The 144,179-nt window shown below is 37.1% G+C and overlaps 1 protein-coding gene across 1 annotated transcript; it reads left to right on the top strand.

The window, feature by feature from the left end:
• Positions 1–79,833: 79,833 nt before the first annotated feature.
• LOC146000122 (DNA repair protein Rad60-like) lies at positions 79,834–142,216 on the top strand. Its single transcript, XM_083137470.1, has 7 exons — positions 79,834–79,969; positions 91,836–91,885; positions 94,576–94,732; positions 106,053–106,236; positions 124,554–124,697; positions 138,262–138,406; positions 141,798–142,216. The coding sequence occupies exons 2-7, from the start codon at positions 91,840–91,842 to the stop codon at positions 142,109–142,111; spliced, it is 990 nt and encodes a 329-aa protein (XP_082993596.1). The 5' UTR covers positions 79,834–79,969; positions 91,836–91,839; the 3' UTR covers positions 142,112–142,216.
• The last annotated feature ends 1,963 nt before the right edge of the window (positions 142,217–144,179 follow it).

Genomic DNA, 144,179 nt, shown 5'->3' with positions numbered 1-144,179 from the left:
TGAAAGCGGCATTTGACACGGTATCTAGAAAATATCTATGTGAGGCATTAGAAAGTAAGGAAGTACCTAAGGAACTTATGAAAGCAATAAGAAGTATATATAAGGATGTAAATGGAATAGTAAGAATAGAAGGAAACGAGTCTAAGGAATTTCAAATAGAAAAAGGAATTAAACAGGGAGATAGTCTCAGTGCTTTACTTTTCATTAATGTAATGGATGAAATAACTAAAATTTGCAAAAGAAGAACCCCAAGAGTACAAATAGGATATTGGAATATGAGAGTAATACAACTGCAAGTACTGCTTTATGCTCATGATATAGTCTTAATTGCTAGCAGTGAAGAGAATTTACAGAGGAGCGTAATAGAATGGGGAGAAGTACTTGCGAGAAAAGGGATGAAGATATATATTAAGAAAAGTAAAGTTATGCAGGTGGCAAAAGGAGAAAAAGATCATGAAATAGCAATTAGATATGGAAACGAGAACTTGGAAGAAGTAGATGAATATGAATATTTAGGAACCATCATAACAAGTGATGGTAGGTGTGATGAAGAAATCCTAAATAGGAATAGAAAAGCAAATACAGTATATTATCAGTTTAGTAAAACAATAATGGGAAAGAAAGAAGTGGCAGTAAAGACAAAAATGCAGCTATACAAATCAGTATGGGTCCCTACATTAACATATGGAATGGAAAGTTTACCACTTCAAGATAAACATCTGAGTAAAATTCAGGCTAGTGAAATGAAATACCTGAGAAGAACTGTTATTAAGACTAAGAGAGATAAAGTGAGGAATGAAAGAATGGAAAAGATTCTAAGACAATAAATATGATGAAGAGAATGATGGGAAACAGACAGTAATGGAGGACACGGATCGAGGTAACCAACCCTACGCTATGATGGCAGAAGGGGACTATAGGAATGCATAATAATTCAACATTTTAAGAAAAATAATTTCTGGCTAGGTCTGTTCAGAAAATGAGTTTCAAACGTGTATTAGCATTGAACGTGAAATTCTCGAAAAATCACGTTTTGATCCTATAGTCGAAATGTAAGAAATAAATCGCCTTTCAGCCTCTCAAAAACATAATATTCAACGATTTTAATAAAAATCGTCTCTGGCTAGTCTGTACAGAAATTAATTTTCAAAGGAGTACCAGCATTGAACGCCTATTTCTCGAAAAATCAAGTTTCATCCTATAGTCCAAAAGTCATAATTAAAACGCTTTTCAGGTTCTGAAAAGCATAATATTTCAACATTTTATAGAAAGTCATCTCTGGATTAGTCTGTAGAGAAAATGAGTTTCAAACGAATATTAGCATTAAACGCGATTTTTTCTAAAAATCAAGTTTTGATCCTATTATAGAAATGTCATAATTAAAACGTTTTTCAGGCTTTGAAAAGCATAATAATTCATCATTTTAAGGAAAGTCGTGTACTAGCATTTAACGCGTATTTTTCGAAAAATCAAGAACTCATAATATATTCCAAATGTCATAATTAAAGCGCTTTTCATTCTCGGAAAAGCATAATATTTCAACATTTTTAGGAAAATCATCTTTGGCTTGGTCTGTAGAGAAAATGAGTTTCAAACAAATATTAGCATTTAACGCTAATTTATCGAAAAATCAAAGTTTGTTCATATATTCAAAATGAAATCATTAAAACGCTTTAGAGTATCTGAAAAGCATAATAATTCATCATTTTAAGGAATATCATCTTCAGGTTGGTCTGTGGAGAAAATGTGTTTGAAACGTGTACTAGCATTGAACGGGTATTTTTCGAAAAATCAAGAAGTCATAATATAGTCCAAATGTCATAATTAAAACACTTTTAAGGCTCTAGAAGGCTTAATACTGTGCCACCTTCACTGTAGGGGTTAAAATATAGAGAGCTGGCCCGGAAAGCGAAGACCAACAGTTCCAGAGGCAGAAGAGGATCATAGAGAAAATCCGAACGGCAATGGAAACGGAAGATTTACGTCTTTAGTGGCCAATATGAGCCACTAAGAAACGGATTGGATATCTCCGTCAAATATCCAAAACCAACTGCTGCCTTGCAGGGGTGTGGGAGCACCAAAGGATATGGGAGAAAACCCTGGAAATAAAAATCAGCCTGGTCGTTGTGCTAATCCCCCACACCAGACTAAATTTAGCGGATTAAGAGAAATAAAGGTAGCCTCGGAAAGGATGGATTTAGTAGAAGACGACAAGCAAGGAAATGAAATATCCGAATTGGAACTTTGAATGTTAAAACAATTAATGGAAAAGAAGTGGAGATTGTAGGAGAAATGAAAAAGTATAAACTAGCTGTACTAGGACTAAGTCAAGGATGGAAGAAAGGCAATCTTATAATGTGCCTTGAAAGAGGATATGTGCTGAGATATGTCGGAGTAGGTAGAGGAAGAAGAGCTAAGGAGGAAGTTGGAATATTAGTTAATGAGCAAATGGAAGAAAGGGTGGAATCATGGGATCCAGTGAATTCAAGGATAATAGTAGTTAGACTGAAAATGGAAGAAAGAGTAACAATAATACAAGTTTTTGCCCCGACAAATGATCAGGACATTTTGGAGAAAGAAGTTTTCTATACAAAGAGTAGTGAATAAAGAGAATGAAGAGACTACTAATATAATATTGATGGGAGATCTTAATGGTAGAACTGGAAACAATAGGATAAGGTCACCTGGTTGTATGGGACCATATGAAGGGGAAAGTGTGATAAATGAAAACGGACAAAGATTAATAGAATTCTGTGTAGAGAACCAATTGCTACAAGGAAACTCCTTTTTCCAGCATAAGAAAATTCATAAAATCAATTATGAAGCTGATAGAAGGGAGGCAAAGAGTATAATAGATTAAATAATTTACGCAAGAGCACTTCGATATGACTTTATGGATGTAAAGGTAATTCGAGGTGCTGAATTGAGTACTGACCACAGACTGCTAATATGTATAACGAGATTTAAGAGAGAAAGAGATAACAAGTTTGAAAAGATAAAAGTAAAGCTGCTGGCTAAGGATGTTAAGAGAAAACAGTATAAGAAACTAGTAGAAGAAAAATTGAATGAATTGGAAAGAAGAGGATTGGAAATTGACAGTATGTTCGAAAAATTTAAGGAAGTGATACTGTATGCCGGAATTGAAGTATGTGGCAAAGTTAGGGTGAATACAAAAAGGAAAAGAACTAATTGGTGGACGGATGAAGTAAAGAGGAAAGTGAAAGAGAAAAAGAAAGCATGGAAGAATTACCTAGAATTAAGATGAGAGGAACATAGGTTAATATATGTGCAAAAAAGAAATGATAGTAAATTGGCTGTAGAGGAGGCAAAGCGAAAATCATGGGAGAAGTTTGGAAATGATATTCAACAAAGTTTTGTAGAATATAGAAAGCAGTTCTGGAATATGGTTAAAAGCCTGAAAGGAAAATGGTTAAAGCTGCAAGAGCTATAAGAAATAAGGATAATGTACTAGTCATAGGAAGGGAGAATGTGATGGAGGAATGGAGAAAATACTATGAAGAAAAGTTCAAGGATAGGACAAATGAGCAGGAACAGGAACAGGAGAAGGATGAGAGAATAAGGAACAGAGAAGAGGAGTAGCATGTAGAAGAAGATATGATGATAACAGAGAATGAATTGAGAGAAGCAATTAAAAGGATACGAATTGGGAAAGCTGCAGGATGGGATGGAATAGCACCAGAATTTATAAAATATGGAGGACCAAGAATGGCTGAAATAATACTGAATATATTAAGGGAAGTATGGAGAACTAAGACTATACCAGAAGAGTGGAAAAGGAACATAATTGTGCCAGTACACAAGAAAGGGAGTAATAAGGAATGTGATAATTATAGAGCAATATGTCTATCATCAGTGTAAATAAGATGTATCCGAATATATTGGAAAGGAGGCTGTGAAAAATAATGAAGGGAAAACTTGAAGAGGAACAAGCTGGATTTAGACCTGGGAGACAGACTCAAGATCACATTTTTATATTAAGAACAATGATGGGGAAATGCTGGACAAAAATAAAAGAATAGAATAAGCATTTCTAGACTTGAAAGCGGCATTTGACTCGGTACCTAGAAAATATCTATGTGAGGCATTAGAAAGTAAGGAAGTACCTAAGGAACTTATAAAAGCAATAAGAAGGGTATATAAGGATGTAAAAGGAATAGTAAGAATAGAAGGAAACGAGTCTAAGGAATTTCAAATAGAAAAAGGAATTATACAGGGAGATAGTCTCAGTCCTTTACTTTTCATTAATATAAAGGATGAAATAACTAAAATTTGCAAAAGAAGAACCCCAAGAGTACAAATAGGATATTGGAATATGAGAGTAATACAACTGCAAGTAATGCTATATGCTGGAGATATAGTCTTAATTGCTAGCAGTGAAGAGAATTTACAGAGGAGCGTAATAGAATGGGGAGAAGAACTTGCGAGAAAAGGGATGAAGATTTATATTAAGAAAAGTAAAGTTATGCAGGTGGCAAAAGGAGAAAAAGATCATGAAATAGCAATTAGATATGGAAACGAGAACTTGGAAGAAGTAGATGAATATGAATATTTAGGAACCATCATAACAAGTGATGGTAGGTGTGATGAAGAAATCCTAAATAGGAATAGAAAAGCAAATACAGTATATTATCAGTTTAGTAAAACAATAATGGGAAAGAAAGTGGCAGTAAAGACAAAAATGCAGCTATACAAATCAGTATGGGTCCCTACATTAACATATGGAATGGAAAGTTTACCACTTCAAGATAAACATCTGAGTAAAATTCAGGCTAGTGAAATGAAATACCTGAGAAGAGCTGTTTATAAGACTAGGAGAGATAAAGTGAGGAATGAAAGAATAAGAAGAGAAGTGGAACAGGAGTCGCTAGAGAAAATAATTGAAAAGAGACAGCTAAAGTGGTGGGGACATGTATTCAGAATGAATGAAGAAAAAAGGTAAAGCAAATTCCAGAAGTAAAGGTGCAAGGTAGGAGAGGTAAAGGAAGACCAAGGATAATGTTTGACCACAGAATGGAAAAGATTGGAAGACAATAAATATGATGAAGAGAATGATGGGAAACAGACAGTAATGGAGGACATGGATCGAGGCAACCAACCCTACGCTATTATGGCAGAAGGGGACTATTGGAAGGCATAATATTTCAACATTTTAAGGAAAATCATCTTTGGCTTGGTCTGTAGAGAAAATGAGTTTCAAACAAATATTAGCATTTAACGCGAATTTATCGAAAAATCAAAGTTTCTTCATATATTCGAAATGTAATAATTAAAACGCTTTTCAGGTTCTGGAAAGCATAATAATTCATCGTTTTAAGGAAAATCATCTCTGTGTTGGTCTTTGGAAAAAATAAGTTTCAAACGAATATTATCATTTAACCCGAATTTCGCGAGATATCAAGTAGTCATCCTATAGTCGAAATGTCATAATTAAAACACTTTTAAGGCTCTAGAAGGCTTAATACTGTGCCACCTTCACTGTAGGGGTTAAAATATAGAGAGCTGTCCCGGAGGGCGAAGACCAACGGTTCCAGAGGCAGAAGAGGATCATAGAGAAAATCCGAACGGCAATGGAAGCGGAAGATTTACGACCTTAGTGGCCAATATGAGCCACTAAGAAGCGGATTGGATATCTCCGTCAAATATCCAAAACCAACTGCTGCCTTGCAGGGGTGTAGGAGCACCAAAGGTTATGGGAGAAAACCCTGGAAATAAAAATCAGCCTGGTCGTTGTGCTAATCCCCCACACCAGACTACAATTAGCGGATTAAGAGAAATAAAGGAAGCCTCGGAAAGGATGGATTTAGTAGAAAACGACAAGCAAGGAAATGGAATATCCGAATTGGAACTTGGAATATTAAATGGAAAAGAAGTGAAGATTGTAGGGGAAATGAAAAAGTATAAACTAGCTGTACTAGGACTAAGTGAAGTATGGAAGAAAGCCAATTTTATAATGTGCCTTGAAAGAGGATATGTGCTGAGATATGTTGGAGTAGGTAGAGGAAGAAGAGCTAAGGAGGGAGTTGGAATAATAGTTAATGAGCAAATGGAAGAAAGGGTGGAATCATGGGATCCAGTGAATTCAAGGATAATAGTAGTTAGACTGCAAATGGAAGAAAGAATAATAATAATTCAAGTTTATGCCCCGACAAATGATCAGGACATATTGGAGAAAGAAGTTTTCTATACTCAATTACAAAGAGTAGTGAATAAAGAGAATGAAGAGAATAGGAAGGTAATATTGATGGGAGATCTTAATGGTAGAACTGGAAACAATAGGATAAGGTCACCTGGTTGTATGGGACCATATGAAGGGGAAAGTGTGATAAATGAAAAGGGACAAAGATTAATAGAATTCTGTGTAGAGAACCAATTGCTACAAGGAAACTCCTTTTTCCAGCATAAGAAAATTCATAAAATCACTTATGAAGCTGAGGGAAGGGAGGCAAAGAGTATAATAGACTATATAATTTACGCAAGAGCACTTTGATATAACTTTATGGATGTAAAGGTAATTCGAGGTGCTGAATTGAGTACTGACCACAGACTGTTAATATGTATAACGAGATTTAAGAGGAATAATAGAGAAAGAGATAGGAAGTTTGAAAAGATACAAGTAAAGCTGCTGGCTAAGGATGTTAAGAGAAAACAGTATAAGAAACTAGTAGAAGAAAAATTGAATGAATTGGAAATAAGAGGAATGGAAATTGACAGTATGTTGGAAAAATTTAAGGAAGTGATATTGTATGCAGCAATTGAAGTATGTGGCAAAGTTAGGGTGAATACAAAAAGGAAAACAACTAATTGGTGGACGGATGAAGTAAAGAGGAAAGTGAAAGAGAAAAAGAATGCATGGAAGAATTACCTAGAATTAAGATGAGAGGAACATAGGTTAATATATGTATTTCCAAGATGTCGCCGAGTGCAGGTCGTGCGAAATTTGTAGCTCTGCTCTTTATCTGTCTTACGCTTGTTCTAGTACGAATCTGCGTAGTGAAAAAGTGTTTTCCGCCTTGTGAAATTGCAGTTAACGATGAGAACATATGTGAAGATCTGTTCTATGACAGTTATTTGAAAACTCTGAGTGCTTTCGCAACGCTTTGTGCTGTTCAAGGGGCGAGCGCGTGCAATTGCACTTCGAGGAAAGCCTCGCCCGGGACCTCCGCCAGGAAGTGCATGTTCCTGCACCTCTTCCTCCTGCTATTTCTCCATGGAGACGTCGAACTTCAACCTGGACCAGGGACATCTACGGGGATAACAACATCAAGTGATAGTGCATTTCACCTTTACTATCAAAACGTGCAGTGCCTAAAAAATAAGTTTTTGGACTGTGAACAAATGACGGCTGAGTTCTCGGAATACGACTGTGTGTGCTTTAGTGAGTCATGGCTCAATTCTGATATCTCGTGTGCTGAAATTCCGCTATATGAGCAGTTCAATGTTTATCGCAAAGATCGTGAAATGCGTGGGGGTGGTGGTGTTATGGTGTGTGTGAACAAGAAGTGGCCCAGCAAGATACGACTGGATTTACAACGAGACTGCGAATTACTCTGGGTAGAAGTAAGTACAAACCACCATAGAAAAATGCTTGTAGGTTGTTTCTATCGGCCTCATAGGCGGAGTCCCAAAGAACTCTTAGAGTGTTGCTATGAATCTACTCTGGCAGCTCTATCCAGCCACGAAGTTATTTTGTGTGGGGATTTTAATATGCATAAAAAGTGGAATAATTCTGTAAATGGCATACCAACCACTGGAGACGAAGACTGGTTCATAGACAATTTTATTCATGGACTAGGTCTTCTTCAGCACAATATGCACAACACCAGAAAGGACAAAAACCTTGATTACATTCTCTCCTCTTTTGAAAACTGTGAGGTCACACCCTCGTTGAATCTCGTTCAGTCAGACCACGAGTCGCTTTGTGCTATTTTCGAAATTCCAGTGAAAGCGCGAAGCTCCCCTTCTGCACCCCCCAGGCAAAAGACTCCTTTGTGGAAGAAAACGCCATGGGACACCGTCTGTCGAGCCATTGACCTTTTCAATTGGAACCTGCTCTCCGAAGGGACCGTGACCGAGGCTGTTGAACTGTTTACGGACGTGATTCATGCCTTAATTCAGGACTATGTGCCACATAAAACAATGAAAAGTAAAAAGTTCCCCCCTTGGTTGCAGCATCTGTTACTTAACAAAAAGAGAGCATGGCAACTGTGGAAACGTTTCCCCAATCCCCACACACACAACACTTTCAAAGCACTTCGAAAGCATAGTAAAGACCTTATGAAACAGAAATACACCGAATATGTCAACACAGTCACAAACGAACTCCTTACTAATTCAAAGAGATTCTGGACATTAATAAATTCACGGAGACAAGCCAAGCGCATCCCTTTAGAAGTAACACACAATGACATTTCAGCTGTTGGTAATGATAGAGCTGAACTATTCAATCTAACATTTCAAAATAATTTTGTTTCAAATGATGTTTTAGATCACCCGCCTATCAAATCTATCTGCTCTCACTCTCTTTCTACCGTCTTTACAGAACCAGGTGAAGTCTTGCACTTCCTTACCTCCTTCTCTTCTCACCGAGCATCTGGACCAGACAATATTCCTTCTATTTTCCTTCAAAAAACCGCTCACTCACTAGCTACTCCTCTTGCAAGGTTATACAATAGGTGCTTCTCTGAAGGCTGCTTTCCCACTCAATGGAAGAAAGCAAATATCATTCCTATTTTTAAATCTGGAAATGCTAACGATACTACATGTTATAGGCCCATTTCTCTCCTTTCCACACTTGCTATTGTCTGTGAAAAAATTCTGAAAAAAAGACTTCTGAAATTCACATCCCCTTACATTAACCCAGCACAACACGTTTTTATTCCAAATTCTTCATGCCTTACCAATCTGTCTTGTATGCAATCCTGTGCCATAAACGCAATTACTAATCGTAATCAGTTAGATGTTGTTTACTTTGATCTGTCCAAAGCTTTCGATTCAGTGGATCACCACTATTTACTGCATAAATTATCTAACAGATTTAACATCACTGGAAACACGTTAAAATTAGGGAAAGACTATCTAAGAAATAGACAACAACGCGTTATACTTCCTGGAACTCATTCAAACTGGCTTTCTGTTATATCTGGTGTGCCGCAAGGAAGCGTTCTTGGCCCTCTGTTATTTGTATTATATCTGGATGATCTCACAGACCTCTTTAATTCCCCCATCTCAAGCACAATTCTAATGTTTGCCGATGATTGCAAGATTATGAGAGAAATAAAACAGCCATCAGACATGCAAATTCTCCAAAATGACATTAACAGATTCTCTGAATGGTGTAAGCGATGGAAACTGTCCACAAACCCTTCTAAATGCTCATACATAACAATTTCATTGAAACAAAACATTCTTGAAGGCAATTATACACCCACCGACCTCCCTCTAGCAAAAGAAGCACAACACCGAGATCTAGGTATCCACATAGATTCAAAACTAAATTTCGATAATCACATATCAACCATCACAAAAAAGGCAATGCGTATGCTAGGCCTACTTTACAGATTCACCGAAATCAATAACCCGAAAGCACTTTCCATTTACTTCAAGATATTTGTGTCCCCCATTCTAGAATATTGTTCACCAATTTGGAACATGGCTGCCCATTCTCATACCTCCAAGATAGACAGCGTTCTCAGCTTTTTCCTCTCCATCGTTCGATATAGAGTGCCTGCCCTAAGACACCTGCCTAAGAGAGATCTGCTTGTAAATCTGCACATTAATACTCCAGAAACTCGTAGATACATTGCAGATATGAAATTGCTATATAAGATTATAAATGGAAACTTAAGATGCAGCATCCCACTCCACGAACTCCCACTCAGCGTGCCTAGACATAAAACACGGAGCAAGGAAACTTTCCACACTACAACTCCCAGGCTCTCACTCATACAAGAATCACTATTCCATAGGCTACCGAATCAGTTCAATATAATCTCAAACCAAATAGATATATTCACTTCATATTCATTTTTTATCAGCAACATAGAAAAAATTATACATACGTAATGCTTTTGTGAAACTGATCTTTTTACCTTGGTACTTTTCTTGGCTTGTTTTATTTTTGTTTATTTTATGTTATCCGTTCTTTTGTTTTTAATCTTAGTCTATTGTTTTATTGTTGTTTCTTTCTGGTTTAAAATGGCTTCTGCTGTACTGGAAATTTCAATAAATAAATAAATAAATAAAAAAGAAATGAGAGTAAATTGGCTGTAGAGGAGACAAAGAGAAAATCATGGGAGAAGTTTGGAAATGATATTGAACAAAGTTTTGTAGAATATAGAAAGCAGTTCTGGAATATGGTTAAAAGCCTGAAAGGAAAATGGGTAAAAGCAGCAAGAGCTATAAGAAATAAGGAAAATGTACTAGTCATAGGAAGGGAGAATGTGATGGAGGAATGGAGAAAATACTATGAAGAAAAGTTCAAGGATAGCACAAATGAGCAGGAACAGGAACAGGAGAAGGATGAGAGAATAAGGAACAGAGAAGAGGAGGAGCATGTAGAGCATGATAACAGAGAATGAAGTGAGAGAAGCAATTAAACGGATACGAATTGGGAAAGCTGCAGGATGGGATGGAATAGCACCAGAATTTTATAAAATATGGAGGACCAAGAATGGCTGAAATAATACTGAATATATTAAGGGAAGTATGGAGAACTAAGACTGTACCAGAAGAGTGGAAAAGGAACATAATTGTTATAGTACACAAGAAATGGGGTAATAAGGAATGTGATAATTATAGAGCAATATTTCTATCATCAGTGGTATATAAGATGTATACGAATATATTGGAAAGGAGGCTGTGAAAAATGATGGAGGGAAAACTTAAAGAGGAACAAGCTGGATTTAGAACTGGGAGACAGACTCAAGATCACATTTTTATATTAAGAACAATGATGGGGAAAATGCTGGACAAAAATAAAAGAATATACTTAGCATTTCTAGACTTGAAAGCGGCATTTGACTCGGTATCTAGAAAATATCTATGTGAGGCATTAGAAAGTAAGGAAGTACCTAAGGAACTTATGAAAGCAATAAGAAGTATATATAAGGATGTAAATGGAATAGTAAGAATAGAAGGAAACGAGTCTAAGGAATTTCAAATAGAAAAAGGAATTAAACAGGGAGATAGTCTCAGTGCTTTACTTTTCATTAATGTAATGGATGAAATAACTAAAATTTGCAAAAGAAGAACCCCAAGAGTACAAATAGGATATTGGAATATGAGAGTAATACAACTGCAAGTACTGCTTTATGCTCATGATATAGTCTTAATTGCTAGCAGTGAAGAGAATTTACAGAGGAGCGTAATAGAATGGGGAGAAGTACTTGCGAGAAAAGGGATGAAGATATATATTAAGAAAAGTAAAGTTATGCAGGTGGCAAAAGGAGAAAAAGATCATGAAATAGCAATTAGATATGGAAACGAGAACTTGGAAGAAGTAGATGAATATGAATATTTAGGAACCATCATAACAAGTGATGGTAGGTGTGATGAAGAAATAATAAATAGGAATAGAAAAGCAAATACAGTATATTATCAGTTTAGTAAAACAATAATGGGAAAGAAAGAAGTGGCAGTAAAGTCAAAAATGCAGCTATACAAATCAGTATGGGTCCCTACATTAACATATGGAATGGAAAGTTTACCACTTCAAGATAAACATCTGAGTAAAATTCAGGCTAGTGAAATGAAATACCTGAGAAGAACTGTTAATAAGACTAAGAGAGATAAAGTGAGGAATGAAAGAATGGAAAAGATTCTAAGACAATAAATATGATGAAGAGAATGATGGGAAACAGACAGTAATGGAGGACACGGATCGAGGTAACCAACCCTACGCTATGATGGCAGAAGGGGACTATAGGAATGCATAATAATTCAACATTTTAAGAAAAATAATTTCTGGCTAGGTCTGTTCAGAAAATGAGTTTCAAACGTGTATTAGCATTGAACGTGAAATTCTCGAAAAATCACGTTTTGATCCTATAGTCGAAATGTCAGAAATAAATCGCAATTTCAGCCTCTCAAAAACATAATATTCAACGATTTTAATAAAAATCGTCTCTGGCTAGTCTGTACAGAAATTAATTTTCAAAGGAGTACCAGCATTGAACGCCTATTTCTCGAAAAATCAAGTTTCATCCTATAGTCCAAAAGTCATAATTAAAACGCTTTTCAGGTTCTGAAAAGCATAATATTTCAACATTTTATAGAAAGTCATCTCTGGATTAGTCTGTAGAGAAAATGAGTTTCAAACGAATATTAGCATTAAACGCGATTTTTTCTAAAAATCAAGTTTTGATCCTATTATAGAAATGTCATAATTAAAACGTTTTTCAGGCTTTGAAAAGCATAATAATTCATCATTTTAAGGAAAGTCGTGTACTAGCATTTAACGCGTATTTTTCGAAAAATCAAGAACTCATAATATATTCCAAATGTCATAATTAAAGCGCTTTTCATTCTCGGAAAAGCATAATATTTCAACATTTTTAGGAAAATCATCTTTGGCTTGTTCTGTAGAGAAAATGAGTTTCAAACAAATATTAGCATTTAACGCTAATTTATCGAAAAATCAAAGTTTGTTCATATATTCAAAATGAAATCATTAAAACGCTTTAGAGTATCTGAAAAGCATAATAATTCATCATTTTAAGGAATATCATCTTCAGGTTGGTCTGTGGAGAAAATGTGTTTGAAACGTGTACTAGCATTGAACGGGTATTTTTCGAAAAATCAAGAAGTCATAATATAGTCCAAATGTCATAATTAAAACACTTTTAAGGCTCTAGAAGGCTTAATACTGTGCCACCTTCACTGTAGGGGTTAAAATATAGAGAGCTGGCCCGGAAAGCGAAGACCAACAGTTCCAGAGGCAGAAGAGGATCATAAAGAAAATCCAAACGGCAATGGAAGCGGAAGATTTACGACCTTAGTGGCCAATATGAGCCACTAAGAAGCGGATTGGATATCTCCGTCAAATATCCAAAACCAACTGCTGCCTTGCAGGGGTGTGGGAGCACCAAAGGATATGGGAGAAAACCCTGGAAATAAAAATCAGCCTGGTCGTTGTGCTAATCCCCCACACCAGACTAAAATTAGCGGATTAAGAGAAATAAAGGTAGCCTCGGAAAGGATGGATTTAGTAGAAGACGACAAGCAAGGAAATGAAATATCCGAATTGGAACTTTGAATGTTAAAACAATTAATGGAAAAGAAGTGGAGATTGTAGGAGAAATGAAAAAGTATAAACTAGCTGTACTAGGACTAAGTCAAGGATGGAAGAAAGGCAATGTTATAATGTGCCTTGAAAGAGGATATGTGCTGAGATATGTCGGAGTATGTAGAGGAAGAAGAGCTAAGGAGGAAGTTGGAATATTAGTTAATGAGCAAATGGAAGAAAGGGTGGAATCATGGCATCCAGTGAATTCAAGGATAATAGTAGTTAGACTGAAAATGGAAGAAAGAGTAACAATAATACAAGTTTTTGCCCCGACAAATGATCAGGACATTTTGGAGAAAGAAGTTTTCTATACAAAGAGTAGTGAATAAAGGGAATGAAGAGACTACTAATATAATATTGATGGGAGATCTTAATGGTAGAACTGGAAACAATAGGATAAGGTCACCTGGTTGTATGGGACCATATGAAGGGGAAAGTGTGATAAATGAAAAGGGACAAAGATTAATAGAATTCTGTGTAGAGAACCAATTGCTACAAGGAAACTCCTTTTTCCAGCATAAGAAAATTCATAAAATCACTTATGAAGCTGATAGAAGGGAGGCAAAGAGTATAATAGATTAAATAATTTACGCAAGAGCACTTCGATATGACTTTATGGATGTAAAGGTAATTCGAGGTGCTGAATTGAGTACTGACCACAGACTGCTAATATGTATAACGAGATTTAAGAGAGAAAGAGATAACAAGTTTGAAAAGATAAAAGTAAAGCTGCTGGCTAAGGATGTTAAGAGAAAACAGTATAAGAAACTAGTAGAAGAAAAATTGAATGAATTGGAAAGAAGAGGAATGGAAATTGACAGTATCTTGGAAAAATTTAAGGAAGTGATATTGTATGCAGCAATTGAAGTATGTGGCAAAGTTAGGGTGAATACAAAAAGGAAAAGAACTCATTGGTGGACGGATGAAGTAAAGAGGAAAGTGAAAGAGAAAAAGAAAGCATGGAAGAATTACCTAGAATTAAGATGAGAGGAACATAGGTTAATATATGTGCAAAAAAGAAATGAGAGTAAATTGGCTGTAGAGGAGGCAAAGCGAAAATCATGGGAAAAGTTTGGAAATGATATTGAACAAAGTTTTGTAGAACATAGAAAGCAGTTCTGGAATATGGTTAAAAGCCTGAAAGGAAAATGGTTAAAGCAGCAAGAGCTATAAGAAATAAGGAAAATGTACGAGTCATAGGAAGGGAGAATGTGATGGAGGAATGGAGAAAATACTATGAAGAAATGTTCAAGGATAGGACAAATGAGCAGGAACAGGAACAGGAGAAGGATGACAGAATAAGGAACAGAGAAGAGGAGGAGCATGTAGAAGAAGATATGATGATAACAGAGAATGAAGTGAGAGAAGCAATTAAACGGATACGAATTGGGAAAGCTGCAGGATGGGATGGAATAGTACCAGAATTTATAAAATATGGAGGACCAAGAATGGCTGAAATAATACTGAATATATTAAGGGAAGTATGGAGAACTAAGACTATACCAGAAGAGTGGAAAAGGAACATAATTGTTATAGTACACAAGAAAGGGGGTAATAAGGAATGTGATAATGATAGAGCAATATGTCTATCATCAGTGGTATATAAGATGTATACGAATATATTGGAAAGGAGGCTGTGAAAAATCATGTAGGGAAATCTTCAAGAGGAACAAGCTGGATTTAGACGTGGGAGACAGACTCAAGATCACATTTTTATATTAAGAGCAATGATGGGGAAAATGCTGGAAAAAATAAAAGAATATACTTAACATTTCTATTCTTGAAAGCGGCATTTGACTCGGTACCTAGAAAATATCTATGTGAGGCATTAGAAAGTAAGGAAGTACCTAAGGAACTTATAAAAGCAATAAGAAGGGTATATAAGGATGTAAAAGGAATAGTAAGAATAGAAGGAATCGAGTCTAAGGAATTTCAAATAGAAAAAGGAATTAAACAGGAAGATAGTCTCAGTCCTTTACTTTTCATTAATATAAAGGATGAAATAACTAAAATTTGCAAAAGAAGAACCCCAAGAGTACAAATAGGATATTGGAGTATGAGAGTAATGCAACTGCAAGTACTGCTATATGCTGATGATATAGTCTTAATTGCTAGCAGTGAAGAGAATTTACAGTAGAGCGTAATAGAATGGGGAGAAGAACTTGCGAGAAAAGTGATGAAGATTAATATTAAGAAAAGTAAAGTTATGCAGGTGGCAAAAGGAGAAAAAGATCATGAAATAGCAACTAGATATGGAAACGAGAACTTGGAAAAAGTAGATGAATATGAATATTTAGGAACCATCATAACAAGTGATGGTAGGTGTGATGAAGAAATCCTAAATTGGAAAAGAAAAACAAATACAGTATATTATCAGTTTAGTAAAACAATAATGGGAAAGAAAGAAGTGGCAGTAAAGACAAAAATGCAGCTATACAAATCAGTATTGGTCCCTACATTAATATATGGATTGGAAAGTTTGCCACATCAAGATAAACATCTGAGTAAAATTCAGGCTAGTGAAATGAAATACCTGAGAAGAGGTGCTAATAAGACTATGAGAGATAAAGTGAGGAATGAAAGAATAAGAAGAGAAGTGGAACAGAAGTCGCTAGAGAAAATAATTGAAAAGAGACAGCTAAAGTGGTGGGGACATGTATTCAGAATGAATGAAGAAAAAAGGTAAAGCAAATTCCAGAAGTAAAGGTGCAAGGTAGGAGAGGTAAAGGAAGACCAAGGATAATGTTTGACCACAGAATGGAAAAGATTGGAAGACAATAAATATGATGAAGAGAATGATGGGAAACAGACAGTAATGGAGGACATGGATCGAGGCAACCAACCCTACGCTATGATGGCAGAAGGGGACTATAGGAAGGCATGATAATTCAACAATTTAAGGAAAATAATCTCTGGCTAGGTCTGTTCAGAAAATGAGTTTCAAACGTGTATTAGCATTGAACGTGAAATTCTCGAAAAATCAAGTTTTGATCCTGTAGTCGAAATGTCAGAAATAAATCGCCTTTCAGCCTCTCAAAAATATAATATTCAACGATTTTAATAAAAATCGTCTCTGGCTAGTCTGTAAAGAAATTAATTTTCAAAGGAGTAACAGCATTGAACGCCTATTTCTCGAAATATTAAGTATTCATCCTATAGTCAAAACGTCAAAATTAAAACGCTTTTCATGTTCTGAAAAGCATAATATTTCAACATTTTATAGAAAGTCATCTCTGGATTATTCTGTAGAGAAAATGAGTTTCAAACGAATATTAGCATTAAACGCGCATTTCTCTAAGAATCAAGTTTTGATCCTATATTAGAAATGTCATAATTAAAACGCTTTTCAGTCTCTGAAAAACATAATAATTCAACATTTTAAAGAAAATCATCTTTGGCTTGGTCTGTAGATAAAATGAGTTTCAAACGAATATTACCATTTCACGCTAATTTCTGGAAAAATTAAATTTTGTTCATATATTTCAAATGTAATAATTAAAACGCTTTTCAGGCCTTGAAAAGCATAAGAAATCAACTTTTCAAGGAAAATCATCTCTGGCTAGGTCTGTTCAGAAAATGAGTTTCAAAAGTGTACTAGCATTGAACGCGTATTTCTCGAAAAATCAAGTATTCATCCTACAGTCCAAATATCATAATTAGAACGCCTTTCGGTATCTGAAAAGCATTAAATATTTCTCCCACGAAGGAGACATGTTTTTTTGTAATTACATCTCATCCGTTATGGATTGTCTTAGCCATGAATACATTTCACACGATTGGCGTCTTTTTATCGATTCCAGCAAAGTTAGTATGAAAGCTGTACTTCTCTATAATGGAAACAAATTTCCATCAGTACCAATTGCTCATGCTGTTAACATGAAGGAGACGTATGAGAACTTGAAACAGCTTCTGACAAATATCCAATATGAGAAATACAATAGTGACATATGCGGATATCTGAAGGTAATTGCAATTCTGCTTGGTATGCAGCTTGGGTACACAAAGCATCACTATTGTGGGAAAAAATGGATTCTTCACAGAGAATTAGTGCCTAGAAAGAAGAATGTGGCAAACACTCCTCTTGTTGACCCCAAAAATGTATATCTCCCTCGAAATTCTCGAAAAATCAAGTTTTGATCCTATAGTCGAAATGTCAGAAATAAATCGCCTTTCAGCCTCTCAAAAACATAATATTCAACGATTTTAATAAGAATCGTCTCTGGCTAGTCTGTACAGAAAATAATTTTCAAAGGAGTACCAGCATTGAACGCCTATTTCTCGAAATATCAAGTATTCATCCTATAGTCAAAACGTCATAATTAAAACGCTTTTCAGGTTCTGAAAAGCATAATATTTCAACATTTTATAGAAAGTCATCTCTGGATTAGTCTGTAGAGAAAATGAGTTTCAAACGAATATTAGCATTAAACGTGATTTTCTCTAAAAATCAAGATTTGATCCTATATCAGAAATGTCATAATTAAAACGTTTTTCAGGCTTTGAAAAGCATAATAATTCATCATTTTAAGGAAAGTCATCTCTGGCTTGGTCTGTAGATAAAATGAGTTTCAAACGAATATTAGCATTTAACGCCAATTTATCGAGAAATCAACGTTTGTTCATATATTCGAAATGAAATAATTAAAACGCTTTTCAGTATCTGAAAACATAATAATTCATCATTTTAAGGAAAATCATCTCCGGGTTTCTTTGTTGAAAAAATGTGTTTCAAACGTGTACTAGCATTGACTCGTATGTTTCGAAAAATCAAGAATTCATTATATAGTCCAAATGTCATAATTAAAACGCTTTTCATTCTCTGAAAAGCATAATAATTCAACATTTTAAGGAAAATCATCTTTGGTTTGGTCTGTAGAGAAAATTAGTTTCAAACAAATATTAGCATTTAAAGCAAATTTATCGAAAAATCAAAGTTTGTTCACATATTCGAAATGTAATAATTAAAACGCATTTCAGTATCTGAAAAGCATAATAATTCATCATTTTAAGGAATATCATCTCCGGGTTGGTCTGTGGAGAAAATGTGTTTGAAACGTGTACTAGCATTGAACGCGTATTTTTCGAAAAATCAAGAAGTCATAATATAGTCCAAATGTCATAATTAAAGCGCTTTTCAGTCTCTGAAAAGCATAATAATTCAACATTTTAAGGAAAATCATCTTTGCCTTGGTCTGTAAAGAAAATGTGTTTCAAACAAACATTTAACGCGAATTTATCGAAAAATCAAAGTTTGTTCATATATTCAAAATGAAATAATTAAAACGCTTTTCAGAAACTGAAAAGCAAAATAATTCATCATTTTAAGGAAAATTATCTCCAGCTTGGTGTGTGGAGAAAATGTGTTTGAAACGTGTACTAGCATTGAACGCCTATTTTTCGAAAAATCAAGAATTCATAATATACTCCAAATGTCATAATTGAAACGCTTTTCAGTCTATGAAAAGCATAATAATTTAACATTTTAAGGAAAATCATCTTTGGCTTGGTCTGTAGAGTAAATGAGTTTCAAACAAATATTAGCATTTAACGCGAATTTATCGAAAAATCAAAGTTTGTTCACATATTCGAAATGTAATAATTAAAACGCTTTTCAGGTTCTGGAAAGCATAACAATTTAACATTTTAAGGATAATTAGCTCTGGGTTGGTCTGTGGAGAAAACGTGTTTCACACGTGTACTAGAATTGAACGCGCATTTCTCGAAAAATCAAGTATTCATCCTATAGTCCAAATATCATAATTAAAACGCTTTTCAGTTTCTGAAAAGCATAATAACTCAACATTTTAATGAAAATCATCTCTGTGTTGGTCTTTGGAGAAAATAAGTTTAAAACTAATATTATCATTTAACCCGAATTTCTCGAGATATCAAGTAGTCATCCTGTAGTCGAAATGTCATAATTAAAACACTTTTAAGGCTCTAGAAGGCTTGATACTGTGCCACTCTCACTTTAGGGGTTAAAACATAGAGAGCTGGCCCGGAGGGCGAAGACCAACGGTTCCAGAGGCAGAAGAGGATCATAGAGAAAATCCGAACGGCAATGGAAGAGGAAGATTTACGTCCTTAGTGGCCAATATGAGCCACTAAGAAGCGGATTGGATATCTCCGTCACATATCCAAAACCAACTGCTGCCTTGCAGGGGTGTGGGAGCACCAAAGGATATGGGAGAAAACCCTGGAAATAAAAATCAGCCTGGTCGTTGTGCTAATCCCCCACACCAGACTAAAATTAGCTGATTAAGAGAAATAATGGTAGCCTCGGAGAGGATGGATTTAGTAGAAGACGACAAGCAAGGAAATGGAATATCCGAATTGGAAATTGGAATATTAAAACAATTAATGGAAGAGAAGTGGAGATTGTAGGAGAAATGAAAAAGTATAAACTAGCTGTACTAGGACTAAGTCAAGGATGGAAGAAAGGCAATGTTATAATGTACCTTGAAAGAGGATATGTGCTGAGATATGTTGGAGTAGGTAGAGGGAGAAGAGCTAAGGAGGGAGTTGGAATAATAGTTAATGAGCAAATGGAAGAAAGGGTGGAATCATGGGATCCAGTGAATTCAAGGATAATAGTAGTTAAACTGAAAATGGAAGAAAGAATAACAATAATACAAGTTTATGCCCCGACAAATGATCAGGACATATTGGAGAAAGAAGTTTTCTATACTCAACAACAAAGAGTAGTAAATAAAGCGAATGAAGAGAATACTAAGGTAATATTGATGAGAGATCTTAATGGTAGAACTGGAAACAATAGGATAAGGTCACATGGTTGTATTGGACCATATGAATAGGAAAGTGTGATAAATGAAAAGGGACAAACATTAATGGAATTCTGTGTAGAGAACTAATTGCTACAAGGAAACTCCTTTTTCCAGCATAAGAAAATTCATAAAATCACTTATGAAGCTGAGGGAAGGGAGGCAAAGGGTATAATAGATTATATAATTTACGCAAGAGCACTTCGATATGACTTTATGGATGTAAAGGTAATTCGAGGTGCTGAATTGAGTACTGACCACAGACTGCTAATATGTATAACGAGATTTAAGAGAGAAAGAGATAACAAGTTTGAAAAGATAAAAGTCAAGCTGCTGGCTAAGGATGTTAAGAGAAAACAGTATAAGAAACTAGTAGAAGAAAAATTGAATGAATTGGAAAGAAGAGGAATGGAAATTGACAGTATCTTGGAAAAATTTAAGGAAGTGATATTGTATGCAGCAATTGAAGTATGTGGCAAAGTTAGGGTGAATACAAAAAGGAAAAGAACTCATTGGTGGACGGATGAAGTAAAGAGGAAAGTGAAAGAGAAAAAGAAAGCATGGAAGAATTACCTAGAATTAAGATGAGAGGAACATAGGTTAATATATGTGCAAAAAAGAAATGAGAGTAAATTGGCTGTAGAGGAGGCAAAGCGAAAATCATGGGAAAAGTTTGGAAATGATATTGAACAAAGTTTTGTAGAACATAGAAAGCAGTTCTGGAATATGGTTAAAAGCCTGAAAGGAAAATGGTTAAAACAGCAAGAGCTATAAGAAATAAGGAAAATGTACGAGTCATAGGAAGGGAGAATGTGATGGAGGAATGGAGAAAATACTATGAAGAAATGTTCAAGGATAGGACAAATGAGCAGGAACAGGAACAGGAGAAGGATGACAGAATAAGGAACAGAGAAGAGGAGGAGCATGTAGAAGAAGATATGATGATAACAGAGAATGAAGTGAGAGAAGCAATTAAACGTATACGAATTGGGAAAGCTGCAGGATGGGATGGAATAGCACCAGAATTTATAAAATATGGAGGACCAAGAATGGCTGAAATAATACTGAATATATTAAGGGAAGTATGAGGAACTAAGACTATACCAGAAGAGTGGAAAAGGAACATAATTGTTATAGTACACAAGAAAGGGGGTAATAAGGAATGAGATAAAGATAGAGCAATATGTCTATCATCAGTGGTATATAAGATGTATACGAATATATTGGAAAGGAGGCTGTGAAAAATAATGAAGGGAAATCTTCAAGAGGAACAAGCTGGATTTAGACGTGGGAGACAGACTCAAGATCACATTTTTATATTAAGAACAATGATGGGGAAATGCTGGACAAAAATAAAAGAATAGAATAAGCATTTCTAGACTTGAAAGCGGCATTTGACTCGGTACCTAGAAAATATCTATGTGAGGCATTAGAAAGTAAGGAAGTACCTAAGGAACTTATAAAAGCAATAAGAAGGGTATATAAGGATGTAAAAGGAATAGTAAGAATAGAAGGAAACGAGTCTAAGGAATTTCAAATAGAAAAAGGAATTATACAGGGAGATAGTCTCAGTCCTTTACTTTTCATTAATATAAAGGATGAAATAACTAAAATTTGCAAAAGAAGAACCCCAAGAGTACAAATAGGATATTGGAATATGAGAGTAATACAACTGCAAGTAATGCTATATGCTGGAGATATAGTCTTAATTGCTAGCAGTGAAGAGAATTTACAGAGGAGCGTAATAGAATGGGGAGAAGAACTTGCGAGAAAAGGGATGAAGATTTATATTAAGAAAAGTAAAGTTATGCAGGTGGCAAAAGGAGAAAAAGATCATGAAATAGCAATTAGATATGGAAACGAGAACTTGGAAGAAGTAGATGAATATGAATATTTAGGAACCATCATAACAAGTGATGGTAGGTGTGATGAAGAAATCCTAAATAGGAAAAGAAAAGCAAATACAGTATATTATCAGTTTAGTAAAACAATAATGGGAAAGAAAGTGGCAGTAAAGACAAAAATGCAGCTATACAAATCAGTATGGGTCCCTACATTAACATATGGAATGGAAAGTTTACCACTTCAAGATAAACATCTGAGTAAAATTCAGGCTAGTGAAATGAAATACCTGAGAAGAGCTGTTTATAAGACTAGGAGAGATAAAGTGAGGAATGAAAGAATAAGAAGAGAAGTGGAACAGGAGTCGCTAGAGAAAATAATTGAAAAGAGACAGCTAAAGTGGTAGGGACATGTATTCAGAATGAATGAAGAAAAAAAGGTAAAGCAAATTCCAGAAGTAAAGGTGCAAGGTAGGAGAGGTAAAGGAAGACCAAGGATAATATTTGACCACAGAATGGAAAAGATTGGAAGACAATAAATATGATGAAGAGAATGATGGGAAACAGACAGTAATGGAGGACATGGATCGAGGCAACCAACCCTACGCTATTATGGCAGAAGGGGACTATTGGAAGGCATAATATTTCAACATTTTAAGGAAAATCATCTTTGGCTTGGTCTGTAGAGAAAATGAGTTTCAAACAAATATTAGCATTTAACGCGAATTTATCGAAAAATCAAAGTTTCTTCATATATTCGAAATGTAATAATTAAAACGCTTTTCAGGTTCTGGAAAGCATAATAATTCATCGTTTTAAGGAAAATCATCTCTGTGTTGGTCTTTGGAAAAAATAAGTTTCAAACGAATATTATCATTTAACCCGAATTTCGCGAGATATCAAGTAGTCATCCTATAGTCGAAATGTCATAATTAAAACACTTTTAAGGCTCTAGAAGGCTTAATACTGTGCCACCTTCACTGTAGGGGTTAAAATATAGAGAGCTGTCCCGGAGGGCGAAGACCAACGGTTCCAGAGGCAGAAGAGGATCATAGAGAAAATCCGAACGGCAATGGAAGCGGAAGATTTACGACCTTAGTGGCCAATATGAGCCACTAAGAAGCGGATTGGATATCTCCGTCAAATATCCAAAACCAACTGCTGCCTTGCAGGGGTGTAGGAGCACCAAAGGTTATGGGAGAAAACCCTGGAAATAAAAATCAGCCTGGTCGTTGTGCTAATCCCCCACACCAGACTACAATTAGCGGATTAAGAGAAATAAAGGAAGCCTCGGAAAGGATGGATTTAGTAGAAAACGACAAGCAAGGAAATGGAATATCCGAATTGGAACTTGGAATATTAAATGGAAAAGAAGTGAAGATTGTAGGGGAAATGAAAAAGTATAAACTAGCTGTACTAGGACTAAGTGAAGTATGGAAGAAAGCCAATTTTATAATGTGCCTTGAAAGAGGATATGTGCTGAGATATGTTGGAGTAGGTAGAGGAAGAAGAGCTAAGGAGGGAGTTGGAATAATAGTTAATGAGCAAATGGAAGAAAGGGTGGAATCATGGGATCCAGTGAATTCAAGGATAATAGTAGTTAGACTGCAAATGGAAGAAAGAATAATAATAATTCAAGTTTATGCCCCGACAAATGATCAGGACATATTGGAGAAAGAAGTTTTCTATACTCAACAACACAGAGTAGTGAATAAAGAGAATGAAGAGAATACTAAGGTAATATTGATGGGAGATCTTAATGGTAGAACTGGAAACAATAGGATAAGGTCACCTGGTTGTATGGGACCATATGAAGGGGAAAGTGTGATAAATGAAAAGGGACAAAGATTAATAGAATTCTGTGTAGAGAACCAATTGCTACAAGGAAACTCCTTTTTCCAGCATAAGAAAATTCATAAAATCACTTATGAAGCTGAGGGAAGGGAGGCAAAGAGTATAATAGACTATATAATTTACGCAAGAGCACTTTGATATAACTTTATGGATGTAAAGGTAATTCGAGGTGCTGAATTGCGTACTGACCACAGACTGCTAATATGTATAACGAGATTTAAGAGGAATAATAGAGAGAGAGATAGGAAGTTTGAAAAGATACAAGTAAAGCTGCTGGCTAAGGATGTTAAGAGAAAACAGTATAAGAAACTAGTAGAAGAAAAATTGAATGAATTGGAAATAAGAGGAATGGAAATTGACAGTATGTTGGAAAAATTTAAGGAAGTGATATTGTATGCAGCAATTGAAGTATGTGGCAAAGTTAGGGTGAATACAAAAAGGAAAACAACTAATTGGTGGACGGATGAAGTAAAGAGGAAAGTGAAAGAGAAAAAGAAAGCATGGAAGAATTACCTAGAATTAAGATGAGAGGAACATAGGTTAATATATGTATTTCCAAGATGTCGCCGAGTGCAGGCCGTGCGAAATTTGTAGCTCTGCTCTTTATCTGTCTTACGCTTGTTCTAGTACGAATCTGCGTAGTGAAAAAGTGTTTTCCGCCTTGTGAAATTGCAGTTAACGATGAGAACATATGTGAAGATCTGTTCTATGACAGTTATTTGAAAACTCTGAGTGCTTTCGCAACGCTTTGTGCTGTTCAAGGGGCGAGCGCGTGCAATTGCACTTCGAGGAAAGCCTCGCCCGGGACCTCCGCCAGGAAGTGCATGTTCCTGCACCTCTTCCTCCTGCTATTTCTCCATGGAGACGTCGAACTTCAACCTGGACCAGGGACATCTACGGGGATAACAACATCAAGTGATAGTGCATTTCACCTTTACTATCAAAACGTGCAGTGCCTAAAAAATAAGTTTTTGGACTGTGAACAAATGACGGCTGAGTTCTCGGAATACGACTGTGTGTGCTTTAGTGAGTCATGGCTCAATTCTGATATCTCGTGTGCTGAAATTCCGCTATATGAGCAGTTCAATGTTTATCGCAAAGATCGTGAAATGCGTGGGGGTGGTGGTGTTATGGTGTGTGTGAACAAGAAGTGGCCCAGCAAGATACGACTGGATTTACAACGAGACTGCGAATTACTCTGGGTAGAAGTAAGTACAAACCACCATAGAAAAATGCTTGTAGGTTGTTTCTATCGGCCTCATAGGCGGAGTCCCAAAGAACTCTTAGAGTGTTGCTATGAATCTACTCTGGCAGCTCTATCCAGCCACGAAGTTATTTTGTGTGGGGATTTTAATATGCATAAAAAGTGGAATAATTCTGTAAATGGCATACCAACCACTGGAGACGAAGACTGGTTCATAGACAATTTTATTCATGGACTAGGTCTTCTTCAGCACAATATGCACAACACCAGAAAGGATTACATTGATTACATTCTCTCCTCTTTTGAAAACTGTGAGGTCACACCCTCGTTGAATCTCGTTCAGTCAGACCACGAGTCGCTTTGTGCTATTTTCGAAATTCCAGTGAAAGCGCGAAGCTCCCCTTCTGCACCCCCCAGGCAAAAGACTCCTTTGTGGAAGAAAACGCCATGGGACACCGTCTGTCGAGCCATTGACCTTTTCAATTGGAACCTGCTCTCCGAAGGGACCGTGACCGAGGCTGTTGAACTGTTTACGGACGTGATTCATGCCTTAATTCAGGACTATGTGCCACATAAAACAATGAAAAGTAAAAAGTTCCCCCCTTGGTTGCAGCATCTGTTACTTAACAAAAAGAGAGCATGGCAACTGTGGAAACGTTTCCCCAATCCCCACACACACAACACTTTCAAAGCACTTCGAAAGCATAGTAAAGACCTTATGAAACAGAAATACACCGAATATGTCAACACAGTCACAAACGAACTCCTTACTAATTCAAAGAGATTCTGGACATTAATAAATTCACGGAGACAAGCCAAGCGCATCCCTTTAGAAGTAACACACAATGACATTTCAGCTGTTGGTAATGATAGAGCTGAACTATTCAATCTAACATTTCAAAATAATTTTGTTTCAAATGATGTTTTAGATCACCCGCCTATCAAATCTATCTGCTCTCACTCTCTTTCTACCGTCTTTACAGAACCAGGTGAAGTCTTGCACTTCCTTACCTCCTTCTCTTCTCACCGAGCATCTGGACCAGACAATATTCCTTCTATTTTCCTTCAAAAAACCGCTCACTCACTAGCTACTCCTCTTGCAAGGTTATACAATAGGTGCTTCTCTGAAGGCTGCTTTCCCACTCAATGGAAGAAAGCAAATATCATTCCTATTTTTAAATCTGGAAATGCTAACGATACTACATGTTATAGGCCCATTTCTCTCCTTTCCACACTTGCTATTGTCTGTGAAAAAATTCTGAAAAAAAGACTTCTGAAATTCACATCCCCTTACATTAACCCAGCACAACACGTTTTTATTCCAAATTCTTCATGCCTTACCAATCTGTCTTGTATGCAATCCTGTGCCATAAACGCAATTACTAATCGTAATCAGTTAGATGTTGTTTACTTTGATCTGTCCAAAGCTTTCGATTCAGTGGATCACCACTATTTACTGCATAAATTATCTAACAGATTTAACATCACTGGAAACACGTTAAAATTAGGGAAAGACTATCTAAGAAATAGACAACAACGCGTTATACTTCCTGGAACTCATTCAAACTGGCTTTCTGTTATATCTGGTGTGCCGCAAGGAAGCGTTCTTGGCCCTCTGTTATTTGTATTATATCTGGATGATCTCACAGACCTCTTTAATTCCCCCATCTCAAGCACAATTCTAATGTTTGCCGATGATTGCAAGATTATGAGAGAAATAAAACAGCCATCAGACATGCAAATTCTCCAAAATGACATTAACAGATTCTCTGAATGGTGTAAGCGATGGAAACTGTCCACAAACCCTTCTAAATGCTCATACATAACAATTTCATTGAAACAAAACATTCTTGAAGGCAATTATACACCCACCGACCTCCCTCTAGCAAAAGAAGCACAACACCGAGATCTAGGTATCCACATAGATTCAAAACTAAATTTCGATAATCACATATCAACCATCACAAAAAAGGCAATGCGTATGCTAGGCCTACTTTACAGATTCACCGAAATCAATAACCCGAAAGCACTTTCCATTTACTTCAAGATATTTGTGTCCCCCATTCTAGAATATTGTTCACCAATTTGGAACATGGCTGCCCATTCTCATACCTCCAAGATAGACAGCGTTCTCAGCTTTTTCCTCTCCATCGTTCGATATAGAGTGCCTGCCCTAAGACACCTGCCTAAGAGAGATCTGCTTGTAAATCTGCACATTAATACTCCAGAAACTCGTAGATACATTGCAGATATGAAATTGCTATATAAGATTATAAATGGAAACTTAAGATGCAGCATCCCACTCCACGAACTCCCACTCAGCGTGCCTAGACATAAAACACGGAGCAAGGAAACTTTCCACACTACAACTCCCAGGCTCTCACTCATACAAGAATCACTATTCCATAGGCTACCGAATCAGTTCAATATAATCTCAAACCAAATAGATATATTCACTTCATATTCATTTTTTATCAGCAACATAGAAAAAATTATACATACGTAATGCTTTTGTGAAACTGATCTTTTTACCTTGGTACTTTTCTTGGCTTGTTTTATTTTTGTTTATTTTATGTTATCCGTTCTTTTGTTTTTAATCTTAGTCTATTGTTTTATTGTTGTTTCTTTCTGGTTTAAAATGGCTTCTGCTGTACTGGAAATTTCAATAACTAAATAAATAAATAAAAAAAGAAATGAGAGTAAATTGGCTGTAGAGGAGACAAAGAGAAAATCATGGGAGAAGTTTGGAAATGATATTGAACAAAGTTTTGTAGAATATAGAAAGCAGTTCTGGAATATGGTTAAAAGCCTGAAAGGAAAATGGGTAAAAGCAGCAAGAGCTATAAGAAATAAGGAAAATGTACTAGTCATAGGAAGGGAGAATGTGATGGAGGAATGGAGAAAATACTATGAAGAAAAGTTCAAGGATAGCACAAATGAGCAGGAACAGGAACAGGAGAAGGATGAGAGAATAAGGAACAGAGAAGAGGAGGAGCATGTAGAGCATGATAACAGAGAATGAAGTGAGAGAAGCAATTAAACGGATACGAATTGGGAAAGCTGCAGGATGGGATGGAATAGCACCAGAATTTTATAAAATATGGAGGACCAAGAATGGCTGAAATAATACTGAATATATTAAGGGAAGTATGGAGAACTAAGACTGTACCAGAAGAGTGGAAAAGGAACATAATTGTTATAGTACACAAGAAATGGGGTAATAAGGAATGTGATAATTATAGAGCAATATTTCTATCATCAGTGGTATATAAGATGTATACGAATATATTGGAAAGGAGGCTGTGAAAAATGATGGAGGGAAAACTTAAAGAGGAACAAGCTGGATTTAGAACTGGGAGACAGACTCAAGATCACATTTTTATATTAAGAACAATGATGGGGAAAATGCTGGACAAAAATAAAAGAATATACTTAGCATTTCTAGACTTGAAAGCGGCATTTGACTCGGTATCTAGAAAATATCTATGTGAGGCATTAGAAAGTAAGGAAGTACCTAAGGAACTTATGAAAGCAATAAGAAGTATATATAAGGATGTAAATGGAATAGTAAGAATAGAAGGAAACGAGTCTAAGGAATTTCAAATAGAAAAAGGAATTAAACAGGGAGATAGTCTCAGTGCTTTACTTTTCATTAATGTAATGGATGAAATAACTAAAATTTGCAAAAGAAGAACCCCAAGAGTACAAATAGGATATTGGAATATGAGAGTAATACAACTGCAAGTACTGCTTTATGCTCATGATATAGTCTTAATTGCTAGCAGTGAAGAGAATTTACAGAGGAGCGTAATAGAATGGGGAGAAGTACTTGCGAGAAAAGGGATGAAGATATATATTAAGAAAAGTAAAGTTATGCAGGTGGCAAAAGGAGAAAAAGATCATGAAATAGCAATTAGATATGGAAACGAGAACTTGGAAGAAGTAGATGAATATGAATATTTAGGAACCATCATAACAAGTGATGGTAGGTGTGATGAAGAAATCCTAAATAGGAATAGAAAAGCAAATACAGTACATTATCAGTTTAGTAAAACAATAATGGGAAAGAAAGAAGTTGCAGTAAAGACAAAAATGCAGCTATACAAATCAGTATGGGTCCCTACATTAACATATGGAATGGAAAGTTTACCACTTCAAGATAAACATCTGAGTAAAATTCAGGCTAGTGAAATGAAATACCTGAGAAGAACTGTTAATAAGACTAAGAGAGATAAAGTGAGGAATGAAAGAATGGAAAAGATTCTAAGACAATAAATATGATGAAGAGAATGATGGGAAACAGACAGTAATGGAGGACACGGATCGAGGTAACCAACCCTACGCTATGATGGCAGAAGGGGACTATAGGAATGCATAATAATTCAACATTTTAAGAAAAATGATTTCTGGCTAGGTCTGTTCAGAAAATGAGTTTCAAACGTGTATTAGCATTGAACGTGAAATTCTCGAAAAATCACGTTTTGATCCTATAGTCGAAATGTCAGAAATAAATCGCCTTTCAGCCTCTCAAAAACATAATATTCAACGATTTTAATAAAAATCGTCTCTGGCTAGTCTGTACAGAAATTAATTTTCAAAGGAGTACCAGCATTGAACGCCTATTTCTCGAAAAATCAAGTTTCATCCTATAGTCCAAAAGTCATAATTAAAACGCTTTTCAGGTTCTGAAAAGCATAATATTTCAACATTTTATAGAAAGTCATCTCTGGATTAGTCTGTAGAGAAAATGAGTTTCAAACGAATATTAGCATTAAACGCGATTTTTTCCTAAAATCAAGTTTTGATCCTATTATAGAAATGTCATAATTAAAACGTTTTTCAGGCTTTGAAAAGCATAATAATTCATCATTTTAAGGAAAGTCGTGTACTAGCATTTAACGCGTATTTTTCGAAAAATCAAGAACTCATAATATATTCCAAATGTCATAATTAAAGCGCTTTTCATTCTCGGAAAAGCATAATATTTCAACATTTTTAGGAAAATCATCTTTGGCTTGGTCTGTAGAGAAAATGAGTTTCAAACAAATATTAGCATTTAACGCTAATTTATCGAAAAATCAAAGTTTGTTCATATATTCAAAATGAAATCATTAAAACGCTTTAGAGTATCTGAAAAGCATAATAATTCATCATTTTAAGGAATATCATCTTCAGGTTGGTCTGTGGAGAAAATGTGTTTGAAACGTGTATTAGCATTGAACGGGTATTTTTCGAAAAATCAAGAAGTCATAATATAGTCCAAATGTCATAATTAAAACACTTTTAAGGCTCTAGAAGGCTTAATACTGTGCCACCTTCACTGTAGGGGTTAAAATATAGAGAGCTGGCCCGGAAAGCGAAGACCAACAGTTCCAGAGACAGAAGAGGATCATAGAGAAAATCCGAACGGCAATGGAAGCGGAAGATTTACGACCTTAGTGGCCAATATGAGCCACTAAGAAGCGGATTGGATATCTCCGTCAAATATCCAAAACCAACTGCTGCCTTGCAGGGGTGTGGGAGCACCAAAGGATATGGGAGAAAACCCTGGAAATTAAAATCAGCCTGGTCGTTGTGCTAATCCCCCACACCAGACTAAAATTAGCGGATTAAGAGAAATAAAGGTAGCCTCGGAAAGGATGGATTTAGTTCAAAGACGACAAGCAAGGAAATGGAATATCCGAATTGGAACTTGGAATATTAAAACAATGAATGGAAAAGAAGTGGAGATTGTAGGAGAAATGAAAAAGTATAAACTAGCTGTACTAGGACTAAGTGAAGTATGGAAGAAAGGCAATGGTATAATGTGCCTTGAAAGAGGATATGTGCTGAGATATGTTGGAGTAGGTAGAGGAAGAAGAGCTAAGGAGGGAGTTGGAATAATAGTTAATGAGCAAATGGAAGATAGTGTGGAATCATGGGATCCAGTGAATTCAAGGATAATAGTAGTTAGACTGAAAATGGAAGAAAGAATAACAATAATACAAGTTTATGCCCCGACAAATGATCAGGACATATTGGAGAAAGAAGTTTTCTATACTCAACAACAAAGAGTAGTGAATAAAGAGAATGAAGAGAATACTAAGGTAATATTGATGGGAGATCTTAATGGTAGAACTGGAAACAATAGGATTAGGTCCCATGGTTGTATGAGATCATATGAAGGGGAAAGTGTGATAAATGAAAAGGGACAAAGATTAATAGAATTCTGTGTAGAGAACCAATTGCTACAAGGAAACTCCTTTTTCCAGCATAAAAAAATTCATGAAATCACTTATGAAGCTGAGGGAAGGGAGGCAAAGAGTATAATAGACTACATAATTTACGCAAGAGCAAGAACTGGAAACAATAGGATAAGGTCCCATGGTTGTATGGGACCATATGAAGGGGAAAGTGTGATAAATGAAAAGGGACAAAGATTAATAGAATTCTGTGTAGAGAACCAATTGCTACAAGGAAACTCCTTTTTCCAGCATAGGAAAATTCATAAAATCACTTATGAAGCTGATAGAAAAGAGGCAAAGAGTATAATAGACTACACAATTTACGCAAGAGCACTTCGATATGACTTTATGGATGTAAAGGTAATTCGAGGTGCTGAATTGAGTACTGACCACAGACTGCTAATATGTATAACGAGATTTAAGAGGAATAGTAGAGAAAGAGATAGGAAGTTTGAAAAGATACAAGTAAAGCTGCTGGCTAAGGATGTTAAGAGAGAACAGTATAAGAAACTAGTAGAAGAAAAATTGAATGAATTTTAAATAAGAGGAATGGAAATTAACAGTATGTTGGAAAAATTAAAGCAAGTGATACTGTATGCCGTAATTGAAGTATGTGGCAAAGTTAGGGTGAATACAAAAAGGAAAAGAACTAATTGGTGGACGGATGAAGTAAAGAGGAAAGTGAAAGAGAAAAAGAAAGCATGGAAGAATTACCTAGAATTAAGATGAGAGGAACATAGGTTAATATATGTGCAAAAAAGAAATGATAGTAAATTGGCTGTAGAGGAGGCAAAGCGAAAATCATGGGAGAAGTTTGGAAATGATATTCAACAAAGTTTTGTAGAATATAGAAAGCAGTTCTGGAATATGGTTAAAAGCCTGAAAGGAAAATGGTAGAAAGCTGCAAGAGCTATAAGAAATAAGGATAATGTACTAGTCATAGGAAGGGAGAATGTGATGGAGGAATGGAGAAAATACTATGAAGAAAAGTTCAAGGATAGGACAAATGAGCAGGAACAGGAACAGGAGAAGGATGAGAGAATAAGGAACAGAGAAGAGGAGGAGCATGTAGAGCATGATAACAGAGAATGAAGTGAGAGAAGCAATTAAACGGATACGAATTGGGAGAGCTGCAGGATGGGATGGAATAGCACCAGAATTTATAAAATATGGAGGACCAAGAATGGCTGAAATAATACTGAATATATTAAGGGAAGTATGGAGAACTAAGACTATACCAGAAGAGTGGAAAAGGAACATAATTGTGCCAGTACACAAGAAAGGGAGTAATAAGGAATGTGATAATTATAGAGCAATATGTCTATCATCAGTGTATATAACATGTATACGGATATATTGGAAAGGAGGCTGTGAAAAATAATGAAGGGAAAACTTGAAGAGGAACAAGCTGGATTTAGACCTGGGAGACAGACTCAAGATCACATTTTTATATTAAGAACAATGATGGGGAAATGCTGGACAAAAATAAAAGAATAGAATAAGCATTTCTAGACTTGAAAGCGGCATTTGACTCGGTACCTAGAAAATATCTATGTGAGGCATTAGAAAGTAAGGAAGTACCTAAGGAACTTATGAAAGCAATAAGAAGTATATATAAGGATGTAAAAGGAATAGTAAGAATAGAAGGAAACGAGTCTAAGGAATTTCAAATAGAAAAAGGAATTAAACAGGGAGATAGTCTCAGTGCTTTACTTTTCATTAATGTAATGGATGAAATAACTAAAATTTGCAAAAGAAGAACCCCAAGAGTACAAATAGGATATTGGAATTTGAGAGTAATACAACTGCAAGTACTGCTTTATGCTCATGATATAGTCTTAATTGCTAGCAGTGAAGAGAATTTACAGAGGAGCGTAATAGAATGGGGAGAAGTACTTGCGAGAAAAGGGATGAAGATATATATTAAGAAAAGTAAAGTTATGCAGGTGGCAAAAGGAGAAAAAGATCATGAAATAGCAATTAGATATGGAAACGAGAACTTGGAAGAAGTAGATGAATATGAATATTTAGGAACCATCATAACAAGTGATGGTAGGTGTGATGAAGAAATCCTAAATAGGAATAGAAAAGCAAATACAGTTTAGTAAAACAATAATGGGAAAGAAAGAAGTGGCAGTAAAGACAAAAATGCAGCTATACAAATCAGTATGGGTCCCTACATTAACATATGGAATGGAAAGTTTACCACTTCAAGATAAACATCTGAGTAAAATTCAGGCTAGTGAAATGAAATACCTGAGAAGAGCTGTTAATAAGACTAAGAGAGATAAAGTGAGGAATGAAAGAATGGAAAAGATTCTAAGACAATAAATATGATGAAGAGAATGATGGGAAACAGACAGTAATGGAGGACACGGATCGAGGTAACCAACCCTACGCTATGATGGCAGAAGGGGACTATAGGAATGCATAATAATTCAACATTTTAAGAAAAATAATTTCTGGCTAGGTCTGTTCAGAAAATGAGTTTCAAGCGTGTATTAGCATTGAACGCGTATTTCTCGAAAAATCAAGTATTCATCCTATAGTCCAAATACCATAATTAGAACGCCTTTCGGTATCTGAAGAGCATTATAATTCAACATTTCAAGGAAAATCATTTCTGTCTTGGTCTGTAGAGAATTTGAGTTTCAAACGAATATTAGCATTTAACGCGTATTTCTCGAAATGTCAAATTTTGTTCATATATTCGAAATGTAATAACTAAAACTCCTTTCAGGTTTTGAAAAGCATAATAATTCAACATTTTAATGAAAATCATCTCTGGGTTGGTCTTTGGAGAAAATAAGTTTCAAACGAATATTATCATTTAACCCGAAATTCTCGAGATATCAAGTAGTCATCCTATTGTCGAAATGTCATAATTAAAACACTTTTAAGGCTCTAGAAGGCTTATTACTGTACCACCCTCACTCTAGGGGTTAAAATATAGAGAGCCGGCCCGGAGGGCGAAGACCAACGGTTCCAGAGGCAGAAGAGGATCATAGAGAAAATCCCAACGGCAACGGAAGCGGAAGATTTACGACCCTAGTGGCCAATATGAGCCACTAAGAAGCGGATTGGATATCTCCGTCAAATATCCAAAACCAACTGCTGCCTTGCAGGGGTGTGGGAGCACCAAAGGATATGGGAGAAAACCCTGGAAATAAAAATCAGCCTGGTCGTTGTGCTTATCCCCCACACCAGACTAAAATTAGCGGATTAAGATAAATAAAGGTAGCCTCGAAAAGGATGGATTTAGTAGAAGACGACAAGCAAGGAAATGGAATATCCGAATTTTAACTTGGAATATTAAAATAATTAATGGAAAAGAAGTGGAGATTGTAGGAGAAATGAAAAAGTATAAACTAGCTGTACTAGGACTAAGTGAAATATGGAAGAAAGGCAATGGTATAATGTGCCTTGAAAGAGGATATGTGCTGAGATATGTTGGAGTAGGTAGAGGAAGAAGAGCTAAGGAGGGAGTTGGAATAATAGTTAATTAGCAAATGGAAGAAAGGGTGGAATCATGGGATCCAGTGAATTCAAGGATGATAGTAGTTAGACTGAAAATGAAAGAAAGAATAACAATAATACAAGTTTATGCCCCGACAAATGATCAGGACATATTGGAGAAAGAAGTTTTCTATACTCAACAACAAAGAGTAGAGAATAAAGAGAATGAAGAGAATACTAAGGTAATATTGATGGGAGATCTTAATGGTAGAACTGGAAACAATAGGATAAGGCCACATGGTTGTATGGGACCATATGAAGGGGAAAGTGTGATAAATGGAAAGGGACAAAGATTAATAGAATTCTGTGTAGAGAACCCATTGCTACAAGGAAACTCTTTTTTCCAGCATAAGAAAATTCATAAAATCACTTATGAAGCTGAGGGAAGGGAGGCAAAGAGTATAATAGACTATATAATTTACGCAAGAGCACTTCGATATGACTTTATGGATGTAAAGGTAATTCGAGGTGCTGAATTGAGTACTGACCACAGACTGCTAATATGTATAACGAGATTTAAGAGGAATAATAGAGAAAGAGAGAGGAAGTTTGAAAAGATACAAGTAAAGCTGCTGCCTAAGGATGTTAAGAGAAAACAGTATAAGAAACTAGTAGAAGAAAAATTGAATGAATTGGAAATAAGAGGAATGGAAATTGACAGTATGTTGGAAAAATTTAAGGAAGTGATATTGTATGCAGCAATTGAAGTATGTGGCAAAGTTAGGGTGAATACAAAAAGGAAAAGAACTAATTGATGGACGGATGAAATAAAGAGGAAAGTGAAAGAGATAAAGAAAGCATGGAAGAATTAACTAGAATTAAGATGAGAGGAACATACTCTATGTGATCAGAAGTATCCGGACACCCACCTGAAAATAAAGTACAAGTTTGGGCAACCCTCCATCGGGAACATTGGCAGTCAATACGGTGTTGGCCCACTCTTAGCCTTGATGACAGCGTTCACTCTCACAGGCATACTTTCAATCAGATGCCGGAAGGTTTCCTGAGAAATGGCAGCCCATTCCTCGCAGAGCGCCAAAATGAGAAGAGGTATTGATGTAGATCGGTGTTGCCTAGCACGAAATCGGCATTCCAAAACTTCCCAGAGATGTTCTATGGTATGCAAATCAGGACTCTGCACAGGCCAGTCCATTAGTGGGACTTTGTTGTCGTCAAACCACTCCCCCACAAGCCCTGCAGTATGGACGTGTGCTCTGTCGTGTTGAAAGACACAATGGTCATCCCCGAACTGGTTTTCGACGGTAGGCAGCATGAAAGCTGTTAAAATGTCAACGTAAGCTTGTGCCGTGACGTTGCCATGTAAAGTAACAACGGGACCAAGCCCCCACCAGGAGAAACATGACCACACTGTAACCCCGCCACCTCCGAATTTCACTGTCGGCACTATACAATCTGGTAAATTGTCGTTCACCAGGCATTCGCCACATCCGCACCCTACCATCGGATCGCCACATTGTTTACTGTGATTCATCACTCCACACAACGGTTTTCCACTGTTCTATGGTCCAGTTCTGACGCTCCTTGCACCACACCAGGCGGCGTTTGGCATTTGTCTGTGTGATGTTTGACTTATGGGCAGCTGCTCGGCCATGGAAACCAAGTTTCCGCACCTTGCGCCAAACAGTCATGCTGCTTGGAGTAGATCCTGATGCAGTTCGGAATTCCTGTGTGATGGTGGCGATGGATGATTGACGATAATGCTGTATGACCCTCTTCAACACTCGATGGTCACTTGAGGTCAACATGGGAGGTTGGCCTGCACGCTTTTGGGTTGTACACATCCCTTCACTATAACATCGGAAACAGTGGACAGAGGGATGTTTACGAGGGTAAAAATCTCACACACAGACTTCCTGCACAAGTGGCACCGAACCAACTGACCACGTTGAAAGTCTGTGAGTTCGTCAGACCATCCCATACTGCTGTCTCACACTGTCTGCAGACTACTGAGTTTGCTGGCTATGTGTTCCACGCGCTAGATGGCAGTAGAGGAGGCAAAGCGAAAATCATGGGAGAAGTTTGGAAATGATATTGAACAAAGTTCTGTAGAACATAGAAAGCAGTTCTGGAATATGGTTAAGAGCCTGAAAGGAAAATGGTAGAAAGCTGCAAGAGCTATAAGAAATAAGGATAATGTACTAGTCATAGGAAGGGAGAATGTGATGGAGGAATGGAGAAAATACTATGAAGAAAAGTTCAAGGATAGGACAAATGAGCAGGAACAGGAACAGGAGAAGGATGAGAGAATAAGGAACAGAGAAGAGGAGGAGCATGTAGAGCATGATAACAGAGAATGAAGTGAGAGAAGCAATTAAACGGATACGAATTGGGAAAGCTGCAGGATGGGATGGAATAGCACCAGAATTTATAAAATATGGAGGACCAAGAATGGCTGAAATAATACTGAATATATTAAGGGAAGTATGGAGAACTAAGACTGTACCAGAAGAGTGGAAAAGGAACATAATTGTTATAGTACACAAGAAAGGGGGTAATAAGGAATGTGATAATTATAGAGCAATATGTCTATCATCAGTTGTATATAAGATGTATACGAATATATTGGAAAGGAGGCTGTGAAAAATCATGTAGGGAAAACTTGAAGAGGAACAAGCTGGATTTAGACCTGGGAGACAGACTCAAGATCACATTTTTATATTAAGAACAATGATGGGGAAAATGCTGGACAAAAATAAAAGAATAAACTTAGCATTTCTAGACTTGAAAGCGGCATTTGACTCGGTACCTAGAAAATATCTATGTGAGGCATTAGAAAGTAAGGAAGTACCTAAGGAACTTATGAAAGCAATAAGAAGTATATATAAGGATGTAAAAGGAATAGTAAGAATAGAAGGAAACGAGACTAAGGAATTTCAAATAGAAAAAGGAATTAAACAGAGAGATAGTCTCAGTCCTTTACTTTTCATTAATATAAAGAATGAAATAACTAAAATTTGCAAAAGAAGAACCCCGAGAGTACAAATAGGATATTGGAATATGAGAGTAATACAACTGCAAGTGCTGCTATAATCTGTGATATAGTCTTAATTGCTAGCAGTGGAGAGAATTTACAGAGGAGCGTAATAGAATGGGGAGAAGAACTTGCGAGAAAAGTGATGAAGATTAATATTAAGAAAAGTAAAGTTATGCAGGTGGCAAAAGGAGAAAAAGATCATGAAATAGCAATTAGATATGGAAACGAGAACTTGGAAGAAGTAGATGAATATGAATATTCAGGAACCATCATAACAAGTGATGGTAAGTGTGATGAAGAAATCCTAAGTAGGAAAAGAAAAGCAAATACAGTATATTATCAGTTTAGTAAAACAATAATGGGAAAGTAAGGCTTGGCAGTAAAGACAAAAATGCAGCTATACAAATCAGTATTGGTCCCTACATTAACATATGGAATGGAAAATTTACCACTTCAAGATGACCATCTGAGTAAAATTCAGGCTAGTGAAATAAAATACCTGAGAAGAGCAGTTAATAAGACTAGGAGAGATAAATGAAAGAATAAGAAGAGAAGTGGAACAGGAGTCGCTAGAGAAAATAATTGAAAAGAGACAGCAAAAGTGGTGGGGACATGTATTCAGAATGAATGAAAACAAAAAGGTAAAGCAAATTCTAGAAGTAAAGGTGCAAGGTAGGAGAGGTAAAGGAAGACCAAGGATAATGTTTGAAGACAGAATGGAAAAATTGGAAGAGAAAGGAATAAGACAATAAATATGATGAAGGGGATGATGGGAAACAGACAGGAATGGAGGAGATAGATCGAGGCAACCAACCCTACTCTATGATGGCACGAGGGGACTATAGGAAAGCATAATAATTCAACATTTTAAGGAAAATAATCTCTGGCTAGGTTGTTCAGAAAATGAGTTTCAAACGTGTATTAGCATTGAACCTGAAATTCTCAAAAAATCAAGTTTTGATCGAAATGTCAGAAACAAAACGCCTTTCAGCCTCTCAAAAACATAATATTCAACGATTTTAATAAAAATCGTCTCTGGCTAGCTCTCTACAGAAATTAATTCTCAAAAGAGTACCAGCATTGAAAGCCTATTTCTCGAAAAATCAATTATTCATAGTATAGTCCAAACGTCATAACTAAAACGATTTTCAGGCTCTGAAGAGCATAATATTTCAACATCTTATAGAAAGTCATCTCTGGATTAGTCTGTAGAGAAAATGAGTTTCAAACGAATATTATTATTAAACGCGAATTTCTCGAAAAATTAAATTTTGTTCAAATATTCGAAATGTAATTTTTAAAACACTTTTCAGTATCTGAAACGAATAATAATTCAACATTTTAAGGAAAATCATCTTTGGGTTGGTCTGTAGAGAAAATGAGTTTCAAAAGTGTATTTTCCAGAAATCAAGTATTTATTATATAGTCCAAACTTCTTAATTAAAACATCTTTCAGGCTCTGAAAAGCATAATAAATCAATATTTTAAGGAAATTCTCCGGGTTGGTCTGTAGAGTAATGAGTTTCAATCGACTATTACCATTTAACACGAATTTCTCGAAAAATTAAATTTGATCATACATTCGAAATGTAATAATTAAAACGGTTCTCATTCTTTGAAAAGCATACTAAATCAACATTTTAACGAAAATCATCTCTGGGTTGGACTGTGAAGAAAATGAGTTTCAAACGAATGCATTGAACGTGAATTTTTCGAAAAATCAATTTTTGATCCAATATTAGAAATATGAAAAATAAAACGCTTTTCAGGCTTTGAAAAGCATAATAATTTAACATTTTAATCTAAAAATCATCTCTGGGTTGGTCTGTAAGGGAAATGAGTTTCATACGAAAATTAACATTTAACGCGAATTTCTCGAAAAATTGAATTTTGTTCATATATTCGAAATGTAATATTTAAAACACTTTTCAGGCTGTGAAAAGCATAACAATTCAACATTTTAAGGAAAATCATCTTTATCTTGGTCTGTAGAGAAAATGAGTTTCACACGCATAAACGCATTAAACGCGAATTTCTCGAAAAATTAAGTTTTGATCCTATAGTTTAAATGTCATAATTCAAACGCTTTTCAGCATCTCAAATGCATAAATAATTCAACATTTTAATGAAAATCGTCTCTGGCCTGATCTGTACAGAAAATGAGTTTCAAACGAGTACCAGCTTTGACCGTGTATTTCTCGAAAAATCAAGAATTTATCCAATAGTCCAAACGTCATAAAAAAAATGCTTTTCAGTCTCTGAGAAGCATATTAATTCAACATTTTATAGAAAGTCTAATCTCGATTAGTCTGTTAAGAAAATGAGTTTAAACGAATATTAGCATTTAACGCGAATTACTCGAAAAATCAAAATTTGTCATATCTTCGAAATGTAATAACTAAAATTCTTTTCAGGTTTGAAAAGCATAATAATTCAACATTTTAATGAAAATCATCTCTGGGTTGGTCTTTGGAGAAAATAAGTTTCAAACGAATATTATCATTTAACCCGAATTTTTCGAGATATGAAGTAGTCATCCTATAGTCGAAATGTCATAATTAAAACACTTTTCAGGTTCTAGAAGGCTTAATACTGTGCCACCCTCACTCTAGGGGTTAAAATATAGAGAGCCGGAGCGGAGGGCGAAGACCAACGGTTCCAGAGGCAGAAGAGGATCATAGAGAATATCCCAACGGCAACGGAAGCGGAAGATTTATGACCTTAGAGGCCAATATGAGCAACTAAGAAGCGGATTGGATATCTCCGTCAAATATCCAAAACCAACTGCTGCCTTGCAGGGGTGTGGGAGCACCAAAGGATATGGGAGAAAACCCTGGAAATAAAAATCAGCCTGGTCGTTGTGCTTATCCCCCACACCAGACTAAAATTAGCGGATTAAGAGAAATAAAGGTAGCCTCGAAAAGGATGGATTTAGAAGAAGACGACAAGCAAGGAAATGGAATATCCGAATTGGAACTTGGAATATTAAAACAATTAATGGAAAAGAAGTGGAGATTGTAGGAGAAATGAAAAAGTATAAACTAGCTGTACTAGGACTAAGTGAAGTATGGAAGAAAGGCAATTTTATAATGTGCCTTGAAAGAGGATATGAGCTGAGATATGTTGGAGTAGGTAGAGGAAGAAGAGCTAAGGAGGGAGTTGGAATAATAGTTAATGAGCAAATGGAAGAAAGGGTGGAATCATGGGATCCAGTGAATTCAAGGATAATAGTAGTTAGACTGAAAATGGAAGAAAGAATAACAATAATACAAGTTTATGCCCCGACAAATGATCAGGACATATTGGAGAAAGAAGTTTTCTATACTCAACAACAAAGAGTAGAGAATAAAGAGACTGAAGAGAATACTAAGGTAATATTGATGGGAGATCTTAATGGTAGAACTGGAAACAATAGGATAAGGTCACATGGTTGTATGGGACCATATGAAGGGGAAAGTGTGATAAATGAAAAGGGACAAAGATTAATAGAATTCTGTGTAGAGGACCAATTGCTACAAGGAGACTCCTTTTTCCAGCATAAGAAAATTCATAAAATCACTTATGAAGCTGAGGGAAGGGAGGCAAAGAGTATAATAGACTATATAATTTACGCAAGAGCACTTCGATATGACTTTATGGATGTAAAGGTAATTCGAGGTGCTGAATTGAGTACTGACCACAGACTGCTAATATCTATAACGAGATTTAAGAACAATAATAGAGAAAGAGAAAGGAAGTTTGAAAAGATACAAGTGAAGCTGCTGGCTAAGGATGTTAAGAGAAAACAGTATAAGAAACTAGTCGAAGAAAAATTGAATGAATTGGAAATAAGAGGAATGACAGTATGTGGGAAAAATTTAAGGAAGTGATACTGTATGCAGCAATTGAAATAGGTGGCAAATTTGGGGTGAATACAAAAAGGAAAAGAACTAATTGGTGGACGCATGAAGTAAAGAGGAAAGTGAAAGAGAAAAAGAAAGCATGGAAGAATTACCTAGAATTAAGATGAGAGGAACATAGGTTCATTAATATATGTGCAAATAAAAAAATGAGAGTAAACTGGCTGTAGAGGAGGCAAAGCGAAAATCATGGGAGAAGTTTGGAAATTATATTGAACAAAGTTTTGTAGAACATAGAAAGCAGTTCTCGAATGTGGTTAAAAGCCTGAAAGGAAAAAGAGTAAAAGCAGCAAGAGCTATAAGAAATAAGGAAAATGTACTAGTCATAGGAAGGGAGAATGTGATGGAGGAATGGAGAAAATATTATGAAGAAAAGTTCAAGGTTAGGACAAATGAGCAAGAACAAGATGAGGAGCAGGAACAGGAACAGGAACAGGAACAGGAGGAGGATGAGAGAATAAGAAACAGAGAAGAAGAGGAGCATGTAGAAGAAGATATGATGATAACAGAGAATGAAGTGAGAGAAGCAATTAAACGGATACGAATTGGGAAAGCAGCAGGATGGGATGGAATAGCACCAGAATTTATAAAATATGGAGGACCATGAATGGCTGAAATACTACTGAATATTTTAAGGGAAGTATGGAGAACTAAGACTATACCATAGGAGTGGAAAAGGAACATAATTGTGCCAGTACACAAGAAAGGGAGTAATAAGGAATGTGATAATTATAGAGCAATATGTCTATCATCAGTGGTATATAAGATGTATACGAATATATTGGAAAGGAGGCTGTGAAAAATGATGGAGGGAAAACTTGAAGAGGAACAAGCTGGATTTAGACCTGGGAGACAGACTCAAGATCACATTTTTATATTAAGAACAATGATGGGGAAAATGCTGGACAAAAATAAAAGAATAAACTTAGCATTTCTAGACTTGAAAGCGGCATTTGACTCGGTACCTAGAAAATATCTATGTGAGGCATTAGAAAGTAAGCAAGTACCTAAGGAACTTATGAAAGCAATAAGAAGTGTATATTACGATGTAAAAGGAATAGTAAGAATAGAAGGAAACGAGTCTAAGGAATTTCAAATAGAAAAAGGAATTAAACAGGGAGATAGTCTCAGTCCTTTGCTTTTCAGTAATGAAATGGATGAAATAACTAAAATTTGCAAAAGAAGAACCCCGAGAGTACAAATAGGATATTGGAATATGAGAGTAATACAACTGCAAGTGCTGCTATAATCTCTGATATAGTCTTAATTGCTAGCAGTGGAGAGAATTTACAAAGGAGCGTAATAGAATGGGGAGAAGAACTTGCGAGAAATGGGATGAAGATTAATATTAAGAAAAGTAAAGTTATGCAGGTGGCAAAAGGAGAGAAAGATCATGAAATAGCAATTAGATATGGAAACGAGAACTTGGAAGAAGTAGATGAATATGAATATTTAGGAACCATCATAACAAGTGATGGTAAGTGTGATGAAGAAATCCTAAGTAGGAAAAGAAAAGCAAATACAGTATATTATCAGTTTAGTAAAACAATAATGGGAAAGTAAGGCTTGGCAGTAAAGACAAAAATGCAGCTATACAAATCAGTATTGGTCCCTACATTAACATATGGAATGGAAAATTTACCACTTCAAAATGACCATCTGAGTAAAATTCAGGCTAGTGAAATAAAATACCTGAGAAGAGCAGTTAATAAGACTAGGAGAGATAAAGTGAGAAATGAAAGAATAAGAAGAGAAGTGGAACAGGAGTCGCTAGAGAAAATAATTGAAAAGAGACAGCAAAAGTGGTGGGGACATGTATTCAGAATGAATGAAAACAAGAAGGTAAAGCAAATTCTAGAAGTAAAGGTGCAAGGTAGGAGAGTTAAAGGAAGACCAAGGATAATGTTTGAAGACAGAATGGAAAAGATTGGAAGAGAAAGGAATAAGACAATAAATATGATGAAGGGGATGATGGGAAACAGACAGGAATGGAGGAGATAGATCGAGGCAACCAACCCTACTCTATGATGGCAAGAGGGGACTATAGGAAAGCATAATAATTCAACATTTTAAGGAAAATAATCTCTGGCTAGGTTGTTCAGAAAATGAGTTTCAAACGTGTATTAGCATTGAACCTGAAATTCTCAAAAAATCAAGTTTTGATCGAAATGTCAGAAACAAAACGCCTTTCAGCCTCTCAAAAACATAATATTCAACGATTTTAATAAAAATCGCCTCTGGCTAGCTCTCTACAGAAATTAATTCTCAAAAGAGTACCAGCATTGAAAGCCTATTTCTCGAAAAATCAATTATTCATAGTATAGTCTAAACGTCATAACTAAAACGCTTTTCAGGCTCTGAAGAGCATAATATTTCAACATCTTATAGAAAGTCATCTCTGGATTAGTCTGTAGAGAAAATGAGTTTCAAACGAATATTATTATTAAACGCGAATTTCTCGAAAAATTAAATTTTGTTCAAATATTCGAAATGTAATTTTTAAAACACTTTTCAGTATCTGAAACGAATAATAATTCAACATTTTAAGGAAAATCATCTTTGGGTTGGTCTGTAGAGAAAATGAGTTTCAAACGTGTATTTTCCAGAAATCAAGTATTTATTATATAGTCCAAACTTCTTAATTAAAACGTCTTTCAGGCTCTGAAAAGCATAATAAATCAATATTTTAAGGAAATTCTCCGGGTTGGTCTGTAGAGTAATGAGTTTCAACCGACTATTACCATTTAACACGAATTTCTCGAAAAATTAAATTTGATCATACATTCGAAATGTAATAATTAAAACGGTTCTCATTCTTTGAAAAGCATATTAAATCAACATTTTAACGAAAATCATCTCTGGGTTGGACTGTGAAGAAAATGAGTTTCAAACGAATGCATTGAACGTGAATTTTTCGAGAAATCAATTTTTGATCCAATATTAGAAATATGAAAAATAAAACGCTTTTCAGGCTTTGAAAAGCATAATAATTCAACATTTTAATGAAAATCATCTTTGGCTAAGTCTGTAGAGAAATTGAGTTTCATACATTTAACGCGAATTTCTCAAAAAATCAAGTTTTGTTCATATATTCGAAATGTAATAATTAAAACGCTTTTCAGGTTCTGAAAAGCATAATAATTCAATATTTCAAGGAAAATCTTCTCTGGGTTAGTCTGTACATAAAATGAGTTTCAGACGAATATTATCATTTAACGCAAATTTATCGAAATATCAAGTTTTTTTCTTATAGTCGAAATGTAATAATTGAAACGCATTCCAGGCACTGAAAAGCATATATAAATCAACATTTTAAAGAACATCATCTCTAGGTTGGTCTGTAGAGAAAATAAGGTTCAAACGAGTGCTATCATTTAACGTGAATTTCTCCAAATATCAAATTTTGTTCATATATTCGAAATGTAATAATTAAAACGCTTTTCAGGCTTTGAAAAGCTTAATAATTCAACATTTTAATGAAAATCATCTCTGGGTTGGACTGTGTAGAAAATGAGTTTCAAACGTGTACTAGCATTTAACTCGTATTTCTCGAAAAATCAATTATTCATGCTATAGTCCAAATGTCATAATTAAAACGAATTTCAGGCACTCAAAAGCATAATAAATCAACATTTAAAGGAAAATGATCTGTAGTTTGGTCTGTAGAGAATTTCAGTTTCAAACGGATATAACCATTTAACGTGAATTTCTCGAAAAATCAAATTTTGTTCATATATTTTAAATATAATAATTAAAACGCTTTTCATACTCTGAAATGCTTAATAATTCAACATTTTAATCAAAATCATCTCCGTTTTCGTCTGTACAGAAAATGAGTTCCAAACGAGTATCTAGAATTTCCTGAAAAATCAAGTATTCATCCTATAGTCCAAATGTCATAATTAAAACGCTTTTTATTCTAGGAAAAGCATAATAATTGAAAATTTTAAAAAATATCATCTCTGGCTTCGTTTGTATAGAAAATGAGGTTTTAACGAAAATTAGCATTTAACGCGAATTTCTCGAAAAATCAAGTCTTGATGCTATATTCGAAATGTAATAATTAAAATGCTTTTCAGGCTCTGAAAACCATAATAGTACAACATTTTATAGAAAATCATCTCTGTCTTGGTCTGTAGAGAAAATGACTTTCAAACAAGTACCAGAATTCAAATCGAATTTCTCGAAAAATCAGGTTTTGATCCTATAGTCGTAATGTCAGAATTAAAACTCTTTACAGACTTTGAAAAGCATAATAATTCAACATTTTAAAAAATATCATCTCTGGGTTGGTTAGAATAACTAAATCTCTTTTCAGGCTTTGAAAAGCTTAATCATTCAACTTTTTAATCAAAATCATCTCTGGGTTGGTCTGTAGAGAAAATGAGTTTCAAACGAAATGTAACATTTAACGCGAAAATCTCGAAAATCAAGTTTTTATCCTATAGGCGAAATGTACTAATTAAAACGTTTTAAGGATTTGAAATACATAATTATTCAACATTTTAAGGAAAACCATCTCTGGCATGGTCCGTATAGAAACTGAGTCTCAGGTGAATATTGGTATTGAAAGCGAATTTCTTAAAAAATCAAGCTATAGTCGAAATGTCAAAATTAGACGTCTTTTTAGGCTCTGAAAGGCTTAATAATTTAACATTTTAATCTAAAAATCATCTCTGGGTTGGTCTGTAGGGGAAATGAGTATCATACGAAAATTAACATTTAACGCGAATTTCTCGAAAAATTGAATTTTGTTCATATATTCGAAATGTAATATTTAAAACACTTTTCAGGCTGTGAAAAGCATAACAATTCAACATTTTAAGGAAAATCATCTTTATCTTGGTCTGTAGAGAAAATGAGTTTCACACGCATAAACGCATTAAACGCGAATTTCTCGAAAAACTAATTTTTGATCCTATAGTCTAAATGTCATAATTCAAACGCTTTTCAGCATCTCAAAGGCATAAATAATTCAACATTTTAATGAAAATCGTCTCTGGCCTGATCTGTACAGAAAATGAGTTTCAAACGAGTACCAGCTTTGACCGTGTATTTCTCGAAAAATCAAGAATTTATCCAATAGTCCAAACGTCATAAAAAAATGCTTTTCAGTCTCTGAGAAGCATATTAATTCAACATTTTATAGAAAGTCTAATCTCGATTAGTCTGTTGAGAAAATGAGTTTCAAACGAATATTAGCATTTAACGCGAATTACTCGAAAAATCAAAATTTGTTCATATATTCGAAATGTAATAAATTAAAACGCTTTTCAGTATCTGAAACGCATAATAATTCATCATCTTAAGGAAAATCATCTCTGGGTTGGTCTGTGAAGAAAATGAGTTTCAAACGAATATTAGTATTAAACGCGAAATTCTCGAAAAATCAAGAATTCATCATATAGTCTAAATGTCATAATTAAAACGATTTTCAGGCTCTGAAAAGCATAATAAATTAACATTTTATAGAAAGTCATCTCTGGATTAGTCTGTAGAGAAAATGAGTTTCAAACGCATAATAGCATTAAACGCGAATTTCTTGAAAAATCAAGTTTTGTTCCTATACTAAAAATGTGAAAATTAAAACGCTTCTCAGTGTCTGAAAAGGATAATATTTCAACATTTTATTGAAAATCATCTCTGGCGTGGTCTGTACATAAAATGAGTTTCAGACGAATTTTATCATTTAACGGGAATTTCTTTAAACATCAGGTATTTTTCTTATAGTCGAAATGTCAGGATTAAAACACTTTTCTGGCACTGAAGAGCATAATAATTCAACATTTTAATGAAAATCATCTCTGGCTAGGTCTTTGCAGAAAATGAGTTTCAAGCATGTACTAGCATTGAACGCGTATTTCTCGAAATACCGAGAATTCATCCTATAGTCGAAATGTCATAATTAAAACACTTTTAAGGCTCTAGAAGGCTTAATACTGTGCCACCCTCATCTAGGGGTTAAAATATAGAGAGCCGGCCCGGTGGGCGAAGACCAACGGTTCCAGAGGCGGAAGAGGATCATAGAGAAAATCCGAACGGCAATGGAAGCGGAAGATTTTCGTCCTTAGTGGCCAATATGAGCCACTAAGAAGCGGATTGGATATCTCCGTCAAATATCCAAAACCAACTGCTGCCTTGCAGGGGTGTGGGAGCACCAAAGGATATGGGAGAAAACCCTGGAAATAAAAATCAGCCTGGTCGTTGTGCTAATCCCCCACACCAGACTAAAATTAGCGGATTAAGAGAAATAAAGGTAGCCTCGGAAAGGATGGATTTAGTTCAAAGACGACAAGCAAGGAAATGGAATATCCGAATTGGAACTTGGAATATTAAAACAATGAATGGAAAAGAAGTGGATATTGTAGGAGAAATGAAAAAGTATAAACTAGCTGTACTAGGACTAAGTGAAGTATGTAAGAAAGGCAATGGTATAATGTGCCTTGAAAGAGGATATGTGCTGAGATATGTTGGAGTAGGTAGAGGAAGAAGAGCTAAGGAGGGAGTTGGAATAATAGTTAATGAGCAAATGGAAGAAAGGGTGGAATCATGGGATCCAGTGAATTCAAGGATAATAGTAGTTAGACTGAAAATGGAAGAAAGAATAACAATAATACAAGTTTATGCCCCGACAAATGATCAGGACATATTGGAGAAAGAAGTTTTCTATACCCAATTACAAAGAGTAGTGAATAAAGAGAATGAAGAGAATAGGAAACAGTAGGATTGATGGGAGATCTTAATGTTAGAATTGGAAACAGTAGGATAAGGTCAGATGGTTGTATGGTACCATACGAAGGGAAAGTGTGATAAATGAAAATGGACAAAGATTAATAGAATTCTGTGTTGAGAACCAATTGCTACAAGGAAACTCCTTTTTCCAGCATAAGAAAATTCATAAAATCACATATGAAGCTCAGTAAATGGAGGCAAAGAGTATAATAGACTATATAATTTACGCAAGAGCACTTCGATTTGCCTTTATGGATGTAAAGGTAATTCGAGGTGCAGAATTGAGTACTGACCACAGACTACTAATATGTATAACGAGATTTAAGAGGAATAATAGAGAAAGAGAAACGAAGTTTGAAAAGATACAAGTAAAGCTGCTGGCTAAGGATGTTAAGAGAAAACAGTATAAGAAACTAGTAGAAGAAAAATTGAATGACTTGGAAATAAGAGGAATGACAGTATGTGGGAAAAATTTAAGGAAGTGATACTGTATGCAGCAATTGAAATATGTTTCAAATTTAGGGTGAATACAAAAAGGAAAAGAACTAATTTTTGGACGGATGAAGGAAAGAGGAAAGTGAAAGAGAAAAAGAAAGCATGGAAGAATTACCTAGAATTAAGATGAGAGGAACATAGGTTAATATATGTGCAAAAAAGAAATGAGAGTAAATTGGCTGTAGAGGAGGCAAAGCGAATATCATGGGAAAAGTTTGGAAATGATATTGAACAAAGTTTTGTAGACTTGAAAGCGGCATTTGACTCGGTACCTAGAAAATATTTATGTGAGGCATTAGAAAGTAAGGAAGTACCTAAGGAACTTATGAAAGCAATAAGAAGTGTATATAAGGATGTAAAAGGAATAGTAAGAATAGAATGAAACGAGTCTAAGGAATTTCAAATAGAAAAAGGAATTAAACAGGGAGATAGTCTCAGTCCTTTACTTTTCATTAATGTAATGGATGAAATAACTAAAATTTCCAAAGAAGAACCCCGAGAGTACAAATAGGATATTGGAATATGAGAGTAATACAACTGCAAGTGCTGCTATAATCTGATGATATAGTCTTAATTGCTAGCAGTGGAGAGAATTTACAGAGGAGCGTAATAGAATGGGGAGAAGAACTTGCGAGAAATGGGATGAAGATTAATATTAAGAAAAGTAAAGTTATGCAGGTGGCAAAAGGAGAAAAAGATCATGAAATAGCAATTAGATATGGAAACGAGAACTTGGAAGAAGTAGATGAATATGAATATTTAGGAACCATCATAACAAGTGATGGTAGGTGTGATGAAGAAATCCTAAATAGGAAAAGAAAAGAAAATACAGTATATTATCAGTTTAGTAAAACAATAATGGGAAAGTAAGGAGTGGCAGTAAAGACAAAAATGCAGCTATACAAATCAGTATTGGTCCCTACATTAACATATGGAATGGAAAGTTTACCACTTCAAGATAAACATCTGAGTAAAATTCAGGCTAGTGAAATGAAATACCTGAGAAGAGCTGTTAATAAGACTAGGAGAGATAAAGTGAGGACTGAAAGAATAAGAAGAGAAGTGGAACAGGAGTCGCTAGAGAAAATAATTGAAAATAGACAGCTAAAGTGGTGGGGACATGTATTCAGAATGAATGAAAACAAAGAGGTAAAGCAAATTCTAGAAGTAAAGGTGCAAGGTAGGAGAGGTAAAGGAAGACCAAGGATAATGTTTGAAGACAGAATGGAAAAGATTGGAAGAGAAAGGAATAAGACAATAAATATGATGAAGGGAATGATGGGAAACAGACAGGAATGGAGGAGATTGATCGAGACAACCTACCGTACGCTATGATGGCAATAGGGGACTATAATTCAACATTTTAAGGAAAATAATCTCTGGCTCGGTTGTTCAGAAAATGAGTTTGAAACGTGTATTAGCATTGAACCTGAAATTCTCGAAAAATCAAGTTTTGATCGAAATGTCAGAAACAAAACGCCTTTCAGCCTCTCAAAAACATAATATTCAACGATTTTAATAAAAATCGTCTCTGGCTAGGTCTGTACGGAAATTAATTTTCAAAAGAGTACCAGTTGAACGCCTTTATCTCGAAAAATCAATTAATCATAGTATAGTACAAACGTCATAATTAAAACGCTTTTCTGGCTCTGAAGAGCATAATATATCAACATTTTAAGGAAATTCTCCGGGTTGATCTGTAGAGTAATGAGTTTCAAACGACTATTACCATTTAACACGAATTTCAGGAAAAATTAAATTTGATCATATATTCTAAATGTAATAATTAAAAAGCTTCTCAGGCTTTAAAAACCATATTAAATCAACATTTTAACGAAAATCATCTCTGGGTTGCACTGTAGAGAAATTGAGTTTCATACGGATATAAGCATTTAACGCGAATTTCTCGAAATATCAAGTATTCATCCTATAGTCGAAATTTCATAATTAAAACACTTTTCAGGCTCTAGAAGGCTTAATACTGGGCCACCTCTTTAAGAGTTAAAATATAGAGAGCCGGCCCGGAGGGCGAAGACCAACGGTTCCAGAGGCGGAAGAGGATCATAGAGAAAATCTCAACTGCAATTGAAGCGGAAGATTTACGTCCTTAATGGCCAATATGAGCCACTAAGAAGCGGATTGGATATCTCCGTCAAATATCCAAAACCAACTGCTGCCTTGCAGGGGTATGGGAGCACCAAAGGATATGGGAGAAAACCCTGAAAATAAAAATCAACCTGGTCGTTGGGCTAATCCCCCACACTAGACTAAAACTAGCGGATTCAGAGAAATAAAGGTTGCCTCGGAAATGATGGATCTAGTAGAAGACGACAAGCAAGGAAATGGAATATCCGAATTGGAACTAGGAATATTAAAACAATTAATGGAAAAGAAGTTGAGATTGTAGGAAAAATGGAAAAGTATAAACTAGCAGTACTAGGACTAAGTGAAGTAAGGCAGTGGTATATGTTGGAGTAGGTAGAGGAAGAAGAGCTAAGGAGGGAGTTGGAATAATAGTTAATGAGCAAATGGAAGAAAGGGTGGAATCATGTTACCCAGGGAAATTCAATGATAATAGTAGTTAGACTGTAAATGGAAGAAAGAATAACAATAATACAAGTTTATGCCCCGACAAATGATCAGGACATATTGGAGAAAGAAGTTTTCTATACTCAATTACAAAGAGTAGTGAATAAAGAGAATGAAGAGAATAGGAAGGTAATATTGATGGGAGATCTTAATGGTAGAACTGGAAACAATAGGATAAGGTCAGATGGTTGTATGGACCATATGGAGGGGAAAGTTTGGTGAATGAAAATGGACAAAGATTAATAGAATTCTGTGTAGAGAACCAATTGCTACAAGGAAACTCCTTTTTCCAGCATAAGAAAATTCATAAAATCTTACATAATTTACGCAAGAGCATTTCGATATGCCTTTATGGATGTAAAGGTAATTCGAGGTGCAGAATTGTGTACTGACCACAGACTGCTAATAGCTATAACAAGATTTAAGAGGAATAATAGAGAAAGAGATATGAAGTTTGAAAAGATACGAGTAAAGCAGCTGGATAAGGAAGAGAAGAGAAAACAATACAAGGAACTAGTACAAGAAAAATTGAATGAATTGGAAATAAGAGGAATGGAAATTGACAGTATGTGGGAAAAATTTAAGGAAGTCATACTGTATGCAGTAATTGAAGTATGTGGCAAAGTTAGAGTGAATACAAAAAGGAAAAGAACCAATTTATTGGACGGATGAAGTAAAAAGGAAAGTGAAAGAGAAAAAGAAAGCATGGAAGAATTACCTAGAATTAAGATGAGAGGAACATAGGTTAATATATGTGCAAAAAAGAAATGAGAGTAAATTGGCTGTAGAGGAGGCAAAGCGAAAATCATGGGAGAAGTTTGGAAATGATATTGAACAAAGTTTTGTAGAACATAGAAAGCAGTTCTGTAATATCGTTAAACGCCTGAAAGGAAAATGGTTAAAAGCAGCAAGAGTTATAAGAAATAAGGAAAATGTACTAGTCATACGAAGGGAGAATGTGATGGAGGAATGGAGAAAATACTATGAAGGAAAGTTCAAGGATAGGACAAATGAGCAAGAACAAGATTAGGAGCAGCAACAGGAATACGAGGAGGATGAGAGAATAAGAAACAGAGAAGAGGAGGAGCATGTAGGAGAAGATATGATGATAACAGAGAATGAAGTGAGAGAAGCAATTAAACGGATACGAAATGGGAAAGCTGCAGGATGGGATGGAATAGCACCAGAAATTATAAAATATGGAGGACCGAGAATGGCTGAAATACTACTGAATATATTAAGGGAAGTATGGAAAACTAAGACTATACCAGAAGAGTGGAAAAGGAACATAATTGTTATAGTACACAAGAAAGGGAGTAATAAGAAATGTGATAATTATAGATCAATATGTCTATCATCAGTGGTATATAAGTTGTATACGAATATATTGGAAAGGAGGCTGTGATAGATCATGGAGGGAAAACTTGAAGAGGAACAAGCTGGATTTAGACCTGGGAGACACACTCAAGATCACATTTTTATATTAAGAACAATGATGGGGAAAATGCTGGACAAAAATAAAGAATATACTTAGCATTTCTAGACTTGAAATCGGTATTTGACTCGGTAAATAGTAAATATCTATGGGAGGCATTAGAAAGTAAGGAAGTACCTAAGGAACTTATGAAAGCAATAAAATTGTATATAAGGTTGTAAAAGGAATTGTAAGAATGGAAGAAAACTAGTCTAAGGAATTTCAAATAGAAAAAGGAATTAAACAGGGAGATAGTCTCAGTCCTTTACTTTTCATTAATGTAATGGATGAAATAACTAAAATTTGCAAAAAAAGAACCCCAAGAGTACAAATAGGATATTGGAATATGAGAGTAATACAACTGCAAGTACTGCTATATGCTGATGATATAGTCTTAATTGCTAGCAATGAAGAGAATTTACAGAGGAGCGTAATAGAATGGGGAGAAGAACTTGCGAGAAATGGGATGAAGATTAATATTAAGAAAAGTAAAGTTATGCAGGTGGCAAAAGGAGAAAAAGATCATGAAATAGCAATTAGATATGGAAACGAGAACTTGGAAGAAGTAGATGAATATGAAAATTTAGGAACCATCATGAAAAGTGATGGTAAGTGTGATGAAGAAATCCTAAATAGGAAAAGAAAAGCAAATACAGTATATTATCAGTTTAGTAAAACAATAATGGGAAAGAAAGAAGTGGCAGTAAAGACAAAAATGCAGCTATACAAATAAGTATTGGTCCCTACATTAATATATGGAATGGAAAGTTTACCATTTCAAGATAAACATCTGAGTAAAATTCAGGCTAGTGAAATGAAATACCTGAGAAGAGCTGTTAATAAGACTAGGAGAGATAAACTGAGGACTGAAAGAATAAGAAGAGAAGTGGAACAGGAGTCGCTAGAGAAAATAATTGAAAATAGACAGCTAAAGTGGTGGGGACATGTATTCAGAATGAATGAAAACAAAAAAGTAAACCAAATTTTAGAAGTAAAGGTGCAAGGTAAAGGAAGACCAAGGATAATGTTTGAAGACAGAATGGAAAAGATTGGAAGAGAAAGGAATATGACATTAAATATAATGAAGAGAATGATGGGAAACAGACAGGAATGGAGGAGATGGATCGAGGCAACAAACCCTACGCTATGATGGCAGAAGGAGACTATAGGAAAGCATAATAATTCAACATTTTAAGGAAAATCATCTCTATCTTGGTCTGTAGAGAAAATACGTTTCAAACAAATATTTGCATTAAACGTGAATTTCTCGAAAAATCAAGTATTCATTATATAGTCCAAACGTCATAAATAAGACGCTTTTCAGGCTCTGAAGAGCATAATAATTCCACATTTTATAGAAAGTCAGCTCTGGATTAATCTGTAGAGAAAATGAGTTACAAACGAATATTAACATTTAACGCGAATTTCTCGAAAAAATTAAAATTTGTTCATATATTCGAAATGTAATATTTAAAACGCTCTTCAGGCTCTGAAAAGCATAATAATTCATCATTATAAGGAAAATTATCTCTGGGTTGGTCTGTAGAGAAAATTAGTTTCAAACGAATATTAGCATTAAACGCAAATTTCTCGAAAAATCAAGTTTTGATCCTATATTAGAAATGTAATAATTAAAACGTTTTTCAGGCTTTGAAAAGCATAATAATTCATCATATTAAGGAAAATCATCTTTGGCTATGTCTGTTCACAAAATTAGTTTCAAACGTGTACTAGCATTGAACGTGAAATTCTCGAAAAATCAAGTTTTGATCCTATAGTCGAAATGTCAGAAATAAAACGCTTTTCAGCCTCTCAAAACATAATAATTCAACGATTTTAAAAAAATCTTCTCTAGCTAGGTCTGTACAGAAATTGATTTTCAAACGAGTACGACCATTGAAGGCCTATTTCTAGAAAAATCAAGTATTCATTCTATTGTCCAAACGTCATAATTAGAACGCTTTTCAGGCTCTGAAAAGCATAATATTTCAACGTTTTACAGAAAGTCATCTCTGGATTAGTCTGTAGAGAAAATGAGTTTCAAACGAATATTAGCATTTAACGCGAATTTCTCGAAAAATCAAATTTTGTTCATATATTCAAAATGTAATATTTAAAACGCTCTTCAGGCTCTGAAATGCATAATAATTCAACATTTTTAGGAAAATTATATCTCTGATGGTCTGTGGAGATAATGAGTTTCAAACGAATATTAGCATTAAACGCGAATTTCTCGAAAAATCAATTTTGATCCTATATTAGAAATATAATAATTAAAACGTTTTTCAGGCTTCGAAAAGCAATAATAATTCATCACTTTAAGGAAAATCATCTCTGGCTAGGTCTGTTCACAAAATGACTTGCAAACGTGTACTAGCATTGAACATGAAATTCTCGCATAATCAAGTTTTGATCCTATAGTCGAAATGTAATAATTAAAACCCTTTTCAGTCATTGATAAGCATAATAATTCAACATTATAAGGAGAATCATATTTGGGATGGTCTGTGGAGAAAATGAGTTTCAAACGCATATTAGCATTTAACGCGAATTTATCGAAAAATCAAACTTTGTTCATATATTCGATGTAAAAATTAAAACGCTTTTCAGGCTCTAAAAAGCTTAATAATTCAACATTTTAGAGGAAGTCATCTCTGGATTAGTCTGTAGAGAAAATAAGTTTCAAACGAATATTAAAATTTAACGCGAATTTCTCGAAATTTAAATTTTGTTCATATATTCGAATTGTAATATTTAAAACGCTTTTCAGGCTCTGAAAAGCATAATAATTCAACATTTTAATTAAAATCATCTTTATCTTGGTCTGTGGAGGAAATGAGTTTCATACGTGTACTAGCATTAAACGTGAATTCCTCGAAAAATCAAGTTTTGATCCTATAGTCTAAATGTCAGAATGAAAACGCTTTTGAGTCTCTGAAAAGCATAATAATTCAACATTTTAAAGAAAATCATCTCTGGCTTGGTCTGTACATAAAATGAGTTTCAAACGAATATTATCATTTAACGCGAATTTCTCGAAAAATCAATTTTTTTTTCTTATAGTCGAAATGTAATAATTAAAACGCTTTTCAGTATCTGAAACGCACAATAAATCATCAATTAAAGGAAAATCATCTTTTGGTTGGTCTGTGGAGAAAATGAGTTTTGAACTTGAATTTCTCGAAAAATCAAGTTTTGATCCAATATTAGAAATGTGAAAATTAAAACGCTTTTCAGGCTCTGAAAAGCAAAATAATTGAGCATTTTATTGAAAATCATGTGTGGCTTGGTCTTGTGATATTTTTCTGCGCAGATTAGTAATAAAAGCATTACGTTATATTATCGCGTAGAAAAACTTCACAGTTTTTCTCATCAGTTCGGTACGCCTTGCGTCAGTCTTTTGTTATGGCTAGTTGGTTGAATCGCCGCTAGAGGCCCTCAGTTGCATCACTTGGTTTCCGCGTTTATGCATAGACGTAAGTTGCCAGTTTTGAAGTACAGTCTCGACCCGAAGGAACATTGGACATGTTGGCCAAGATATACCTCCTCCTCCGGTTCGACCTTCGAGAGCAGTGCCTGTCTTTAACTCTCGCAACTCGGCAAGAAGTTCTTCCCAGACTGTATGCTGAACAATACCCGAGAGAGTTGTTGCTGGAGAGATGGAAGCAAAGTAGTGGTGAGACTATACGAAGTGTTTTGACTGTTGCCCATTTTGATTCCTGTTTTTTTCTTGGTCGTAGTTGGGTATGCTCGATGAGAACACAATTGACGATGTTCGAGGAAAAGATACAAGCTGCCGTCCAGGAAGTTTGGACGTGTTTGGATAACTGCGCTTAGGAAGACGACGTTTGACTTTGTATGTTAACATCATCAAGAAACCAGGCAGTCGAATCGTTTCGTCGCTGAGGTATGTACTTTTGTTGCCAGTTGATAGTGAATAACGAAGTGTCATCGGGGGAATGTACATAATTATTGCAAGTGCGAATCATCAAGAAATATTGTAAGGAGTGCAAACGAAAGGGCTACATTTTTTCCTTCGCAACTTTCAAGACAAACGTCACGATTGCCCCAGAGTAACGTGTCGAGACGTTTTGTTCCTTTTCTTGTTTACGTACGGCTAATTAGCGAAGTACGTATATACGTACATACAGCATTATCGCAGTGTTGCGCTGTATAATTATCAAGGAACTTGTTCGTTACGAGTTGGTAAAAAAAAAGAAAGGGATTAAAAAATGCACTTACGTAATTTCACGTCGACGCAGTGGGGATAAATTGATACGCTACGTACCTTAGCAAAAAAAACATGTAAGAGCACCCAAGAATTGAGGTTTCCGTAAAGTCATGTGTAGGCCAAAGATCCATGATTAGGTATTTCTAGGTTATAAGAAGAAACATTTTTATAGGAATTGTCGATAATGTCCAAATAGCATTGGTTTAATGGGGAATACATTGATGCTGTTTCATTTTGGGTGAAGCTTTAACAGGTTGATCTAATCTATTGTGATAGCTCCGTGAAGAGTTAGACCATTGAATGGACGCTGGTTCGTCAAATTGTTATGTTGATGTATTTGATGTTTAAAAAAAATAATAGTTATTTCTACGCTGCAGGGGTTATTATAATAAATTTGACCAGGTGTCCCAAATTATAAATTGCATTACCTATTTATCCTAAGAAAAAATATACTTTAAATCAAATTTGGGTAAAGAAGATTGTAGTTATTTGGACACGGAACGCACTCTCAATTTCCGTTCTAGATTAAGGCACCTTTTTGTGTAAAAATAGCATCTCCTGGCATTAAATACGGGTGGTATCCCTTTTTGTTTAATCGATCGGGTTATCCCGATTAGTGGTTCTCTCACGAGACAGGCGACGGTGCAAAAATACACGTCATTAGCATCAAACAAAATGACTTTTGAAATTGTTGGGTTTGGGTACGTTTAACATTGATTCCACGGCCTCAGTTCACGTCTGCCCTTTTTACTCATTATTTGAGTACCTACCTAATCAGTTACAGTCTGTAGATAAAATGAGTTTCAAACGAATATTATCATTAAACGCGAATTTCTCGAAAAATCAAGTTTCTTTCCTATAGTCAAAATGTAATAATTAAAACGCTCTTCAGTCTCTGAAAAGCATAATAATTTGACATTTTAAGGAAAATCATCTCTGAGTTGGTCTGTGGAGAAAATGAGTTGCAAACGTGTACTAGCATTGAACGCGAATTTTTCGACAAAATCAAATTTCGTTAATATACATTCGAAATGTAATAATTAAAACGCTTTTCAGGCTTCCAAGAGAATAATAATTCAACATTTTAATGAAAATCAACTCTGGCTAGGTCTGTTCAGAAAATGAGTTTCAAACGTGTACTAGCATTGAACGCGTATTTCTCGAAAAATCAAGAATTCATCCTATAGTCCAAATATCATAATTAAAACGCCTTTCAGTATCTGAAAAGCCTAATAATTCAACATTTTAAGGAAAATCATTTTTGGCTTGGTTTGTAGAGAATCTGAGTTTCAAACGAATATTAGCATTTAACGCGAATTTCTCAAAAAATCAAATATTGTTCAAATATTCGAAATGTAATAACTAAAACGCTTTTCAGGCTTTGAAAAGCATAATAATTCAACATTTTATAGAAAGTCATCTCTGGATTAGTCTGTACAGAAAATGAGTTTCAATCGAATATTAGCATTTAACGCGAATTTTTCGAAAAATTAAAATTTGTTCATATATTCAAAATGTAATATATAAAACGCATTGCAGGATCTGAAAGTATAGAAGTTCAACATTTTAAGGAAAATTATCTCTGGGTTGGTCTGTGGAGAAAATGAGTCTCAAACTAATATTAGCATTAAACGCGAATTTCTCGAAAAATCAAGTTTTGATCCTATATTAGAAATGTAATAATTAAAACGTTTATCACGCTTTGAAAAGCATAATAATTCATCATTTTAACGAAAATCATCTCTGGCTAGGTCTGTTCACAAAATGAGTTTCAAACGTGTATTAGCATTAATCGTGAAATTCTCGAAAAATCAAGTTTTGATCCTATAGTCGAAATGTCAGAATGAAAACGCTTTTCAGTCTCTGAAAACCATAATAATTCAACATTTTAATAAAAATCATCTCTGGTTTGGTCTGTACATAAAATGAGTTTCAAACGAATATTATCATTTAACGCGAATTTCTCGAAGAATCAAGTTTTTTTCCTATAGCCGAAATGTAATAATTAAAACGCTTTTCAGTCATTGATAAGCATAATAATTCATCATTTTAAGTAAATCATCTCTGGGTTGGTCTATGGAGAAAATGAGTTTCAAACGAGTGCATTGAACGTGAATTTCTTGAAAAATCATCTTTTGATCCAATATTAGAAATGTGAAAATTAAAGCGCTTTTCAGGCTCTGAAAAGCATAATAATTAAACATCTTAATGAAAATCAACTCTGGGTTGGTCTGTGGAGAAAATGAGTTTCAAACGAATATTATCATTTCACGGGAATTTCTCGAAAAATCAAGTTTTTTTCCTATATGCGAAATGTAATATATAAGACGCTTTTCAGGCTCTGAAAAGCATAATAGTTCAACATTTTAAGGAAAATTATCGCTGGGTTGGTCTGTAAAGAAAATGTGTTTCAAACGTGTCCTAGCATTGAACGCATATTTCTCGAAAAATCAAGTATTCATCATCCTATAGTCCAAATGTCAAAACTAAAACGCTTTTCAGACTCTGAATAGCATAATAATTCAACATTTTAAGGAAAATCATCTTTACAGAACAAGCTAAAAAGAATGAGTTTCAAACGAATAATAGCATTTTTCGCGAATTTCTCGAAAAATCAAATTTTGTTCATATATTCGAAATGTAATAACTAAAACGCTTTTCAGGCCTTGAAAAGCATAATAATTCAACATTTTATGCAAAATCATCTCTGGGTTGGTCTGTGGAGGAAATGAGTTTCAAACGTGTACTAGCATTGAACGTGAAATTCTCGAAAAATCAAAAGGTGAATTTCTCGAAAAATCAAGTTTTTTTCCTATAGTCGAAATGTAATATTTAAAACGCTTTTCAGTATCTGAAAATCATAATAATTCATCATTTTAAGGAAAACCATCTCTTGGTTAGTCTGTGCAGAAAATGAGTTTCAATCTTGTACTAGCATTGAACGCGTATTTCTCCAGAAATCAAGTATTCATATTAGCATTGAACTTCAATATCTCGAAAAATCAAGTTTTGATCCAATATTAGAAATGTGAAAATTAAAACGCTTTTCAGGCTTTGAAAAGCATAATAATTTCAACATTTTAAGGAAAATCATCTCTGTCTAGGTCTGTTTAGAAAAGTTTCAAACGTTGATCGCTTATTCAAGTATCATCCTATAGTCCAAATATCATAATTAAAAGGCTTATCTGTATCTGAAAAGCATAATAATTCGACATTTTAAGGAAAATCATTTTTGGCTTGGTCCGTAGGGAATTTGAGTTTCAAACGAATATTATCATTTAACACGAATTTCTCGAAAAATCAAATTTTGTTCATATATTCGAAATGTAAAAACTAAAACGCTTTTCAGGCTTTGAAAAGCATAATAATTCAACATTTAAGGAAAATCATCTCGGGTTGGTCTGTGGAGAAATTGAGTTTTAATGCTATTAAACGTTTAAACGTGTATTCCTCGAAAAATCAATTGTGGATCCTATTGTCGAAATGTCAGAATGAAAACGCATTTCAAGCTTTGCAAAGCATAATAATTAAACATTATTAAGGAAAATCATTTCTGGGTTGGTCTGTAGAGAAAATGAGGTTCCAAGAAGTGATAGCATTGAACGTGAATTTCTCGAAAAATCAAGTTTTGATCCTATAATAGAAATGTCAGAATTAAAACTTTTTTCAGGCACTGAAAAGCGTAATAATTCAACATTTTAATGAAAATCATCTCTGGCTACGTCTGTAAAGAAATTGAGTTTCATACGGATATAAGCATTGAACGCGTATTTCTCGAAAAATCAATTATTTATGCTATAGTCCAAATGCCATAATTAAAATGCTTTTCAAGCACTGAAAAGCATAATAATTCAAAATTTTAAGGTAAATCATCTCTGAGTTAGTCTGTACATAAAATGAATTTCAAACGAATATTATCATTTAACGCATAATAAATCAACATTTAAAGGAAATCATTTGTAGGTTGGTCTGTAGAGAATTTGAGTTTCAAACGGATATAAGCATTTAACGCGAATTTCTTGAAAAATCAAATTTTGTTCATATATTTTAAATGTAATAATTAAAACGCTTTTCATACTCTGAAATGCTTAATAATTCAACATTTTAATCAAAATCATCTCTGGGTTGGTCTGTAGGGAAAATGAGTTTCAAACGAGTTTCTAGAATTTCTTGAAGAATCAAGTATCCATCCTATAGTCCAAATGTCATAATTAAAACGCTTTTTATTCTATGAAAAGCATAATAATTCAACATTTTAAAAAATATCATCTCTGGCTTCGTTTGTATAGAAAATGAGGTTCAAACAAAAATTAGCATTTAATGCGAATTTCTCGAAAAATCAAGTTTGGATGCTATATTCGAAATGTAATAATTAAAACGCTTTTCAGGCTCTGTAAACCATAATAGTTCAACATTTTAAAGAAAATCATCTCTGGCTTGGTCTGTAGAGAAAATGACTTTCAAACGAGTACCAGAATTCAACTCGTATTTCTCGAAAAATCAAGTTTTGATCCTATAGTCGTAATGTCAGAAATAAAACTCTTTTCAGGCTTTGAAAAGCATAATAATTCAACATTTTAAAAAATATCATCTCTGGGTTGGCAAAACTAAATCGCTTTTCAGGCTTTGAAAAGCTTAATAATTCAACATTTTAATCAAAATCATCTCTGGGTTGGTCTGTAGAGAAAATGAGTTTCAAACGAAAATTAGCATTTATCGCGTAATTCTCGAAAAATCAAGTTTTTATCATATAGGCGAAATGTACTAATTAAAACGCTTTTCAGGCTCTGAAATACATAATTATTCAACATTTTAAGGAAAACCATCTCTGGCATGGTCTGTATAGAAAGTGAGTCTCAGGTGAATATTAGCATTGAACGCGAATTTCTTAAAAAATCAAGCTTTGATCCTATAGTCGAAATGTCAAAATTAGAACGCTTTTCAGGCTCTGAAAAGCTTAATAATTCAACATTTTAATCAAAATCATCTCTGGGTTGGTCTGTAGAGAAAATGAGTTTCATACGAAAATTTACATTTAACGCGAATTTCTCGAAAAATCAAGTTTTGATCCTATAGTCGAAATGTAATAATGAAATCGCTTTTCAGGCTCTGAAATTCATAATATTTCAACATTTTAAGGAAAATCATCTCTGGCTTGGTCTGTATAGAAATATATATAGATTCGTAATAACTAAAATCTCCTAGCACCTCATAAAAAAGCTTAAATTAAAAAAATAACAAATTTATACAAAATAGTCACTTGCCTTACATTACCTTAACTTACACATACATTGCCTAAAAATTTTAATCCATATTAATATATTAAAAAAAACACTAATTATATTCCTCAACACACTGTACAATATTCGTACCATAATTTAAAATATAAACCGCCCAATTAATTAAAAATTCTAATTAAAAAATAATAAATATATAAATATACTGCAATAACAAAAAATATCCATACACAAATAAACAATTGTAACAAACATAAATCCATACACATATATACATATACTTATATGCTTTAAGCAAAATTAGGCACAGCCAAATTATTTTAAAAAACAAGTACTAGAATTGAACGCGAATTTCTGGAAAAGTCAAGTTTTGATCCTATAGTCGTAATATCAGAATTGAAACACTTTTCAGGCTTTCTTTTCTAAAATATTAATTCACGCCCACATTTATATTAGGTATATAAAAACATGAAAATGCATACATGTAATTTGAATCAATGTAAAAACTGATACGGAAGGTTAAGACAACAGAGAAACTGTTCATATATTATTAAAATATAAATTTTTTAAACAGACTTTTATTTCAAAAATTTCTATATTGTCTAATGATCATTAGCAGTCCTCTACATTTTTTCATGGATGCAAATTCTTGTTTGCTAGTTTTTGAGCTCGATCGCTCTCACTCCTGACATTGTGCTTCTTAAGTAATTTTTGATGAATTTTAGCGTGGAAAATCATTTCGTCGAGGAAGATTTTATTTTACTTCTCTTTTCCGTTTGGTAAATATTGTAAGTAGGGTGAAAATTAGCGTTGCCAGCGTGTTCTCTTGCCTGTTGTAAACCATTCAGCTAATGAAGTTTTGTTTGTAACGACCCCGCGTGGTTGCCACATTTAACGACCCTGCGTGGTCGCCACATTTAACAACCCTGCGTGTTCGCCATATTAAAATTTGTTAACAAGGTTTGGATAAGGAATGCATGCTAGGCGTACGCTTTTAGTTTAAATGTGTTAACGGATCCACCTCTACGTTTATTAGTTTCGCTTATTATTATTTGACCCTGTGTGGTAACTGTATTCTGTAAATCTTAACGGATCCACCTCTACGTTTATTAACTTCGCTTATTATTAGACCCTGCGTGGTCGCTGTATTCAGTAAATGTTATCAATTATTGTCATTTACACTGTTCAACTCGTTGATTAGAATTGCAGAGTCCTGCGAGGCTCATTATTAATTGTATTGTCTGAATGCACACAGTTTTAGTTTATATTGACACGTGCATCTAGTGATTTTCCCACTAGTGATTTCTCAATGTCAAAACCATGATATGTAAAAAAACGAGTTAGCAACGCGTACTTGTAGTTAAAATTTTCACCACCCATGCGCCCCCACGAGTATATTAGCCAGCGCAGCAAGGCCCGGAGCTCCTCTCTGTCCGAAGGGACCTGGAGTGGAAACCTCACGGTGCCCGACGAAGCTCCAGATCATCGAACGTCGAGATCGCCGCGCCATAGACACGCGTTCGCGCGATGTCAGTGAAGAAACTCAACCTCCTGACCCCGTCCAGGGAAATAAAGGAAGACGTCCAACAACCCAATCATCCGATAGGGCAAAGAGCTCAACCATTCAGGGGGGACAATTCGTGTTCAAACTTCCTCCCTCTGATAGGCTATCGAGGCAACCAATGATTGATGCAGAACGCCTTAGCGATTCTGAAATGCACAATATCGACAACCGGGAACCTCAGGGCATTGCATCGGGGTACGGTTACACATCAGATTCTGTTGTAAATGAAGAGAGAAGAGTATCCGCTCACACGGGAGCCATCTCCAAATCGCAAGGAGCGAAAATGCGCCCACCACGACGAATATATTCCAGATCTTCCGAAAAGTTATTTATGAAGCCAACGGATAGAAGAGAAAGTTATATGCAATCCACACAAACCAAGACCGTTGATTCCGATGGGTATCAACTCGTACCTCCAAATAAGAAAGTTCCGGCCAGTACTGTGACTGCTGATCCACCATCAATAATTGAAACATCAAGTAGATATGATGCGTTCACATCAGACCAACCGGAATTACCACCTGAAAATATGCAGATTCAAACAGAGGTTGAAGATGAATTACCTTCCGTTTCCACACCAAAACCTACCAGAGAGCCGTTGATCTATGTCTATCATCAACCGGCACCTTATAATTTTGTCATGAAAACTATCGAAACTACCAAGATTAACCCAAGGGTGCGTTACACAATGGATAGTATACGTTTCGAATGTACTTCATCAAATGATTTCAACAAATTGAAAACCTATCTTCAAACAAACAGAGAAAGATTAGCCATAGCTCCGAATCGTCAAAATTGTCCACTTCGGGTTGTCATTCGACATCTTCCTATAGATCTAGATACGAAGTTCATCATGTCGGAGCTCATTGAGTATGGATTTGAAGTTATGACTGTTCACCAAATGAGCCAGCGTAACCCAAAAGGTCCCGGAAGGAAGAACATACCACTATTCCTGATTACTCTCAAGAGATCACCAGCAGCATCAACGATCTACGATTTGGAAAGTATTAACATCTATAGGATTGAGGTCGTAGAATATCTGCCCCCAGCAGTCATACAATGCCATAAATGCCAACGTCTAGGCCACACCCAGCAACAATGTTTTACCATACCACGCTGTGTTAAATGTGGTAAACCACATGAAGCATATAAATGTCAGAAGAAGAGGGATGATCCCCCCACGTGTGCGAACTGTGGGGGAGAACATCCCGCAAACTTTAGAGGCTGTCGGATCTTCACTGTAATAGATCAACAACAGAGGAAACCTCAGATGATAACTGCCAGTCAACGTGTCAGAACCACCACTACAGCTCCAGCTTCAACATCTATCAGGCCCACTGAAGCAGCACGTTATACATCTTATGCCTACAGACCTGACCCACAGTCTCGAATGGGACAACGTCACCAACCAACAACAAATACTGGGCAAGCTGGCCAAGGTCTGCAAATACTCCTGGATCTGGCTAATACATGGAACTTTACCAAGATATGGCAACATGTATCCCGAGGACTACAAAAGATCTCCCAAGCAACCTCGGGAATGTCTATAATACCAATCATAATACAAATACTGATGGAAATGCAATCTGATGCCTGTTTTAGTCGACATAATTTGCTTCAACATATCAATTTGCTGATATACAATGCCGATAGCATAGCAAATCAGACACCTGAACTCACTCATCTACTTTGCAATAAAAATATAGATATTGCACTAATTAACGAGACTCACCTCAAACCACACATGAAATGGACCATCTCTCGTTATAGAATCTTCCGTGAAGACCGACACCAACAAAGAAAAGGCGGACTTCTCATATTAACAAGACAAGGAATCAACGCGGCAAGAATAGCACTACCCACATTTACATCAATTGAAGCAATTGCAATTAAGGTGCACACTACTTCAGAAGATCTGATATTAGTTGCAGCGTATCGGTCTCCAGCTACAGTGCTGGATTATCAAGACGTACTACAATTGGACACACTGGGACCCAACGTTATTGTTGGAGGCGATCTTAATGCCAATCATCCTATATGGCATTCTAGAATATCTAACCCGTCTGGAAATATTCTACTGCAAGCGCTGCCAGATACTGAATTTTCTATATCTGCTCCACTGGACCCTACTTTCTACCCTGGGGGTAGAGGAACACCTGATGTCTTAGACGTACTTTTGAACAAAGGAGTAGGCATTAGTACTGCACCACATGTTGAAGACGCTCTTACCTTGGATCATCTCCCTGTTATCGCAGCTATTGCCCAGGGCATCTACTATCATAGGTTCCAGGCACTACAGGAATCCAAAACAGATTGGAATGCTTTTCGCCGGCAATCACATATGAGACTGAACCTCCATCAATCAATGAATACGGCTGAGGCGAGCGATGTAGCAGTAAACAACTTTAGAGAGGTTATTAAAACATCTTGGAGCCGAACAACGATTACCATGTCTACTTTACCTACGTCAAACACTTCTCCAGTACTGGAAATTTTACTTTGTTTGACACGATGGGCCCGACGTCGCTGGTATAGAACTCAATCACCCCACCATCTTTACGAATGGAGGTTTGCTTGCCAAAGAATTACATAATTTGCTAGTAAGAGAGCGAACCTCCCAATGGGATGAACGTCTACGAAAACTGGAACCACAAGATAGGCAATTTTGGAAGTTAGCGCGCACTCTCAATGCAAGAGATAAGCCAACGTTGAATTCATTAAATTCTCCCGAAGGACCTATAGTGAATCCTCAGGAAATAGCGGAAACTCTTGCAGACCAATTCCAAACGCATTTCAAACTTAATGCAGAACTTAATGATCAAGAAACAGAGCAAGAGGTTCAAAATATATACGACCAACTTCTACATCTTCCATCGAATCTTGATTCTCCACACGTAACACCTCGTGAAGTCCAAAGGCTGACAAAAAAGCTAAAACCGAAAGCAGCACCTGGTCTAGATGGTATTCCACCTGCGGCACTTCAGAATCTCACAAGAAAGGGGTTTGTGTATCTTGCCAAACTTTTTACTAACATTATACGACTGGGCTATTTTCCAACACAATGGAAAATGGCAAAGATAATAGCTATTCCAAAAATGGGAAAGAATCCGCACGAGAAGACAAACTATAGGCCTATAAGTCTATTATCTCATGTTAGTAAGCTTTTCGAAAGGGTGTTGTGCCAGCGTCTCACAGTTATTATAGACGAACATCAGCTAATACCAAACCACCAATTTGGCTTTCGGAAAAATCACGGTACTACCGAACAACTTGTCTGAGTCGTTGACTATATTGCTGTTCATAACAACAGAAAGCATCGTGTTGCTGGTTATTTCTGGACGTGCAGCAAGCATTTGATAGAGTATGGCACGGTGGACTAATGCTCAAATTACAACAACTTCCGCTACCTCAGTGCTACTTAAAAATTATGATGAATTATCTGCAAAACAGACAGTTCATAGTAACTGTGCAAGGGCAGCAATTTACTTCCAGATCTATTGAAGCAGGGGTGCCTCAAGGCTCTGTCCTTTCCCCTACGTTATACTCATTATATACGGCAGATATTCCATATCCGAAAGAAGGATTACTAGCAACATATGCAGATGATACTGCATTGTTAGTACATGCAAAATTACTGTCCACTTGCGAAAAACGAATTAACAAGTATCTGCCAGAATTAATAAAATGGACTCAGAAATGGAAAATAAAAATAAATCCAACAAAAAGCAACACCATAGTTTTTGCATCGAGTGGAGCTAGGTAGAAAATCAAACTCCAAATATTCCAGACGCCAGTCCCTACGGTCAATAAGATAAAGTACCTAGGAATAAGCCTTGATACAAGACTGACTTTTGGCCCACATCTAGATGAGGTGGCAAGAAGGGCAAAACAAAGAACAGGATACCTCATGCCTCTACTAAGATCACCAGCGTTGTCAATTGAAACAAGACTCCATCTATATCAAATGATGATTAGACCTATATTATTATATGCCGGCCCTACATGGTTACAGGCCGCTAAAACACATTTACAGAAATTGCAATATGTACAAAACAGAGCACTCAGATACATTGGTCATTTCCCGTTAGCGACACGTATACAACAACTCCACGAAGACATGGACCAGCCCAGGATTGAAGATTTACTACATATTGCCCGGGATAACCTGTGGAGACGGATTACGATGCATCCAAACCCATTAGTGCAAGCTATAGGTCAAATAAAACCCAGAGTACAGAGGGTTTCACTTCCCCGTCCATGACTGTTTATATAAACCAGATAACTGAAATGACAATCAAGTTAATGTAATGATTGTGATTGTGAATGTTCATATATATGTAGTAGTGAGTAGATTTTGGTGATTTTCTGGGAACATTGTATATTGTACTAACGCGACAGTTGCGTTAGTTTTTGTAAAATATTGATGTAAAGAAAAGTAATTATTGTAACAGTATTGTAAATTATTGTCGATTCCAGTCAATGTTAAATAAACAATATGCTGGGATACACAAATCCTGACTTCAAATCCAAAAATCCAGCCCGGAGCTCAGGTTGGCTCCCTGATGTCAACAGGCAGTGATTTATCCACAACCCCCTAACACCCCTCAACACCCTCCCAAATTTTGACGAACACCCCCCCAAGCAGAAAAGTGGAACACCCCCTGCAGGGGGGGTGTAAATATGGATTTTTATATAAACAATAAAATGACAATACTTCAACATAAAGGAACCATTTGTAGAGCTACAAGAAGGGAAGTCCAATTCAAAGAAGGAGGGTGGAATGTTAAGCATGGTCATTTTCTGGAAACACCAGGCTCCCTTGACAAGGCTTCGGTCAGCTTTAGGGAAGGGGCACTGCCATCTGGAAAATGTCAAACTGACCTCTCGCCCTCCTTCCAGGGAGACATACCGCACACATTGTTGATAGTTCAGCGTTTGAATACCTAAATAAATATTTCTTAAATACGTTACAGATTTGTAAATTCAACCCCCGAGTGAATGAAATTTAGATTTCGTTGCATTTTCCTTTCGATTTCGTCATGTGAAAAATGTACGCTAAAAGTAAGGGAAGAAATTCAAAGATACAGGTTTGACTCCTTGTAGTGAATTGTGTTACTATGGTTAGCAACACTATTTTCTGTAACTTGGGCGAGATGGATGATTTTGGAGTGGTAAAGAAGAGAACAGTCAAATGCCTTAGAACTTAGGGCAGTCTTAGTGTAGCATGTCAGTTCGTGTGTTGTCGTTCTGCTTAGTGTAACAATGTCTGAAACTTTACTACAAAACTGGATGAAGAAGGTAGAGAAAATGAAACCAGACAGAAAGAAACCGAAAGTGGTGAGTAGCAGTGACACTATATGTAGGTAGAATTTCTTTCAACGGATATTCATAAAGTACGAATATAAAATTTACTGACCGAGTATTCGATATAAAACGGCAAGTATTTCATGAAGAACCTAAAAGAATTCATTCACGTCTATAGTTGATGTATGTAACCATTTTTGTGGCTCTAAGAGTTCTTACCTTTGTAAAAGAAATTATATATTAGAAAGAGAGTTGTAAAAAGGGGGGGAGGGTTGGTCGCGTGGGGTTTGCCTGGTCGCAAAGGACAAATGGGCTTCCGAACAAGCAAAACAGATATAAATAGAAAAGCGTAGTGCCCTGTGAAATTACAGGCACCCTATTGAATTAAAGTTATTGTCAGTTTGCAAAGATATTGTAAAAATTGTCTTCCTCTTTTAATCTAGTCTGTTCCCTGACGTAATGACATATTTAATTTTTTCCAACTTTGCAGAAGAACAAAGGAAGTATAAGGAAGTAAATATAAAAATAAATTTTAATTACATTAAGTCCCAAATTTGTATTAGACCACAGGCGCACCAGTGGGGCCACGACGGTGCTTGCCACTGCCTGCTGGAAAACATGGAGAGAAAAAATTAGCTTGTTTCATTGTGCTCTTTGTGTTGCAAAGTGAAGTTTTTAAATAATTGAAAATACAAGCATTACATCAAATTAGAAGTGAAAATTCCTTGTCCTCCCTTTGCAGCTAACATCCCATGCGTTTATTTGCACATGTTATTTCATTTTCTTTTAAGGCAAAGAGGCACAATTCCCTAGAGTCTCTCTTTCAGTATTTGAAAGATAAACTCTCAACAGCGCCAAACGTATTTTCCAAAGTTTTGTAAGGGTATAAGACTTCAATATAAAATTCCTTGACCGATTCCATTCAAAAGCAATACCAGATGTCTATCAAACGTACATCCAAACTTCCCACGATATTTTAGTCTTTATGGCCGTGCTAGTTTCATTACTTTATTTTAGTTTTGTGAATCATTGTTTAAACAGAGATTTGAACACACCAGCAGAATCTGGAACACACTCGCAACATAGAATTATTATTATTATTTTTTTATTATTATATATTCATATTTTCTAACTGAAGCTGGCCTCTCCGATGGCGCAGTGGTAGCACCGTCACCTTGTAATCAAGGGGTCCCGCGTTCGATACCTGGTGGAGGAACATAGTGGTTCGAATCCCACTTTAAAATGTAGGTCCAGTCTCGATTAGCCTTACTGTGCATAAAGTGGACATAAAACACCAACTCAATCACTCAATTAATCTAACTGAAGCTAGAACAAGAGGGGGCATGCGCTGAGGTAAAGAGGGCACCGAACGAGCAAAGTACGATTCTAAAGAGTAAACATAGTGTGAAATGAAAGTATTGATAATGATATGCATTATCAGTTTGCAAATAAATAGTTCTAAAAAGAGTCATATTATATCTGCAGAAAAATGCACTTATTACTACTACTTCAGACAGGCAAGAGCACACGCTCCCATGCAATGCATTCTCACCGATATTTCATCAATGAATTGGGCACCCCCAAGATAATATCTGAGTTGCACCTACGATAAGAAGCATACAAATACAGTTAAAAAATATTCCTAATTTCTTTATAACCAGCTTAAGAATTGCATGAAATAACCCCTGGTAATAATATGTTTAAATATTGTATTTGTCTAACGATTGATTAAATCAAATACATTATTGAACATTATTGGAAAGCAATACTTGAAAAGTTAGACTGAAATGTTAACATTACAACAAAAATCTATTTTCCATCTTTTCCAGCATTTGACATTTTTTTCTTCTGAAATGTTACATGAAGGGAAGGGAGGGGGTTAATCTCTGGAAACATCTATGAACAAATTGAATTAGGGCGAACATTTTAAAAACAGTCCAAAATATGCACTTAACATCCCCAAACTTACACCCCACCCCAAAAGTTTCCAACACCCCCCCAAGGAAAAAATCCTGGATAAACCCCTGTCAACAGGCAAACATCCAGGGTTAACTGGCCTCCCAGAAGAAAGGAAGGGCGGAGAAAGAAGAAGAGCCTAGCAGCAACCTACCTACCTGGTCCGCTCGCTTAGGCTGATAGGTGCCCAGGTTTTACCTGCCCGGCTTGGCTGGGAGAACCCGGACCTTCCTTTCTAACCTGCCGTCCCTTTATAGGAGACACCGGTTGGCTTGCCAATTCCCAGCTAACGCCGAGGGTGTGGCGGCATCCTATAATCATTTTACCCTGCGCCCGTTATTCGGGAGTACCGATTGGTTTCGGCCAATTCCCGGCTGTGGTTGGGGTACTACGCACAACCTACTTTATTTTACAGGGAAACCCGTGACGTCAGCGGCGACCAAGGCCCTAAATAAAATTAGGTCCCCATACTCCCCCACACCTCACAGCAAGCAATAAATTGGATGTTCCCTGCCTCCCCACCCCTTATCTCTTCGAGACCAAAGGTGGTACAGGTAAAAGAACGTGCCTGGTAAGGGTTTCAGGTAAAGACACGTGTGTAAGTGTGCTAACGGACACCCTTGTGTTAAGATTATAATAAACATATATATATATATATATATATATATATATATATATATATATGTATGTGTTTATACCAGCTTAATCTTTCCTTACACCCAGCAAGCCCTGAGATAATTCTGAGTCCATGTTCTACGGCTGACAAAAAGTTAGCGCATATGGGTAGACTTTTGCCGTCCACCTAATTGCACGGTTTAGTGTGTTGAACGCAGTACCAGTACTCCTCCGCTGTGTTGTTAGTGTAGTGCGGAGCACGTGGGGAGGACGTTGCATGTTTTTCTAATATGGTAATCCACTTCACTTTCTACTTGTGATTAACATTTTCTGTTTGCAGTTAGGGGCATAAAATATAATATGTTCGGTTGAAAATATATTTTAACGCCGAAAGTGAACCTTTTGTGAACTATCGGTCATTCTTAGTTTATAATTCTTACTGGCCCCCGCAACTCGGGAGTTACGGGGGTGTTATTGACTCCACTGCATTTATCACATGTTCAATCTTTCGTTCAATAGTCCTTAATGCACATAGCGATATGCATAACTGGGAAAAGGGGTGAATTTCCAAGAAGCCGGGAGATAAGCTTCTAGGGGAGAGATTTCTTTTGTATTGCTGTCAGTTTGCCATTGTCAGTTGTGTTGTGTTCCTGTGATAAAATAACGTAATTGTTTCAACGTGATTTTATTTACCTCAGTTCCTCATAATCTATAAATGGGAGTAAAATATTTTCGGTTAGAAATCGCTTATTTACGAGTTACTATTATTCAGAATTTCTGGAAATTCAAGAACATAATATATTTTGGAAAGTGCCATTCGTTTAATATGTAAATGCGAACTTGATTTCCTGAAATAACAGACGTGATACGCCTTGAGTTTACACATTTACTTTGGATGCAATAATAATTATTATAATACGGTCGAGGCACATAGTAGTTCGGATTATAATTTAAACTGTAGGTCCAGTACCGATTAGCCTTACTGTGCATAAACTGGACTTAAAACACCAAATTAACCAATCAATAATAATAATAATATACCATTCTTATCTTCATATGCATTTATTATTATTGTTGATATTTGTAGTAGCAGTACTCGTCCCTATTCATTTGTGGTTGCTGTTTCGGCTATTGACTGAAATCACTATAGACACTCCCAATATTACTAGCTACTACTACTATTAAAATATGTGAATGGCTTGAGTACCCCTACAAGAATTTATTTCGACATCTATGTATTCTTCCGATCGAGAAAATGCATTGTAGTTTTTCAATACCCATTAGTGCAAAGGCACTAGTGTTGCCCACGAGACGAGACTTTGGCCTGTCTCGTCTCGTGGAAGTCTCGTGGAAATGCTGTCTCGTCTCGAAAATATTCGTTTGTCTCATGACACATGGTCAATTTCGTCTCGTCTCGAATTTTTAAAAGCCTGTCCCGTCTCGTCCCGTGGGCAACACTAAAAGGCACGAAATATGCCTAATGTGCACAATGATTGTAATCATACGCATAGCAATAAGACTTATCTGACCACACACAAAAAAACATGCGACTTACATTCATTTACCCGTCAACAAGCCTGTGTAGCGGAAATCGTATGTTGCTGGTCACTTTCATGGAAAGTGCCTGCTTTTGTTCTTCCATTTTTTTCTTTAACTTGTCACCTTGGTTTTGTTTTGATTTGGTGTTTTAAGTCCACTTTATGCACAGTAAGGCTAATCGGGACTAGACCTACAGTTTAAAGTGGGATCCGAACCACTATGTGCCTCAACCGGGTATCGAACCCGGGACCCCTTGATTACAAGGCGATGACGCTACCACTGCGCCATCGGGGAGGCCCTTAACTTGTCACCTATAAGCAACCTGTATATAATGTACGTATTCTTCTGAATCTAATCTTTACAATGGTGTAAGATACATATTACCATTTTCGTTGAAAAACCCTGTCACTAAGAAGAAAAGGTATCTCTTGCGGTCCGTTTCCAATACTAACTGCATGGGGAAAATACGGACAGCGCGTTGTATATTGCCAGGTATATCGTTGCTATGGCAACAGCGCCAGAAGTGACGTTCACTAGACCAGCGTATTGGGTTTAACTCATGCGACTTCTTCTTCTTCTTCTTGGTTATGTCCCTTATCACCTGAACTGGGGCGATCTTGGACAACGGTACTGAAGGGTTGGACAGACCATGTCTGACAACCCGCACTAAGAGATCTGTTCCAAGTCCCTCATCTGCTTATTCCAAGATCCGTATCCATCCGCTCCCGGCGGACACGCTCCGGAGGTCTGCTTGCTTTTCGATGTTCACTCGGCCTTGAGGGTAGGCAATGTTGATCAATAAATGCGTGTTTATAACCTGGTGTTGTGTTTACGGAGGAATCCGTATAGAAACCACAGGACTGCAGGACTGGGGTTATGTAGTAAAGTCGAAATGGACAAAGGGAATGGTGTTCCTATTCTAGCCAGGCACTGATAAAGTGTGGTTCGTGCTTGCTCGCGTAACGGGCACTGGAAAAAGATATGATTGATAGTTTGGATATCGGCGCCGCAGCCGCACGAAGGATTGGGTGCTAACTGTAATCTCGCCAGGTGTTGTCGAGTTTGTACATGGCCTGTGCGTAGGCGAAGTGCAAGTGTTATTACTTCTCTGGGCAAGTTCAGAGAACGGAACCAGGGGTTCCTGGTGCCGAGTTGTGCTACCCCTTTGTAGGTGGTGGTTTGGGCTAGTTCTTGAACAGACCAAGCATCCCAATTTGATTGGATTTTTTTTCGTACGCGTGGGAGTAGGTCGGTGTATGGCAATCGCAGTTGTATTACTTGCTCTGCCTCTCGAGCCCTTTTCGCGTAGGCGTCTACTCGATCTTGGAGGACGTTTAGGTCGCTATGTCCTTTGATAAATGTAAACGTCACCCTGCGGCCTGGGAACAGATTTTTGAGACTTGTTGTAGTATTAAGAAAATGAAGACAGTCATTCGGAAAGACGCTGCTCCCGTACGTGCTAGAGTTTGGAGGACGCTGAGTGCGTCCGTCAGAATAAGAGTGTGTGGGTATCTCTTGGTGTGGGCGTAAATCAAGGCGCGAAATATGGCATAACTTTCCGCCGAAAATATGGACGTATCGGATGGCAATCGATATTGATGGACGTCATCCGTCTCCACTGCATAGTAAGCGCAGCCCACTTCATTGCCGCTCTTGGATCCATCGGTGTAAATAAAATTCGCCGTGGGTCATCGTTCCCGATAGGAATGATGTGGTCCTCTATCTATATAATGAATTTCCGGGGGTGTGACTGGTGGGCCTGACAGCTGGTATAGCAAGGGTTGTGTGAATGTAAACGATTTGTGATAGGCCTCCCGGTCTATGTCATAGCAATCGTCTGCTGTGAGAACCTGAGCGGTTTCCCATTGTCGCTGTATTGCAAATGCCTTGTTGAATGGGTGCACGTGATTTTCCCATGTTTTGAATAAGAATTGGGTGGTAAGCGATTGACGTCGGTACATGAGTGGAACTTCGTGGCTTTCCAGATAGACGCTAATGTTGGGACTTGATTTCATTGTGCCGAGACAAATTCGTAATGATTGACGTTGCAAAGGTATCAAATCGTTGTAGCTGCTTGACGTGAGCCCCGCCGTATGCGGCCGCTGCGTAATCAAAGAGCGACCGAAAACAATGTTTGTAGAATAAAAGCATCACATAGGGGTGACTCCCCCAGCGAGTAGTAGCAAGACATCTTAAAATGTTATTGATTTGGCGTCCTTTTTGTGCGAGGTAGTTGATATGGACGTGCCAATTTAATTTTCGATCAAATCGGACCCCCAAATATGTGCCGGTTTCTACGATTGGTATGTCCCCGATCTGTGTTATGGTGTTTGGATAACAAGATCGAGGTCGTAAGTTAAATAGAATGATATGAGATTTGGTACGAGAAATTGTCAAACCCAAGTTGAGGAATTTATTGTCTAAGTTACGAAGGAGGTGTTGAGTGGCCAGTAAGCACTGTGTGGCATCGGGAGTGGTTAAATAAAAGCAAAAATCATCGGCAAATTGAAGGATTTGGAATTGCCCTAGCATCGGTGTGTGTAATCGTTGCGTGTAAATATTAAAAAGTAATGGACTGAGTGGGGATCCCTGCGGTAACCCGTGACTTTGTAGTCGGGGGCCAGCCAGTCTGTCCTGAAACCAATAGACTGAATTGCGCGCATGATATAATTGCCATACAATGTGTGCGAGATTGGGGTGGATATGAAGTTGGGCGATGTATGTGTGTGCAGAGGAGATCTATGGGTACGGAGTCGTAAGCTTTTTCAATATCTATAAAAATACCGAAACAGTAATCGCGTGTTACCTGACTATTCTGTACGGCCACTGTTAGTGTTGTGATAGCGTCTTGGCTGCCCAATCCCAGCCTTAAGCCCATTTGAGTAGGGGGAAAGTATTTTCTTTTCTCTAAGTTCCAAGTAATTCTGGAATGTAGGGTTTTCTCGAATAATTTCGCTAGGACTGGTATAAGGACAATTGGTCTATAAGATTTAGCTTCATTCTTGGGTTTGTTGGGTTTGGGAATAGGAATGACGAGATGTTTTGTCCAGTCCACCGGGACCTGTTTGCCGCGTTGTATATGTTGGCTATGATTTCCAGGCCAAAGTCAGGTATATTACGAAGTATTTCGTATGTAATTCCATCGTAGCCAGGAGCAGTATTTTTAACTGATTGAAGGAGAGATCGTAGTTCCGAAATTGTTACTGCGGGAAATTCTGGTGTGAAGTTGGCATCGGTGGGTGTGCGAGAAATAGGTCGCGTGGTCACGAATGGTGGTGTAATTATATCCATGAATTCCGCTTCCCACTCTCGTGTGAGATTGTTTTGTTTGACTATGTGAGGTTTGCGAAAGTTGTTAAATTTTCGCCAAATTGTTCCAATGGTTTCACGGCGATCGAGTGATTGACAGAAACGTTTCCACGCTTCCCGTTTCGCTTTCAGATATGTTTTTTGTGCTTGTGCTTGTAATCTTTTGAGCTCGATCCACTTGTCTTGTGTTGGGGCCCGACCGTAATTTTTCCACCGGAATTTTTTCAAATTTTTTATTTGTGCGCAAGTTCTGTTCCACCATCGAATATCGGGATATGTTTCGCGTTTGATGAATGATTGGCGCTGTCCACAGATATCTAGAGTGGTAGTTAGCGAGGTGATAAGTTGCGCATAAGATATTTCGGATTCGGAAATATCATCGTCGTTGTGATATTGAGACTCGAACGTTGGTGCGAATAAATCCCACTTAATTGTGGCTGTCCGCCATCTTTTCACCGGAACTTTGTTACGTTGTGGTACTGGATTATGCGGGAGGCTCTGAGTATTGAGCAGAAAGATTGGGTTATGATCACTGCCCCGAAGGTCAGGATCTTTATACCAGTAAAAGTGAGTAAATAATTCCTGGGAGGAAATGGTGAGATCGATGCTGGATGGCCGATTGCCATTTCTCGGGTAGTGCGTGGGCGTGTTGTCATTATATACTATAAAATCTTGTTGTTGAATCCAGGTTCGTACTGCGGTCCCGAGGCGATGCTCTTTGTCCCCTCCCCCCCATAAGGGTGAGTGGGCGTTGAAATCACCCATAAAGATGATGGGGCTCGGTAAGGCGTTCACAAGTTCTTGTAAATTGACTGGCGTGATACGTTGGGAATTATGGTGCGATGGGACATATATGGAGACTATTGTTATGTGTAAATGCCAGGCCCGGACGCGAACTGCGGAAATATCTACATGAAAGTCTTTAATTAACGTTAATCGAGGTGGAATTTGTACAGGTGCGTGAAATACGCTTTCGTGCACAAAGAGTACGTTACCGTTATTCGTATTGGGGGAACCATACATAGTAGTGTCCAACCCGATAACTTTCTGAATGCGTTCCTTTTACTTCTTGAAGGCAAAGGATCTTTGGACGATAGTCCGTTATGAGATCCAGTAGTTCCAATTTTCGCGCGGAAAAGCTGTTTACATTCCATTGTAATATATTCATGTTGTCGATACAGAAAAAAAAAAACGAAAAAGATCTAAAGGTGAAAATTTGGTTGAAGACTATATGTGTTAGGAACACCTGGGTGTCAAAGGATAGGTAATCAACCTGCTAGTATTGATAACAGATGGGTTGTGAGCGCTTGAATTCGCTGGATGAGCTTCGTTTGTTCTCGTATATTTGATATTTGTTGCACTGATGCCCATAAGGTCGGTATGAGTTCCAATAGTGATTTGTAGATCATTTGGTGGTCGGAGTGCTGAGCTTGCAGTGTTTCCGAAGGCGGCGATGAGACTGTGTTCGGGGGGCCCCTCCGGGTCGGGTGAGCGTTACGCCCAATGGGGGGAGAAGGGGTAAATTCTTCGTCCGATGTCGATGAACTAGATGTTGATCTTGTTTTTTCAACTGTGGGTCTTGGTGCCGTTACTTGTAGCTCTGCATGCTGCTCCATCGTGGTGGAATGGGGCACGGGAGGAGTAAGCTTTCCTGTCCAGCGGCGGGGATGAGTTTTGTTTTTTGGACGAACTGTCGCCACTGCCTGAGGCTTGTCGGTCTGTCGACCGCTTGGGGTGGGAGGTTCGGAAGCAAAATGATTCTGTAATGTGTGAAAGGGGCTATCCCATACGCCAAGTTGACGTGCTCCGTTCGATGGGGTCGGTATTGGTGTGGGGGGCAATTTGGGAAAGTCACGTTTGTTTAGTATGGGATTCAATATATCTTCCCGTGTTAAGGGCGGGTGGAAGTTGCCTTTGCTTCATAGTAGGAAATATTTTCTTCCGCCATGCGAGTTTGAATTGTTTGTTCTCTTTGCCAGATATCACATTTCCGGTCACGTGCCCCATGGGGGCCCTTGCAATTGCTGCAATGAGGGGGGTTGGAGCATCCTTCCCTGTGTCGTTCTTGGCCACAGTTTGCGCATTGGGGTTTGGACCTGCATTGGGCCTGGGAGTGATTATATCGGAAACAAGCAGAGCATTGTAAGACCGATCTGACGCGCGGTTTGACTGTTAATATTTCCCTGTTTATCAACACTTTTTCGGGCAAATGTTTGCCGTGGAAGATGAGGCAAATCAACTTTGTGTCCACGAGTTTAAAAGTTCCGTCCCCTTGCCAGATTTTTTTCTTTAGGCGTTTGGCGCACGTAACCCGAAAGGGTGAATCGATGCCATCGAGGATGTCCTGTTCCGTCACGTCATGTTCAATTCCATACACTAGCCCTTCCCTTTGGATCAAGCTATGCGGTATTTTCGCACGGACCCCAAAGGAGTCCAAAAAGTTACTGTTCCTAACGAAAGCGTTTGCGTGGTCTGCTGTTTGGAAAGTGGCCCGTACCCTGTTTTTTCCGCATTGTTCCACTAGGCACACGGGAATGTCTGCCTTCCGGAATTTGTTTCCTAGGCTGCCACTTGAAAGTTTACCGATGTTTTGGTTCTGCCCTTCTAATAGGACCACATAGGGGCCGGTGACTTCGGCCGAGTACCAAAGATTTGGGGGTCGTTGTTCCGGTTGGGAGTGGCGAAACATTTTCTCTTGATTGCGATCTGCTTCACTCACCACTTCCAGAGTCCTTTTACCTGAGCGTTGCACAGAGTCAATCATTGATACGTCATCATCATGTTGGGTTAATGTAAACTCTGTTGTGGCAAGGTCAAGTAATTCTTCCGCTGCCGTCCTCTCCCTCGGGTCCAACATGTCTGCATCCTGGGTGGGAACCGGCTGCCCGCCGGATTCCACGGTGATCTAATGGGTCGATGGCAAGATTGAACACTAATGTGAAATGGACACCAATCGATGCACTACTCGCTATGTGAGATTAACGGTGATGATAAGTACAAAGAAATTGAACCAATCACTCGCGAATTGCTGCTCCTTCGGATATGTATCGCTTTTCCTAGTGAACCTATCTCCACGAGCGCTCGTACGCGAATTCTCATGCGACTTTCGGAACATACACTTCTTCACGATAGAAGAAAAGGAAATAAACTAAGATCACAGATTACTTAATGTGTAGCACGGGCGGGATCTTGAAGTCTGAAGAGGGGAAAATAAAGAAAAGAAGAAGAATTCGTTACGTATATCATCTTTTGGATGTTGATGTGCACAATGTATTTTTAGTGATATAGGAAAATGTTGTAAATTATGTAAGTGTATTTTCTGTTAAGTAAATATTTTTGCTTTTCTTTATATTGCAACTAGTACTTTGAATCCCGGCCTGGGCATGGGTGTCCTTTGTTTTGATCATATCGTCACCCATCCTCATCTTAATACCCAAGTAAAATAAACCAAATTGATCCATCGACAATGATAATCTCAAATTCTACAATCTAAAACCCTGAAGTAATCGTATTTTCGAGGCCCAAGTTCCAATTGTGCAATATAATAAACAATTAAACAATGTATCATGTGGTAAAAATTTACTATCCTTCGGACACCTCTAATTTTTTTGTTTCGTCAATTTTTGACATTCGTACTTACGTATCTGCTTCGCGGAACATTCCTGAAGGTGTATCAACGTTGTTTTGATGAAATTTGAACTGTTTCCTAACCTAACAGAACTAACCTAACCATGCGCCAATGGTTCGTGGGGCTAGCGCCAATGGTTCGTGGGGCTAGCGCCAATGGTTCGTGGGGCTAGCGCCAATGGTTCGCAACTATTTCCAATTTCTAGATCCTGATACTAACACGACACCAAATTTTAACTATGTTTCCTAACCTAACAGAACTAACCTATCCACGTGCCAATGGTTCGTGGGGCTAGCTATTCTCCGCCGGAGAATTAATTTTCAACGAACAACATGAATTTCAGCTATGAAACATTCCCACATCACACAACACCTTCCCGATGTTCGACAATGCTACAGGAACTTATTACGGTAAGTAGTTTCTTCTGTAAAAATAAATAAATGTGTCCGAAGGATAGTAAACAAGTACCAATGACAATTTTAACTATGTTTGCCTAACCTAACCTTGCCGTGAATGGTTCGTGGGGCTATCCGTGCATGGTTCGTGTGTCTAATCTTATGCAGGGTGGCGACACACCTGGAAAAGTCAGGGAATTTGAGGTGTCAGGGAATTTGAGGTGTCAAAAAAAGTCGGGGAATTTTGTCTTGATTTTTTTTTGTTATTATTATTTTGATTTTTTTAACTGCACGGGAACAGGAAATCTTGTTACTAAGTTTCAACCTCAACCTTTAGGTCCCTTTTGTGCACACCACCACCACGACGCGAGAAACCAGTGATGGCAGGAGGAGAGAGAGAGAGAAATTTCCGGAGGGGCAGAAAAATGTGTTAAGCCTCTAAATAATACGTGGAAAATGCATTGAATTATCATTTTATCTTGTCCATATGGGAGTAGTAAGGGGACAGAACTGTCAATGGATGGAGGGGATGGGAGCAGGTGGCGCTGTCCAATAGTTGGCGGACGTCGTAGTAAGGCATTCTGGACAAACCGAAGGAACATAGAAACAAATACGCTCCATTGATACATACGAGTTTTGTCGAATATCGCCACCCGACAAAGTATCTCACTACAACGTGCAACAGAAATTACATGCATGGCACTCTTATGGAATTTATTTTTGTTGGATGTCTTCGGACTGCAACATCCAACAAAAATCGCATGCATAAACAAGAAGAGCTTTAGACTGCAAATATGCTGCTGGACTTTTATTACTCATCTGGCTCACTTCACCTTATTTAATGTAGCCGTGCTTACGAAGGTTTTCTTTCATCATCCTGACGTATTACTAGTTTCGCACAAGTTAACATACGTTTACAATGACATTGCACTATTCTTCGATATCAAGAAGAATCCAAGAAAACGGGATATAGCTATATTGAATACTATCACGAAAAAGTGAAACATAAATCTGCATTGATGAACGTTGTAAACTCCCAGCCTCAAAGTTATTGCAACACTAGTATTGCAATGAAATTAACGCCACTCTCCTGCCCTGTCTGTTTAAACTTGTGAGAGATGATCATTAATCTCTCACTGAGTGAGGTTAATGTGCAATATTGTGAAATAAATGCAAACCACTTTCTTCAAGAATTGACTTTTCTCTGCCAGCCCTGTTAAATTTTCACTTTCCATCTACTGATTTATAGGAGGGGTGGCCAGAAAGTAATTTCCAATTAGTAGGAACGTTGATTTTACGCAAACGCGATAACCATGAAAAATAGTAATTTCTGCGAAGTTGTGTTTATGAATGTACACTGATGTCTGGACACATTTTTCGCCCGTTCAAAATATCGAAATAATGCGAATTTGGCATAAAATGCGAATTGTTAGCATTTTTAGCAAAAAAATTTTAAAAAAATGTCTTAAAACAAAGAAAATTCCATGAAATCCACCATTCTTGTCTCTTCTAGGCCATGTTGTGTACATAGAACGTGCAAGTTTTCCAACATTTTATTCAAGAGTAAACTATAATGCTTGTTATACATGGAATAATTCCAATAGCCACATTATATCATATATTTCCCATGATTTTTTCAACTTCTATCAAAACCATTTGCATCACAGAGCAAAGTGGCAGGGTTCAAACAGGAGATCGAGTGCGTATCTACCGTCACACGGGAGCCACATCGTCAGTATTTGTCGCGCGAGATGTGTTTTTGAGTTACTAAGCTAAGTGTGCACCATCGGCATTTGTCGAGGGAGAAAAAAATGGAGCTCAGTCGTTAGGGCATATGACTACCATGCGAGAGACCCGGGGTCGATTCCCTGTGGGGGAGAACCTGGCTCTTTTCCACCTATTCCCACCCAGCGTCATATCAAGTGGGTACCTGGAGGAAACTTTGAGGGATAAAGGTAGCCAGGAGCATGGTGCTGATCACATCACCCATGCCTTCAGCCGTGATCAAGAAAGTGTGGGGCCCTAACTCTACACCCCTATACACCTTCATGGCAAACTGCAGGGGAGCACTTTACTTTTCGTGACAGTTTGATATATCAAACTGTCACAAAATTTAATAGACCATGTAACCTACAATTTAAAATAATGGTTTAAAAGCACAATGGAGTATTAAGTTTTGGTATATTTGGCTGAAAAAAAAATGTTCAAAAAAAAATTTTGGGAAACGTAACACTAAGAAGTCAAAGAAGATAATGCCAATTTTTGGTGCCATAATACGAGGGCTATTTTTTTTTTCAACCTCCGATAGGACATGAAATCATAACCACAGTGAATAGCAAAATGGGTTTATTGACAAAAGTTACGTACACGTATAATGTACTTTTCAACATAATCACCAACATAATTTATCGTACCGATGCACCAGCTTTCCAATACCCTCTGCAAAGAAAAGTGTGTCACCTGTCTGTTGAGCCAGGTCTGCCGAAGCTCCGCATTGGTGTGGAAGCACCATCCTCCTAATCACTTCTTCATCGCCTGGAAAAGAGTGATCAAACACTTCCCAGTGGATTCAATGAAGAAGGTCTTGGGTTGATACAGCAACATGCGGTCGGGCATTGTCATGAAGCAAGACAATGCCCGAAGACAGCATGCCTCTCCAGCACACAGCTCATTCGATGGTGAATTTTCGCTGCATTGTGCCCCTCTGCCTGTAGAAATCGTATCACACTATGCACCTTGCACTTGGCGGGAGAGTCGATTGTAGCAGACATCTCTATGTGCGCGTCGCTCAGCTTCAACTGAAGTTGGCCTTGGCAGTGGTGGTGGTAGTGGCTCGGGATGCCCCGCTTCACGGACCTGCTGGTGGCACCATTGGAGGTTGAAAAAAAATAGCCCTCGTATATCGGTATCTGTCATGTGAGATTGATTGATTTAATTTTTTTGGATGTGTCGCCACTTATGGTCAATATGCACCCTTCAGTATATACAGGGAAAATTCCTTTATCTATAACACTTACCTTAAAATTAAAAAGGAGGTATGGAAAATAACTTTCAAGATATTAAACTCTCACGAAGAGGCGTAGGCCATGTGACTTACAATTTAAAACAGTAGTTTAAAAACACCATGAAGGTATAAAATCTGATATTTGCTAGAAAATGCGACAAAATGAAAATGTGAATTTTGGGTAAACACTGAATAGTAAAAAATAAAAAAAATACACCAATTTAAAAAAAAAATCAAGGCCCCTACCGATTAGGAATAAATAAAACAAGAATATCAGTTGTAATTTATTGCATTAGTACCAGTTGAGTCCTAACCTAATTTTTGGCATAATCACCACCATTGTTCTGGCATTTGTCTTAGCATGGCACTAAATTTTGTATGCCCATGGCATATGTGTCTGACAGGAACTTTCTCTACCGCAGTGTAGCTGTCAAATACTTGTCCTGCCAGAAACCTCTTCAGTTAAACAAAGAGATGAAAGTCTGTACATGCAAGGCCAGGGATGTACAGGGAGTGGTCCAAGATCTCTCACTTGAAGTGATGCAAAGGGCCCGCGTGTACTGAACTGTATGTGGTTGTGCACATTTGATTGGCCTTCCGTGAATTGTCTGCACCATCAGTTTGAATCAGTTTCCAAATTCAAGCCTTAGAAGTACCTAATACTAACAAATGAAAATGACGTCTGGTCTGCACACCTCACACCAGTGGCGGCTGGCAGCTAGTATGATGGGTAGTGCCAACGTGATCAAGAAATCAAAAAATTTTCACTAGCATATGTCATAGAAATCTAATGAAAGGGGTAATTTTAATTGAACTTTGTTTACTAAAATTGCAGACAAAAATTTAGAGTTCCTAAGATTGGTTTATTTTACTTCGCATTTGTACTACTTTTGGCTCATCGCGAAGATAATAATGAGTGAACACTCACATAGAACACCGATGCCCAGGCCGAAATTCAAACCTGCAATCCCTGGCATCGTAGCATGCTGTGCGGAGGTCGGTCAGAGTTTCTAAAGTCGTTTTCACGTTCAGAAGACACAACGGCGCTTATGGAGAAACCGTACAGTGTTGCCAATACAGCGCTAGTTCACGTCGCTGGGAAATGATGACCTTCCTTCACAATGAAGGTGTTACATATTTTGTATATATAATGATAATTATATGTAATTATTAATATTATACTGTGAACGTTACAGTTACCCTTTTTACTATGATCCATTGCGATCACTACACGCGCGAGTGTAATGCACGAATATGACACTTCAGAAATCACTTAAAAAAGTAAAAATCACTGAGCGCTCGCACAACTGAAAACACTTTTTCGACAGAGGAAAAAAGTCTAAACAGACCAAAGCAGATCTCTCACTCAAGTAAGGGGAACCTGGCACATGGGTTAGATTCAAGTTGCAACCCAAACAAACAAATTAGTTATGGCCCACTTGAACTGATAAAAGGTCAATGACTCAAGCAAGGCATGTCATATTTCTATCTTGAAGCCCCATATTTTGTCACGTGTTGGAAAGCCTTTCAAAGGTTAATATGGTGTCTATGAATTTATGTGTACGTTGGAAACTGAAAGGTGATCTTCATTTCAGTATTAATGTCGACAGTAATGTAAACAAAAAGAACTGTATTTGTGACAGCACTAATTTTGCTTACAACAGCAGCATTGGTAATAATTGTCAATTATTAAATTTAAGTAATTGCAATTCTAGTGTAACAAACTGCATGAAGTTGTTATTTTATTTCCATTCAGTAAAAATATTAACTCTTAAACTTGGTGGTGATTAGCCGGAATGCTGCGGTGAGTCAGCTCAAGATGGCCAGACAACCTCTCCTTACTTCGCGCGTGGTTCGGGTTAAAAAGAAACTCCAAATGCATGGAAGTAATATTTCTGGGAACCTTTGAGTGGTTATAAAAAATAATTTCATTATTTTCTCCACAACTTTGTCGCTGGAAGTTTTTACTTGGAATTACAGAACATAAAATGGCCAGCGCCGACATTTTCTACTGCACGAATATAAAAAATCTCCACATAATTTATTTGAATATTTTTTAATACAAATATGCTTTAAAGTATTGATAAATTCTGAGCACCACCATCACCTATGACAATTAAAAAACTGTCAATTTTTTTCATAATGAATGCTTCAATTTTACGGCATGTTTCAACGTTAGGAATAAAAACAATGTAAAAATTTTGTTTTCACAGAAAATTTGAGTTTTTAATTTATCTAAAAATATGTAAGCAAGTTACCAGTTTTTTGTGTTCACCATCATATTCTCTACAAAATTTCCTGCAAAACTGCAGGTACCGATTTTAGTTAAGCTAAATTTGTAAATCCAGAAATTTCACAACAGCGACCTCGTATTTTCCCATAGAGCCCATTGTGTCTTCTGAATGTGAAAACGACTATAGGAAATAAATGCAACTATTAAAATTTCGACACCTGTCACCTTAAACATCAATTCTATTTAAAAATATCAAAAAAATGGTAAAGGTGAAAAGAGACAATTTCGCACCAGGCATGCATTTATTTAAATATCGTCGGAATTGGCACTGCTACTAAAGAAAATCCACGCATAATATGAGAATATGAATTTCTCCCCATGTTGCAAGTGGAAGCGGTTTTTAAAGTTGATTATTAAGCTAGATACCATGTTTGAAAAATGTGATGAATACGTACTTACAGAATCCCATGTATTCCTTATGGAGAGACAACTTCAAATTGAAGTTACGGCTAAACAAACGGGAGTTTCGACTATTTCTAGCGCAAATATAATCTTCAATGGATCCTTTACCCGATCATATATTTTTTTCCGCTATCAGAAGTTTGATATCTCCAAGAAAACGAGTAAAATAATTCTCCTATAAGCGTAATGTATTTCTCCTTGCCTCCTACAGCCATCCTGGCAGTGTTGCCAAACCTGATGTGCATAAAAGAGCTACATTTCACCAAGAGCTAAAGATGACTTTCAAGGATCTCGATTAACGAAGGCTGCATAAAGTGTCTCTTAGGGTAATTTAGGTGTCAGAGGGGTGGGGGCGCTGCTATTACCGTTACATTTAAAGTGATGGAAATGTATTCTTAGTTTTCACCCCCTAGATTTGGCGGCATTACCCATCTCAATAATTTTATAATGTTCATATGAAATCGAAATTAAAGGATTCCCGGATAATAATACTGACATCTTCACCTTAAGACACAGCTCTATATATAAAAATACCTGGGGAGGAAAGAGGGGTGTGGGTGACACAGCCTATATATGAATATCATGTCACATGCAAAATGTACACTCATGGCAAAAGTTGGTCCTTATGGGCCGGAGCCAGTGGTGGCATCATGGTGGGGTAGAGGGCGGGTGCCACAGTTCACAGTAACGAGTTTGCAACTATGTCAACACAATGTGATAGCTCTCGCGTCGTGCCACGACGTGACCTGGCACGGCTGCTTGTCTTATGGCTCCCACTGGGTTACCACCCCACCTCCTTGCTCATTAACTGCAGAGACTTTTTCATGCCTCGGCACAGGCCTCTGCACTCAGGCCAGGTTATGCTGGCCCAGAGCAAGTGAGAGAACAGCTGGGGATGCAGCACAGGAATTGAGGCGGCCGTAAGCTGGAACACTTATGAGATTCGAATCTCCTCGTTCGTAAATGTATTAATTTAACTATATTTTGGCAAAGCAAGTGCTATTTCTTTTTCTGAGGGTAGAGCCATGGCACGGCGGCTCTCCCCTTAGAGCCACTGCTGCCTCACATGATTGCTGGTGGCTCTGTGCCAAATTCTGAGCGTTCAAAAATCTGATTACTACATGTAGGCTACATCGCAGTTGGTGGGAGACTGTATGAGAGCTGCAACCTTTAACCTAGAACTGTCCTCAAACGGCTCCATTGCAACTGTACCAGATTACAGCTACATGCCACTTCTTCCTGCCTGCAGGTGTGTGTGTCAATCTCCGACCACTAGTGCTGCGTATAGGCATAATTGAAGCTTTTTTTTCAGGATGCCCCTCGTATATGAACTTGCAGAAGCTGTTATTAACAGTGTGTTCCTGTTTTAATGTGTGGTTAGCTAAATCAGGTACATATACAATGCAATTCTATAAATTACTTGTGTCAAATTTCTAATACCTACATACCCTTTTCGTCAGCAATAATGGTATAACTGCTTGTTGTCAGTTTCACAGTACTTCACTTGGATATACTGTACTGAAACAGATATCCCATTGATAATGTAAGGAAATATGACACTTTCTTTTGTTCAATTCAATGTATCAACATATAATACCGAGAATGTATAAGAAGACTGATAAATTACAAATTGTATTTCTTAGTCAATCAGTCTTCACTCTTATCTCATTTAGTCGTAACTTTAAAAATAATCAAGTATTTTATTTTAAACTTTCTGTGTATGATAAATTTCCGTAATCCTTTCCTAGCTTGAGAATTGTAATAATTTTCCAAATTCACTATTTTGCTATTTGAATTCAAATTATAGAGAATAGAGAAATTAAGTCAATTTCATAGAAGATAATATTGGTCCTTAACAAATCCATACCTGGAACTGTATGAGTTTATTAATTCCATTTGCAAAAACATCGATTTAGTTTAGTTTGCAATTGTCAGGGAAAAATGTAAATTTTGTCCTGGAAAACCTGGAAAAGTCAGGGAATTTCATTTCTGCTTGTTTGTAGCCACCCTGCTTATGGTGTGTGGGGCTGTGTGTGCATGATTCGTGGGGCTATCCGTGCATGGTTTGTGGAGTTTTGGAACCTGGAAAAAAAAAAATCTGTAACACGAAAGTAGGAATTTTTCAGTTAAGATGGTTTGAAGCACTGCATCCCACAGATGATAGACAACACTAGTCAAGATTTGCTCGCCATATTGTGTGTAACGGAAGCGAGAAAGCAACGAACAAGAAATACTTGTAATGTGAAAAATTACAAATTATTTCAGTGAAAGAAGCAAAATCCCACCTTAAATAATGTTTTACAATGCATAATAGGTAAGTACGAATGTAAAAAAATAAGGAAAAAGACGAGAGAAATGTGTTTTGCCCATATCAAACTGTTACCCATGTAACTAATCATCTGACTTACTTGACCTAAAAGTTATAAGCGTGAATGGGTTACAGCGATGCTGAAAGTTAAATCCAGCCTCCACATACAAAAATCTGCCTGCTAGTGATTGCTCACATGATTTGTCAGATATGTGTCACAGTACTTAAATTGGGGGCCAAGGTCTCATTGTTTAATTCAGAACTGTTGATGATATAGATGCATTTTTAACAATGTTCGATTTCTATTTATGTCTGTATGAACATAATTCATCAGGTTAGTGCATGATTTGTGGAAGACTATTTTTCTTCCATGTATGTTTGCATGCAGCTGTTTGGGTACTCTTGACCATGGGCATCCCCAGAAATTTTCATAAGGGGGATTGAATCAAAGATGTCGAGGACACCCCTCCCCTCAAAAATATTGTGATACAGACCAGTGACATATGCAGAAGTTTGTTAAAGAGTTAAAAGTTTGTTAAAAGTAAAGTAGCAGTTTTAGTTTAGTTTATTTTACCATCCAAAAAGTTTCTTATATTAATAAAATAGTACTTGTTACAACCAAGATTACATAATAGTAGCTGGGCCTCCCCGTTGGCACAATGGTAGCGTCGTCGCCTTGTAATCAAGGTGTACCAGATTCGATACCCGGTGGATGCACATAGTGGTTCGGATCCCACTTTAAACTGTAGGTCCAGCCCCAATTACCTTACTGTGCATAAAGTGGACTTAAAGTGCCAAATCAATCCAAACCAAACATAATAGTAGCTAACATTAGTATCAGTAGGAGCAGCAGCAGCAAACACAGTATTATAAGAATCTTCAAAACGTGTGAAAGTAACAAATTAAAAGAGTTTCAGTGTTGCAAATTATGAAAGTTTCGTACCAAATTCGATATTTCAAGACCATTTTTAAACAATGACGCAAAATGAGGTGAAATAAAGTTCTTTGCTTAGAAATTACTGTAAATTGAAAAAAGTAGATGAAAATTTCCAGGAGGTGGACTGGCCGGTTTGACCCCCCACCCCCCACCCCTGCCGACACCCATGCTCTTGACCCTCTGTATTCCTCGAGAAAGTGAAATATTTTTCATGCTTTATGAAGATTGTATTGTTTGAAAGTTTTCAGTTGTTTTAGTTCATGGAAATGTGTTAATGTGAATGTAATGCTAATGTACATACACAGTGTGTCTACAAAGTTCTAAGACTGGCAACATTGTAACAAGATAGATGCTGCAATGTGCCATTTGGCACATGTATTTCGTAGTGTCACATGTAGTGAATGTGTAGTGAAATTGGTGTCTGATTCGGTGCAATACTGAATGAGTTACAGCTTTTATACTAGTGCAGTGTTTTGTACCCTCGTCATGCATTTGCAAACAGAACAACCGGTGGCGATTAAGTTTTGTGTAAAACTCAGTAAAATCCCTTCAGAAACCGTTGAAATGCTGAAAACTGCTTACGGCAAAGACACCTTTTGTGAATCCAATGTTTTCATTTGGCATTGTAATAGTCAGGAAGATGTGGCGGATGATCCCAATGAGGGCCGTCCCTCCACCAGTCGAACTGGGGACAAAAACTGAATTAAAAATGGGCACAGATTACGATGCGTGAAACCAGAGTTGTTTGAATCTGGTGCTTGGTTCCTGCAGCACGGCGATTATTGTCCAACAGTTTTTTGCACGGAAACAAGTGATTGCGTTAAACCATCCGCTTTATTTGCCAGATTTGGCATTGGCTGACTACTTTTTATTCCCCAAATTCAAATCCCACCTGAGGGGCCAATGTTTTGACACCATTTTGGAAATTGAAGAAACTGTAACGAGGTATCTAAACACAATCCCAAATGAAGATATCCGCAGGGGCATCCAGCAATTGTACAGCCACGTCACTAAGTGCGTACACTTTGGAGGGATATGCATCGAAAACTAACCAAGGCTTATGGCCAGTCTCGCATAGTTACGCTTTTTCATTAAGCCAGTCTTAAAACTTTGTAGACACACTGTGTATGTTACCTTAGTGTGAAGCAGAACAGCCCGAAGGCTTCACACAAGTGAATATTCACCCAACACGACATTCCACAACAGGAGCACGTAAGACGTTGCATACCTTTTCATAAATGCATTATAAAATAAAGTAAATCAAGCACGAAGTATTGAAAACTTATGAAACCAAAGTAGAAGTGAAATTATTGTTAGGAGTGTTAGATTTATTGCTGTTTATAATTTTACGTGCTTTGATTGCTTGATCTTTTACTTGTTTTCTTTAGCTATTTGAGTGTTCATACAATTAATTTTTACTAATAAAAAGTGACTCCAATATGGCAGGCTTTTACTTATGGGGCGCCATGCTTTTGGGATCAACTATCAGCCTTGTTTGTATTTTCCATGCTCTGGAACCAATTTTATATTACGTAAAACATCGAAATCTGTTGATTAATAAAAATTCAACAATTCTCGAGGTATTGCAGTGGGTCAATGGCCCCGCTGTTTTTTTACTGACATCTACATCATGTGATTGATGGGTGCGAAGTCATTTAAATGTGTCTTAATGCTTTGTTGGTTAGGTGGGTCAGGTTCAGGGTTCTTAGCATTAATGTAACACCCATAAATGCTTTAAATAGCTGATCGCGTCATTCAAACCTTGGTGAAAATACAACAGTGACCTGTTTTGAAGACCGCAATAAAGAAAAAAATTGCTCCTTCCTGGGAAGTGTTGTTGCTTGCTTAAGCTGCTTTTTACATTTTTTCATCAATAAATAATACATTATATAAACTGTGCTACTTACTTCCACAATTATTTTCAATTTCCTGCAAGAGGACTTAATTCTCCTATAAAACTTGGCAAAATCATTAAACATTTCAAACCTTTACCAAAATTAATTTCTCCACACACTTCTTTTCGCAATTGTTTCAAATATTCTGTTCTAAATGTATGCATCCCTCATTCTTATGTACAATTTGCAAAAGTATTGACTAGAGTGGCCAGATTCTGTCAAGGATATTATTCTAGTACTGTCTGTATGTTATAAGCAATGATTTTTCAGTTTTTTTATATTCATTTGATTTTCTGTTATTTCTTTTCAGAAACATGGAGAATTTTAATGTTTACACTAATACTGCAAGCAAATTTAGAGGTAGGAACTTGTAAACTACATTTCTTTACATACAGATGTAGAGAGGATATCTGCTGACTACAAATTTCTTGTATCATAGAAATAATTGGTTTTAGGAATTATTTATGTATTTTGCATAAATTTTATTTGCAAACTTAAAAATAAAATCCACAGAAACTTAATGAAATTTAGACATACATAAAGATTTGGAAATTACCTTTCCACAGGCACTTCAATGTTATTTTCACAGACGTTCAAGCTGATGACAGGCCTGGAATACCAGGAATATTGTTTTCAGTCTTAGAATTCCCAGGAGTCTTAAGTTCAAATTCCAGCCTGAGCATGTATGTACTTTGTTAGCGTCCCTTTATCACTCATCTGCACCATAGCGTCTAGCCAAAAATGGAAGAAAACCAACACTCATTCATTCATTCATTGTATTCTGCCCAGGGACAGTTCTTTCCTTCCAACCTCCATGCTGTTTGATCTTCAGCTCTTTGTTTTGTAGCATCGTAGGACCCATTTATTTTGATGATGTTAATAATTTGGAATCTTCTTGTTTCCTGGATCTTCTTTCCTTCAATAGCATCCCTTCTTCTCATCCAGTGTCATAACTAATTTATTTTTCTCTTGATGATAATCTCCAGCATTGATCTCTTTTCCCCAACTCTTTCTAGCAATGTTTCATTTCTCACTTTTCCTGTCCATTTCACCCGTTCCATTTATCTCCATAACCACATTTCCAGAGCTTCCATTTGCTTTTTCTCACTTGTTCTGTGTCCATACAGAGCCACACTCCCATGCAAAGCATTTCATTAGTCATTCCTTTCCCTGCTGTTCTTACTTTTATTTCTTGGCTGCATTTCATATCACTGCTTATGATGCATACAATATATTAAAGCTGTCTATTTGATCGATTATATTACTTTCTGATACTCACATTTGCCTTCCTCTGCTTTCTTCCAATCACCATTGCTTTCATCTTCTTCACATTTATTCTCATCCTGAAGTGTTCACAGTGGGTATTCATTTCTGCTAGCATGGCATTTGTGGTTCTTTTCATTTTCTGCCAACAGGGTCATATCATCTGCAAATCTTACACAAAACAACACTAAATAATAAAACTATGGATGGGACAGATGAATAGGTACCAATTCTCTTGGTGGTTTTTGCAGTTTTTGATGTCACCCGTTGTCCCATATGTTCATAATCTTCCACCTCTTTCATCCCCTCTGTGAACCTTCTGTGCCATTCAGAGGTGCATGTGACATGGTGTTGTCCTTGTACATCTCCCGTAATTGAAGACACCCTGTTGGTGTTTTACTGTGTTGGTGTTTTGTTCAATTTCACCAGAAATTCAAGGTTCACACAGAGCTCATAAGCACACTAATAATCATAGCACGATGACAGCACCCCTCGTGGATCATCACTAGGACTCGGAAGTTACTGACCTCTCAAAAATGACCTGCAGACTGACCTTAAAACGACCTAAAAATAATTTTCACTCTAAAATGAGGTTTTTTTTTTTTTTTTTTTTTTTTTTTGTTTTTTTTTGTAAATTACAACAGAGTAGTTGGATAATTAGATAAAACCTGTTGTTTGGTGTTTTATATTGAAGTAAAGGAAAAAAATAAGTGCTAATGTAGTTTTCTTTATTGTACTTCAAGGATTTTCTGTCATTCACCTCCTTTCAAAGTGGCCTTGCATGATGCAGTTGTATTTCGCATACACCAGATTATATATTATTTTTATATTGTGACTAAAACCCAAGATTAAAGCAATTTACTGCCGAACAAGGGAACCTCAAAGTAGGCTTTAAACAAAGTGTTTTAAGTGCTGGAGGAAAAATAAACATACCACAATTGATTGTCAATCCTTTGCCAAGTTTTCAGTTAAAAATAATATTGTGAATTTGATAAAAGACAAAGTCAAGAAATTTAAATACATAAATTATGCTAGCAAATGCATTTAAAATTTACGAAACAACTGGTGCCTACTCACCGGGAATTCTAGGAATTCTGCATGAATTATTGGCTCCGGGAATTATGCATGATTTCTGCGTGATTTTTTCTCCATACACGTGAAAAATTCCAACTTTGAAATCCCAATGATTTTATACATATTTATAAAAGTGCCGAGGCAAGTTTTGTCACAGTTTAGCTTATTTTTATCAAGGAAGGAAAATAAACCTCGTGGAAAATAAAACACAATTCTCTCATTCGATTAATTTGTTAGTGTCCTTTACAGAACAATCTATCTGACAGACGAAGATTTTTGCAAAATAAGATATCTTGAAGTTGATTACTTAAATTTGATTTTAAAATACTTATACAATTAACATTTTTTTTGTATTTTAGTATATTCTGTAACATTTGTGACTTGTGTTTGTAGATGTATTTCGAGCCTGAGTGTGAAATGTCAAATGTAAACTGCACCTTAAATTAAATATTTTTTAAAATATATATTGTTTAATTGAATTGAATTAGAATTTTTGGAGACATTGGAATCACACATACTCTTTATATTGATTTTGTGTGTGTGTGTGTGTATGTGTGTGTGTGTTTTTTTGTGTTTGTGTGTGTGTGTGTGTTTTTTTTTGTGTGTTTGTGTTTGTGTGTGTGTGTGTGTGTTTGTTTGTTTGTTTGTTTGTTTGTTTGAGAGGTTCTTTTGTATTTGTCCTGTATAATTCATGGTTATCTCTGATATTTTAGCTTACAAGGAAGCTGTGGTCACTAACTATGAAGCTGTTAATGATGAAATTGAATTATCCCAGTTTGTGGTGGAGTCTGTGTCAAAAGGAGAGAAGAAGCAACAGTCTAATTCAAGAAAAAGCAAGAGAAGGAAGAAGACAAATTCTGTTGCTAATGAGTAAGTACTTCTGCAATCATTTTATTGTTTTTATTTCAAATATGTACAGGTGTTTAGGCTGTATTTAATATGTCAAATAATTTCCACATGTTATTCTCATTATTACATCTTATCATATGCTTACAGTATATGTGATGGCACAGTGGTATCGTTGTTGCCTTGTAATCAAGGGATCCCGGGTTCAATACCTGGTGCAGGCACATAGTGGTTCGGATCCCACCAAATCTCTACCCAAATTTTTAGAGCCACCTCTGACTATTGTGTTGCTTTGTAAACAGTTTCCAGGGATGGATTCCCTCACATGGCGCATTTCTGTGATCCAACTTTAAACTGTGTACAAAGCCCAAATTAGCCTATCTGGGGATGATATAGTGAAATTTAAATAATTACTACAATTTTTGAACCCACAAAGCAAGATCATGCCCATATTTATTTGCTTATTTTATGATAAGATAACAAATAACCCATGGTGCAACAGCTGACCGAGGTGGAAGATCATCCAACCAGTTACAGGGTGACGTGTGGTCAGCACGATGAACCCCCAGTTGTTGTAGATTTCCATGACTCATTCGTAGCTCCCCAATTTCCTCACGATGATGGGTGGCCACCAGTCTCATAGGCAGGCCAAAATCTCAATGAGAAAAGTTGTTACTCCTCCCCCAGGAGGCTCGAATCTGTGCCCAAAACATGATACCTTAGACCACATACTACAGTTTGGCACTTTTCGAAATCTCTAGGTTAAACACACTATGAGATTAATGTTGATTAGACAGACAAACATCTATCTGTTACCCAGAATTTGTATCCAGGATTTTTGGCCTCATCGTATGCTAAGCTAACAGCCAGACCACAGAGGGTGGCACATAATATTTTATAATGTAACTCTAGTTATAATTTCAGTTAGACTTTTGATTATATCATTCAGGTTTGATACTCCCTTCACTGTGCATTGATAACTAAAATTTGAGCATCTTCTCTAGTGATCAGTTTGCTCTTTAAGTCACCAGGAAACATGCTGGATAAAAAATCATGATTTTTTTTCATTTAAATCATTTTTTTTAAATTTTATAAATAAATACACTTTAATTTGCTTGCATGTTTTTTGGCACTGTACACATAGATATATTTTTTTTTCAGCGGCATGCATTCTGGGTACGCAAGGTACGCAACGCGTACCCACAACACAATAAGAAAATAATTAATATTTTATTCGCCTTCCCTGAACATGAAAATTCGACAATTATCGTTCCAAACTTCCACTGCAAGAAATTCAGATTTCCGCATGAACACGCTACTGCCAGCCTTGTGTCATCTGCACTATCTGGCCTTCCTGGATGCAGTCCCGAACGATCCCGATGTGCCTTCGGTGACCCACCCGATCCGCGTTTCTGCCGATTTCCGCAAGCAAACGCAGCCGCTTCTCTTGAGTACCCTAGAATTTCGGAAGGCAACCCCATTAGCTCAGATCGGCCCCGACCATATGTTTGGGTCTGCCCACGCTCGCCTCATCGTACGTTTCCCTGTTCAAACCACAGAGGTCTGAGAAGCCAGGGTACCAAGGATTTTGGCAGCGTTTGCAGTGTTGGCAGTAGTCAACATATATTTCTTTCTGGAATGTTTAGCTTACTCACATTTAGCAGTCACGCGTAGACACTGTGCTCGATTGCAATAATAAAAAAATGATTGCTAAGAGGAGGGCAAGGATATTTTGTGGTAGAATATATGCATAAACTATCAGATATAAAATATTTATGCGAGGTTAAAATTACACTAGCAAGGTTTTTGCCTTAGGGAGGTGAGGATAGCAGAATGGACTGACTGACTGAGGATTGAGTTTTGCACGTGAACCCCTTTTTGGTGGCTTCACCGTCTCAGGGGGAAATTATGTGAACAATTTGCAAGTTTCACACAATACTCAGAGTATGAGAGTATCTGTTTATCCCATTCCAGAGATCAACATTTTATTTAAGTTCATTTGCATTTCAGCCTATAAGTTGATGAGGATGGGTGTTGAGTTGACTATTGACCTGACAATATGAATGAATAGAAAAACAAAAATCATAAGTAAACACAATGCTACTATGGTATTCGATAATGAGGCCCCCCCCCCCTACAAGACATTTAAAAATGTGGAGTATATGGATGGTATATTGTGCCCAACATTTCTTTTTTAGCTTTTGAACTGTGCTGGGATGAATACCATTGTATGCTGATGCATTTTTCTCATGAGCTTTATTATCTTTTTTCTACAAAATATTTCATCAACTGGCAACTCCGAGCCATTATCCACAAGAACGCGCTGTTTTCGGGGCGGCAGACACTTGTTTGTTATCGTGGGAGGTTGACTTTTGCTTTCTTCTGTGGTGTGAAATTTGCAGAAAGTGTTTCCTTCATATTATTTGCCTGTTTGTCGGTTTAGTGAATGGGGAGGGCGGAGAGGATTCGGGAGATATTGATGACATTCTGGAGATGGGATTTTTGGCATAATAATAAAAGTGCAAACAATCCGAAATGGTAGGTGTGTGTTCCTGATTTGTAGGACTTGTTTCAAGCAGGAGTTATGAATGATGGTAAGCAGTATGTTACGCATTTTCAGAAAAAAAAAATGATAGAACTATACAGTTGACTGGCAGTAGAAAAAGCGGAAACTTTATTGTTGGCCTTGTTTGTTAGTTTCCTCTGAGAAAGGTGTCAAATAGTAGAGGATACGGAGGGTACTGACATTTATCAAATTTATCACATGCTATACGAAAGCAAGAAAAATTATTATGCCAGTTCGTTCGCGTTCAATGTTCATTGCACTGTATGAAGGAATTAATCTAAGTCAATTGTTGGACTGTACGTAGCTACATCAGAATATATTTGCGAATATAAACATAAGCCTCGTTACATTTGGATCTCTCTGGTAGCGTTTAAGATTATATCAGAGATTCCTTAGTTTCCTCATTAATGCTTCAATAATTGACATACTATTTTAAACTAGCTACAATTAGTTTCCGTGTGCACAAAGCAAGCTTTAAAAAACTTCTGTTTCCCTTAATCTTCAGGACATGTTCCTCGTAAAAAAATAATTAAAATATGGTGTGATTCTTTATTCTCAAGCAACAACTTTTGTGCGGGATGAATGAAGGTCTTACAAAAGGGTGCAAGGAGTGATAAATACTGCTGTGCCGTTCCATAAAGTTATTCCTGTTATTTGAAAATGATGCAAGGATGATAAATTTTCAATTACAAAATTTTGGAAAAAGTAATTTTCTGTATAACACGATGTACTGGGAAGGGGGGGCGGTCTGACCCCTCTAACCCCTCCCTTCAGTGCGCTCATGTTGCGTACCCTGGTCTAAATGTCACCGCATGCCATTGCTTTTTTTATATATGTAGAAAGGCTTTTTCTGGTAAACAGACCTGTAAAATGTTTGAACATTTTGTTTAAAGCAAATAGAAAATTATATGTAAATATACATTTTTCTGTTTCAGATGATGTACATATGAGCATTTTTATTAATCATTATTGAGTATTCCATTGTGAACTTTACTTTATGAAATGAATTGCTTTGTGAATGTTGAAATTAATTCTGCTTGGTCTCGTCGGTAGGTCATCTGACTGCCATGTGGGAGACCTGGGCTTGATTCTTGGGGTGGGCTATGTAAGGTTGGAATTTTTCCAGCCTTGTACCTGCATAAAGCAGCTATGTGGATCACCCAGCCTCAAATCAATGGGTGCCTGGGGGTAAAGGTGGCCAGTGTGTGGTGCTGATTACATCACCTCCAAAATGGCACGGGGAACTTTACCTACATTTTTGTTTTGCTTATTTCATTTCCTTATAAGCCTTCAAAGGCCATTAAATAACTGAAAATTACTAACAGAAGATAACTTACTTTTAAATCTGCTTCAATGCAGTTTCGTTTGCAGTTTATCACAGATGTGGTTTTCCATTATTTTTCTGGGTTTTTCAAGTATAAATATATCTTGCAAGCCAAATTATAAGTCCACCATATTTAATTGTCTTGGTTAGTTTGATACAAATGTAACACCATATCTTTCCTCCAAAATATCAGCATGCTATGAAAATCTCAGGTCAAAAGATCTACAGGATTTACTCATGTATAATGCACTTTTTGCCATTAAAACTGTGGTGCGTATTATGCACAGAATAATTCACAGTCAACATAAGAGGTGGAAATACAAATTACCAGATTGGATTTATTTAGTAATATATATATATATATATATAAACACACACACACTGCTGGACAAAATAAACCGGACACTTGCATTTTTTGTGATAACGCATAAATTCTGATTTGAAAGCTAAGTAAATGTTGCAGAATATTGTTAACTGGTACTGGTGGGGTATATAAAGCTGTCTAGTAGCGGGTGTTACCTCCCCGGTCATCGGTTGTTCAACTGAGAGCGTAATTCATAAGTAATTGCAATGCAGATGTCAAATATTAAGGTCTCAGAGTTTTTGTCCAGCAGTATATATAAAACACTCTAAAATTTAAATGGCCTTTTCCCATTATTTTTCACTTTGCAATGGAAAGTTTTCCTACACCGCATCGTTCTAGCAAAATTTGTGCATGCACCTCCCCGTCACACAGGATGTGTATCTGCAGCATTTGTCGGGCAAGAAATAATAGAAAATAACTTCCTGACCGCGGCAAATCCATTACATCATTTTGATCTCCCTTTCTTCTACTAAAGAATAACCAAGGTGGTTACAGAAGTGAAAGCTTTGGTAAACTAAACATAACAGCGGGAGAGAGGAGAATGTGGCGTGGCTTGATGACTCATTGTATACACAAGAGGATATTCTCCTCTTCCTCCACATATCAACCGTGACTCATTGAATAGTTATGATGTCATTCGCTCTTGACTGGCATAGCTACAGCTTTACAACCTACAACTAAGAAAGCCATTTCTTGAACATGGATTATACTGTGCATTATACACGAGATAACATTTTTTGTCACTTTGTCCCCATCAAAAACTAGGGTGCGCATTATACATGCATGTGCATTATACAGTAAAACCTCGTTGATCCAGACTAATGGTGGGGGTGGGGTAAGTTGACCGGTTTAACGAAAGTCCAGATTAACTGAAATACCCTAAAAGAACAGTAGAAACTGCATTATAACTCAGTTTATAGCAACAAAACACGTTTATTATGGTGTGTTTAAAGGGCATAGGCCTAAATACACTATACAGTACAGTACAAAGTCTGTGGGAAACAGAATTTTATCAGTGGTTGACTGCCTTTTCTTTGGGAAGTTCTCTTGTTGACTTCTAGCCACATTTAAAACCTTGCATTCTGCTTTTTTTTCTTTTTTTTTTGCCTTTTGCCTGTCTGGATTAACGAGGTTTTACTGTACTCGCGTAAATATGGTAATTTTGTGCCAGTTCCATTGGTTAAAAAATTGGTGAACCCCAAATTTGGCTCCCTAATGCTCCTCAAACAGGCACAATATTTGAATGTAAATGTATTTTTAAACTATATCTTCTGTGTTACCCTACCAAAAATGTGGTTTCAGCAGAGATTTGAAAGTGTCATCTGAATTTGGAGCTACTTCAACATATGAAAAATCCATTTTTCATCCACTGTCTGGAAATGCTTGAGCAATTTTACTCACATTCAGTCAATGGATGTATCAATTTTGTGATATGAATTTCAGCTTAAAATTTCAAAATTTGCTGCTGTTATCTTGGTTACAATATTTGTGATCTACCACACCCTACCTAATGCATGCACTACATTATGGAGTTTGTATTAGAAACTTAAAGCTGAAGTTATGTCCTAACTGTAATGTGGTTGCAGTTTATTGAGTTTTCTAGCTGCAGATATAATTTCACATAAAATATTCTACATTTACAGCACTTCTGAAGGTTGCTAAATACACAGAAAACGTATCCCTCTTTGTCCATCTAACACAACAACCTATTGAGGGCCTAAGCCTACCTACCAACTGCCAGCCTCACTCCCATCTGATTCTACTCCCTATCTCACCCAATGTGGGAAAGTGAGTGAGTTACAGGGTGATGTGTGGTCAATACAACAAATCCCCAAGTCATCGTCATAGGTTTACAGGACTAGGTTACACTACTTAATCCGGTCCCTGGCCATAAGACCCGCACAAATTTTGAGGTGGATGAGTTTTCTCTTTTGATCCTGTTAGGGTATGTCTAAAGAAAGGAAAAAATCTTGGGTAGACATCTGGCATACCAGGCCCAAGTTTTCTAGGGGGCCATAAATTCAAGATGGCTGCCACTTCATGCACCAACAAAAGAAACAATTGTTAATTCATGTAACGTTTTGATTAACTTTCACTATGTTTTGTGCAGTTCTGACACTTCATCAATAACACATTTTCTCATATCTTCGTCATGCTTAACTTTTGGACACTACTTGGATTGATTGGATTGATTTGGTGTTTTAAGTCCACTTTATGCACAGTAAGGCTAATCGGGACTGGACCTACAGTTTAAAGTGGGATCCGAAGCACTATGTGCATCCACCGGGTATCGAACCCGTGACACCTTGATTACAAGTCAATGACGCTACCACTGCGCCATCGGGGAGGCCCTTGAACACTACTGTAGTTACAAAAATGATGATAATATATTTTCACTTGCTATTTATTAATAGATAATACCTGTTGAAAAATCTGATAAACGAACTGTAAATCAGGATATGGACAGTATTTTATGCTCAGAACCTCCATGGTGGCTATCTTGGGTTCCTGATGCCATGTACCTTCTTTTGACACATTGTCCAGCAAAAGACCTAATATTATACTTATGATTGCATGCCTCAAAATGAAGGCATCCTCCATACACATGTCTTCCCTTCATTCAAATCAAAAACCCAACGAACTTCTGAAGGAAATAAGGAGACATGGTTGATGTTCTTTGTTAATGTCTTCAGAGGCATTATATATATATATGTGTTGACGTATAGAGTCACACAGGCCGTGCGCTGCAATAGTAGGCATCAACAAAGTATCACAGGCAGTAATTATTTGCCCTTTATATGCCGGAATGTCAAGTAAAGTGTAAAATATTGCTTAGAATCCTCGCGGAAAAGGGTACGGAATTCTTTCACTGGATATATCTCCATAAGAGTTCAAGATATGAAACAAACTGTAAGAAAATATTTTGTTCCATTTTCAATTCTGAACAAAATATGTCTCTACGAATTGTCAAAAACCAATTTTAAAGAAGTTATGATCGATTTATTTTGTTGGTGCGTGAAGCGGCAGCCTTCTTGAATTTATGGGCCCCTAGAAAACTTGGGCCTGGTATGCCAGATGTCTACCCAAGATTTTTTCCTTTCTTTAGGCATGCCCTAACAGGATCAAAAGAGAACTCATCCACCTCAAAATTTGTGCGAGTCTTATGGCCAGGGACCAGATTAACTCATTCATAGCTCCCCACACACATACACAGGCCGAAATTTCAGGAGAAAAGTTGTTACTCTTCCCCCAGGAGAATTGAACCTGCATGTGTCCCGAAGCCGGAGCTCAATGCCTTAAACAGCATGGCCACGGCATGGTACATCCCAACCCATGCTCCTCCTGAATTATGTACAAAGCTCAAAAGCCCTCGAACTTCCTACATATCACATCACTATTGATTTGTCTGTCATTTCATCACCTTAAACCTCCATGCTTTGATGACGAATTTCAGAAGGTTGAGCTTTTCTAGCATTCTGAAACCGAATGACAGTTCTCACTTCACACTCGGCGGGATTCTCAGTTTTCTGGTTCATCTTGACTGCTCACAGATGTGACGCAACTTCCGTGAAAGCTGACACACAGCTGAGTCATACAGGGTGGTGACACACAACTAGTCATACAGGGTGGCAGATATTGTATCTACCAACTTCAAATGACAACACAAAGACGGTCAGTTCTTGTAGTAACTTTATATGGTGATGAAATTAAAATATGCAGATAGGCATTTAATATATATAGTTTACAATGTGGATAATACAGACATCAGTGTACCTTGAAAATAGCATTTTCCAAATGTCCTCCTTCTGCTTGTATGCACTGTTCCAGGCGATATGGGAAGGCTTTCATAATGTGCATGTCAACATGTCCTGTGGAATACTGCATATTTCATGATGACTGACTGTTCAGAACATTGCTTGTGGATCTCCACTGTTTAACCCACCTCAGAATGCTGTATGTGTCTGGAACAGGTTCGTGGCGATCTGCATTGTTCTGCAACAGTGCCTGGTCGCTGATTCAAAGAAGGCAGCCAACACTTCATGGTATTATAATTGCCTTACTTCACGAATGTAGGTATGCCAACTCAAATTGGTGGATACAATATGCACCACCCTGTACCAGGAGATCTTGTATTCCACCAGCATATCCTTCCCCCAGTGGACTGGTGTCAGAAGTGTATGATGAGAGTATACAAAAACTTATTTCCTAGTATGATAAGTGCCTTGTAGAAAAATAGCTCAAGGTATGTACTTTGAGAGTAAAAAGGTTTTCAAGGTGGCTACTCACTGGAAATTTCCATTAATTCTGTGTGATTTTTTATCCGTAGATGTGAAAAATTGCAACGTTTATTTATCCCATTGAAATTATACATATTTATAAATTCTCTGAGGCAAGTTTTTCACAGTATAGGTTTTATTCTTATCAAGGAAGAACAAGAAGCTGCGGGGAAAATAAAACAGAATTCTCTCAATCCGTTTCCTTTTTTAGTGTCTTTTGCAGAACAGTCTGTCTGACAGATGAAAGATTATTGCAAGATAAGATATCCTAAAGTTGAATAGATTAATTTGAGTTTGAAGTTCTTGTACAATTAACAACTTTCCCGTAACATCCGTCACTCGTGTTTGAAGATGTATTTCAAGTCTGAATATGTGGAATTTAAACTCTGAACCTTAAATTAAATATTTTAAATATATGTACCATTTAATTGAATTGATTTAGAATTTTTGGATACATTGGAATCACACAGACCCTTTATATTGTTAATATATTTGTGTGTGTGCATGTGTGTTAATGGGGAGATTCATAACACGTTGATGTAGAGAAAATATCTGCTTGTATACACTTGAATTTTTGGAAAGTTCACCTTGAAAACCAGGAATTATACTTGAATTTTGTAATGATGCTAGTGTGTTCACCCTCGTTTTGTTCAGCTAACTTCTTTTGTTCTTTTTTTTATTACCAAATGTTTACTACTTTTTGAACATGTCTCATACTTTACTGACTATTAGCAGAACTTATATGAATTTTGGTTATTAAATTGGTTCTTTCAATTGGTAACTTTTGACCATTTGTTTTTGAGACTTGACACACTATAACCTTCGTAGTTGCTACATACACTTGCATTTGGAATACTTATGTTTACATTAGCAGGGTGGCTACTCATTGGTAATTCCTTGAATTCTGGAAATTCTGCTATAATTATTGCCTCTGGGAATTATCCATGAATTCTGCTCGAATTTTTTTGTGTAGACTTGAAAAATTGCAACTTTTATTAATCCAAATCCCATTGAATTTATGCATATTTATAAATGCTCTGAAATAAGTTTTTCACAGTTTAGCTTTACTTTTATCGAGGAAGGAAAAGAAAGCGGCATAGAAAATAAAATCAGAATTCTCTGTCTATTTACTTTTTTAGTGTCCTTTGCAGAACAATCTATGTGACAGACGTAAGATTATTGCAACATAAGATATCTTGAAGTTCATTATGTAAATTTGAATTCTTATACAATTAATTATTTTTTTCTTAGATTGGTATGTCCCATATCAATTCAGATGTGTGTTTGTAGATGCACGTATTTCGAGTCTAAGTGTGTAAAGTGGCCAATGTAAACTTTCGCATCTTAAATTAAATATTTTTAATATATATACAGGGTGTTCGGCTTATATGTATAATAAAAGAAATGGCCATAAATTCTTTATAGATATTTTTATTTATGAAACTCATTATCCAGATGGAAGAAAGTGGGATTATTTTTTATTTTAAAGTTATGTCCCATAAACCTCAACATGGCTTCTATTGGTGGCACGACAAATATCCAGTCGGTATTCCACCTCCCTCCATGTGTTTTGAAGCATTGTAGGTGTTACGTTGTTCACTGCAGCACACATTCTGTTAAGTAATTCTGCAAGATAGTCCGCACCAGTGTACAGTACACTTGGTCCTTAACAAATCCCCACAGAAAACAGTCAAATGGAGTGAGGTCTGGGGATCTTGGAGGCCACGGAAGAAAATTTGATCATCTTCCAATCCATCCATCAGGAAACTGCTCATTCAAAAAATTGCGAACTTCTCTGGCATAGTTGGGTGAGCACCATCTTGCTGGAAAATTATTCTGTGAGGGAGTTGAGGCACAGCATACAATTGTAACATATCAAGGTAAGTGTTGCCATTGATCATGGGCTCAGAGAAAAAGAAAGGGCCAATGATTTTGTTATGGAGAACCCCACACCAAACATTCCATTTAGGTGAATCCCTCTCGTACTCAATGACGACCCAGGGATTTTCTGATCCTCAGATGCGGCAGTTGTGCCTATTCACCTTACCAGATATGTTGAATGTTGCCTCATCTGAAAAACAAACAGATTCGAGAAATGCATTGTCAGTGTCAATTTTTTCTAACATGTCAATAGCAAACTTTTGTTGCACTTTTCTGTCATTCGGCAAAATCTTCTGATGGAGTTGCATCTTGTGTGCCCATAGGTGCAATCTTTTGTGAAGCACGGTACGCACAGTTGTTGGTGGGATGTTTAGTTGTACATTAGCTTGTCTGATGGATTTGCACGGACTTTTTTGGAACACCTCTCGAATGTGTTCAACGTTCTCCTCTGACACTTTATGCTTGGCATACTTACCTGCTTTTGACAGCAGACTTCCAGTCTCTCTAAGTTGTTTGTCCCATTTCATAATTGACAGGGAACTTGGAGCAGCTGTCCTCGGTTGAAGGTTGTAGTCACGACGAAAAAGGTGCTGCACACGCATCACAGATTTACATTCCACAAGCGACAACATCCAGAAAACCTTTTGCTGAGCCGTCCACATTGTGACTCACTCTTCACAGCGTGGTGTGACTTTTCTGCACATGTGCACGACTTATCTCCATGTTGCACATGCGCATGAGTGGATTAAAAATTTCCAACATTGCTCTTTTCAATGGTGCCAACCTGATTAAGAGATAATAGTTAAATGACAATGTCATGAATATTGCATAGTTCTGTATGATGCCTTATTCTAAGTCTTTATCAAATGAATTTATTTTCATTACAGTATATTGACATAATATTGATGTGACTTTTATTTCCTCTTTTGTAGCTCAGTAGATGATGCGGTACTTCATATAGAATCTCCTGCTGTGGAAATACCAGAATTTCCTGGACGAATTACAAGAAGTAGATTGAAAATGCCTAATGTAGCACAGATACAACCAAAAACAAGGAAGAGGAAGAAGAAAGCACCAAGACAACTAGAAATTTCCAGTGATTCTGTGGAGAATGAAGTATGTATATAACATATTTGTATGTTAGTTACTAGGGATGGACGATATTGAAAATTTGATATCACAATATATTACCAACACAATATATATCCCTAAATATCATGACAATATATTGCTGATATGATATATATTGCCAAAATATCATAACGATATACCATCTAGTTGATATCACTCAATACTACTAGTTACTTTGCACACACGACTTCTCCAATGTACAGGGTGGTCCGAATTTCTTGCCACCCACTGCAGAACAATTTACAAAGTTGCCGATCCAGAAGGACAGTATGACTTCCACCATTTTCCTCACTTGTCTGCATGTCCTGTGTCTGTCTCGGTTGGACCTCTTTGTTAAATCTTGCAGTGGAGTCATATTGCACTGCTCTTATGGTTTTACTGGTCTGTGCACATACATGTGTCCATACACTTGCTGCTCACTATTCATCTACACTATAGTTACTTGTCAACTGTCTGTAGGCAGAGAACAAATATAATTAGTTCAACTGTGATAACTAGGGAATGGATTTTAAGGTTCTTTCCAAAAATATAGCTGTTTTCATATCGATCGTTTGAAATACATATTTCAGGACATGATATCAAGTAAATGAACACACTATGTTGCACCTTTTTGTGAGATTAGCACCTTTATCCCCTTTAAACCCTCTCTTTGATGCTTCAACATCTGTTTCCTTCCTTTTCTTTCATGTTTTGTTAAAAAACTGGACAGAAAAATAAATGATTTTCACTCTTCTTGAGCAACTACATAAAATCCTATAATCTCATTTTGTAGAGCAGAGAGAGCTATAAAATCGTATTTGAGACCAAATAGTTCCCAAGATAATGTAGCAAAACCTGCGAGAGAAAACACAAACTTCAACAAAACTTATTCAGCAGAACCAGTTCTCAATGCGTTCTGGTCACATTATATACAGAAGGTGCAGAAAAAGAGAGCATTGAATAAAGACATTTTGTCAGCACTTTTTTTTTCACCTTTTTGTAAACATTTTCAGAACCTCTTTTTTCCTTTCTTGACCATCATTTTGCACCTTAAAAGGCTTTCCCTAGTGATAACCACCTGGAGGTAACAGGGCATTTGGACCACCCTGTAGATGAATTGTGCTCATTGCATGATAAATTAATAATAAGTTAAATTCAACATGCACTATACTTCTTCTGCTGGTGATGTTCCAGTGTTTCCCAGTATTGCTTTTTGAAGCAACGTAACTCGTATTTATGTATAAATTGCTTTTGAGGGGCAAAGGCTAATTGGGATTTCCTGAAGTTGTTTGGGGAAAAACCCTGATGAAAGTGATATTCAACCTGTACCCAAATCCTCAAGGGCTTGCTGCGGTGAATTTTGGCCAAATCCAGAGGATCGGACATAGTCAAATCCACTCTCCTCACCTAGGTGGGGCCACCTTTTATCTTTGGAGATGCAAAAGAGAGAGTGGTGTGCAGAAAGTAATTGGAAGCTACTGCACTGTTGTTTTTTTTTCCCCTCTACCAGTCTAGAAATCCTCGAAAGTCAAGGAATTTGCCGTATTTATAGTCTGGCTGCCTTAACTGAGACCATGGACGGAAGTGCGCATGCGCCAACTGGACGTGTTCATTGGCAAAATAGGGGTGACTGCACTTTGGTCAGGAACCTGGTTCCGTGGAAATGGTCTGCTGTGGAAACAACAATGAAGTTTCAAATGTAGTAACATTGCCACCAAAATACGTAGAGATGTTTACGAATTATGTAAGTGTACAGAATGAAAGGAAAAAGCCATCCGTATATTATATAAGCAAACAGAATATATTACCAAAGTATTCATGATGTCACATTAGTAGATAAACTTGTTTGTAAACCAGTAACTTTATTTTTTATCATTCAATTAAATTGATCTCCTTTGTAAATCTTATAATTAGCACAAATGTACACACAGTAATCAGGAGGATAGTATTCACTAATAATAGTATTATTGTACATAGTATTATAAATATAATAAAGATAATGTAGTAACTGAATGGTTTGTGGCATTGTTTATTATATCGAGTGTGTTTTGTAGAATGTGCAACAGGGTCCAAAAGTCACCCAAATTGTAAGCGACATCACATACCCATACATGCAAAATGTCACAGAGTGGTTTGGTGAGTGTTCTACCTGCTTCCCCTCTCGCGTTTGGATTCGAACTTTTCAACTAGTTTCGTTTCCCTTGGCTGGACTAATAATAATTCCCTTTATTACATTCTTACATTACGTTACATATTGAATTTGCATTATCATATAATTATAGACAATTACCAACCATAAGCAACCAATATACACGTATTACAACTATTCAATACATGTAATAAGGGGGAGAACCCCCGAAGTAAGCCTGCCTCCTCCCGCATACATTCGAGGGTATGGTCTTATTGTCCTGGTTCCTAAAAATATACCAGGACGTCAGTTGCTCTGAATTTGACGGTTCCCCCAACTTTATTTTCTCTATTTATTATTATTTGATTGCATTTTAAAGTAGGTATAATAATAAATAGTAATGCTATACAAAGGAATATATACATGACATAATTGATGTATACAATACTTTATGTGATATTATTTCTGTTCTGGAATCCAGAACAGAGGACATGAACCTCGTGAGTGACATTACATTACATGGACACTTTTTTTTTTTTTTAAACAATTGTGAATAGTGTGAATATAACATTTTCCATTATTGTACTGTTTCTAATTTCGACTCTTATGTTTACATGGTAGGACAGTATTAACAATATTAATAATAATATTTTTAACAACATCATGAATAGGGTGACCAGACACATACATTCAAGAAAGAGGACAGAGGAGGCGAAAAAGGAGGACAAAGTCATAAAAAAAAAAGAGGACACCACAAAAAATGGCACTACATTTGCCATTACTCACAATTTAAGCAATATTAAAAAACTTGGGAATGCCTTGCTCACATATACAGGTATTGGACAAAATAATGGAAACACCTGTGGAAGTCGGAACATCATGTATTAATACGATCTTTAGCCACCTTTAGCATGCAATACAACTTGGATTCATTACGGAATACACCGATACAAGTCCTGAATGGTGGTGAGTGGAATTTGAAGCCATTCTTTATGCAGCACAGCCTCCAGCTCAAGTAGAGACGAAGGAGGTGGAAATCGACGCCGAACCCTAGATTCCAAAACAGCCCACAGAGGCTCGATGATGTTCAGGTCTGGGGACTGGGTGGGCCAGGGAAGATGTTGAACCTCATCAGCATGCTCTGGAAACCACTGTTGAACAGTTCCAGCAGTATGAATGGGGGCATTATCATCCTGGAAGATGGCATTCCGGTTTGGAAATAAGGTTTGCACCATTAGGTGGATCTGGTTACCCAAGAGTTCTCTATACACTGCTTATGAGACCCGACTGTGTAATGTGACAAGGGGGCCGTCGAATACCATGATATAATGCCCCAGACCATAATAAAGCCGCCACCATGTTTGACAGTCGGGCGGTGACAGTCCACATCGTATGCTGCCGAGGGTGTTCGCCATACAAACACGCGTCCAGTAATGTGGAAGATGGTAAAGGTTGACTAGTCTGACCAAATGACATGTTTCCAGTCCTCAACGTCCAAGTTTTGTGGTCATTGCATCATGCACGTCACCTTCGAGAACTCGTCTCAGTTATTAGGGACTTGGCAATAGCAACATGCCCATGGATACCCATTTGATGCAGTTCCCGCCTCACTGTTTTGCATGACACGGGGTGTTTAGGGACTGATTAAGTTCTGTAGTCACTTTGGAGGCCATTGTTTTCTTCTGCAACGTCACAATACGCTTCAAGGCCCGGTGGTCCCTTTCCTGCAGCTTCGTCTTTCAACCACTATTGTGCTTAGCAGACCCTGTTTCACCGTGCACTATGTATGCGGTCATGACTTTCGAGACCGTGCCTTGTGTTACACCGCATAACTTCGCTGTTTTGCTCACAGATGCTCCAGTGCAACGGGCACCAACAATTCAACCTCTTTCAAACTCCGTCAGGTTGGCTATACTGGTCACTCACTACACCTGATCAACGTGCACTACCACACTGCCTCACTCTACTGTCAGTTCAGAGTCATACTACCTGCAACAAACAAGAGAAGGTTGATTTTCGCCGTGCTCAGTATTACCAGGCACATTGAAAATATGTCCCACTTCTGACTCGTGTTTCCATTATTTTATCCAATATCTGTACTTTTCAGATGATCTTTTCAATAACTTCCTCTTACCTTTAAGCAAAGAAAGCAATCTCCTAATCTGTTATTTAACAAATGACAAAGAATATCTACAATTTGAAGCACATAATTTTACTCCTTTTCTAATTCTTGGATATTAGAATGAAATATTCCCACAAGTGAATGCAAATGTAACAAGTAAGATTTATTTTAACTTATTTCCGAAAACCAAATTAAAATTTTAGGTAGTTTAGATTGTTTCAAGAAATATGATTTTAATGCCAGGAACATTTCTAGCACTCTTTCAACAGCAGGAGAAAGTAACAGTCACCTCATATTTGTTTCTTCCATCCTTTTAAAAGCCGGATATTTTCTTGCAAGATCATTGTTGAATTTACACTTTCGCTTCGTTATTTCATGAAAGTAAATATTACTTAATAATCAAAATTCTCACTACGCGTTTCTCTATCGCCTATGTATAACTCGAAAAGGAACTGGCTGATCTCAGTGGCGGAGCGAGCACACCGTGCCACAATGCCAGGGGTCCTGGATTCTAATCCCGGGCTTGGTATGGGTGTTCTTTGTGAGCGTCCCTTCATCAAAATTGTCATATCATCGCTCAAACCCATCTTCGCGATTAGCCCAAAGTGGCAGAAAAGCGAAGTAAAATAAACCAAATCAATCAATGGAAAAGGAACTGTACAGACTCAGTCATTAGGGCATCTGACTACCATGCGAGAGAGAAGTTCAATTCTCGGCGGGGGAGATCCGGGATTTTTTTCTACCTGTTCAAGCGGCTCCGACGCTCACCCAGCGTCGTATAAAGTGGATACCTGGAGGAAACTCTGGGGGGTAAAGGCAGCCAGGGGCTTGGTGCTGATCATATCACCCCCACCTGCGGCAGCAATCAAGGAAGTGTGGGGCCCTATACGTCTTCATGGCATGGTGCAAGGCACAGGGGAGCACTTTACTTTTACAGACTATGTGCATTCCATCAGTCTCAAAGGGCGAAGCAATGAGTTAGAATAATACTAATGACTAGGGTGTGGAATTTTCCCTATTTTATTTATTTGTAGTAAAACACAGGCTTCAATGTTTAATGTTCGTTTCGTGGTGTTTCTAGTCCGAAAACGCATTTTTATAGTACCTATAAATGCCTATTTCGAGTGTTAGTACCTATTTCGCTTAATCGTGCCAGAACACTGTTTACATTTTTTTGTCACAATGATGCAAATTGTTTTTTCATTGTTTGTTCAAATCTGCACAGTCGTTAGCACAAGCTCTTTTTGTGAGAATTACTTTAACTGATGATTCCCCACAAATGTGAATTTCGATCAAAAGAATATTAATAGTTTGTTAATTGCTAGTGCACTTTTATGTATAAATTGATGTGCTAATACAGTATAACTGTATATTGTAAAAAGAAAATTGAAATAAGTTCACATTCATTACCCATTCTAATATCTTTTTTTTTTAATTTTAGAGAGTCTATTTTCATGCATTTTTTTAGTAGATAGTACCTTTTTAAGTGCCTATAAATCCGCACCCTGCTAATGACTCAGTCGGGAAAGTGATCGTGTTCGGCTCCCAGATGCTAGGTGAGCATTGCTCGAATACTTAACGCACCCCAAGTGATATGATGATCATTATGTGTGGAAGTATTCTGTACGCAGTACATTTGCTATGGTCAATGCTATACTCTTTCCAAAAAGGAGGACATTTACCGATTTCTAAAAAATCTGCCCGGACGCCGGACAGACACCTAAAAAGGAGGACATGTCCGGATAAAAGAGGATGTCTGGTCACCCTAATCATGAAGAACATCTTCAATAACATTCTCGATAACGTTTCCTGGGCAGTGAGACAGGCATGCATAATCTCGGAGTCGCAGTGGATTCCTTTCCAGCATTCCACAGCTGTTTGATATACAAGATTATTTTCACAGAACCCAACTCACAAGTCCTGAACCCCAGTCTGCCATACCAGAGCAGGGAACCTAAAAGAAGGCTGCATCCTGCGCCCACAGTGATTGCTATTCATTCAGTAAGGAAGAAGAGATAAAATAAAATTTTGGAGTGTGAGATTTGTATTTGAAAATTGGTTTCCTTCTCGCTTGTTCTTTAGGGTCTTTGCTGCCACGTGCACAACTGCTTATCTGGCACACGTCGATGCAAGAGTGCAGCGTCTGCATTCCAGGGAGGGGACAAGGAATCACGACCGACAAGGAGCAATGTCCGTGCCAAGAACGATGCTTTATTTATTGTTGTTGCATCTCCACATTATTCTAAGGGCCGTGCATTATGTATCCTGCATAGAGTTCTTTGGAAATGCCAAAAATAAGATAACGTGTAATTAAAATAAAATGGCATCCTATCATGCCCGTCTCACTACCTGGGGTCATATCAACGAAATCAAGTCTGATATCATATTGTAGATTTAACTATTTTAAACTGGTAGAGTCGGTGTTGAAATAATTTGAATTTGCTCCAAGTATGAGATTAACATCATATAACTTAATTTGGAAAACGTACATGACTCAATTATAAGAACTTTTTGTTTTATTACATTATTATTTAATTATTTAATCAATGTAAAGGGAGTAAAAGTATATAATAAATGTTTATGAAAATAAAAATATGATTTCCCTTTATTACCTTCACCTGCTAAAATTATATATGTGTAAAGTACAGAAAATATAAACATATTAATATTACATAAGAAAAATAAAGTACCAAGTTTCCATATTGTTTGTGAATATTATATTGTGAGAGAGATATATATAATGACAAAATTATGTTATATTATATAATGTAAAGAAGAAAGAAAAGTATGTAATTATCATTTCCCTGCGTTACCTTCCCCTATTGCAATAACATATGCGTAAGTACAGGAAATATGAGCATTTTAACATTTCATGAAGAACAAAAACTAATTTTGCAAATTTGTAACTAATATTTTCACACAAGATACATATATTGAATACTGAAAGTATGTTAAACCATCCTAAGCCTACAACGCAGGTTGCACTTGTGTAAGTTAATTGAATGCAATGAACATAGTTAATTAAAATATTGCATAGAGCTCTATAATAAATTATAAATTAGATATATATGTTATTTGTTGTTAAATTATAATCTTAAATTCTAATCTCAGTCGTTAGCTCAATTCCCAGGGAGTCCACTGGCTTCCAGCAGTGATTCATTTATTTGATTTAATTTGATCAGATAAGCTTTCTTAAGTAAATTAAAAATCTCCAGAAGGGAGCTCCCGGGATGTCAGTTTCTTTGTTTTGGGAATTTTGTTTAAATTTGTTTCATTAGCATTTGTTGGTCCTCCCCGGGGATGGAGCTGAGATCGTTTACTTAATACTGCTTGTTCCTCCTAACGCCATCCTGTCCGTCTCATGTAGTCCCTGTGTCGCTCCCCAGGCATGCGGGCTGGGTGGATTCTTCTCTCGGCCGTCTCCTTCGTCCAGCGGCGACAATGCAGCTGGGTGGGGCAGGGGGGCAAAAGGTCGCCGGCGATTGTCTCGCATGAATATCTTCAGCTCCGCATCGGACACCGTGTCTGCCAGAGCATTTAGTTTATCAAAATGTGGACACCTTAGCAGATTGTAGACGTCCGTGTGGGGAAGTTCCCGCCTCGCTGCGATGATACTTTCGTCTTAAGCTTGGCAGAAAAATACCTTGTGCTCCGGGGTGTCGAATTCCGTCGTGCAGGACCTGCAGAGATCGTTGTCTCGTCTCTCCGTTTTTAAAAGATGGGTGCCGTATGGGCAGTGCCCGTGAGAAAATGGATCAAGCCCTTTGAGAACCCCTTGTTTTTACGCACCAAAGGCTCGTTCGTGTTCGGCATGAACTGGTAGTCTCCTACCCTTCTCGGAAGAGCTCCATTCCTTCTGCCAATCCTCTCTTACTCTTTGCTTTATGTCACGCAATGTTGGGTCGGTAGAAGTTTCCTAGCATCTCGGTAATCCAACGGCAAGGTGTCCGTTACTGTGAGCAAGGCTTCGGTAGATGTTGTTCTTGAGCAGAACCTTTCTCTGCGACGATCTGAGTTTATGCACGTATGTCGATTTCCCCAGGGATGTCGATGCCCACGCAGATGCACCATACGATACTATCGAGTCATAAATGGAGACCAAGTACGTTTTCCAGGTTGAGGGTGGCAGATGGAATTTGTTGGAGGCTATCGTAGCCACCTTGTTCATTATTAGTTCTGCTTTAGAGGTAATGGTTTCGATGTGCCTCTTAAAAAGCAGCCCCTCGTAAAGAGTGACTCCGAGATATTTTACTTCCTTCACTCTTTTGATGGAATTTTTTTTTTTTTTTAATTGTAGGGTTTCTGTTAAAACTTAATTTTCCTTTTAGTAAAACATAGTTGGTTTTATTCGCAGAAAGATCCAATTTGGCTTTGTTACACCATTGTGTTAATCTATTAAGAGCAGTAGAAGTGCGTGATTCAATCTCCCGTCTGAAATTTCCAGTTATCATCTGCATACGCAATACACTTGTGTACTACCTGTAGGCCCTTTATGAGTTTTAGACATGGTTCGAAATTAGCATTCCACAAGTGTGGACCGAGGACCAATCCCTGTGGGCACCCTTTGTTGATTTTTCCTTCTGGAAGAGATAAAAACACTCTCCTGTCGGTGAGGTAGTGAAGTAAGATAGTGTACAGTGTCTCAGGACAGTCCAAGTTCCGCGAAGTTTGGAAGAGGTTGGGCCACCAGAGGTTGTCAAAAGCCCTCGATATATCTGCCAGCACCGCCATTGCATATTTCTCATCAACCAAGCCAATCGTGTTTAATAGATTGTTTATAGCTTCTTTGGTAGATCTGCCTTTTGTGAAGCCAAATTGAGTGTCTGAGCTGTTTGTTATAGCTGTGAATTCCAAGAGTCTTTTAGTCAGTAATTTTTCGAATATGTTTCCCAATATATTAATAAGACAGATCGGTGTGTACGACTTGGGGTGTGTTTCCTCTTTTTTCCCATCTTTTTTAATAATAATAAGTTCAGATTCCTTCCAAATTTTCGGAAATTCCTTAACAATGAGACATTGATTGTACAGAGACGTTAGGAAAGGGGCGATTGCCGGGGTTGCCATTTTAATGATTTCGGCAGGAATTTTGTCTGGACCAGGCAATTTTTTGCTTCTTGTGGCCGTGATTACAGTTATGACCTCCTCCACGCTGAAGGGAAGAAGGGGTCTGTTGTTGTTTTTTTCTTTATAACTACTTCTGATGTATTTATGGATATCGTTATCTTCATTTACTTTATCATCTGGAAGTAGGGTGTTAAGTAGCAATTCTACTGTGCCTTGCAGGCCCTTGGTGTAGGTGCCGTCTTCTTTCTACAGAGTTGTAAAACCAGTTTCAATCTTTATCTCGTCCATTGCAACCCTATAGGGGAGTCCCCATTTGTCATTTTTTAATTTTGATTCGACAAAACATTTCCAGCTATTGGTTTTAAAGTTCTTCAGCTCGGCTTCGTATCTGCTTTTGGCCCTCCTGTAGAGATCTAAGTTTATTACCATCAGAGCGTGTATTCGCATCCTCTGGTATAGCTTACGTGCTTTCTTCATGACTTGCTTTAGGTTTTTAATTTTTTTGGGCCAGAGCTTACCAGATTGTCTCCCGTTGGACGATACTTTCGGGGTTGATTGATCTCTTGCATTTTTTAGTTCTTCTGTCACGTATTTTGCCCATTCATGCATGGTCTTTGTAAAGTCCACCTGTGGTGGGAGATTTATTGCTTGCATAAGAAGCCTATGATTAGTTTTTCTCCAGTCGTACGTATTTTCGGCATTGGTTGTGGGTTCAGAAGGTGATCATGTCATGGTCACTCGTGGTTTCCATGTTGAAGACCTTCCACTCTCGCACTTTTTCTGAGAGTTTCTTGTTTGATAAAGTGATGTCTATATTGCTGGAGGCCCCTGCTCTTTCCCTGTACGTTGGCGGATTTCCAGGAGCATTTTCAACAGAGAGGTTGTGGCTCGCAATAAAATCTTCCATCAACTCTCCGTTAGGATCTGTTGTGTCGCTGTGCCACCAAGGGGAGGAAGAGTTCGCATCCGCAGTTATCAGTAATTGTGGTTGTTATAGGCATCGCATGCTTCCCCTATCTTGTCAAGAAAAATTTCGAGGTTAATGCTGAATTGACAAAACTATTTATAAGGATGAACGTAAAGTTCTCTAGGGAGAGTTGTACACAATTAATGTGCGAGTTCGAAAATTGAGCGATTTTGGTTGGAATGATGTTCTTGTTCATTAAAATTATAGCAGCTTGTGGTTTCTCGCTGTCATGTTTTCTCGCTGTCATGTAATACTTTTATTCCTGATGGTACGTATGGTATTTTACTATTAATAGTATACGGTTCTTGTATGGACAGTATATCAATTTTATTTATATTTGCGAATTCGAATATTTCCTGCGTAGCTAGTTTTGCACCATTGAGGTTGGCCTGTTAGACTCTTATTTGCTGTTCATGGAGGCCTGACGATCTGGTAACATTGCGGCCATTCTTTATGGTAGATAAACGCGACTCTTCCGTATGCCCTTGCGAAGTCAGCATAAATATCTTCCAGCTCGAAGGGCACTTCCCTACGTGAGAAAACTTTCTCAAGGAGTTCAAATAGTTCGTTCTCCGTAATTGGTATGTTCTTCGACGCTAGTTATTTTGTCTATAGCCTCCGGGTATGGAAAAGTAATGTTTCTGCCGTTCTTATGTTTATATCTGATTATTAGTCTCAGTGTGGTTGCCAGGTTATCTTTCTGTTCCAGCAGACTGAGGTGTAAAGACGTTTCAAAATCTTTATATGTTGTATCTGGGTTTGTGTTATTGAAAGTGACTTCCGGTTTAGGTGGGTTTAGGAGTGTCTGTTTGCGTTAGGGTATTTACTGGAAGGTTGGAACTCAGGAGCGTTGGGGTTGAGGTTCTTTTCTGCAGCAGAGGTTGTGTTTACAAGGTTTGTTCGCGGAAGTTCTGAGGGGGTGGGCTACAGGTGAAGTTGCACAAGGATGTTTGTTGGCGAGGGGGGAGGGAGTAGTCCTTTTGAGTTTAGGAGGATAGTAGATAGTGTGAGGTCTCTCGGGTGATTCCGATGGGGAATCAGGTGGGGTCATAAGCAGAGTTAAAAGATTGTTTGTATTAGGTTCATGGACTGGTGAGGCACAAACTGGTGATGGCGGGGTGGATGAGGAAACTGGGGAATAACTGTGTGATATTTCTGAGTAGGATGACTCCAGGGAGCCATATGGGGGGTTACGTGGGTTACGTGGGGAAAATGCAAGGCAAGGCACTTTAAAAATGCTCATGGGTAGCCTGGGAATGTTTCGACTAATTATTTGGTAAGGTAGTCTCGCTGGAGGGGTGGATTGATTGTTGGTTAGGTAAAAATTTGATAATGGATTGTTATTGCAGTGAGTATTGCAATGTTCTGAGTTAAGTATTGTCGATTTTAGCAGGTTAATAATTAGGTCGTCAATTGGTTTCTCTTCTTTAGTAGCTAAGATTAGTTTCCGTTTTCTTATCTTTTTTTCTCTGTATGCTGCCACCCTTGCTGCATCACGGCGAACGCGGCTCGGTGTTTTCCTGTTCCTGGCCCTGGATGACTGTTTGGAGGTTGTCTTATAGTCCATAATCGGTTCTTTCAATTAGTCTTTGTAAATGGATGTTATATGTGGGGCAGTCTTTGCCGTCACATTCTTTTTTCCTTCTGAGGCAGGGTATACACTTCTTTGGTTCTTCGATCCTGGGGCACTTATTTCTGGTATGCCCCTCGCAAGCTTACGTGTCCTAAATTTCCACATTTATGGCAGTTTGACACGGCAATGTAGTCTTTTATAGACATGAAATAGGATATATAGGATATGAAAACCTGGCCTGTTTTTAGTAGGATCTTTCTTATGTCAGGGGTAGCTTCGAATACGCAATGACAATTTGCCCTGTTGCGTGATCCTGTTTTAAATCTGAGATTAAACTTTTTGATGTAGTCCTCCCATGATATATGATTCTCTAAATTCAACAAGAAAATCTCCTCATAAAGTTCTGTTTCGGTTTTATTTGAAGGGACACCGTAGACAATGAGAAGCGGATTTCTCTTTTTAGGAAATTCGGCCCTGATGTTGAGTTTGGCAAGTTCGCGATGATTTATTATCTTCTCTGCCTCTTCTTTGGTCCCTGTTTCCACTATAAGCATTTTGTTAGTCGTCCGCATTTGCTTTATTTTAATACCATCCCTGGGGGGTTAATTGCCTTTGTAAATACCTCCTGCACCTTTTTTGAATCTTTTGTTCGATTCTCATCTGATATGAAGACAGTGTGCTTGGGTTTCTGCACTGTGTTCTGTATTTGTGCAGTTTTCCCTGATTCTGTTGCCGCCGGTTGGGCCAGTGTTTGAGCGTAGGAGGGTTTGGAGTCTGCTTTGGCAGTGCTCTGCAGAATGTCGCATACTGTTTTCAGAGACTTGTTCTCCGCCACTGTGTGTTGGTGTACCTGAGAAATTTTAGCAACTATTTCCAGAATAGATGTCTTATTCTCTGATGCGATGTTCCTATCTTTGGTTATTAACAGGTTTAGCTCTTTTGACAGTTTAATGAAGAGTCCCAAGCTGTATATCCGCAGTATCTGGAATATTTTCCATTATGGGGTTCATTGTATCCAATTCCTTTCCCTGGTTGGCCGCAATGGCTCAGTCGGTAACGCATCTGACTACCATGCTAAAGGTCCCGGGTTCGATCCCCAGCCGGTTCAAATCCGGGAACTTTTCTAACAATGGAAGCGGCCCCGGTGCCCACCCAGCGTTGAATAACATGGGTACCTGGGGGAAACCCTGGGGGGTAAAGGTGGTCAGGGCGTGATGCTGATCACATCACCCCCACTCACGACCGGATCAAGAAAGTGTGGGGCGTTACCCCCACACCCCCTATACACCTTCATGGCATGGTGCTATGCACAGGGGAGCACTTAACCTTTTTTTATCCTTTCCCTTTGCCCTTGCAAATATGGAGGGTGGGGGTGGACTGAGGGCCGCCCCCTTTCTGCTGGTTTCTCTTCTTTCTTGAGTCCTCTAATGTTTCCTGGGAGCGCAGTCTTTTATTAACTACTGCTGTTTGTGAGTGGAGGCCAGACTGATCGGAGACCGGACCGCCAATTTGGAAGGATGGGGTAACATTTTCTCTTGTTTTATTCTGTGTGGGGGTTTTCCGATTTGAGTCCCCTTCTTGGGGCATTCGGGATTGATTTTCACTAAACAGGTGTGTAATTTTGCTGAAATATATTGTCTGCGATTATAATATCGAAGTTTATTTTTCATTGTGGTGTCGACAGTTTGCTGACTGTTCCAAAAAGTCACCGCTTGAGAAAACTCTGAGGATAGATTGCATAAAGCAAATTGTGTATAAAAGTTCAATACTTACGGCTTCCTGGAGAGCTGGCTTCCAGATCTCCACACGGCACCGAAAAAAAAACTCACCACACACCGCACTAACTCCCGGCACATTTGGACACACGAAACATTCATTCCAACTCGGTTTAAACGAAGGCAGATCTCTCGTGTGAGACGTCTTCTTCCTAGCGCGTCACTCAGCGAAGGAGAATGTAGCAAAACCTGCGAGAGAAAATGCAAACTTCAACAAAACTTATTCAGCAGAACCAGTTCTCAATGCATTCCGGTCACATTATATACAGAAGGTGCAGAAAAAGAGAGCATTGAATAAAGACATTTTGTCAGCACTTTTTTTTTTTACCTTTTTGTAAACATTTTCAGAACCTCTTTTTTCCTTTCTTGACCATCATTTTGCACCTTAAAAGGCTTTCCCTAGTGATAACCACCTGGAGGTAACAGGGCATTTGGACCACCCTGTAGATGAATTGTGCTCATTGCATGATAAATTAATAATAAGTTAAATTCAGCATGCACTATACTTCTTCTGCTGGTGATGTTCCAGTGTTTCCCAGTATTGCTTTTTGAAGCAACGTAACTCGTATTTATGTATAAATTGCTTTTGAGGGGCAAAGGCTAATTGGGATTTCCTGAAGTTGTTTGGGGAAAAACCCTGATGAAAGTGATATTCAACCTGTACCCAAATCCTCAAGGGCTTGCTGCGGTGAATTTTGGCCAAATCCAGAGGATCGGACATAGTCAAATCCACTCTCCTCACCTCCTAGGTGGGGCCACCTTTTATCTTTGGAGATGCAAAAGAGAGAGTGGTGTGCAGAAAGTAATTGGAAGCTACTGCACTGTTTTTTTTTTCCCCCTCTACCAGTCTAGAAATCCTCGAAAGTCAAGGAATTTGCCGTATTTATAGTCTGGCTGCCTTAACTGAGACCATGGACGGAAGTGCGCATGCGCCAACTGGACGTGTTCATTGGCAAAATAGGGGTGACTGCACTTTGGTCAGGAACCTGGTTCCGTGGAAATGGTCTGCTGTGGAAACAACAATGAAGTTTCAAACGTAGTAACATTGCCACCAAAATACGTAGAGATGTTTACGAATTATGTAAGTGTACAGAATGAAAGGAAAAAGCCATCCGTATATTATATAAGCAAACAGAATATATTACCAAAGTATTCATGATGTCACATTAGTAGATAAACTTGTTTGTAAACCAGTAACTTTTTTTTTATCATTCAATTAAATTGATCTCCTTTGTAAATCTTATAATTAGCACAAATGTACACACAGTAATCAGGAGGATAGTATTCACTAATAATAGTATTATTGTACATAGTATTATAAATATAATAAAGATAATGTAGTAACTGAATGGTTTGTGGCATTGTTTATTATATCAAGTGTGTTTTGTAGAATGTGCAACAGGGTCCAAAAGTCACCCAAATTGTAAGTGACATCACAAACCCATACATGCAAAATGTCACAGGGTGGTTTGGTGAGTGTCCTCCCTGCTTCCCCTCTTGCGTTTGGATTTGTACTTTTCAGCTAGTTTCGTTTCCCTTGGCTGGACTGTACTCATGTATAATGCACACTTTTTTTACAAAATTTTTGCCCCAAAAACCATTCTGTGTCTTATGCACAGAATAATTCAGACAGCCAACATTAAACCATGTGTGTTTTTACTACGTCACCGTATATAGCACGTATATATCAACAGGTGCAAATACAAATTACCAGGTTGGATTTCTTTACTAATAATAATTTTAAAATAGAAGCACTATAAAAGTGAAATGGCTATTTTCCATGATTTTTCACTTTGTAACGAAACTTTTTTGTAACAGCTACAAAAGCAGCTCAAAATTTGATCATGCACCTCCTGTCACATGAGATATGCATCAGCTGTATTTGTTGGGCAGGAAATAATAGAAAATAACTTTCTGAGTGCTTCAAATCCATAACATAATTTTAATCTCACTTTATTCTACTAAGGAATAAACAAAGTGGTTACAGAAGGGAAAGCTTTATTGATGCTAAACACAGTGAACGGAGAAGGGTGGAAGTGGTGTGGGTTGGTGACTGATTGTAAACACAAGACGCTATTCTCCTCTTGATCCACATATCAATAGGTTGGTGTAATTGAATAGGTATGATGTCATTCGCTCATGATCAGCATAGCAACAGCTACTGCATATTACATATGAGACATAATTGTTTGTTGCATTCCCCATCAAAAACCAGGGTGCAGATTATACACACATGCACATTATACATGCGTAAATACTGTATATTGTAAGCAGTGACATAAATGGCAGTCAGAAAGTGAAAGTGAGAATAGCAATGGCAAAATAAGCCTTTAATAGAAGAAGTTTCAGGGTATCTACCAGTCTGGAAATCCTAGAAAGTCAAGAAATTTACTCTGTCTGGAAAAATCAACAGTGCACTGAAAGTAGATTTTTGAACAAAGAGAAATAGGACAAGCAAGAAATTCTTAATTTTTTTGTAGACAAACGGTACTTCAGTTTGTCATGTTGGGTATTACTGGTTATTACGTTAGAAATTGTGTATTAAATACTCTAGGAAAAGGGGTCATGTTTTGAACTATTTTCCTCTAGAAATCTACTGTGAAATGGCTGTTGGAATGTACCACTTTCTTGTTGCAATGTTTGTGTTGTGTTTGGTAGATATTATGAGGGTCATCCAGAAAGAAAAGAACATTTTGGTGTAAAACACAAACGACAAATGATGTGTGCAAAAAATGTATGGTACAGAAACTGCATAACCGTGCTCTTTTTTTCCACATGTTCGCCACATCCATTCAAGTACTTATTATAAATGATATTAGTTTGTTGATACCGTCATTGTACTCGGTTGCCGCCAATGTATTAAACCACCCCATTTATTTTGTATGGCACGACAGAGCCTTTGAAGCATTTGACAGTAGGCCTCATTATTTATTGTTGCTCCCGTGGCAGAAAATCAATGAATAAGACAATTTCCTGTCCCAAAAGACAGTTGCCAGAACCTTTTGCATGCTGTCTGTTTGTTTGGCTTTTTTTGGGTTGGAAGGTGATCCGGTATGGTACCACTCCAGTGACTGGCACTTGGTTTCGGGTGTTGAATAGGCGACCCATGTCTCAATTTTTGGAGAGCTCTTTGCCATGGTTGAATACGTTGGCGGCAACTGAGTACAATGATGGTATCAACAAACTGGTATCACGCTATGGTAAGGGCTTGAATGGGTATGGTGAATATGTCGAAAGATAGAGTAAGGTATGTAGGTTCTGTACCATAAATTTTTTGCACACATCATTTGTCGTTTGTGTTTTATACAAAAATGTTCCTTTTTTTCTGGATGACCTTGTATAATTAAAACATATGTGAGTAAATTTTAAGATAATTGTTACATTTTTTATAAAAAATAATTATTTCTTAACCAAATTTTTGAATAATAACTTCAGATGTAAAAGTAATAACAAGAAACTGAATGAAATTTGACTGTTGTGGTGAGTTCCATGACATGTTGATTAATGGTTAAGTGGGATTCTAAATGATGTTTTAACTAAAATACAGTGACCTTCTTACACACATGAATTGCCGTAATGACTAGGTCTGGAAAATTTTGGTTATTGGTCTGAAAAACCTGGAAAAATTAAGTACATTTTTACGAAATTGTAGACGCCAGAGTGTGTTTTGTGGACCTTTGGACAAACAAGTAAGAAAAATTGAAGAGGTTTTCTCGGGCAATCAGCCAGGTGATTTCCAGATAGGCTTCTGAGCTTTCGAGAGCTAACGTCACTCTCATCTTCAGAGATTGAGTGCAGAGATAAGTCGTGGTGAAGTTATATGTATTTGGTGTGGGAGGGGTCCGGTCTAGGTGGCGGGCCAATCAGGTGGTGTTTCTCCAATGTCCACGCTCCCAATTGACTATCACTAACCAGGCTGGGTCCAGGTCGAGTCCCATGTCCCTGTTGAGGTTTTCCTTTTCCCCATGTATTTTTATTGCTTCTTTGATGAGATGGTCCCAGTAATTCGGTGGTTATGAAGTCAATTCTATGGCCCTCCTGAATGGGATGTTCTGCTAACCCTGAATTTTTGGGATGAAAATTCTTGATGTAGCTGGCATGTTCCTTGCAACGCTGTTCGATTGTCCTCCCCATTTGTCCAATGTAGGCTTTACTGCAGGAACAGATGAAACGGTGTCTTCTGTCCTAGGTCATCTTTAGGGTTTTGAAGTTGGCTTCTGATTTTTGATAGCGGTTTTTGGATCGTCTTGATGTTGTGCTTTGAAAGAATGCGGCTGATGACTGCAGCAAGGTTACCAGTATATGGGACGATGGATATCTTCTTGTCTTCTTGGTTATCAGCTGGGTCTGGGTTTGTTCATTGGTGTTACGCTCTTTAGTGTCTTGTTGATAATGCCTTCACGGTATCCAATCTGCCTGAAAGCTATGTGCAGGTTTCTTATTTCCTCTTGCATGTGCTCTGTGTCGCTGATGGCTATGGCTAGGTGAAACAATGTCGAGAGTACTGTTGATTGCTGCGCTGGGTGGTGAAAACTCTTGGCGTTGAGGTATAGGTCGGTGTGAGTAAGTAAGAGAAAGTCTAATGAAAAGTTTTGTGTGGAGTGCATATACTAGTCATCATATTGCATAAATAACTTATTTTGTAAACAAATATCAGGATATTTATTTTATGGGAATACAATATATATTTTCAGACATATGACTTGACAGGGGAGTCCGACAGTGAGATCGAAATATCACCTTCCCTTGTACCAGAAGTTGAGGAAGTCAACAATAGTGAATTGTCGGTGAAAGTGTGGTGGAAGTTTTCTTCAATAGAAAAGTTTCAGATGAGAAGGGTATGTATCATTGTATTAACTAACTTTCTTTCTTCAGTTACAGATGCTCAGAAATACAATATTCATGTGATATTGACAAAACACTGAAAACTTCCAAAATTCATGGTACAACTACTAAAAAAAATTTAAAATTCATCAACTTCATTAATTATTAATTAAGGAGATTTTGTGGAAGATTAAATCCAAACTTTTAGAACTGAAAAAAGATCTGTACTTGTAGTGGTCAATGTTGTCTCTCTTTGTAAAAAGTTATAAGCAGAATGGATGGGAATAACATTTATAACAATTAGGAATGAGAAAATATGAAATTGTTGCTGTGATAAAATAGTGACAAAATTTTTCCAATACCAATAACTAATATTTTGCCTATCTAATTTCTATTGCAAATGTTCCTTGAAGAACACAATGGTTAATTAACCTCCTTAATTAATGTATGTAACCAATAAAGACCTTTGAAATAACCTTTGAAAGACAACTGCATGTGTAGAAGTTTCATTTACAAGCCCATCACACAAATTGCATGTTTGTATTCATAAAAATAACAGAATTTTGCACAAAATAGCAGGCTACTTATAGATATACAAATTATTGATAATTTGTGATACCCAAACTTGTCTGTATTGACCAATACCAATTCAGTGACAATTAATCTGACAAGTTATAACAAGTAATCAGTAAAAATGGACTAAATTTAAATACTAACTCTAGCAATTAGCAATGAGCAGAAAAGTGTTGATTGTTACATTTGAATTTACCTGTATTAAATTATTGAAAACTGAAAGCACATTTAATATCCCCCATTTCATTTGTGGGTTGGAAATCATGAAATGTCATGCTTTAACATTAACCAACCAATCATCTTTAATGTCATCATTTATACTTGTTAGAAACAATGCAAAATACACAAACAGCATGATAACAAACACTTTAAGACTTTGTCCAAGCTTTTGATTCCATATTCCATCTTAGAATCATTATCAGTAGTCACATAGTTATGATGAATAAAAGGTCAAGATTTTGGTACAAAATATATAACTTAACCTATTCACTTTTTTTCTTTACGAGTTAGATAACGTTTTCTTTCACTCCAGTCACGAGGACCATTTTTTTAACGGACTAAACTACAAGTAGATATGAAACGCCGGTTCCCGGCCAACTGCTGATTTTCCCTCACCGAAAACTCTCGACCAGCGAGTTATATTTTAATTCCCCAACCCAAATGAAGTGTGCCACGTGAGATAATTCAATGGAATTGGGTCAATGAAAGTTGACGTCTTGACTCATACCAACTCATACCGGCCAAGGATATGAAAGTAGTTGTAGTTCGAAAAATGATGGCTTGTTCCCTTTCGGGCTATTTCTAAACCTACATAAGCGTTTTTTTTTTTAAATATTCTAAACTTTTTTCTTGCAACCGTCTGAAATTTGGCCCTCAACTCGTACCGGCAGAGTTCATTTCATCGAGTCCCCTTTCAGGCTATTTCTAAACTTACATAACTTTTTTTTGTGTTTCTCTTGATGCAAGTGGGATCGTGAAAATGGACAGTTTCCTTTCGTTCCTACTCGTGCTTGTTTTTTTTCTTTCTCCTGTCTTGTTCTTGATGCGAGTGGGATCGAGAGAAAAAGAATGTGTGCAAGCATTCCTCTCTCTTTTTCAGTGTGTGTGTGTCTTCTTTTTTTAAAAAAAACATGTGTTTACCTTTTTAGAACTGTTCCATGACCCTCTCATTCTTGACATCTTGGACGAACGACTTCTCTGCCACCAGGATTATGCTGCAAACGGTGTCATCGGGGAGTGGATTGTGAAATTTGCACACGATCTTGATGTTCGTTCTATCGTTGACCACAACCTGCTTTCTCTTCGACGTGTTGATGATGAACATGGGTCTGTGTGCCTTGAATTCGCTGGACATGTATGGGAAAAATAGAACCTATCGGAAAACAGCATATTCTTAGTTAATTAACATGGATGAATGGAATGTGTGAAAACTAAACTTTTTTTTCTAGTGTGATAGGAGGGGGAAAAAGTTGATTTCGGCATCTGAAAAAAAGAAAAAGAAAATTAGTGCGATCGCTCAACCACATTGGAATTGACCATAATTAGTTATCTTCGTCGTTGCGATGTAAAGAGGAGAACATTTTTCCATGAAATGATAACATGAGTGTTCGTATTGTGAATTAAAGAAGCATGTTTAAAATCAGAAAAAAAAATACTTGTCATGACTTTTTGATGTTATCTGTAAAAAGCATGGACTATGACGATAGTGGGATCACTGATCTTAGACAGTATTAAGGATTTTGTTCTGTTGGGTTTTTATGAACAATTAAATTCATCCACGTTTCTGGGAAATAGGGATATTTAACACTAGAAGCGCCAAGTCGGTCATTTTGACTGTTTTTGAAATTTCAATTTCTGCTTTGTACAGAAAAAAAATTCTTCGTGCGTTGAAATTTTATGACTTTTCCTAAAATTTGCAGTACATTATTACTGCTATGCGTTTTTTACCAAAAAAAAGTAATGCTAATGGAAATATTTGTGTTTCTACCTAGAAGCGCCATTGCCGGTCATTTTGACCGCTAATGTACTTCAATGGAAAACCACTTCTCGGTTGGAACGTTGCACTTACAGTTTCCACCCCTATTCTTCCTTTCTCTTTTAGACTCGCCCATATATGTTGGCGTATTGTCAAATCTGATAAGAAGGAGAAAGTGAAGACTCAATTTCGTTTGAACACTTCAGTTTGTAAGCATGTTTTCTAGACAATGTGTTCTCAGTCCAGAGGAATATTTGAAAGTATTACAGGAGATTAGTGAAAATGAATCCAATGTCGAGGACCCAGATCTTACTGTAGACGATTCCATGCTTCGACACATACAGAAGTGTACGGAAGAAGAAGAAGCTCGAAAGCAGATACCCAACTGGCGTTTGTCATTACAAGAACTTGACGCTTTCCTGGCTATTTTATATGCTAGAGGAGTGTATGGATGCAGTTCTATAGACTACGATTTTTTATGGAAAACTACTTTGGGTGCCACCTTTCTTTCAACAAACAATGTCAAGAAACAGATTCAGGGAAAGAATGAAATATCTAAGATTCGATTCAAAATCATCCAGATCTGAACTATTACAGACTGATAAATTTGACTGTGCTCTGAAATTTGGGACAAATTTATAGCTAATTGTAGGAGTTGCTACACCCCAGGGTAAAATCTGACAGTTGACGAACAATTGTTTCCTTCGAAAGCGAGGTGTACATTTACACAGTACATGGCAAACAAACCAGACAAATTTGGTATAAAATTTTGGATGCTAGCTATATTCCAAATACATGTGCAATGCCTTTCCATACCTTGGGAAAGATGGATCAAGGAATGATAATGTTACTGTAGCTGAAAATGTTGTATTGAGAATTACTTCACCTTATCTAAATGCGGGTAGAAATGTAACTACTGACAATTATTTCACATCGATAAAACTCACTGAGAAGCTAAAGGAGAATAAGACAAGCCTAATTAGCACTATGAAGAAAAATAGAAAGGAGATTCGTAATGAAATTGTGAACATTAGAACACAAGTGTATGAAACATATTTGCTAAAAAAGGGGGACGTTACATTGTGTGCATACCAAGCTAAACGAAACAAAAATGTTCTACTAAGCCCAGATGTAGAAGTAGATTTGCAAAGCCAAAGAAACTACTAGAAACAATCAAGAATTACAACAAAACTAAATATGGTGTTGATGTTGTTGATCAAACTGCACGCAAATATTCAGTCCGTGCTTCATCACGTAGATGGCCGGTACATGTGTTTTACAATATCTTAGATCTGGCAGCAATAAATGCATGGGTAGTTTACAAGGCACTCAAGGGGAGGAATGTTACGAGTCATAACTTTTTGATAGAATTAGCTGAGGAACTGAGAGAAGGACATTTGAATGCAAATCCCAATAAAATATTGTCAACATCAATATCACATGCACGGAATGTAAGTGGCTCTGTTTCCAGAAAGAGGTGCCAGTACCAGGTGGCATTGTGCATTGAAATCAGAACGAGTGACATTTGTTCAATGTGCAACAAATATGTTTGTGGAAAATGTGTTTCTGGTGTAGAAAAGGTACTGAAATGCAAAAAATGTAATATGTGAAATTTCATGACGGAAACTTATTTCCTTGAAGAAAATTAATATTTATTGTTGTAATTAGTGCATGGAAAATAAAAATCGCTGGGTTTCATGCTATTTTTGTATTTTTTTACAAAATATTTTGTTTTATTAGTAATAAGATGATTATTGGCAATATCCATTTTGAGAAATGGTCAAATTTTAAATACCGGTCATTTTGACCAGAGGTGGCGCTTCTAGGTAGTAAAAAATCCTGACGCTTCTAGTGTTAAGGACGAAATTGAGTTATCAAGGATTGAGTTCAAGTTAGGGAGTTAGGGTGGTAGTTGACACTCCATAAGGGTATAGAAATACATTGAAGTATTATTGAAATTTGAACCTGAATATACATAGGGAACTTCAGAATTTGTGAAGCAATAACAATTTATTCTTTAGACGAATGGTAGTTTCTTAAGCACCTAGGGTTGTGCATATATATAGTGGGATAAAATAGTTTATTTCTTTGGAGATTGAAATTTCCCTCTCAGTTGTACTCCTATCAGTGTTTTCAGCACACCGGGTGTGACACATGAGGGCCATCTGGAAAATATAAGATTGATGTGGTAGTAATTTTGATGTCAAGGGATCTTTTTCGGGTGCTCTCGTGACGTGATTGCGTGCAGGTAACCCTCACCTCTGACGTACCATCATAGTCTCATCATTTAGATCTGTTAGGAGACAATTTTTTTTCATCTGTCTTCAAACTTCTTAGAATTTTAAGTATTTATAATATAAGAATTTTAGTTTCTGCGATATTATACATATATTCTCTTATTCATTCTTCCCTTTTACATTAATTATCTATCTCTCTCTCATCTTGTTTCATATTCTTATTATCAATTCTACAAGCAACAACGTTGTTCTTATTTTTTATTTTTTTTGTTCAATGCAACAGGATTTTATTTTTTAAAACACACTTAATGTATGTACCTCTTTCAATGAAAGAGACAAAGTTTTTTGCATCCATGGACAAAATTATTACTTTGTATATATTTTAACTTTCAGAAGACAGAGAAAACTAACATACATTTTCCAAATTAATCCTGCTTTTTATTATTTTTTCATTTGTTAGTACTTGAATTTTCAAACTGACACACATTGGCATTTTACGATTGGTTTTTGTGAGTATGTGCTAAACCGCAACAATTGAACCACTACGCCCCTCCTTGAGCAATATTATTCCCTTGCTGCGACGAACAACAGTCGACTGCCTTTGTTGTACATTTAAAATAGGTAGAGAACATGTTTCTAAGAGGTAGGGAGATAATTGATCAAGATAGAGATCGTGAGAAAAGAGAAAATGTGTAAGCGGAGGGTAATGTAAATTTTACATTTTGAGTTCCCTATCGTGATAGAAACAAGGAGATAAATGGATCAACTTTTGCAACATTTTATTCTTTGCTATCATGTCACCCATTTGCATTATCCCCCTCTCAATCATTGGTTGGAGTACAAATAATGTGGAGTTCAAAAATTTTAGATTGATGAGAAAGGGCATCCAGTTTTGTATCCAATAACACACTTATAACACAAAATAAAAATACATTAGAATCTTCGATACCAGGTGCATGTCACTATAAAAACTGCATGTTCCGAATAAATCTATCAATTCACGAAGTTCAAGGATGCAAAACTTGTAGTTTTCACTCTGTCTCCTTTTTTCAGCCCTCCACACTAACAATCTACTTCCGTACCACATCATGTCAAGAGTATAATTCGATAACACACTTTCGCTAACTGTAACAAACATTAAGAAAAATCACTGGAAACTTCGGGGTGTGAAAATATTTTTTTTTCTTTTTCCCATAAAACTACAACATACCATCATCGAAAAAAATGATCTGGGAAATTATTACATGATAAATTGCTACGAATGAAACTCTCATTTTTAAAAATAACTATTATTGACATTTCTAACACGGAACACAAAATTTGACGAAATATTTTTTTTCTTCTTTTTGCACCAACAACGGAAAAGAAAAACTATTCACCACCCTTCCACCTTGCACACACACACACACACATTATTTTTTCTGTTGCTTCGTATGAATTGGTCACTTTTTACAAATCGGTGGAAATCAAAGAAAGACTGATCTCGAAAATGGATACTCGACTCCCTCATCAAAATTAATTGGCGACCAAATCTCATGGAACATCGATAAAGGATGTGCTTTCTATTGAAAATGTAATTACTTATAAACATGGAATGTGTGATATTCTCGAAAAACTCAACTCCCTCCGTCCCTTCAAGAAGTCGAATCCTGTTAAAACAAAAAAAAAAACTCAATTGTTGCAGTTTAACACATATTCACAAAAACCAATCATAAAATGCCAGTGTGTGTCAGGTTGAAAATTCAAGTACTAACAAATGAAAAAAATAATAAAAAGCAGGATTAATTTGGAAAATGTATGTTAGTTTTCTCTGTCTTCTGAAAGTTAAAATATATACAAAGTAATAATTTTGTCCATGGATGCAAAAAACTTTGTCTCTTTCATTGAAAGAGGTACATACATTAAGTGTGTTTTAAAAAATAAAATCCTGTTGCATTGAACAAAAAAAATAAAAAATAAGAACAACGTTGTTGCTTGTAGAATTGATAATAAGAATATGAAACAAGATGAGAGAGAGAGAGATAGTTAATGTAAAAGGGAAGAATGAATAAGAGAATATATGTATAATATCGCAGAAACTAAAATTCTTATATTATAAATACTTAAAATCCTAAGAAGTTTGAAGACAGATGAAAAAAATTGTCTCCTAACAGATCTAAATGATGAGACAATAATATAACCAACTAATAGATATACATTGTCCGAATCCTATTACCTCACATGAATGCACATGACAAACCTTAGGATCAGAAAGGGACGAGTTTTTCACTGTCTATATTGTCCAAACTGAGATTCTTTTGCAAGAGAAAAATATGTAATAAAAAAAAATGTTCAAAAGCTAGCGGATAGAATAAACAGAGGAGACACGGCTCCCACTATCATCATAGTCCATGCTTTTTACAGATAACATCAAAAAACCATGACAAGTATTTTTTTTTCTGATTTTAAACATGCTTCTTTAATTCACAATACGAAAACACTCATGTTATCATTTCATGGAAAAATGTTCTCCTCTTTACATCGCAACGACGAGGATAAATAATGATGGTCAATTCCAATGTGGTTGAGCGATCGCACTAATTTTCTTTTTCTTTTTTTCAGATGCCGAAATCAACTTTTTCCCCCTCCTATCACACTAGAAAAAACTTTAGTTATCACACATTCCATTCATCCATGTTAATTAACTAAGAATATGCTGTTTTCTGATAGGTTCTATTTTTCCCATACATGTCCAGCGAATTCAAGGCACACAGACCCATGTTCATCATCAACACGTCGAAGAGAAAGCAGGTTGTGGTCAACGATAGAACGAACGTCAAGATCGTGTGCAAATTTCACAATCCACTCCCCGACGACACCGTTTGCAGCATAATCCTGGTGGCAGAGAAGTCGTTCGTCCAAGATGTCAAGAACGAGAGGGTCACGGAACAGTTCTAAAAAGGTAAACACATGTTTTTTTTAAAAAAAAAGAAGACACACACACACACTGAAAAAGAGAGAGTAATGCTTGCACACATTCTTTTTCTCTCGATCCCACTCGCATCAAGAACAAGACAGGAGAAAGAAAAAAACAAGCACGAGTAGGAACGAAAGGAAACTGTACATTTTCACGAACCCACTTGCATCAAGAGAAACACCAAAAGAAGTTATGTAAGTTTAGAAATAGCCTGAAAGGGGACTCGAAATGAACTCTGCCGGTACGAGTTGAGGGCCAAATTTCAGACGGTTGCAAGAAAAAAGTTTAGAATATTTTTTTAAAAAATGCTTATGTCGGTTTAGAAATAGCCCGAAAGGGAACAAGCCATCATTTTTTGAACTACAACTACTTTCATATCCTTGGCCGGTATGAGTTGGTATGAGTCAAGACGTCAACTTTCATTGACCCAGTTCCATTGAATTATCTCACGTGGCACACTTCATTTGGGTTGGGGAATTGGAACTTAACTCGCTGGTCGAGAGTTTTCGGTGAGGGAAAATTAGCAGTAGGCTGTTAAAAAAAAGGTCCTCATGACTTTAGTGAAAGAAAACGTTATCTAACTCGTAAAGAAAAAAGTGAATATGTTAAGTTATATCATGTAAGTAGAAAAAATAGGACATAGACAAAAACAAACACTTGCAGGTTAACTCAGCTCGTAAAAGGTCATAAAAAAGTGAATAGGTTAAGTTATATCAAGTAAGATCGTGGCATACCTACAAAGTATGAGGTAGGAAAAACCGAGTTGAGGTGAAAATTGTACTGGAACATCGTCGAATGCCATAAAATCCACAAGAAATAGTCATAATATGATACAACTGAGGCTAAATCCATAGAAATAGGGGATACCTACTAAGATGGCGTGGAACTCTCACTTTTACACTACTAACACGGTCAAACTTTAAAACCCATCTCTATCAGCCATCAGTCTCAACAAACAAGAACTTACCAACACTGCAGACATAGCGAGTAGCACCAGCGGAACTCAACTGCGTCCCCTTCGTCCTCTCTCAACCAGCGCTGATAATGATTCGGAGATTGAATGGAGAGCTTGGAAATACTCTTATAAAGTATTTTTTATCGTGCTGTTTGTGTGTTTTGAGTTGTCTTTAACAAGTATGTTGCTGGCACGTGATGTAAGTAGTTGTTTTCTGTCATATGTCATCATTTATGTTTGTGCATTTATATTTATGCTTTTGCATTCTTGTCTACAGCTATTCAACTTGTGTCATCACATCTTATATCTGGAATGATCTATTCTTTTTTCCTACATATTTCTAACAAACTCGGCTGTGTAATAGCCTATTATGATAGTTTTGCTACCATGATATGTTGTGTTGGGGACGTATTCTCTACTACCATAATATGTTGTGCTAGAGGCTCATATTTTTCGTATATAGAAAAGCAAAATTTCTGTACAAAAATAGTCAATTTGTAAACATAATCCTAAATCTGATTTAAAAACTGCACTTATTACACAAAATAAGCATATCTCTTCTAATAGCACATTTATGTAGTTACCAGAGTATTAAGCTTATTCCTGGAAAAGGGGTTCATTTTTTTTGCTTCTCAAATATTTACAGGGCCTCCGCCGTGGCACGATAACATTGTCGCCTTGTAATCAAGGGATCCCAAGTTCGATTCCCGGTGGAGGCACATAGTGGTTCAGGTCCCACTTTAAACTGTAGGTCCAGTCCCAATTAGCCTTACTTTGCATAAAGTGGACTTAATGAACCAACTCAATCTAACAATCAATTATTTACAGCAGAATTAATTAATGTTCTGTGAATTGCGTAACTCGCAGGATAATTCAAACTTCAGGAATTGTCGCCCCAGTAAATAAACTCTAAATTTAGTGTTTTGCAGCTCATTTCGCATCATTTTGTGACAAAATAGGGTAGGAAAATGCACTTCACTCCTTTCTGAACTATGAAAAATTAACATTACAATGTGTTATTTCACATTTCATGTTTTCTTAAAAATCGAAATATGCATGCCTCTACCTATTGTCTATGTTGTCATAATCTTCTTCCTCTACCGTACAGGCATGTATGTAACAAGTAACAGCAAAATGAGAAGAATCAAAAAATAATTTAAATTAAATTAATTAAATACATTAATTGTTAAATACGTTAACCAATAGCATTACCCGTCTAGTAGATATTGCAGAGAACATTTTTTCTACATCCGACAGAAGTGAATAGGGTGGCCATTCCCCTACCCTCGTACCTTTATTCGTATGATCAGTAATTATTACCAGAGTACTACTATTATTATCATTGTCAGTACTGGCAGGAGCAATTACTGTACTATTAACAGATCGAAATTTAAATACCTCATTTTTTGACCTGTCAGGAGGAGGAGACCCAATTCTATATCAACATACGAGGGTGTACCCAAAAGAAACTGGATTTTTTTTTTAAAAGCCATGTTTTTTTACAAAACAACCTTATTAATACATTTGTCCAATCTGTGATTCCATTCTTGGAAACATTTTTTAAACTCATCTGTTGTGATGGCTGAGAGCTCCTTCCTCGTTTTTTTCTTCACCTCTTCTACGTCGTGAAATCGCTGTCCCTTCATGTCCCTCTTCATTCGGGGAAACAAAAAAAAGTTGCACGGAGCAAGGTCAGGTGAGTAAGGGGCGTGGGGCAAGAGAGTCATGCTGTTTATTGCCAAAAACTTGTGCTCGGAGCTCTTCTTTCAAAGCACGGCATGTTTCCACTCGACACTCTTTTTGCTGGTCACTCAGATTCCAAGGCACAAATTTCGCAGCGACCCTTCTCATTCCCAAATCTTCCATTAAAATTTGCTGAACAGAGCTCCAAGATAGTCCAGTTACTTCCCCAGCTCTTCGATGGTCCGTCGTCTGTCTTTGAGCACAAGTTCATGAATTTTATCGACATTTTCGTCCGTTCTGGAAGTTGACGGATGTCCAGAACGGGGTTTGTCATCAATCGACATGTCACCTTTCTTGAAGCGAGAAAACCACTCGTACACTTGAGTTTTCCTCATAGCGCTGTCCTTGTAAGCTGTGTTCAACATCACAACCGTTTCTGCGCCATTTTCCCCGAGCAGGAAACAAAATTTCACAGCCGCACGCTGTTCTCTTACATCGGCCATCACAAAAAACAAGGTGCAAGTGAAAGTGCTTTTACGAAAAAAGTGACAGTGACCAGAGACAACCTTCCCCGGCGAAGCCACTAGGTGCACTGAACTCACTACGAGTTGCTCGACACTTGCCTGGCAGGAAAAATTTGTACTACGAAAGCTCCACCCAGCGCAGTGTTATTTCGGTTTTTTTTTTTTTTTTTTTTTTTTGGGAACCCCCTCATGTATAGGCAACAAGGGGAGAGGGTGCCAATGCAATGGAAGAGCGAGGATTGACTTTGGGGCAGTATGGTACGGAGTTATTCATATACCTGTTCAGGAGCCCAGTTGCCAGTCAGGCCTGCCGGCACAGGCAAGTGTTCACATTGGATTGGCAGAAAGGAACTATTTCCTGCCTAAAATGGAGATACTATTTCTGTGAAGCAACTAGAGCTAGACTGCAAAGTCAAGGTTGGATTGAACTACAACTGAGGCCAGTCAGATAGTAGACAAAAATATAGTTCCTTGGTGCGATTCGTGATTTGGAGAAACCTTGCTCCAAAATACTAAGTTGGCAATAGTGGTACGTACAGCTGGAGGACCGGAATTCTGTCGTCTGCTCACTACACAAATGTCAAACTGACCTGAGAAATGTGTGGTTCTTCTTCTTTCCCTTTCCACCTCATTTGCAAAGAAATAAATGAATTGACAAGGCTCATCCACTATTCATTGGATTTTTGTGGTAACTGTCTCATGAGTGGTAGTTTTTGCTAGAAGTGATTGTGGCTAAATGACTCAGCAGATTGCAAAAAGAGAATGAAATGAACAAAAATTTAGATGAAAGGCATTTGGCGGGCAGGTGTAGATGATAACATCTAGCAGAAAAATTATCATACTGATGACCGCTAACCCTTTTGAAAAAGTCACACCATGCCACTGCTCTACTGAATTTGTTGTAGCGAAGTTTCAATAAGAGTGGTACACAACACCGAACTTTATTCTACTACCAGTCCCATACAGAAACTTACTTCAGTTGTGATCAAAGAGCAGTGTATTTCTGTTAGATGAATGATGTCTGAAAGATGCTGAACAGAAACAGTGTGTATCACCTTATTGCTTCGCAACAGCATACCAGAGGCCATGTTAGTATCGTTCTCCATCTTCCAACAAAAAAAAGAAGAAAGAAAACTGGAAAAACCTATGCTTTAGGAACCGTTAACAGGGAGGTGTAGTGATCGTCAAGTCACTGTCCCGGTCAGATTCCTCTAAACACAATTTTTAACACCAAATAGCAGAACCATTCAGACAAGGACCTTTTTGTAACCTCTCTCTCACCTTTTGAATGCACACGCACCATTCAATACTTCCGGGGCAAAATTTATTTTGTTGAAATAATCTTGAAGACTCCAGTAAGAAATTCTTTTAAATACCCTTTTATTAACAATAATCTTAATTCTTGCAAACATTAACAATAATTATATTTTCCCAAATAACAACATATGGTCCATTATAACCCATCCCATAAAACATATCTATGCATGTATCCACTGTGACGTAAATTCAATATGATTATCAGGGGGGTTTTCCATGTAACAAAGTTTACACGTCTCTAAAATTCACAATTCCTTCCCATTTGTTTATATACAATAAATAATTTATATTAAGCCAATATGTAGGACCTATTCTGATAAGGGGGAAAAATCTCGGTATACACATTCACATGCACTCTAAACCACAGTTTTGAGAGAATACACATGATTCAAATTACAATAAATATATATGTATATTCAATGGTAAAACAAGATACATACCCTTTCTGTATTCAATAAGTCACTATTGCAGCAGTTACTCTGTGCCGTTATCACCAGTTGTTTAAGAATGTTCAGTTCTTGTTCGTGAGATATTATCGACCGAGTTTTACCCAGTACTCGAACCTAACATAATGGAAATATAGTAGTCCTCTTATTCATATTTTTAGTAATGACAGACCTATTAGTAAATAGTTACAGAGAAACTTAATACTCACGTTTTCCATGAAGCAGTTTTTTGTTTGTTCTATTCATTTTGGTGGTCACTGCCACCATCCTCCTTCGAACCTGTTGCTTTGTTGCTTGGTGTGCCTCTGTTGTTTTTTGTTCCTCAATTGCCTCTAGGTATGCTGTTGCCGTCTATCTGCCTGCATCCGTCCCGTCTGCCATCACCAGTATTAATTGGTGCAGTAGGGGAATCTCAAATACAACAGCCATAAAATCGAAAAAGTACATGTCAAACGTAGACACTGAAATCAAGGAAAAGCATGCCATCATGCACTTCCAACCTGAACTGAACATCCATAGTGGACAAGCTGAACACAAATGGATTGACTTGCCTTGTAGCAGGTAGGTCGATGTGGCTTCAAAGATCACTCTTGACGCACACACATACGTGAGGGGGGACAGATGTGGATGATAAAGATTTGTATAAAATAGAAGCCCCGATCACCACAGCTTCTCTTGACATAGTCCATGTATGCTTCTGAAGTGACATTTGCTATTTTGTGAATTTCCTGTTTTCCCATTTCAAAGTGGCGTGGGTGGAGCATGTGCATGATGTGAAAATATCCCAACAGTAGAAGCAGAAGACCTCATAATAGGAACGCTATTCACAGCTATGATTACACAGTCTTTTATGAAGTGAAATTGTGGTCATTGTTATATATTACTGTACTCTTATTTTATTTTACTTTTCAGTATCAGAAATTTGCTACAATTTTTGAGAAGTTTGCAAAACTAGAAGGTGTTTCCCAGAATGAAATATTATTCACAAAAAATGATCTTCCCATTATGCCAGAAGACAGTCCGGACTCCTTGGGACTCACAGTTGCTGATATAATTGGTAAGAAGCGTAGTTTATATTTTATAGGAATGGGCCGATATGAAATTTTGGCCGATACCAATAGCCAATATTCTACCGATCTGATATAAAATTCCAAATGGCCTTTGCAACGAACGGCCAAGTCAGTCTGCAACAACAACCCACTGATATGGACGCCATAATAACTGGTAACCAACAAACAGTTATGTTAGCACACGTTATGGATATTCACCGGCTGCGCAGAGCCGTTTACATCACTCTAACACTTTCACAAAGTGGGCGGCATTGCAAAGTTTACCCATGATTACTAGCTTAATCAGCCGGAGAACACAAGATTCTAAAATACCTCAGGGCTTGCGGGGTGTGTGTATAGGACCAACCAGGTGACCAGGATGAGGGTGACCCGTTACAAAGTGAGAAAAGGAAATTACAAGAGATAAGAGATATTTATTACTTATTTAACACAAATTTTCGAAATTTAACAAAATAAATGCAAAAGGGCGTTTCTTCCTTTCAGTGATATCCGGGCTCTTCACTAACCCGGTGACAATAATATACATCTTTCTATAACAATTTTTAATGGGTTAGATCCTAATTAACCTTTTTATCTCAGTTAGCCACCTAGATGAGCCAATCTCATATTAAATTTAAACATGTTTATTTCAGTTAGGTTTCCAGACTTACTTGAAACGTTTGCCGGTTAATAGAATGTCAAAACTTCCTTCTCTCTTTTACGTGCATATGCTTAAAAGCTAAAAAGGGAAAGAAAAGAAACCGACCGGGGACTTCCCGGGGTTTGAACCTGGGAGTCGGTTCCTGAACTAATAAATAAAACTAGGTTAAATTAAAAATAAACCTTTTCCCCCTCTCCTACCTTCCGAACATATGCTTATTTAAGGAAAGGAAAAAAATGGAGGGGAAAGGAAACCGACCAGGGGACTTCCCGGGTATTGAACCTGGGAGTCGGTTCCATCACAAAATACAAAGCAAAAAGAGGGGAGGAAAGAAAAGAACCGGCCGGGGACTACCCTGGTGTTGAACCTGGGAACCGGAACTTTACTGGACCACATCTATTACAGGTCTCTGGTCGGGGACCACCCGGGGTTTGAACCTGGGAACCGGGTCATTAAGGGCTTCATCTTTTGAGGAGGGACCTGGCCGGGGGCTTCCCGGGTTTAGAACCTGGGAACCAAGTCCTCCATTGCTGCTACTGGGCTTCTCTGGCAAGTAGGCCGTTTCCTGGATGTCTGCCAGTTGACATCAGGGAGCCATAAAGAGACTGATTTTTCGGCCCGTGTGAGCTACTTATATAGGTAATGCAGGTGGTGCTGATGTACCTAACTACGTCACAAATTTACACGTGGCAAACCTCATATATTTACATATTGCAAACTGTGATAAACTAGATTACCCAAATCCTTACTGTTAAAAACCCTAAACGCCAGAAAATATACATGTTAATGAAACACAGCTGATATAAAGCATTTACCAAACTTTTTAGACAACAATGAGCCTCGGCGGAGCGCAGAGCAGATAAGATAACACGACAATGAACGTTTATGCAGCATTTCAACAATCAGAAATAAGGAGTTATCAAATCTCCGCTGACAAAACCAAAACAGTGCGTTAAATGAAAAAGATATTGTAACTGCAGGCACGTTACACCTTTGAAGAACCTGAATGGTTCATTGACCTTAACCCTAGCTTACCCAAGGGGGGATGGGGCTGTGAGGCCCACCACCTCTATTTTTTCGATTTTTCAAATGAAAATTTTTATAAAATATTGAAAATAAATTACATTGTTCCCTAGGATGTTCCCAATATTTCTGTATTACTTCTGTTCATAAAAACATAAATGCAATGTTAATAGAAGGCAAAATGCACTTGTGTCTATCAGGCACCATCTTTGAATGCTTGTTATTCGAGCCACTCATGCCAGTGAGTGTGCAATTGGCTGGTAATTTTTGTAATTATTATAATTAATATATAACTGCACATATATAATTAAGAAACAAAGCAGTGGTTCAATAACATAATGGTTTCTTGAATTTTGATAAAAATAGGTTTGGAGCTGTGAGGCCCCCTTCTCAGTTAAGTAAGTTTCTTGTACTTCACTGGTAATAAATTATAAGGTATTTGTAGCCTATATATCAGATTGGTAAAGTAATCCGTACTTCTACCGATTCACTGATATGCCTATATCTGCCAATTCCGATAGAGTAGCGATTAATCTGTCCCATCCATAATATTTTATCAGTGATGAAAATTAGATTTTTTGATGTAGCTGAAATATCGATAAGTTGAAGAGTAAAACTGAAACTTCTGTATAATGGACATTGATGGGCAGGGACACACATTTATGCTAAATAAAAATTGACAAAGCCAGTAAAAAAGTGGTAAATCCACAGTATATAACAGCAGTGAAAGATTATTTTTGGGGGGTTTGTAAATTTTTTCACGATAAACTGAAAATACGTACAAAAATGTCTGTAAAGTGATAAACTTCTTCAATTCTTTGGTAGATAAATAGTTAGGATGAATTTATTTATGCAAGGAAATTTGGTTTGTGACACCCATTGACAAGATACAGTGTCCTGTATCAGAAAATGTTTCCCATAAAATTTAGCAAGGTGTACCCGTTTCCCATTTAATAGGCAGAAGGGGGTTCCTTACTACTAACATTCACAAAACGGTGCTTGGTTTAGACCCAACCTGTCGACTTAAATCTAATACTGCATAACAATAAATAACAGGGTGCCTACTCGCCAGGAATTTCTTGAATTCCGATAATTATGCATGAATTATTGGCAGAATTCTGCATGATTTTTTCTCTTTACACGTGAAAAATTGAAACTTTTACTAATACAAATCCCATTAAATTTATACACATTTATAAATGCTGCGGGACACGTTTTTCGCAGTTTAGCCTTCATTTTTATTGAGGAAAGAAAAGAAAACTGTGTGGAAAATAAAACAGAATTCTCTCAATCCATTTACTTTGGTAGTGTCCTTTGCAGAAATATCTATCTGAGAGACAAGATTATTGCAAGATAAGAAATCTTGAGGTTGATTTGGTAAATTTGAGTTTGAAATTCTTGTACAATTAACAATTTTTCATAGATTAACATATCCCGTAACAATTGTGTCTTGTGTTTGTAGATGTATTTCAAGTCTGAGTGTGTGAAATGCACCTTAAATTAAATATTTTAAACATATATTCCGTTTAATTGATTTGAATTGTAATTTTTGGATACATTGGCATCACACAGAAAGGTTAAAATAGAGAAACATATTTGCTTGTACCCTTAAATTTGTAGAAAATTTGCCTTGAAAATAGGGAATTATACTTGAATTTTATAATGGTCCTAGAGTGGCCACCCTGAATAAATAAAACATATCTTTATTATTACAGAGGGAGGCATAATATCAAGTGACTCAGGAGAGAAGTTGGCCCAGCCAGTCCCTGCACCCGCTCAGACTAAACTTGCAGGTCCAGATATTGTGGAGCTCAAAGTGCTTTTGAAGAATAGAAAGGAGCCTTTATTAGTGAACATTAAGAAATCACAAAAAATGATGGTGCTAATGTATAAATGCTCTGAAGATCTGAACATTCCCTTGGATAAACTGAAATTTTCTTTTGATGGAGAACAATTGGACTCCAATGAAACACCAGAATCTTTGGACTTGGATGGAGGGGAGTGCATCGAAGTTCACACCAGCAGTTAAAAGCTTCATCTTTACATTTTATCATATTTGCTGTGTCATTGTCAGTGTATGTATATTCTTGGCAGCCACTACATTGAAGTAATATATTTTCATTTTAAAGAATCATTTATGTTTACTTGTTCATTATTATCTTGCAATATAACATCACAGACTGATAATGTGTAACCTTTGTCTTTAATCGTATTTTTACAGACTGATGTGTAAACTTTGTCTTTAATCATATTTTTGTTTAATTTTGTGCTTGTTAGAGCACTTTACTGCCCTTTTCATTTTAAGCATCATAATCGTTTACATTGTAATTACCATCATATATAAATCAATAATGCTAACTCCATGATTTGTTGCTTTTTTTTTACACCTTCACTTGAATCTTTCAGTTGAAGTTCTCTAGAAACCCTGATGCATAACCATCCACAAAAACTGGAAAGATGTATCTGATCATCATTTTTTGTGCAACATGGGACAAAAACAAACCAAACTTTCACAAAATTGAGAATATGTTAATATTCACCAGCTATTTGGACTTGTGTCCTTCAAAGTAGTACTCCACACATTGCTCCCAGGGTTTCTTCCGGTCCTGGAATTTCCTACTGGTACTCCAGTTTTGGAATGGCCTGTAGGTCCCATCAGTGCTCGAAGTGAGGGGAGTGATGGTACACCCCCAGCTAGCAAAATTTTTGCAAAACATCCCGCCAGGTCTCATTGTCACCATGTTAAATCATAGGAGCTCAAGGCTCAACCAAACATCCCCTAGCTAACATTTTCCACTTGAAGCACTGGGTCCCCTAGGAAATTCTCCTTGAGATCTTCTATTGTCTGGAATCTGTGACCTTTGAGGGTTGATTTTAACTTGGAGAAGAGAAAGATGTCTGCTGCTGCCAAATCAGGGAAGTAGACCGGTTGTGGGGCAACAGATGTCTGGTGCTTTCCCAAAAACTCCCTGATAAGTGAGGAATGAACATGCATTATCATTGCGAGCCATCCAGCACATCTGTAGCCTATTGTGCCACACCTTTTCTCGTAATCATTGCATGACATTAACATAGAATGCTGCCTTCACTGTGGAACCATGCCGCACAAACTCTAAATAGCTAATCCCCTGTGCCAGTCGAAGAACACGATCATCTCTTTAACATGAGACCTACTCATTTGTCATCCTTGATGGAGGTTCGTCCCAATCTGAATCATCTGCGTCAATCATAACACTTTGTTCGACTGAAACATACTTCACCATAGGTTCCATGTAACATGTTGTACGTCTGAAAGTTTTCTTCAATTTCACATATACTTCTCTGCTCTTCCAGTTCCTTCATGGTGGGGTAACTGAAAATCGCCATGGACACTCAACGTGATTCTACTGCGGTTAGCAACGGCTTTGAAACTGGGCCAAGTTAATAACAAAGGTCACAGCTAGGCACCACCGCTGTCGGTTCTCATCAACAAATTTACATACAAACTAGGCATGGGACGGATTAATTGGTGTTCTTATCAGTATCGGCAAAGATAGGGATATCGGTAAAATTACCGGTTATTTTACCAATCTGATATATCTTATAATTTTGTGCAAAATTCTGCAGGTGGCTCAGTCGGTAACGCATCTGACTACCATGCTAAAGGTCCCAGGTTCGATCCCCGGCCGGTTCAAATCCGGGAACTTTTCTAACGATGGAAGCGGCCCCGGCGCCCACCCAGCGTCGAATAACATGGGTACCTGGGGGAAACCCTGGGGGGTAAAGGCGGTCAGGGGCGTGATGCTGATCACATCACCCCCACTCACGACTGGATCAAGAAAGTGTGGGGCATTACCCCCACACCCCTATACGCCTTCATGGCATGGTGCTATGCACAGGGGAGCACTTTACCTTTTTTTTACCCTGTTTTACATTTTCCTTCATTATATACTCATGGTCCCAATAAGCAAAATGCCATAAAAGTTATCCAGATTTTACATTTTCCTGAATTCTAAGTTCTTTCAAGGTTCTACTGTACTTCTTTGCATTGCACTCTCTTGGAAACACATTTATTCAGGTGGTTAGTGAACCCTTCAGGTTCTTAAGGACCATTTGGA

Source organism: Lepisma saccharinum, chromosome 16 (genome assembly GCF_977018435.1).
Source record: "Lepisma saccharinum chromosome 16, izLepSacc3.1, whole genome shotgun sequence".
Lineage (NCBI taxonomy): Eukaryota > Metazoa > Arthropoda > Insecta > Zygentoma > Lepismatidae > Lepisma > Lepisma saccharinum.
This window is presented reverse-complemented; position numbering and strand designations above follow the sequence as displayed.

What these genes read in the sequence shown, in the direction of transcription:
- LOC146000122 (XM_083137470.1), top strand. Translation starts at nt 91,840, where the DNA reads ATGGAGAATTTTAATGTTTACACTAATACTGCAAGCAAATTTAGAG. An exon ending in ACAAATTCTGTTGCTAATGA is followed by an intron (nt 94,733 to 106,052) that starts GTAAGTACTTCT and finishes CCTCTTTTGTAG; the next exon opens with CTCAGTAGATGATGCGGTAC. An exon ending in GTGATTCTGTGGAGAATGAA is followed by an intron (nt 106,237 to 124,553) that starts GTATGTATATAA and finishes ATATATTTTCAG; the next exon opens with ACATATGACTTGACAGGGGA.